General features: G+C 47.6%; 3 protein-coding genes across 4 annotated transcripts; 2 read left to right on the top strand and 1 right to left on the bottom strand.

Moving 5' to 3' along the window:
• The first annotated feature begins 38394 nt into the window (after positions 1-38394).
• LOC133352776 (golgin subfamily A member 6-like protein 22) lies at positions 38395-78564 on the top strand. Its single transcript, XM_061568653.1, has 10 exons — positions 38395-38440; positions 39114-39208; positions 40392-40739; positions 41301-41453; positions 53485-53519; positions 54491-54576; positions 55250-55344; positions 56527-56874; positions 57343-57495; positions 78553-78564. The coding sequence occupies exons 1-10, from the start codon at positions 38395-38397 to the stop codon at positions 78562-78564; spliced, it is 1371 nt and encodes a 456-aa protein (XP_061424637.1).
• A 2650-nt stretch (positions 78565-81214) lies between these two features.
• LOC133352942 (nuclear ubiquitous casein and cyclin-dependent kinase substrate 1-like) lies at positions 81215-98981 on the top strand. Of its 2 annotated transcripts, none has more exons than XM_061568952.1 (6): positions 81215-81385; positions 89193-89239; positions 89791-89965; positions 94203-94351; positions 95417-95719; positions 96883-98981. In XM_061568952.1, the coding sequence occupies exons 1-6, from the start codon at positions 81369-81371 to the stop codon at positions 96948-96950; spliced, it is 759 nt and encodes a 252-aa protein (XP_061424936.1). In that variant the 5' UTR covers positions 81215-81368; the 3' UTR covers positions 96951-98981. The 2 variants fall into 2 exon arrangements, with proteins under 2 accessions (XP_061424936.1, XP_061424945.1); XM_061568961.1 differs by having other exon boundaries at positions 81216-81385; positions 89839-89965.
• A 9970-nt stretch (positions 98982-108951) lies between these two features.
• LOC133352773 (tumor protein p73-like) lies at positions 108952-125187 on the bottom strand. The gene is made up of 9 exons (XM_061568639.1): positions 125165-125187; positions 123933-123989; positions 123392-123666; positions 115879-115970; positions 115321-115433; positions 112809-112927; positions 112212-112344; positions 111512-111605; positions 108952-109365 (listed from the first exon to the last, which is right to left on the bottom strand). Exons 1-9 carry the CDS (start codon positions 125185-125187, stop codon positions 108952-108954), a joined length of 1320 nt encoding a protein of 439 aa, XP_061424623.1.
• Positions 125188-128941: the final 3754 nt, after the last annotated feature.

The following is a 128941-nucleotide window of genomic DNA, read 5'->3' as shown; positions in this document are numbered from 1 at the left end:
AAAAATGTAAGCTCCTAATTGTTTGTATGGAAACCAAATAATATTAATTAATAACTAGCACTGCAATTGGGATCAACGACACACTCCAGTTTCGATTTCCTTCACTCTACACAATCACAGTTCTCATCACCACCATCATCACCACCATCCATCATCACCACATCACCATCACCACAATCATCATCATCAACCCTCCCCCATTGCTATTAACGTTAAGAATGGGCACTGTCAACACACGAGTGTACAACACAGGTTCGTCACAGGTCCGTAGTGAGATTTGTTGCGGATCTCGTGGCAAAGGTTATAGTTACGACGCGAAGATGATGCCTGCGATGTTTGTGACGGTCTGGTTGATGTTAGAGATGTGAGCTTGATGGTCCGAGTGATGAGGAGGCGAGCTCAAATGATGTCAGATTACGTCACATGATGCGTGAGTGGGTGTCAGGGTGATGGTTTCGTCACGTGCATAAATTGTAATGATTGCCACCGTGAGTGAGATATGTGAATTTTATTGATGTTAGAAGGCGTTCGATTAATAATTTGGTGAAGTTATGGAGACGACTTAGTGATGTTAAGATGTCAATGACCAACCTGTCAACACCTATCAGTGCCTACCTTATTACAGATCAATCCATTACCTTATTGGTCACCCCGTGCCATTATAAATCTCAACGTTCACCCTACAAAGTCCCATCACAAGGGAGAAACACAAAGACAAAAATGCCTATATTGAAACATATGTATGCCGTATGGACCTAATAACTCCATTTCCCTGTACATAAACATGGGTGAAACGTATGAGTTGACAGGTATGCAGCATACAGTATAACACACATTGGTGGTGTTCATTCAGACGCTGCCTTTCCGACAGACCTGTTCTTCACCTGAGGACGGCTGCTTGCGTTGTGGCCGAAACGTCGTGAGAATTGTATTTTATTATGTTTTATTTTTATTACTTTATGATTTCCCTTCTACGTGACTTTACCGAAAGAACCAAGAAGAGGTATGCAGCAGTGATGCAGTGGCAATGTTAGGGTGATTGTCCGGTGATGTTTAAGCCATATAGCGATGTCAGTTGATGTTGAGGTGATGTCAGAGCAATTTAATGCGTTTTATTGTGATGTCAGGTTGATCGTATGGTGTTTAAAGGTACGGTAAACGAGGGGCGATTTCTTGTACATATAGAGTCTTGTGTTTTGGTGAAGCTTCGATGACATTCTGAGGATGTTCAGGTTTTGTCCATCGTGATGGGGTGGAGGGGTTAGCACGCTCCACCGGTCAAACTTGGTCAAATAACCCCCACGACCAACGGCTTTGGGAGGCCTTCATCCAGCAGTGATTGAACAATGCACCACAACACAGTGTAACATACATTGTATTTGTATTATGATGATGTCGAAATCAGAGACAGGAGCTACATGGAAGGGCTTTATCCGCCGATATATTGAGCATGGCTGATTTTAATAAACTACGTTACGTTACTAAATCATATAACGTAGTTGTAATGTAGTGTCGTTGATGTATGATGATGCCGACTCTAAGAGTGATGTCCTGTATGGATGATGTTATTTTTCGATTTAAAGCTTTTGTGACTGCAGGGATTCATCTTTTTGGTTCTTTTCGGTAAAGTCACGTAGAAGGGAAATAATAAATAATACGAATAAAACATAATAAAATCATTCTCACGACGTTTCGGCCACAACGCAAGCAGCCGTCCTCAGGTGAAGAACAGGTCTGTCAGAAAGACAGCGTCTGAATGAACACCACCAGGCTTGGCAGCGTATATTTAAGCTGGGTTGGAGGGGGAAGACCGCCTTGACAAAATAATTTGCATATAATTTGCATATCAAGAGGAATTCACCTGATGACGGCTGCTTGCGTTGTGGCCGAAACGTCGTGAGAATTATTTAATGTTTTATTTTTATTATTTTATTATTTCCCTTCTACGTGACTTTACCGAAAGAACCAAGAAGATGATATTATTGTTGATGCTGACGTGAAGTCTTCGGTCACATGGAGCTGGCATTATCATTTAATCATTAACTACCCCAGTTCTCATACCTGTCAATCCCTTATCTGTTCCTACCCTCATGACAGACCAATTCAGACGTTATTGGTCACCCCGTGGCTCTTATAAATCTCATTGTTCATCCTACACCAAGTCCCATCACAAGGTAGAAACACAAACAAATACACATGCTTTTTGTTGCCGTATGGACCTGAAAACTCAATTTCCCTGTACAAAAAGACTGGGTAAACCGTATGGGTTGACAGTTATGAGTTAGTTCGTAATACAGTACAAGTGTTTTTGGGTTAGCTCGCATAAATATCGTTAAACCCGTCACCACCCGCCTGATGAAGCTGGTTGTAATAACCGACGAAACGTCGTACTCAGATTGTAAATGTTGTGGCTTGGCTCTCCAACACACAACCCGCGTTGCTGTACTAGTGACGAATTGGCCACGTTCTGTTTACGTAAATTGGCCGTGTCGGGTGGTGGCGGGTTTAACGACACATTTATAATATTTACGCGATCTAACCCCCCCTAAACACCCTGTATTATGTACCTACGTGACAACCTACTTTGTGTCATCAAACCGACGTGTTTATTCACAGCGTGCATTTTCGACCACTGAAAATCCGGCGTGTTCAACCAGCTATAATGAAACATTTTTTCGATTTAGAGCTTTCGTGACTGCAGGGATTCATCTTCTTGGTTCTTTCGGTAAAGTCACGTAGAAGGGAAGTAATAAAATAATACAAATAAAACATAATAAAATTTTAATTCAAAGCTTTCGTGACTGCAGGGATTCATCTTCTTGGTTCTTTCGGTAAAGTCACGTAGAAGGGAAATAATAAAATAATAAAAATATTATGCTTTATTTTTATTATTTTATTATGTTTTATTTTTATTATTGTATTACTTCCCTTCTACGTGACTTTACCGAAGGAACCAAGAATACAGCTATGATGAGTTCATTGAATTGGGGAGGGCAGGGAGCGGTGGCGCAGCGGTTAGCAACACCGCGCTCCTCGCCACGAGGAGTGGAGCAGCAGTTCGATGCCGGACCCAGTCCTGGGACCTTCCACTACATCGACTCGGCCTTAAATAAGTACGGTACAGTACACCGTGGGCTGGGGATACAAAGGCTGGCACGGCTGTGGTGCCAGCCACACCACCCACCCTCCCACGGCACCGCAAATGACCAGCAAGGTGAAGTATGGTCAAAACAGCCTCGATACGGCTTGGGGAAGGCCTTCATACAGCAGTGGAGTGACTACAATTGGCTGTTGGGCGATAATTAAACCGGTTTTTATAGCCTCTAAAGCACAAGATGCGGTTGTTCAACCAATACGTTTATCTCGACAATCACCACCAGCCTTGATCGATCCACTGCTGGATGAAGGCCACCCCTCACCTGACTCAAAAACCGCCTCACACCGCTCACAATGCAAAAACAATCGTCAACAACTAAAAACAACGTAGTCAGTTGCGCGTGTCCACAGACAACGTCGGCAGCACTTGAGCTGCACGCTCATCTCCTCAGACAAAATTAACGCGCGGTTGACGACGACGACAACGACGACGATGATGACGATGACAGAATAATAAAAACGTAGATGCCTTGTTACCTGACGCGATCGAGCGATTAGTAAGTGGGGAGGTTTAGACGCAGTCGACCCTCTCGGGAGCCTGAGGTAAACACACAGGATGAGGGAGACACACACACACAACACACACACAGACGGAGACGCACTTGTGCTAAGCACGCGACGCCCTCGGGGCAGATTTTAAACGGTGAGCGCAACGGGCAAGCGTTGCGCGTTCGCTCTGAGGGCGTTTGGCGAACGTGGAGGTCTTGCGCGAGACGTTGACCACGTGCTGTTGTGGGGCGTGGCGTAGGGGGCAGTAAAAGAGTTCGGTAGTGTCGCTTCTCGCTTTGATCGTTGAGCCACCCGCCGCTCTGGCATTGACGTTGATGCTCAATGCATCGAATTATTCATACTGGTTGGTAGGAACCTCCTGGTTACACCAGCCCACAGGGGATTATTGTGTCCGTCCGTCCGTCGTGCAGGGAGGGGCTGGGTGGGGAGGGGCTGGGTGAGGAGGGGAGGGTGGGGAGGGACTGGGTAGGGAGGGTGGGGAGGGGCTGGGTGGGTACGGTGGGGCTGGGTGGGGGTGGGAGGGGTGGGGCTGGGTGGGGAGGGGAGGGTGGGACTGGGTGGGTACGGTGGGGCTGGGTGGTGGGTGGGAGGGGTGGGGCTGGATGGGGTGGGGAGGGTGGGGCTGGGTGAGGGGTGGGAGGGGTGGGGCTGGGTGGGGAGGGGCTGGTTACCCGGTGGTCCCCTTATAAAACGCAACGTTTAACCTACTCACGCCGGCTTGTGCCCGCCCTCACAAACGGGCATATTTGCGGAATACACCACGCCGCCGTTAACCCTGGCCATTGACCGAGCAACCCAACGTTCCTACCAGCTCCCTCCGCAGGAATGTGTTTTAGTAAAAAAAAAACGCGTTGGGTCTATAATATTGAGGTTTAAAGGTGGGGGGGGGGATATAAGAGGCGACGTTTCGGGCAACAGCCCTTCTTCAGAGCACATGCATACCTGTCAACCCCCTATCAGTGCCCTATCTTGTGACAGACCCTATTGGTCACCCCGTGCCCCTTACAAATGTCAACGTTCATCCGAGAAAGTCCCATCACAAGGGAGAAACACAAACAAATAGACAGAAACATTTTGCCCGTATTGAAACGGCTTTACGCTGTATGAACTTGAAACTCAATTTCCCCGTACATGAATACGGGTAAACCGTATGGGTTTACACTTTACAGGTATGTAAATAGATTGGTCAGGAGGTGATAAGAGCTGGAGACTTGCACTTTTTTCCACCATGAGACCTGATGCGATTTAAATAAAAAAATTCTGATAAACGGGGTTGTTTTTTTATAGTTATTTATTCGTAGCAGACAAAACCTTTAACAATCAGAAAGCATTCCTGTTAAATTCATTGATTTATATTGAAAGTTATCAAAATGTTGTTGGCACATTGCATTATGGGTAGCACTGTTATGAGATCAATGGACAACATTATTTGCATAATTCACTTTGTGATGTATCTATGAGTAAGGCTGTCATTTAATAAGAACATAATTATCGACATCATTGTGGAGAATATAAAAGGTAGGTGTCTGTCCACATCACTCATTTGCCCAACAGCCTTCTGGGAGTGCATATGCCTCGTTGGTGAGATGTTAACTACCTCCCCTGGTATACAGGAGGTCGTGGGTTCGATCCCAATTCTGACACCTGTATATTTGGAGTTTGCATGTTCTCCCCGTGGTCACGTGGATTTTTCTGCGGGGTCGCCCCGGTTTTTTCCCTCAACATTTAGAATCAACGTGCATTTAAAGTATTTGGCTGCTATAAATGTCCACGTGATAAGCCACTTTTGTTGAGCTGTCATTTGTGGCCAAGTCGTTTTTGAAAAAAGCTGAATAGTCTTGCCTTGTAAATTAAACATAGTGTAGACTTAAAGCTTTCGTGACTGCAGGAATTCATACTATTTGGTTCTTTCGGTAAAGACCCAAAGAGTATGAAACATAGTGTAGTTTATGGAATGCAATGCATCAATTCATAACAATTATTACGTGCCATATATGCACGACACGCGTGCAATTATTGGACAACACGTGTAAATATCCATAATAAAGGGTTTTGGGTTAGATCGCGTGGGTATGTGTCATAACGTGGGGCCCCACGTCCACCCCACCGCCCTCGCTAGGCAGGTGGGACGCGACGTCTGCCTGTTCAGCTCCCGCCGTCCCCCACCGACCAAGTGATGGGGCCCCCCGCGTTAGCGCCCTCTCTGCGGGACATACTCGTGCTGCTGGCACGGAGTTAGACCAACACACCCGTGCGCATCGCAGCTATCGCTAACACAGGGGGGCACGGACGCGCTCGCACCTGCTCCTGCGAGCGATTACCTCTCGACGCGCGCGCACGTCGCGGCCCCACGTGAACTCTGGCCGCGCGTTCCCCCACGCGGTCGCTCCACACAGGAATCACAAACACCACACCGATGCTTTGTGCTAACTTTTATTCTCGGCGCAAACCCCGCACTACCCGGGGGGGGAATATTTCGCGAGAAGAGCCTAGCCTACTGCTGCCTAAGTCCCTAGCTACTCAAACGTCCTACTGCGTACCTCGGAGCTGTACTCACGGCGTCGCACGGACGATGTGAGAGTCGGAAAGAAGAGGACGAAAAACTTTGCCTATCGCTGCCTCTTGGCGGCACTCGCTGGCGGCAGGGAGGAGGGGAGTCTTGGCGACCAAGATGTTCCACAAGAGTCTCCTTTGAATGGCCTCAGGCTCCCCTTTTTATTCCCCCAACTTCAAAAGCCCGGGGTCGCGTTGTACCGCATGGCCAATGCGGTTGGCCGGGTAAACCTTCTTGCGCCCATTCACTATCAAGCCAACTCAGGGGCAACGCAGTGTAACCTGTCCTGCGATGGTCGGCCAACCCCTGGCACCAGGAAACCGTGGGACTTTCCTCATAGGGACCCTTCGGATTAAAACCCGTTGTGCCAAGCAGGACACTCTGTGTGTGCGCTGCGTGTGTGGGGTCAAGGGGGGGGGGGGGGTCACGGCACTTGTAGAATGGCTTCGAGGCCATGGCACCACAATAACCCTCCACCACCCGGCACAGCCAGTAAGGTTTGTCACGTAAACAACAACACGCCAATTAGTTACTACTCCAGCCCACTAGTGTATTTGAGAGTAAATCCAAAACATTTACAATTTAAATGCGACTTTTTTGCTGGTAATTACATCCAGCATCGTCGGGCAATTTGCCAGAATGGTGACGCAATCCACCTGCTTCCGGTCTTAAATAGAGCAGTAGGACGACGTCATCACTGACCCCATCAGGTGCACAGATCAGAGGCGGAGGAGGGGGTTATTGTAATTATGTAATAGATTAGTAATCAGTTAATTAGCATGCGTTTCCTCTATAAGGAATGCAGTTGTAAGATGTATTACTTAATAAATACGCTTCCAGGCCGCACTAAGCCTGTAATTGTCAGAGCAGTTAAAATTATTTGTATGTAATTAAACAAATACAGCCCTACATCGGTAGGACATCTTTATTCAAAATAAATTCAGAGCATCTTGTGAATGTGATTGAAGATATTAAACGTAACTCTAATGACATTCTAGTGAGCGTTGATGTAATGTCTCCATTTACTGAGATTCCGGTTAACGAGTCAATTAAATTACTCGATAGTAAATAAGACAGGTTTACCAAAAGATATTCCAAAACGAGCTGACTATTGTCTAAATAACACGTATTTATTATGGAGAGGTGATTTCCTTAAACAAAAGGAAGGAGCTATTGCGAATCTGTACATGGAAAACTTTGAAGCAAGAGCTTCAAGTACAATAAAACCATATTTTTGGTTTAGATATGTGGATGACACTTTGGTTGTCTGGCCACATTGTAAAGATACACTTAATGAATTTCTAAATCATCTCAATTCGCAAAACCTTGCCATCCAGTTCACCATGGAAGTGGAGGTGAATAACACACTCCCATTCCTGGATTTTTTGCTCGGACGTGGCCTAAACGGTAAAATCACACAGCGTTTACCGAAAGGAAATGCACACTGATGCCTATTTGAATGCAGATTCGCATCATCACCCCGCTCATAAATCCTCTCTCATCAATACGCTCATACATCGGGCTAAAGCAGTGTCAGATGGTGAAAGTCTGAGGAGAGAGATTAAACATGTTAAACGAGCGCTATGATTACATGACTACAATAATGCTCAAATTAACAGAGCATTGAATGTTAAACCAAGGTTGACCAGCGATACGCTGACAGCGATGAGATAAAAACATTTTAAATACCATATATTGCGGGAGAAACTAACAAATTAGCTAGAGTTTTGAAAAAACAAAAAATCAGAGTAATATTTGGCACGGTACACAAAATTAAAAACCTAGTATCTTGTACTAAAAATGAATTGCCTAAGTTATCAACAGAAGGTGTGTATCGTATTTATTGCTTATGTAGCAGATGCTATATTGGTAACATTAGCGTAATACTCAAAGAACACCACAAAAAAATCAAATTCTCTCAAACACAACTGTCGGAAGTTGCAGAATATGATTGCCAACAAGGATACTCAATTGGTTTTGATAACGTTGAAGTAATTTGAGAATCCATTTAAATTGAGAGAACTACATAATTTTAACCACTCAGACAACTACAAGCTTAGTGCGGCCTGGAAGTGTAATATTAAGTAATACATCTTACAACTGCATTCCTTATAGAGGAAACAGATGTTAATTAACGAAAAACGAATCTATTACATAATTACAATACCCCCCTCCTCTGCCTCTGATCTCTGCACCTGATGGGTTCAGTGATCACGTCATCTTTCTCTATTTAATACCGGAAGCAGGTGGATTGCTTCACGATTCTGGCAAATCGCCCGATGATGCTGGATGTAATTACCAGCAAAACGTCGAACTATTAAAATTGTAAATGTTGTGGATTTACTCTCCAACACACCGGTGGGCTGAAGTAGTAACTCATTCGCGCGTTGTTTACGTGACAAACCTTACTGACTGTATTAGGTGGTGGAGGGTTACGACAATATTTTTTTTCATGCGATCTAACCCAAAAACCTTTATTATGAAGAATATTTGTCGCGAAAGCCTACGTGTTAAACTGTCTCCTACATATGTTTGATCACAGGATCATGAGAGATGGTGGAGGATTGGGCAGATGGTTTGTACTGTATGTAGTGGTCTTCTTTGGGTCTTTCGGTAAAGTCACGTAGATAGGTTCAAAAAATTTAATGAACAAAACACGACATTTCAATCACAAAACAAGCGACCGTCATAAGGTGGAAAGAAGGGGGGGGGGGGGGGGAGCCACTGAAGGCAAGATATTTTAAAGGTTTAAAATGGGCGTAGCACAAGCATCCCCTGGTATCAGAACGAAGTGGGCGGGGCACAAGTACACTGGGGCCATCATACGCGGAGAGAATGGCGGAGATGGTAACATTGTGTTACAAAAAATGTATTTGTTCCTGAATAGTAAGTGTTATTTCCTAATTGCTTATGCCTCAAACGTACAGAAAATGGCCATTATTCCCCACAAACTTTGCTTTTGTGAAGAGGACACTGATATTTTGAAATGTACTTATTTTTGGGAGACTTCAGAATGGTGGCATTCCTGATGGGTCTCCAAGGCGATTTTACCAAGTAATCAAGAGAAGGGTAGACGCATAAGCCGTGGAGAAATAACAACTTGTGGTATGCACAATGCAGGAGCAACACGACAGGAACTGGAATTGCTTGTCCCATCTTTAGAAATATAAAACTAACAACGGAAACATCACAACCAGTTATGACTTAAACTGGTTGATGACGTCCTTCCAATCATTGCTGAGTTTGTAGCCATCCTCTCGGTTGAAATTGTGTCTGTATATATGGATGGCTTCATGAATGAATCTTTGTTGATAGCCAGTGGGCTTGCAAAGTACCTTAGTCTTGGAGAAATATTTTTCGTGTGAGCCCACCGCATTACAACAATGATCAGCCATGGCTGAAGTGTTGGTCCTCCCGTGTTTCAAATCTGCCTTATGCTCACGAATACGGTCCGAGACATGTCGCTTAGTTTCCCCAATGTAACTACGGCCGCAGACACAGCTTAGTTTGTAGACGCCGGGGTATTGCATGTCAGGGATCTTATCCTTCCCAGATGGGATCAGATCACGAATTTTATGCACTGTGTTAAATCGAACCTGGATCTTGTGTTTGCTCATGATTTTGGAAATATTTTTGGTGACCCCTGCTATGTATGGCAAGGTGATGGTTTTGATTCGGTCCTCAGATGGCTCCTTCCTAACGGTTGGGGTGATAAGGCCATAAAGAAGGCTGTCTCTGGTGTAAGCCAATCAGTTTAAAAAACAATGCAAGTACATTATCAGAGCATGTTTCTTTGCATGTTTTGCCACAAGTAGGTGTGGTTAATGCAGATTTGATGCCTTGAAAAGGGTATCTATCTCGTGTTTGAACACTTGTTTGATTGCCAGAAATGGTAAACCCTGCTCTTATTTTTCAACGTAACGTCCCACCATAAATAATCCCGTGGTGCACCCTGCCGGTTCGTATAGAACGTACTCTAACAATCGCAAACGATGAACCCGTTTGTTTCTATATTCTTGGTTATTTCAGTAAATCTTCTTCTTGGTTCTTTCGGTAAAGTCACGTAGAAGGGAAGTAATACAATAATAAAAATAAAACATAATAAAATAATTCTCACGACGTTTCGGCCACAACAAAAATTATTTCAGTAAAGTCACGTTGATAGAAAATAAAATAAAAGTTAAGCAAACATTTGTTTACAATTAAAATAAAAGCAAAAAAGCACGACGTTTCGATCACATTTTTTATTTTATTTTTTATTTTAATTTATTTTTTATCGTAATTTTATTTTCATTTTATATCTACGTGACTTTACCGAAAAAACCAAGAATATGAATTCCTGCAGTCACGAAAGTTTTAAACCTGTTTGTTTTTCATTCAAGATTTTAACCGAGTTGAGCCTGGCGGTCATGTCGGGAGGACATCGCTCCTCGTTGAAGCAGCTGCGTCTGAACGGCAGCGTTTTAATCTCCCGGGTCCGTTTAATTGTTACAATTTTATCACCGAAGGGCGCAGTTATTGTTGAAGTCATATTGTAGATATTTAGTTAATTGGGGAGTATTTATGTATGTGTGTGTGGGGGAGGTAATATTTTAAGTTGACACGTGTACATAATTAACATCCAGTTGAGCATGTGTGGTTAAATATTGCACAACGCGGCGGCCTCAAGGAGCGACATCTCCAGCACGGTGCAACGTGGTCACGTCAGCCTGCTGACATCATCTGGGCTAACTCCGTTCATTAATTGCCTGCTCACTTAAACGGCAATTTTTTTAAATCCTTTATATTAAGTTCACTTGCTTGCACGCTTACGACCGTGCAAATCTTGCGGTCGTTTTTAACCCACTTCCCGTGATCCAATCGAGCTGACATTTTCCACACAGGCTCGTTGTGCGTGACAATTAATGTTCGTGAACATTTTTTTCCGAAATTTTACACTTTTTAGGACAAAAATATTATATTTAATTACCAATTGCTTAATGGTGCAATGCAATCATCTGACCCATAGGTGGCAGCCATCTCAAGCCAGAGGACGAGAGGACTCTAGCCGCCACGCATATAAAGGATTTATAGTGAAGAACTTTGTTTTTACGGTTTAATTTTTTTTATCATTTAACCGGAGCGATGATTCAAATACGCGCGCACGTGTGTGCTCGCCGCGACCCTCGCCAGTGACACAGCGGATTTTGAGAAAGGAATGAAGAAATTTGTGTTCGATGGAGCTTCAGCTCCGGGCAAAACACGGCCACGCAGTGAGATTAATGTCTCTTTCGACGTTACGCCGACACAGACACGCACACGAGCAATTAGAACACGCGCGTGTTGTGGCGCTCTCGAGAACGCGCAGGGCAACGGAGGCCGTATTCGCAATGACTTCATGAGCAACGGGTTGTTTTTTTTGTTATCCCAAACGAGAGACATTGTACACGTTGCTCTGCCACTCGAGGGCTGTGATAAAAATGTTTGGGGGCATTGTTTTTTTGGGGTAAAAAAAAGAAATGACAATCGTGAAAAACAACAACAGCAACGATAATTGTTTTTTTTACCATTTTTTCTGGCAACAAAACTGACACTTTTTTTACAAGGAGTCATGTTTGCATAGACCACATGGTGTTGGACCAGACGCCTTTTGGCGTCATCTGGTCCAACACCATGTGAGACTAGGCTCTAAGGAACGCTGTCTCGGGTGTGGACCAATCAACTTCAAGGACAGTGCATACATTATCAGAGTTATGTTTTTTGTTTGCATTATGACTGCAGGTATTGTGGTCTATGCAAACATGACTCCTTGTAAAAAAAGGTGTCAGTTTTGTTGCCAGATTAAAGGGTAAAAAAACAATTATCATACTTTTTTACTGGCAAATGAGGTTACAATGGTGTAAACAACAGCAACAACAATATGTACGTGTGAACAAATGAACGATAATGTTTTTTTTTTTCACACAGAGCCGTTCAACTAAAATATCCCGAAGCGCTGTACGTGTGCATGTCTCGATGCACCGTTTCGAAACAGAATGTGTATTGACACTGGATGAATCCGATGAGCCACACAGCTCCTTTTCGCAAATTAAAATACGCAGACAATGTATCCGTCTCTCTGCACGTCAAACAACAGATGTGTGTCCTACGCGAACCCACCAGCCGCGCGCACGGTCTTCTGGGTGTGAAACATTTCAGCAGCGATCGATTTCAAGACAGGCGAAACACTCTGGACCAGTTTCGACGCACGGCGTCTCATCGGCAGAGTTGAGGCTCACTTGAGTGGATGCTGGTGAACTGTCGATCTGGCCGTGGTTCGACGAAACAAGATCAGGGCAAGCAATATATTGATGCAAAAAAAAATGTAAAATGTTTAGTGTATATGCTAATCAATCCAATGCTGGATGGGTGTCTCCCGCGTCCCGTGGCTTTTGGTAATTAGATGACTGCCATCTGCTCTACGATGTCTCCCACATACACTCCTCTCCCTACCCCCAACTTGGCAATTCAACGAATTATCCCAAAATTCAGGCTCACCATATGAACGATCAACAACGTTCTTCTTAAATTGTGGTGAATCTTAAGCTGCCTCTCGTGGCTGCAAAGGGTCACACTTAACCAATTGCCTGCAACGTCTACGATTTTTTTTCTGAAATGTCAATTCTCGCACACGCAATTCAAGACGCGCATCGTGAACGTAATCGTCTCTTTCAACCGACCACATCTCGAGTATGAAGCCGGAAATTACGGGTCTGATTGTCAAACCACTACAAAACAGTGTGTGTAGTAATGCCTCATTATGCCCGCGTATGTTTCAAGCATCTGCGTCGTTCGATATGCCTCCCCAATGCATATTCTTAGGTTTTTTCGGTAAAGTCACGTAGGTAAAACATTAAAATTAATAAAAGTAAAATAAAATAAAAATAAAAATCACGACGTTTCGGAGGCAACACAAGCTTCCGTCTTCAGATGGAACCGTCACAGCCACGACAGCTGAAGACGGAAGCTTGTGTTGCCTCCGAAACGTCGTGATTTTTATTTTTATTTTATTTTACTTTTATTAATTTTAATGTTTTACCTACGTGACTTTACCGAAAAAACCTAAAAATATGAATCCTTGCAGTCACGAAAGCTTCAAATCTAGAATTAACTCCCCAATGCATTTGTTATTGTTGTCGTACCACTTTTCGTTCGACATTATGTCCGACGTTTCGCTCCACGTGCTCTGAGCTTCTTCACGAATTCAGCTCCTGTAGAAGCTCCCAGCACATGGTGGGAGGGGTGGGGGGTGAAACATCGGTGCATCACGAGAAACATTCCGAAAGCACATTGGAGAGAACCACACTATTCCATCGCATTGGGGGTAATGAGGGTCACATGGCTCCACAACAAACGCAAGCTTTGCGAATTCCACGTCTTTTTTTGTGTGTGTTCACTGGGTCTGTAACTTCTTGGAGATGGCTATCCAGCACGATATATTTATTATTCTATTAAGCTTCGGGGGAATATTGAGTAACACCAGAAAACACAATCGCAAGTGAATGAGAGAGAGGGGGATAAAGAGAGAGACAGAAAGAGCCCACGGACCAACCTTGGCAGTGGTGTTGACTTGCAAAGCCTTGGAAAGTCTTGGGAAGCAATAAACAGAGCTGCACGAGGGAGGGCCATCCATCATACCCCAGCCGCCGCCAAAGTAACTCCGAAGATCCGAGGCTGGCCAAAGATTATTTTGATTTCCCCAACGCCGGGATCCGCAGGTGCGATGAGCCGACACACACGCGAACCGTGGTGCACCCATTTGTAACTGTATGTGGTGGGATTTAATTGAAATCATAGAGGAATCCAATGAGCTATCAACGTCCTTTTTTCATAGATGTACGGCGCGGGGGGGTTGGTCAGAACGTTACAAAAACAAACAATACAAAAACACGATAGGAGTGCTTATATGCGTGTTGAACTTCTTTCGTGCTAATCGGAGGTGCCTGGGGGAAGGATAACAAACGAAACAGATTTCGATTTAAAGCTTTCGTGACTGCAGGGATTCATCTTCTTGGTTCTTTCGGTAAAGTCACGTAGAAGGGAAATAATAAAATAATAAAAATAAAACATAATAAAATAATTCTCACGACAACGCAAGCAGCCGTCATCAGGTGGAGAACAGGTCTGTCGAGAAGACAGAGTCTGAATCTTTCAGACTCTGTGGCCGAAACATCGTGAGAATTATTTTATTATGTTTTATTTTTATTATTTTATTATTTCCATTCTACGTGACTTTACAGAAAGAACCAAGAAGATAAACTAAACACACACACAAAAATGAGCAGTTCTATAAAGTAAAACAGTTTTCAATCCAGATTTAGTTACTTGACCCCCATTTCGTCAACCGCCACGTCGGATGATCAACTCAAATGGTGGTGAATGTTCCACCACGGGCAGTATCACAAGCACGTTCAAGTCAAGTCGATGTTTTTTTTTATTAGTATTTGCTTACACACGTCTTGCTTGCCTTCCATGGCGCACTATCTGCCACTCAAAGCGCAGCGACCGAACGTTGCGTTGGGAATTCGGAGCGGGGTTTTTCGCGTGTCTGTGTGTGTATTTGAATAAAATCAGCCCGCGTTGCGCCGCGGAAAACGCCGATTGGCTGCACGTACGTTGAACTTCTTTCGCGCCGTACAAAGCCGACCATGCTCATCGGAGGTGCGGGCGGGGGGGGGATCGGTACAGCAAGGGAGAGGCGCCAAATGTTAACGCAGATTCTTTCGGGAACTTGACATTTTGAGTGACGCCAAAAATATACACCGTGCTCGACTGAGATCGCACACAGCGACCTCGAGCCCCTGCTGAGAGATCCCCGCAGGCTACGTCTGTCACACACACAGTGGCTTCCTGACGGGCCCCGTGCGGTATGTGAACGTGACATGAACAAACCCATCGAGAGCATTGGTTCTTTATCTCAAGGTCCTCGTGGTCTTTAGTGCGGCCCCTGGACGTGCGGACCCACCGCCACCAACCCACGATACACAAAGAGTGAAAACACACCCCATCATTTATTCTAGATTTGAAGCTTTCGTGACTGCAAGGATTCATATTCTTAGGTTTTTTTCGGTAAAGTCACGTAGGTAAAAAAAAAAATAAACGTCGTGATTTTTATTTTTTTATTTTTTATTTTTTATTAATTTTAATGTTTTACCTACGTGACTTTACCGAAAAAACCTAAGAATATACACCCCATCATCATCGTGCTGCTGTCAAACCCACACTGGGTTCTGCCAAGGGCCATTTGGATATTTATATAACATCATTTGCGGGCCATACAACATTTTCAACTTAAAAATTAGCCCGTTATATTTGGGCAAACATTTAATTAACTCACCCCTAATGCGATGGCTGGAACTGCTTCTCTTTGGTGAGGCGTGGTGATGTTAGCCGGCTATTGATGATGTCGCTACTCGCAACTGCTTTTCCAGACTTGCTCCTAGATTGATTGAATTTCGAGTCCCGCCTGCGGTCGCCTTGGCAGGGCCAAACCTAAATGATTTCGCGAGGCCTTATACGGCCCGCGGGCCGGACGTTCCCCACCCCTGTAGCATAGAGCGTGGATCCGAGGCCCCCTGAGGTTCTTGGGGGCCTTGGCGGTCTTATGCCGAGCGCCGCAGCTGGTTAAAATGCAACACTGCCCAGTACTGCGATACAATCGTATTGGTAACTTGGTAGTTACAGCCATCGCTGTACCGTGTTACAACCAGATGTGTGCCCGATATCTCACAAGTTGCGTTCACTTTAACCCAGATTTCCCTTTACACTTTTGTATAAATCAGGGATTTATTCTAGCCGGAGCTGTCCAGGGGCTAAGCTCCAGAAAATATATATTGGTTGAACACGTAGGCTTTCGCGACCAATATCATCCATAATACAGTTTTTTGGGTTAGATCGTGTAAATATGTGTCGTTAAAACCCGCTACCACCCGACACAGCCAACTAGTAAGGGTTGTCACGTGTACAGAACATGAGATTTCGTCAAAGGAACAGCACACCGGTTGTGTGTTGGAGAGCCAAGCTACAACATTTACAATCTGAGTACGACGTTTCGCCAGTAATTACAACTAGCTTCATTAGGCGACAGCCAGATTTGTGGAGAAGTCCACCTGTTTCGTTTTTTATATAGAGGCGTAGATGTGTGACCAAAGTGGGGGGGGGGGGGGGATTACTGAGTCAACGTACATGATGTATGTGCATTATGTGGGCCCTTTTGTCTTGTCCTTCCTGTCCATTGTGTTTATTAAAATAGCTGTACAAACGGTAATCCCTATTGAAGTATGCTGACCTTCAAGGGCATGCATTAAAATAATGTATTATTTGATGATTCGCTTCCACGCAGCACTAAGGCGGTAACTATCCGAACGGTTAAATTATTTTTTTATTATTTTCAATTTTGATAGATACTCTAATTAGTCTTGACCAGTAGTAGCTAGTTTTGCACAGAACTTCAACATTATCAAAATCAAGTCAGTGTGTTTGTTGGCACGCGTGTTCTGCTACTGATGATATTTGTATTTGGGATAATTTAATTGTTCTCTGATGTTCTTTTAGTCTTGTGCTGATCATTCGTCCTGTTTGCCCAACATCACATTTTCCACGCGTGCAGTTAATCCTTTATACACCTGTTGATAGCTTCGGTAATACATCGTTTGTACCAGATATTAATTTCTGTATTTTATGTACCGTGCCAAATATAACTCGGATGTTTTGTTTTTCCAAACGTCTGGCTAGTTTAACAGTTACTCCCGCAATGTACGGTATTTTGATCGTTTAGTTACTTGGGCAGGTTCAATGCTCGTGTTATTTGATTTGGTTTTGGAATTCAATGCCCTATTGATTTGTGCATCATTGTAGCCGTTCATTTGCAGCGCTTCTTTAACATGTTGAATTTCACTTCTCCGACTGTCACCATCTGACACTTTCTTAGCTCGATGAATGAGCGTCTTGTCAAGAGCAGACTTCTGTGTGGGGTGATGGTGTGACTCTGCATTCAGTTAGGCGTCAGTGTGTGTTTTCTTTCGGTAAACGTTGTGTGTTATTTTACCATTTCTACCCTGTCCGAGCAGAATATCCAGAACTGGTAGAGTTCTGTCAGCTTCCACGTCCATGGTGAACTGGATGGATGGGTTATGCGAGTTGAGATGATTTAGAAATGCGTTCAGTGTATCTTTGTCCGTGTGGCGAGACCACCAATGTGTCATCCACATATTTAAACCAAGCAGATGGTTTTAGTGTGCTTGAAGCTATTGCTTTTGTTTCAAAATCTTCCATGTACAAATTCACAATCACAGGAGACAAAGGAGAGCCCATTACTGCTCCTTTCTTTTGTTTATAGAAGTCACCTTGCCACAAGAAGTAGGTGTTCTTTAGACAGTGTTCAGCTAGTCTTGGGATATCTTTGGATAAAGCTTTGTTCGTTACCAGAGTGTCGAGTAATTGAATTGACTCGTTGACCGGAACCCTCGTGAACAGAGAGGTCACATCAAAACTTACAAGAATATCATTAGGGTTTAAGCTTAATATCTTTACTTATATTTACGAGATGTTCAGAGTTTTTGATAAACGACGAGGTCCTACCGATGTAGGGCTGTATTTGTTTCATTACGTATTGTGCTAATTTGTACGTGGCAGAGCCTATTGTACCAACTATGGGTCTTTATGGGACATCAGGTTTGTGAATGTTTGGTAGCCCATAAAGTTTTGGTGGTTTTGATGCCCTTGGTTTGATCAGGCATTGCTCTTCCTTGGGAATTGATGACTTGGCAATGATCGCCGTTGTTTTATCAGCAGAAAGAATTTGGATATCTTTATTTGCTTTCAATTCTCTTAAGGCTTTTACTTCACTGAAGTTAATATTTGTTCTCACTATGAGACCTCCTTTACCAGTGGCAAAATGTAGTAATAGGTTTTAACCCTTTCAACTGGTACAAAAACTGACACCTTTATACAAGGCATCATGTTTGCAATAACCACAACACAAGCAGTCAAAATGCAAACAAAAAAGAAACAACTCTGATGATGATAATGATATGCACTGTCCTTGAAGTTGATTGGTCCACACCCGAGACTATTAATATTTGTTCTTGGCACTTTGCTGTTTTCAATAATTTTGGCACGAGATTACTCCTTCAATGGAGGAAGAGCAAAACGACACGAGCTCTCTGCTGAAGCCCTTCATCAAGTAAATCTTTGATTTAATTATCATACTCCTCACGGGGCATCACAACAGTCGATCGGCGCTTAGCAGCAGCAAGAATTTGGATATCTTTATTTGCTCTAAATGATCTTCAATGAGGTTAAAGTGACGCTGTTAACCAGGCCGCCCTTGCAAAAGAGGTAATTATGTCATTTCAGGTCCTGGTCAAATGCAAGACACCCACGGGCTGATGCCCTGCCTTTACTCAGTCACGTTTAAAAACAACTGGAAGTCACTCAGTGAAGCGTCTGCTGCTGCTGCTGCTGGTAAAACGATTTAAGCGAATTGGGTTTTATCATGTAATTATTCGAGCTCTTGTGGAGGTTGTTGTTACGCTTGTTTTTTTACCCAGGAAATCTTCACTCAGTCTCGAGACTCTTATTCACCAGGCTCTCGCAGTAGGGGAAGGGGGGGGGATGGGGGCGATGTTGCTACGTGTAATCCCAATTGGGTCATTTGCCGGTATGTTTTCCGTGGTATTGTGATGTTTGGCCAATAGCGATTACAATGGATGTGGTTTTGTTTGTACGTCCTTTGATGAGCCATGGGAGAAAAGCGAAGAACTCAGAGAAAACCTCATGCAGAGCACAGTGGGGAGAGAACGCACAGACTCCACGCAGCAAGGCGAGCCCGAATCGAAAATCAAACCCTGTCCTACTTGCCGTGCTGCACAGGTTTTGCCACCGCGCTGCGCACCCGGTCTTCCATTTAATATGCGGCACGAAGAGCCACCGATTCCCCCCCCCCCCGCCAAAAAAAAAAGATTACACACATCAGTCCTGGGCCCCCGATTGAAACTATATCCAGCGATAGTCATGGGTCGTATGTGTGTTGTTTGTATGTTGACCTTTTTTCGCAACCGTACGTGGCCAACCGAGCTAATCGGAGTTGCGCGGGGAGAAGGACAGCACTGAACACAAAAAGCAGTTCTAAAGAAATGGGTGTGTCAATCCAGATGATGATCATGTATCGGAGGCGGCAGAACGCAGCAGTCAGTGGCTCTGGATGAAGAGGAAAGACCCCAGCTGGGCCCCAAAGTGAGAGGGCCGGGAGGTATGCAGTCAACAATGCTTGACTCAGGGAGGAGGACGCCCCTGCCATGCATAGTCCCATGCGATGTTGTCTATCAATAACAAGGCAACTCCTATGACTAATTGGGAATGGGACACAAGCGTAGGATTGATCACCCTGTAGCTGGCCGCCTTTGGGGAGGGTGTATAGTATGAAAGGCCGAAACACCCTAGGAACCAAAGGTTCACTACTGACGATGCGCTCCCCATATTTCACCAGGCTCACTGTTCATGAACTCTTGGAAGTGCTTGCACAAAGGATAGTAACATCTCATCCTGTGTTCTTTGGAATCACAGCTTCCAGTGGCTTCCCAATGTCGGAATGGAAGAACGTTCCAGACGGCCGCGGAAGGCGCGTCTGAAAGCGCTTGCTCGACGTGGCGATCGCTCCTTCGTTCGATGGTCCAGCGGTGGTTTGGAGAGGTGACAGCACACGGGGCTCCCCGGTGCGACTTTCGTGCCAAACGATCTTTGATCATCGGCGGGGGGGAAAGAGATCCTTGGGTCCCAAAGAAAACAACACCGCCACGTGCTCCCTGCGCAGTTCAGAGGGTGGGCAGACAACGCTCGTGCCAGAGGCTCGGTTCGTGTTATTGTTATGGCTTGTTTTTAATGTATAAGTGCGGTATTAATGTCCATCCACGGGGGGTGGGGGTGGGTTTCCACTGGGGTATGCCCAGGCAGGTAGGGTGATCTTTGGATTGTGTTTCGGGGGGGGAGGGGGGAAGGCGCTATTCAAACATCATACGGGATACGTTCTAACTCGCTGACCCGCCCAAAGAGATCATCCGCGGAAAACTAAAGGGCTCCATTGCTCGTGGTGTAAGCAAATATGAGATGGACTTGACTTGAACGCGCTTGCGATTGTGCCCGTGGTACGCCGGTGGACCACAACGGACTTCCAGCAGAGAGGTCACCGGTGTTGTTTGATCTCCCGGCATGGCAGCTGAAGCAATGGCGGGCAAGTTACCAAATCTCGATTGAAAACACATTTCTCTACAGCTGCTTTTTTGCGTTTTAGTTTGTTTATCCTTCGCCCCGGAACCTCCGATTGTCACGGTTGGCTGCGTGCGAAAGAAGTTCAACATACATGCGTGCACTCGTGTCGTGGTTTAGTACTGGTGGTTGTTGTTCTTGTAACATTCTGACTCGTCCCGACTGTACATCTATGCAAAAGAGCTTCATAGCTCATCGGATTCCTCCTGCGGTCTGCATAATAAAGATTCTGAGTCTGAGTCTGCTGCTAAAGCGGCCTCAAAGTTGGATGAGCGCTCCGGGCTTGTGTTCACCCAGCAGTGGGTTCATTCAAAGTGAGTCGATGTGGCTGGGTTAAAGTGCGTGTGTTAAAAAAAATAAGACGTCCGTCTGGTCCACCATGGAAGAGTAGGCCAAACACCCTCTAGGGCGGTGGGCTCCGCAACCGCTCGTCAAGCGTCAACAAATGTTCCGTGCACAAAAACAAATCTGACGATTTGTAAGGTTAAAAAAAAATATGTCCGTGTTATTTTTATGGAGCATTTCCCACGGGGCATTGTGTGTGTGTACGTAGCGCCCGCCGGGCAGCGATTGGGAAGCACTGCTCTGCAGGGGCAGTCTCGAGCGCCGCCGAGGGGAGGTCCTTCTGCCGGCAGTGGCATGAGCAGGCGAGTTGCAGGGCTTTGCTGGAAATGGTTACAGAGGAATGGTCCAATTGGCACGAAGTGCGATGGGAATGTTGGTTGTTTTCAATCTCTCAATGTCTCTTCGCAAGGCACAATTCCAGCTCAGAGTTGGCACGAGTAAGTGTCAGAAGAAGTTGCGTTCAGTGTGTGTGTGTACGTGCGTCTCGAGGTGCTCGCTAACAGCACTTGCCCCTACAGTCTGTTAAGGCTATACGGGTGATCTTTGTCTATGTCTCTTGTGTGTGCGGGAGGAGCGGTGGTGTAGCAGTTAGCGCGACCCGAGTTCGATTCCCGCCCATGACCGACACCAGTGACGATTATCTGAACCGGTCCTGGGCCTCCCCTAGGTTGACTTAGCCCAAAAACGAGCAGCTGATGCGGTGTGCAAACATCGCAACTGGGGTGGTGCTGGCCACCCACCCTCTCGCGTGCCGTGCCGGCCTTCATAGGTGCTCAGTAACAGCACTTGCCCCTACAATCTATTAAGGCTATACGGGGGCTCTTTGTCTTTGGGCGTCTTCTCCTGGAACCATTTTTCTCCCCGCGACTTTGCAGCCAGCTAATGAAACGCGGTTGAATTAATCGGCCTTGGACTTTTTTGGTTAAATATTTTAATTCGCCAGATGTATTTCTCTTCACCACATTAACCTCCCTCCCCCCCCCCCCCCCCCCCCCCAAAAAAAGTAAAATTTTCAAAGTAAACACTGCGCAAAGGAACAGAAATAGCGAGTCGGTGTTTGTATAAGAGAACATGATAATATTTTCACGCTTAGTCCGCGAAGCCCTCTCTTTAAAAGCCTCGAGTGTTTTTTGGCGATTTAAAAAACGCGAGAGTTTTGTTTTTAATTTTGAGACGTATTCCTCCGGTCCCAAAGCCGTTCGACTCAGTGGAAACCTTTGCACGGGATTTATTAGAACGACGTTGAACGTTGCAAATTTTTCGACGTGCGTCTGAATCTTGTGAACGTAAAATAAATAAACAACCGGTACGCCAAAAGTAACCCGAGGCCTCTTTTCAAAGGTAATGGGGGAGTGTCGCGCCAACGCTTACGTCAAATCTACAAAGCGGGCAGTCGTGAAATAAGAACGGTAACTCATTCCCTTCCGCGCGTTCAAGTTGACGTACGTTGTGTCCGAACCGTTCGTCGCAGCGGGTAGCAACGCACTGGTTGAAAACTTTCTTATTTTTTATTTTCACTATTTTTTTGCTGGAAATGTATTGCAACGTGATTTTATTTTGCCTACAATTTCACTTGTATTGATCATGCCTGTAAAGCACTGTGTATTGCATTTTTTTGCACGAATGGTTGCTATAGAAATAAAGTTTGATCGATTATTTCGGTTACACAGTGACCTTGTGAAACTCCCTGCGTTATCCACCTCTCTCATCCACCTCTTAGTTCCCATCGTCTTCATTTCAAGCTCCTTCCTTCAACAAGTGCGCAAAGAATTCACGGAGATGTGTCTGCCTGAAATCACACTCGGAGAGAGAGGACAGACAAGAGGAGCACGTGGGTTAGAGGGCTTGTGGCTGATTTTTTTTTTGTGCAACATTCCTCCGGCTATGCTTGATCAACCAAATCAATCGGGAATATTTCGCCCGCGTGGCAACGTGATTTGCCTACACGATCCCACCCAGCGGTCGGCAACCAAAATAACAGGAGGAGTAATTTTTCTTTCGCGAATTCGGTGGAAAAAAAACCCTCAATATTTCCAGAGCCGCGATGCACGCGAATACGAGACGGTGGTGGTCGTGAATAATGATCGATACTCTTAGTTCTTTCGGTAAAGTCACGTAGGTAAAAAATGAAATTAATAAAAATAAAACAATACAAATCACGACGTTTCGGAGGCAACACAAGTCTCCGCCAGATTTGCTGCATCAAGTGGTGCAGCAAATCTGGCTGTGACGGTCCCACCTGATGACGGAGACTTGTGTTGCCTCCGAAACGTCGTGATTTGTATTGTTTTATTTTTATTAATTTCATTTTTTACCTACGTGACTTTACCGAAAGAACTAAGAGTACGAATCCTTGCAGTCACGAAAGCTTCTAGAAATAATGATCGAGTCACGAAGCAGTTATTAAAGTGCCACCTCATGCAGATCCGGAGACCGCAGGTTGGCAACCCCCGCTCGATCTTCAAAACAAACGAATTATAATGAATACGCGGCGGGTTAATGACATCGAATGTGCAATGTTTTCGATGTCTCACGTGACACGCACGATTGTTCTTGTTGTTCAGCTTGCGCTGATTTCTCTTTGCTCGGTTGCCGTTTCATGCGGTCGTGAGATCGGGAAGGAACGCGGCGCTGGGAACGCGCGACGTAGATAACGCGGTTTGCTTGAGCGGTCGACGACGAACTTCTTTTCTTGAGCTGCGCCGCTGAGCGGAGCATCGGCGGCGGAAAGACCCTCGGTCATTTGTCTCGCCACCCAGGGCCGGATCGAGGCGTGGGGGCTTTAGGGGCTGCCACCCAGTGACCTCCGCCAGCTGGATGGGGCTTCCAGAGATTGAAGCGAAAAGTTATTTCGTTTCGTGAATGCTGAATTTCAATTTGTTGCTAGCCTTGTAACAAAAATACATTTTATTTTTCCTTTAACTTTTTTTCCTTTTGAAAATATTACTGGAGGGGGGGGGGGGGCTCACAGTACCTGTCGCCCAGGTGCCTACAACATCTTAATGCCGCCCTGCTGCTACCTCACCGCGGGCGTCTGCGTAGCAGCAGAAGCAGCAGCAGAAGCAGCAGCAGAAGCAGCGGCAGAAGCAGCGGCAGGAGCAGCGGCAGCAGCAGCAGAAGCAGCAGCAGCAGAAGCAGCAGCAGAAGCAGCAGCAGAAGCAGCAGCAGCAGCAGAAGCAGCAGCAGAAGCAGCAGCAGCAGCAGAAGCAGCAGCAGAAGCAGCAGCAGAAGCAGCAGCAGGAGCAGCGGCAGCAGCAGCATCGTATCTTGCCCACATCTTTGCCGCAACGTTATTATTTACGGGAGGCGTGGGGTAATCGTTTTTCGCTTGACGCGGCACCTTTTAAGGAAGACGCCAACTCCCGCGTTCAACGAGGGGTCATCGCTTAGCGCGACGCAGGCATCGCCCGTCGCGCGAACTCACTCAGCGCGCCAGCGATGTGGCCACATTCGCCCAGTGGACGCGTTCCCCGTCTGCCCTATGATGAGACACATCACCATACCTGTCAACACCGGCTCATCAGTGCCCTGCTTTATTACAGACCAATTCAGACCTTACTGGTCACCCCGTGCAGTGTATAGTAGTGTATAGTAGTGTAGTATGTAGTGTAGTGTATAGTGGAGTGTATAATCATACCTGTCAACCCCTTATCATTGCCCTGCCTTATTACAGACCAATTCAGACCTTACTGGTCACCCCGTGCAGTGTATAGTAGTGTAGTGTGTAGTGTAGTGTATAGTGTAGTGTATAGTAGTGTAGTGTATAGTGGAGTGTATAATCATACTTGTCAACCCCTTATCATTGCCCTGCCTTATTACAGACCAATGCAGACATTATTGGCCACCCTATGCCCCTTAAAAATCTCAGAGTTCATCCTACAAATGCCCATCACAAGGGAGAAACACAAACAAATATGCCACAACATTTTAGTTTGACTCAATATCCCTGTACAATGATACGGGGTAAACCGTGTGGGTTGACAAGTATGTCACTACATATGCATCACGGTGCCACACGATCACGTCGCTTGCGTCGAAATCTCATCAAGCAAAAGAGCGTAACAAGAGCGAGGCGCTGGGCATCACGTGCAGATGATGCGTGAAACAGCCTGGAGTCTGCCGACCAGACACTCGCCAGAAAACTCAAAGCAATCAATCACTACCCGTGCCAGACACCGTTCAAAACCAGGCACTCAGCACCCACCCTACACGCTCACCGCCCACACCAGATGCTCACCACGCACACCAGACACTCACCACGCACACCAGATGCTCACCACGCACACCAGACACTCACCACGCACACCAGACACTCTTCTACCCACTGCAGACACCATTCAACCCAGGCACTCAGAACTCACACCAGACACTCATTGATCAATTCAAACAATTCACCACTCACACCAGACACTCCCACTCACAACACGCACTCATTGTTCATTCCAAAAATTCACCACACACACCAAACACTCCCCACGCACACCAGACACTCACCACGCACACCAGACACTCGCCACGCACACCAGACACTCTTCTACCCACTGCAGACACCATTCATCCCAGGCACTCAGAACTCACACCAGATACTCATTGATAAAAAAAAAATTTCACCACTCACACCAGACACTCCCACTCACAACACGCGCTCATTGTTCATTCCAAAAATTCACAACTCACACCAAACACTCACCACTCACACCAGAAACTCACCACGCACACCAGACACTCACCACGCACACCAGATGCTCACCACGCACACCAGACACTCACCACGCACACCAGACACTCTTCTACCCACTGCAGACACCATTCATCCCAGGCACTCAGAACTCACACCAGACACTCATTGATCAATACCAAAAATTCACCACTCACACCATACACCCCCACTCACAACACGCACTCATTGTTCATTCAAAAAATTCACCACTCACACCAAACACTCACCACGCACACCAAACACTGACCACCCACACCAGACATCATTCACAGCAGAATTTTCACCACTCGCCAGACACTCACCACTCACACCAGAAACTCACCACTCACACCAGACACTCACCACTCACACCGGACACCATTCACAGGAAACACTCTCCCGGCGCAGAAGCTTCGGGTTGCTGTACGAATTCGTTCCAAGGTCGCACTGATTCCACACAAAGTGCTCGCCACAAATGAACCACCTGGCTGATGTCCTCAAGGAGCATCAACCATCATCACATGAACTCCGGTCGTCATCCTCGCAGCAGCCGATTCTGGATACCCATCGGACAAAGACGGTCGCCGCATCGCAAGCGCTTTCAGATGCGCTTCTCCGGCCGTCTGGAACGCTCTTCCTTCTGATCTGTGCGCTTTTAAATCTACATTGAAAACTCACTTCTTGATAATCTGCTTTTTGTGTTAAGTCTGTTGTCCTACCCCCACGCCTCCGATTGGCACGGTTGACTACGTACGGTGCAAACGAAGCTCAACGTACGTACAACGTTACAGGTTTCACTATGGGAACCTCATTTGCCAGTAAAAATATGATAATGGTTTTTTTTACCCTTCTATCTGGCAACAAAACTGTACACCTTTTTACAAGGAGTCATGTTTGCATAGACCGCAATACCTGCAGTCATAATACTAACAAAAGACATAACTCTGATAATGTGCACTGTCCTTGAAGTTGATTGGTCAACACCCGAGACAGCTTTCCTTAGAGCCTAGTCTCACATGGGTTGGACCAGATGACGCCAAAAGGTGCAGGTTTCTTAAATCCCCGCGGTCTTCCCCAATCCGTCCACCCGGCAGCCGTGAAGTGTGACCGTGGTAACACCGCGGTGTAAGTCGATCGGCCGCAGTGCACGTGTGGTGGGGTTAAAGTGTGGGTAACCTCCACTTCTACCACGTCTTCTTGCAAGGCGTCGGAGTGACCCAGCATGGAATGGCGTGCTTGGTCACTCGACGCGCATCTTTCAGAGTGGTTGTTGGGGTTTTATTTTCCCCTTTCCAGAGTTTCATTCCCGTTCGTGGAGGATCCCCATCCGACCGGCGGCGGCGCAAGGAAAGGCACTTGCAGGGCTGCGCCTTCACCTCCGCCACTCCACTCCCCCATCCCCTCCACCCCCATCCCCTCCACCCCCATCCCCTCCACCTCCATTTCCTCACCCCCCCAATCCCCTCCACCCACCATTCCCGCTGTCGTAGGAAGTGCTGTGGGGGGGGGAGGGCGAATTCCGAATGGCCTCTCCCCTCATGGCGTCTGTGACCACCACAGCGGCCAAATGGGGGCTCTGGACGGGTGCGAGGGGCTGGTAACCCATCCACCTTCAATAAATGACCACAAAACCACGTAAAATATATATAATTAATAAGCTTGTGCCGGAGGCCCTGGGGGGACAGGCGTCTGTGACGTCTCCTGGCCAAACCCCATTTGGCGGAGCCAGGAGATTGAAGCTTTACCCTCGGGGCTTCTCCAGATTCAACAAAAAGCCACTACGTGATGGCCACGTGAAATGTTCGAACGCTCACTGCGGAGGAGAGGCTGCCACTCCTCTGTCGGGAGCTGGACCGGTACCGCCTGGATTTCTGTAGCATTCAGGAGATCCGGTGGACCGGCTTTGGCTCCTTTGTCTTTGTGTGTGTCTGTGTGTGTCTGTGTGTGTGTATGTGTGCGTGTGTGTGTGTGTCTGTGTGTGCGGGGAGCGGGGGAACGCGCTGCGCAGCAAAAAACACCCTGCGACCCGAATTCGATTCCCGCTCACAGCCAACAACAGCGATGTGTAAAACATCGCCTCTGCGGAGACAAAGGCGGCCTTAATTGGTGCTCCCTAACAGCACTTGGCCCAACACTATGTTAAGGCTATAGGGGTATCTTTGTGTTTGTGTGCGTGTGAGAGCGCTTATTAAGGTTGCCACTCGCCACTGCCATGACTCGAATGGGAGGGCCACATCTTGTTTTACACCCTCGAGAAACCATGTTTTAATCGCAACTCAGTCTAACTTACGCGAGTCTATAATACCATGGGTCTCTATATAAGGTCATGGGCCATTACTCGAGGCTATGAATCTCTAAATCTATGATGGCCTATCGGTGTCTGTGTAACGCTATGAGCCTCCGTGTGAGTCTTTTGATCTCAAAGTCAATGTTCGTCTATGGGCCCCTGTGGGTGCCTCGTAAAGTCTATGGGTCTCCAAGTCTTGTGTATCTATGGGTCGCTATGTAGGCCAATGACCAGGGTAAGACCATCAATCCATTGCAGTTGAGAGCCCAGTTTAATCACGCTTGACTGAAACCTTTAGTCGAACCCAGGCTTTCAGCTGTGTCGGTTCAGCGTCTCTGACCTCTGAAAAGAAAGCTTTGTTGTGCACATTTAATTTCTGATTAATGTTACTTGGTTATGAGATTTTAAAAAGAAAAATTAACTCACACACTGTTGGCAAAGATGCTCTCAAAAATTATTGAAACCTTACGGGCCAATTTGAAACATATCCCACAACCGCAAAGCCAGGTTTGCTTCTCTTTGTAATCTTCGTCGGGGAAATTCTACAGTAAAAAACAAACTAAACAATATTTTTTATTTCACCAGGTAAGACCCACTGAGCTATGCAGCTCTTTTTCAGAAGCGACCTGGCCACAAATGATAGCTCAACGAAGTGGTTTGTCATCACGTGGACATTGACAGCAGCCAAATCATCGATGCGCACGATTTTAAGGAGGGTACGTTGTACATTGTACCCGGCGAACTGTAAAAAAAAAAAACACACTCGTCAACAACACTGCAGCCTTCAAAGACAAACATATATAATAGACGACGTTTAGGGCAATGACCCATTTTCATGACACGAGAGTGTGTTTATACATTCAGAGCGTTGTTGTTGGTTACACACATCCTGTTTAGTTCACGGGTAACTGTGCCAATGTATCACGTTCTATTAAAATAAATCAATGTTCATATTATATATTTGTTATTCCAAGTACATGTTTCTCCGTTTATTCCACTGCGCTCTTCATCCAAGTTTTACGCCGGCCTGGCCACCATCTGCACTTTGTCATGAAACACCAAAAGAAATGTAATCGTATTCGAAGATGCGGAGTAGCGCATCCCGCACGCACGCTCCCCCCCTCCTCCCCCCACCCCGTGCGTCCGAGAATGGGCCGAGAAAGTAGATATCACAGAACTGAAATAATAATATGGTTTTTCCCCTTTTTTTTGGGCAACAAAACTGAAACCTTTTTACGAGGAATTATGTGTGCATTAATCACAATACTTGTGGTCAAAATGCAAACAAAAAACACACTCTGATAACTTATGCATTGTCCTTGAAACTGATTGGTCCACACCAGAGACGGCTTTCTTTTGAGCCTCGTCTCAATTGGTGCTAGACCAGAGGACGCCAAAAGGCGAACAGCTCAAAGACAATGCCACTATCAGAAAAAAGGGGAAAATCCCAATTATTATATTTTGGTACTGCCAAAGGAGGTCTAATGATGTACATCACAGAACTGCTTCTGAGTTCACTTCGAGTGACCTCGTATTCCCATCAGGGGAGCTGCACTCTCACGTGGCATTTATTTGTGAATGGGCCGCGGAAGCGGATATCACTGAACTACTACTAACGGCTTCTAAAGATCCTCCGTGCAGAAATGAGCATTGGATGACTATACTGTGCTGAAGAGTCCTAATCAGGATTAAATCCAATCCACTGCCCGTCAGCCGATCACATTTGCTCAGAAGGTAAGTTGGCGGCGACCGAAGACAAGAGGTCTGTGAAGCGTAGTACTCTTATGGCGAACATACCGATAGTATTAACCAGGGCGGCCGCCGGGCGATGAACCACAAGCCTCTAACAGCGAGCAGCGAATGCGCTACCTCTGCTATATTCTTTGGTTCTTTCGATAAAGTCACGTAGGTATAAACCTCTGCTATGTTTTTTTTGTATTCATCACGATTTGTATTCCAGCTGAGATTTCATGGAGGCCCCATCGGGAACGTGAGCCACAGTTCAGCTGCACCTCCTCGATGGTGACACCATCGTTTGATCAGAAAGGGCATCTATACCGGAGGTATCTGACGAGCCTTGAAAGCTCTTGTTATTCACAGATGTCCAGTAAGGGACACGGGGGTCAGAACGTTACAATGACGATCAATGCAATAAACACACCATAGGAGTTCAACGTATAGGACAGGTAAAACGGATTCGGATGAAACCCGTATTAAAACCAAGCATTAGCCAACAACGATTTCAACGTGCTTAGAATATAGGTATCCATCTTAAGACGTTGTACGAAGCAGCAAAGTTCGTATCATTATTATATCATTACAAAAAAGCTGAAATAAGAGTAAGCATAATGTGGTGCATCTTCTTGGTTCTTTCGGTAAAAGTCAAGGGAAATAATAAAGTAATAAAAATAAAACCTATTATTTTATTATTTCCCTTCTACGTGACTTTACCGAAAGAACCAAGAAGATGAATCCCTGCAGCCACGAAAGCTTTAAATCGAAACATAATGTGGTTCTGCAATGTTAAAAGTTACATAAGAGGTAATGGCGCAGCCCTGCAATTGCTTGCTCAGGCCACTGCTGGCAGAAGGAGCCACTCCTCGATTGTGCATTTGGCCCGTGCTCCCTCCAAGCTTGCCAAACGTCCTCGGGGTCATCATGGCTTGGCTTCGCGAACGAAGATCTAGGAAGGACATCCACGTCTTCTGCAGGCACGCTGGTGGCTGAAGAGGCCTATGCGGGACAAGCAGGTCCTGCCACAACAGCTGCAAGTATAGGTCTCATCTGGGATGGGTGCTGAGGGATCATGGTTCTTCCTCCTTCTCCTTTTGTCCTCCATACGGGCCCTGCGGGTATCTTCGAAGAAGGAGGTGGCCGGGTGGACTGTGTGCCGCCAGGAGTTGCGATCAGCTGCTTGTGTTGCCCACTGAAGGTGATCGATGCAGCAAGCAGTGAGGGACTTCTTCAGGGAGTCTTTGTATCGCTTTCGTGGTGCCCCTATGTCGCGATGGCCAGAGGACAGTTCCCCATACAGCACAATCTTAGGCAAGCGGTGGTTCTCCATCCTGGCGATGTGCCCTGCCCAACGAAGCTGTGTCTTGAGGACCATGGCCTCGATGCTGATGACCTTCGCTGACTTGAGGACTTCAGTGTTGGCGACGAAGTCACTCCAGTGAATATTGAAGATTGTGCGGAGGCAGCGCTGATGGAAACGCTCGAGGAGACTCAGGTGACGACGGTACGTGACCCAGGACTCAGCGCCATACAGGAGAGTGGTCAGCACAACAGCTTTGTAGACGTTGACCTTTGTGGCTCTTTTAAGGTTTCTGTTGTTCCAGACACGTTTGTATAGTCTGCCAAATGCACTGTTTGCCTTGGCCAGCCTGTTGTCGACTTCGTTGTCGATCTTGGCGTCAGACGAGATGACGCACCCCAAGTAGCTGAACTGGTGGACAGCTTTCCGTTCTGTTTGTTCAATGAAGATGCTTGGTGGATGGTGCTCCTCATGGGGTGCGGACTGATGAAGAACTTCAGTCTTCCTCAGGCTGACTTCAAGGCCGAAGATCTGAGTTGTTTTCGCGAAACAGGACGTAATTCGCTGCATAGCTGCCTCTGTATGAGCAAGGAGGGCGGCATCGTCAGCAAAAAGCAGCTCCCTGATCAGTTGCTCCATGGTCTTTGTGTGGGCCTGCAAACGCCTCAGGTTGAACACGCTCCCGTCGAGACGAAAACGGATGTATACGCCATCAGCGTCGTCGAGGTCCTCTGTGACCTGCTGGAGCATCATGCTGAACAAAATGGTGAACAGCGTGGGAGCAAGAACACAGCCCTGTTTCACGCCGTTTGCAATAGGGAAGGGCTGCGAGAGATTGTTGCTATTTCTGACTTGTCCAAGCTGATCTTCATGAAGCTGGATGATCATGGTGAGGAACTTCGGTGGGCAGCCTAGCTTGTCCAGGATTTTCCAAAGTCCCTGCCTGCTCACGGTGTCAAACGCTTTTGTCAGGTCCACAAAGGTGACGTACAGTGCTTTGTTTTGCTCCCGGCACTTTTCCTGAATCTGCCTCAGGACAAACACCATGTCTGTGGTTCCCCGGTTGGCTCTAAAGCCACACTGGGTCTCTGGGAGGTGATCTTCAGCTATTGCGGGTACCAGTCTATTCAGCAGTACTCTTGCAGTGGTAGTGCAGTGGTAGTGTAGTGGTAGTGCAGTGGTAGTGCAGTGGTAGTGCAGTGGTAGTGCAGTGGTAGTGTAGTGGTTAGCACGCAGCTCAATTCTCGCTCACGTTAAATTCTTGCTCAACATCAGCGACGATTACCTGATCCGGTCCTGGGCCTCAAGGAGGCTGCCTCTGACACCTCCCTATGGTGGAAAGGAGCCAGGAGGCGCCGTCTCGCTTCCTCTCCCATGACGACGACGGTGTCAGGCCGGCGGTGGCCCACGACGCTCGGTGTCGAGCTTCACCTTGAAGTCGGCTTTCTAGGGAATGTGGCCCAACAGTGGGTGGCAGACAATGCCACGTAAGGCTACAAGTGCCTTCAGGGTGTGCGAGTGTTAGGGAACGCGTAGGCTCAGGTGTGAATGTCGGGATGAAAGGGTCATCCTGTGGTGTATCGCCTGCGCATTGGATGGTCCCAGAGATATGCTGGGTGGGTGATCTAAAATATTCAAAACAAATCAACCCCTCTTGAAATGCCTTAAGTTTTGGATGATCAAAATTATAATAGTGGCGGCGATAAAGTGAGCCTGGACAAGTAGGCACGAACCAAAAGCGGCGCATTTATATCCCCGCTCTAACCCCACGGTCCTCCCGAGCTGCTACTTACAGCTGGAAGCTTTCAGGAATTCAACAGTTAAAAAATCAATACGTAAACGTCGAATAATCATACTCTGTATATATATGAATCCATTGAGAGGGCAGATCCAGCAGTGGATAGTGTGATTCTAATACGACCACAATGTGGTACTAGTGATTATAATGCAATTTAAATCCCGCAGCTCGCAGATCTGGTTCCATTATAGATACATAAAAAATGTATGCATTCGAGCCCAGTGTGATTCAAATACAGGATATTATGAAAGGCATATGACTAATCAGCCTTGCCTGCATTTCTACACTCATGTTCACCTTCAGTGCAGGCAGGAACAACCACCACTCCACGCCTGGGGCATACAGCTTCCCACAGCTCACCGTCACGGTTCCATGCCCCTCCATTATTTTGTTCAGAAGAGCCACTCTCCCTGTTGTTTGGCATTCCCCTGCCACGAGTAAAGTTCTGTAAAAACAACCCCCTACCGCATCGGCGGACGGTAAAGCTGTGGTAACTGTGAGCAATGTTCCAGAGGGAATGCTCATAGCGATCACAGCGGCCCTCGAGGTCTCTGGACTGTTGCGAGGGGCTGGTTACCCCTCCACATTCAATGCACTTACCGTGAAAACACGTGGAAAATGTGTCAACACATTCGTACACACAGCACTGTAATACACAAAGGTCTAAATACACACGAGACTTTCTGCTATAGACTGAAATGCGATCATGGCTGCGTTACAATATAATAAACAACGCTTACAAACGATACCATCCAGATGGGTATCCACGGCAATTGTAACAATTTTAATTGATCGAATATAACAATTCACCTTCGTTGTCTAGACACACCCTGATCAACAAAGGTCCTTAAACATATTCATAAAACCACATCAACACGATATGAAACATGCACCTCTTCGTATAAGTATATCTCGATCAACAATATATTATACTGTATTTCACAGGTAAGGCCGATAACTTGATCACAGTTTACAGGCCATTGGAAATGTGCAAAATCCTACTTCGGCTTAAGCACAATGGCCACATGAGATTAGGTTTGTTAGATATGAGGAGCGTTACATGCGAGAATAACTGAATGCAAGGAAGTTTATGAAGAAAATGTAAATGATTCTAGAGAGATTTCATAAATGGGAAGAATAATCTCAAACAGTGTGCCGTAGCAAATGCAAACAAATGGAATTAAATAAACTAAACTAATGTCTTCACTACACTCATTAAACATGGGGCCACTATTTAAAATATTATTAATAATTCCAAGCTTTTGGGGTGGAAACAGAAGGAATTAGAATTGAATGCGTTTTTTTTTCAAAAGTATAACGTAATTCAGGGCATCGTGTGTGTATGTACAAAGCGGTGTGAATGCACATTTGTGTATGTATCTACACCACTGCGCATGCCCACTCGTGTGTGGGTGTGTGTACATGGGAGTGTATACTCGTGTATTGTTATAATTTTGTGTCGTACAAAGAATTGAGGGCAACGTGGTAATGAATGCGGCACCACAACAGGGAACTACAGGGATGCGACTCCCCGCTCGTGGTGCTAAATGAATGAAAACAGCGCCACTGAGCAGACAGAGCCCCGCCCCTACAGCTCGTGAGTGTGACGTAGTGAGTGTGACCAGCGGACTGCCACGATGCTGCCAGGTAAGGGTAAACTTGTGTGATGGAGATGCTTCACCTGAAACTCGCCTCCACACGTGTTCGCTATGAACATTGTAGCAATAAGGGACGATCAGTCATCTTTAACATATCAGGTCTTTATTGTTCTGCAAGTATATTAACGTTAAAACTCGTAGAAACACATGCACACTCGTGTGTGAATGTCTCCTCGTCCGTGTTTTTTTAAAGGAAGGATATGGTTGCAATAACGTATGATCAGTCATCTTTAAAAACAAAGCAGATCTTTATTAATCTGCAAGCATTTTAAAGTTAAAACTCGCACCTATCCATCACCACCACCCATCAAATTAACACAGCTATAAATATAGATATGTAAATTGACACAAACATAACAGACACACAAATAAACAATCTCTTTCACGACTTAATAATAACATAGTCCATATTGTCCGTGCCAGGCTAGGTGCACACAGACAAATCCATTGCACAATAATTTACATGTAACTCAAATTCACACTTAGTACTACCACCTCACTCACTTAAACATAACTACATAGATTAAGAAAACCATTAATTTAATAGTAAATAAACCAACAAGATGGTGTTTATACGCTTGCAATTTAATGAATGGAATACAAGTTCATAATTCAAATTATACAAACATAAAAAATAATGAATATGAAGCCTGAGGCCGAGGTGTATGGCAGGCCTAACGGCCAGGCCTCCCTTCTGTCCTCGTCGCAGGAATGGCGACATCAAAGAGCACAAAGCAAGGGTGCAAATGTTGAATTTCTGTAGAGTAATTTAGACTGATTAGAGACTACAAACACTACGTACACGATGTAAACACAGCTACACAACGCACACACACTCGCCACACTTTCTCGACAAAACACGAACTGCACACTCTCACTCTGCCACACACTCTGCCACACTCTCTCTTTCTCACTAACTCAATGTCTATCACTAACTCACTGTCTCTCACTAAGTCACTGTCTCTCACTAAGTCACTGTCGCTCACTAACTCACTGTCTCTCACTAACTCTCACTAACTCACTGTCTCTCACTAACTCACTGTCTCTCACTAAGTCACTGTCGCTCACTAACTCACTGTCTCTCACTCACTCACTGTCTCTCACTAACTCACTGTCTCTCACTAACTCACTGTCTCTCACTAACTCACTGTCTCATTCTATCACACTCACTGACTCACTCTGCCACACTCACTCAAGCTCTAACGCACTCAATCTCACACACACTTATTCACTCACACCCACTCAATCAATCTCTCACCAACTCACTCAATCTCTCACCCACTCACCCACTCGCTAATCTCTCACCCACTCACCCACTCACTCACCCACTCACCCACTCACCCACCCATTCACTCACCCACTCACCCACCCACTCACTCACCCACTCACCCACTCACTCAATCTCTCACCCACTCACCCACCCACTCACTCACTCTCTCACCTAATCACTCACTCAATCTCTCACCCACACACTCAATCTCTCACCCACCCACTCACCCATTCACTCACCCACTCACCCATTCACTCACCCACTCACTCACCCACTCACCCATTCACTCACCCACTCACCCATTCACTCACCCACCCACTCACCCATTCACTCACCCACTCACCCATTCACTCACCCACTCACTCACCCACTCACCCATTCACTCACCCATTCACTCACCCACTCACTCACCCACTCACCCATTCACTCACCCACTCACCCATTCACTCACCCACCCACTCACTCAATCTCTCACCCACTCACCCATTCACTCACCCACTCACCCACCCACCCACTCACTCACCCACTCACTCACTCACCCACTCACCCACCCACTCACCCATTCACTCAATCTCTCACCCACCCACGCACCCACTCACTCAATCTCTCACCCACTCACCTAATCTCTCACCCACTCACCTAATCTCTCACCCACTCACCCATTCACTCACTCACCCACCCTCTCACCCACTCACTCAATCTCTCACCCACTCACCCATTCACTCACCCTCGCTGTGTAGACCACGGAGTCTGAAGTCGAACCCAAGCCCTGCTGTTTCCGGTCCCACGCACAACCAGCACTGCACCACGTGATGCGCCAGCCGGGATCGTGGGGGGCGGAGCCTCGCCCTAGTGACGTCACCTCTGTTACGTCACAGCCACGCCTCCACCCACAGTCGAGAGGAATGCACACGAGGGAGCAGCAGAAGAAGCCTTTTGAGAGCGAATCCTCAACGAGGTGAGCGACCCTGTTGATTTTACATTTCGACCACAAACTAAAGCTTCATTACTTTTATATGTTCATATTCAATTTTCAGCAATCAAATTAGAAAAAAACGCCACTTTTTTCAAATTTTCTTGCTGTGGATTTCACACCTGATGACGATTGCTTGTGTTGCAGTCGAAACGTCGTGATAATTTTATTGTTTTATATTTTTATTATTTTATTGTTTCCCTTCTATGTGACTTCACTGAAAGAACCAAGAATATGAATCCCTGCAGTCACGAAAGCTTTAATTAAAAATTCTAATTAGAACTGTTAGATAGGATACTTGGCATTCTCTGAAATGTTGCTGTTACTGTCGTTGTTTAGACCCCAAGCGAGTCAGCATTTAAAACAAGCTTAACTAATCCGTTTAAATCTCATAGAATATTAATAACATGTATACAATTATTGTGTTCTGATTGCTGGTACAATTGTGCCCTACATTACATGTATTGAATGTTATTCAACATATGAGGAGGAGTCTGCCTTTAAGTTCAGACCCTAGCCACTGCCATAGTTGCCTCCAATCTGTGATGTCACAGCCACATGGGTGGTACCTCTGACATCAAGTGACCTACGACGTCATGCTCGTATTATAACAAATAATTAAAGTATGGTCATATGACCCTAATGACCCACAAGGCATATGGGTCCTCTATCAAGCAGTCGATTAATACAAATGGGCTGTACATGAACATGCATGTCGGGATTAGAGGTGAAATATCATTGTTAAGTCTGGTGATTATGTTTAATGGAATAGGCAGTTGGAATAAACATGTTCGTGTGGGTGGATGAGTGAGTGATCGGGCGCACACATGAGTGGGAAAACAAGCGAGTGAGTGGGCTTTTAAAGCAACAGTCACGATAGTCTTCTTGATTCTATCGGTAAAGTCACGTAGAAAGAAAATAATAAAATGATAAAAATAAAACATAATAAAATACAATGCTCACGACGTTTCGGCCACAACGCAAGCAGCCGTCCTCAGGTGAAGAATAGGGCTGTCGAAAAGACAGCGTCTGAATGAACACCACCAAGCTTGGCAGCGTATATTTAAGCTGGGTTAGAGTGGGAAGGGCGCCTTGACAAAGGTATTTGCATATCAACAGATGAATTTAGCATATTTATGGAAAATGTATATATGGGATTGGTCACTACTTGTGAAATGCGTAAGAGGTGGGGGGGGGGGGTCTCAAAGTCATATTATGCCATTGCATTATGTAGGATTAGCAGCAACAACAAAAGTCACGATAGTGTTTTAGTTTTGAAGCTTTCGTGACTGCAAGGATTCATACTCTTAGGTTTTTTTTCGGTAAAGTCACGTAGGGAAAAAAAATTAGCTTTTACAATATTTATAATAATATGAATAAAAAAGAATAACTCACGACGTTTCGGAGGCAACACAAGCTTCCTTCATCAGGTGTAAAAAGGCACAGCAAAATAACTGTAGAATAACTGTAACATAACTGTAGTTATTTTGCCTTTTTACACCTAACTACAGTTATTTTGCTGTGCCTTTTTACACCTGATGAAGGAAGCTTGTGTTGCCTCCGAAACGTCGTGATATATTATTTTATTTCTATTATTATTTATATTTTTATCATTAATTATTTTTATTATTTATCTATTTTTACCTACGTGACTTTACCGAAAAAAACCTAAGAGTATAGTCACGATAGTGATTGGATTGATACAATGAGTGGTCAAATATGTATTAATTAGGAGGATGAGTGATTCAAAAGTTTGCTAAATCTGAGCGTTGTTCCAACCTCCCCAGGCCATCCAACTTCAAACAAAATCTACTCGTTCCCAACAACATGGACAGACAAATCACGTGGGCTGAGATCTTGGATGAATATGAGGGTAAGTCCCAGATACCTGCATCACATGGATTATATGCGGAGGAGGAGACTCCTTGATAAATTACTTTTCGTAGACATGGCTTGGTGGTAATGGGAAGACGTAATGATCGAGTGTGGCAAAGAGGATGGGTTTATATTTGAGTTGTTGCCATCTTTGTTCAAACTGGGGTCTCAAGCTTATGCAATTTACGATCTCTCCGCCCCCGCCCCCTCTGTATATTTAAGGCCTCGTCACAGAGACGACCTCTCTCTTTCTGCCAATACGTGTTCTCTCTCTGCGTGTCTTTGTGATGTCTGTCTGCTTGTGTGTCTGTCTATAGTTTTCTGGTTAGATTTTGGTTGCTATTTATTTTATACCTGATGATGATTGCTTGTGTTGCAATCGAAACGTCGTAGTATGCTATTATTTAATTTATTATTTTATCTTTATACGTGACTTAACCTAAAGAACCAAAGAATAATTCCTCCAGTCACGAAAGCTCCAAAATTGAGATTGCCGACAAAAACATGACTTGTAAAGTTTTACTGCCATGTGATGACTATTTTTCAATAGCAGGTCCTGTTGTGTGGTAAGCGGTAATTACTGGGATCTCAAAATTAGTTTTGTGAGACTCCATGTCCTTCGTTCTCTAATTAATAACTCGTACTTTGAATGCATTTTCTGTTCTTCATAGCCCGAGAGTCGGCGTGCCAGTCGACCACGTGGGGGGACGTTATGGATAAGGTGGACCCTTTCCCAGGCCAAAGTTACAAGAATCGCTCCCCAAAGGTGTGTATGGGTTCTAGATTTGAAGCTTTCGTGACTGCAAGGATTCATACTCTTAGTTATTTCGGTAAAGTCACGTAGGTATAAAATGAAATAAAAATTAATAAAAATAAAATAATAAAAATCACGACGTTTCGGAGGCAACACAAGTCTCCGTCCCAGGTGGGACCGTCACAGCTGAATTTGCTGTATCAAGTGAGGCAGGGATTCCAAGATGCAAGTTCTTAAATACAAGTTAAGGAGGGAGGAGGGGGGAGGAGCTTATCAGAATGTGGTAGCCAATGAATGGAACGTACTGGGAGGGGGGGCGGGGCTAAAAGAGAGCACGATGTGTATGGGGTCTGTGGGGTTAAAACACACGACATTCTCTCGACAACGAGCACACCATGTCACCTCACCAGCACACCAAAATATCACGACACCAACTCTCCCCATCACCTTCTCATCACACTACACGACCACCAATTCAATACACCATATTAGAGCCTCATCATGCCTCTATACCATCACAATACACCATCTCTCTAGAACATTCCACTTCTTCTCCTCTCCATATCGCAACACCATGTCCCGACACCATCACCGCATCTCTTCACCGTCCCGCTCATGCAGGCACTTGAAGTGGCCATTTATTACCAATGAAGACAGAATGATATCAGGCAGTCACATGAATTATGTCTGTGATTTGATTGGAAGTTACCATTCCAGTTCCAAACTATGGGCGCTGCAGTGAAGTTTGTCCAGAGTTTGGGCTTCCAGATATTTATAATGGGACATTCTGTGAAAACTATTGCCAGTGATGATTATTGCCAACAATTGCTATGAAACCGCCACAATCGAGCAAAGTCTTGAGTGCATGCATGGGGTTTATGGGGATATATGAGGATGTGACATGTATTTTCATTCTATAGGAGTTGGGATATTTAGGGGTTAGTACTACACGTACAATGTGATACAAGTATTGATGGATAAGGCATTGTGTTAACAGCAGGTGATAGTGTATATTCAAGTGTGTACTAAGCAAGTTTGAATAACTGAATGTGGATGGCTGCATCTGTACATACATGTGTGAGTATGTTTTTTTGTTTGGGTTTATGTGCACGTCCACGTTTGCGTGCCTGTGGGTATGAATGTTTTCTTGCATGTGCATGTCTGAATGTTCTTTTGCTTATCTTTGCTTGATCAGAGGATAATTGGGGAGTTGAAGGACGTCAGCGGGATGAAGCATCTCCAGGAAAAGAACCTTAGCAAAGAAAGATGCACCATGGAAGAGGAGCGCCTCTTTGAGGTGCAGCGCATTGCCAGGGCGAAGTGCCGCACAGATGAGAAGTACTTCCGAGACTATCTCCTCAAGAAGCGCCTCATTCAAGTGAAGTACTTCATTGATGAGAAGCATCATCTCGAGATGATGTGTCCTGAGGAGAAGAATCTGGAGGAGGAGGAGAAGTGTCTCGCCAACGTGAAACGCGTCGAGGAGGAGAAGCGCCTTGAGCAGGAGCAGCGCCTTGCCAGCATTGCAACCATCACCACCACCGCTACCGCCGGCAACTCCACCCCCACCCCTGCCACCACCACCGCCACCACCACCACTGCCACCACTGCCACCGCCACCACCACCGCCACCACCACCCCCACTGCCACTGATGCTGTTGCCGCCACTGCCACAAAACCCGCCGCCACCACCACCGCCACCACCGCCACGACCGCCGTCACCACCGCCACCACAGCCACCACCGCCAACGCCACAACTGCCGCCACCGCATCCACCGCCACCACTGCCACTGACGCTGTTGCCGCCACTGCCACAAAACCCTCCGCCACCACTGCCACCTCCACCACTGCCATCACCACCACCGCCGCCACCACCACCACCGCAGTAACCACCACCGCCGACACCACCGCCGCCACCACCACCGCCACCACCGCCGCCACCGACACCGCCGCCGCCACCACTACCACCGCCGCCACCACCACCACCGCTGCCACCACCACCGCCGCCACCGACACCGCCGCCGCCACCACTACCACCGCCGCCACCACCACCACCGCTGCAACCACCACCGCCACCGCATCCACCTCTGACACTCCTGTACAGGGCCCGATTGCTCCAAGCTTTGGAGAAGAGGGCTTCCAAGCAGAGAAGATGGATAAGAAGACAGAGGTGGAACAGGAAGAGGAGAAGGTGGAGGAAGAGGTTGAGGAGGAACAGGAGGAGGGAATGGAGAAGACAGAGAATGGAGAGAAGATGGTGGTGGAGGATGAAGAAGAGGAGATGGAGGACGAGACAAAGCAGGAGGTGGAGGAGGTGCAGGTGGTGGAGGTGGTGATGCAGGGAAAGAAGAGGAAGCGAGGGGGCCTTGCTCGCGTGGCGAGAGCGATCACCTCCCTCCTCCGCCGCGTGCTGCTTTGTGGTGGCATGTCCACCCAGAGCCACTCCTGTAAAGAATAAGGTTCAATACCATTGTTGTTGCTGGCACTTTAAACTTTGTGAAATAAACCCATGATGACACAACATAACGTTGAATTGCTTGCAAGTGTAATAAAGGACTCGTTCACTGGGTCTGTCTCCGTTGTCCTTTATTTGGGTTCTTTACACTTGTCCCACACGGCCCTCGCTCAGAGCCTCCCCGCTTAGCAGCTCGACAGCTGCCTTCGCTCACGTAGCCTTTCGCGCTCCTGCAGCTCCGCTGTGCAGTCCTCCGGCTGCTCTCACTGCAGCTCCACCGCTGCTCCCTGTTCCCCCGTGCTCGTCACCGCTGGCCGACGGTGCCGAGTCTTACTGTGTGTGGCGATCTCGCCACTCTCCAACCTCCGCACTGTGTGGCCTCACTCTGTCTCTATTCCCAACACTCTCCCGTTTCTTCCGGTATCTCTCCCTTAAGACCTCATCCCTCTCTCTCACGTGACCTAACTCCTCCCCCCGTGACGTCATATCCGCGAGGCCGTTTATGCCCGCATTACACAAGTATACTACTGTTTGTATGTACATGGATCTGTACTTTTGTGTATGTCCACTCGTGTGTGGGTGTGTGTACATGGGAGTGTATATGTGTACTCGTGTATGATTATGCATTGGAACAAACAAATTGTTTTTATATTGTGTCGTACAAATAATTTAGGGGAAACGTGGTAGGAATGCGCCACCTCAACAGGGAACTACAGGGATGAGACTCCCCGCTCGTGGTGCTAAATGAATGAAAACAGCGCCACTGAGCAGACAGAGCCCCGCCCCTACAGCTCGTGAGTGTAACGTAGTGAGTGTGACCAGCGAACTGCCACGATGCTGCCAGGTAAGGGTAAACTTGTGTGATGGAGATGCTTCACCTGAAACTCGCCTCCACACGTGTTCGCTATGAACATTGTAACAATAAGGGACGATCAGTCATCTTTAACATAGCAGGTCTTTATTGTTCTGCAAGTATATTAACGTTAAAACTCGTAGAAACACATGCACACTCGTGTGTGAATGTACAACGCTGTATATACAGTCGTGTTTGGATGCACACTCGGGTGTGTATGTCTACTCGTCCGTGTTTTTTTTAAAGGAAAACTATGGTAGCAATAACGTACGATTAGTCATTTTTAAAAACAAATCAGGTCTTTATTAATCTGCAAGAAAACTCACGTTAATACTCGTATCGAAATCTTTATTAATACGCAGGCTCAAACAGGAAAGGAACTAGGCAAATTATTTCCCAATAGGAATTTAACAGTTAAAATATATTCTTGAAATCAAACACGTAAACGTCGATTTCCCCTTTGACGTCCTTTTCGACTGAAGCCATTCGTCCAAAGTATAAAATTGTTGTCATTCTGAAATAAGTGAACACTTCTGGAACTTTAAAGGAAGACATTCATCTGAACACATTATAGAGTATTCACAACATCACTCTAGCTTGAAGTCCTAGAAATCACCGAAAAATATATATAAGCGACACGAATATGACTCTCCAGCCACTCCACTATATCAAGCCATCTATCAGGATGCAACTGCATGGGGTCGAAAGAGGAATTTCGTTGAGGACTCATGACAACATTTTTACTCTTTGTTTGATGATGCCTGTGAAGTGTTGCTGACCGTGAAAATGCTTCCAACACATAGAGCAATCAAACGGTTTTGTTAAAAGAATTACACCAGTTTGTAGTGCTGGAAATCACTGATATAATCAATTGCACCTAATAAATTGATCTAACAGAGACACAAACGTGCACATTCCAGGACTTTACCAGAAGTACTCAATACTTTGATTATCCAGCCACTCCAGCAGCCATTTCTCATTATCAACCTGCATGGGGTCGAAATAGGAATTGTCGTCAGGGCTCAGTACATCCACTACATCCACGCATCTCTCAGGATCCACCTGCATAGGTTAGAAAGATGCATTTTTTAGGACTCATTGCAGCACTCTGTATTTCTCCTTTTGATTTCACTTTCATTGCGGATCTTCTCATGCTTGTTTCGGGGTGATGACCGTGTCCTCTCCAACGGAGAACAATTGAATGGCTTCTCGCCCGTGTGTGTTTTCTGGTGACGATGAAGATTTGATTTCCGTGAAAATGGCTTCCTACACAGAGAGCAATTGAACGCCTTCTCGCCCGTGTGTGTTTTTTGGTGATTGCGAAGAGTTCATGAATCTGCAAATGACTTCCCACACACAGAGCAATTGAATGGCTTCTCACCTGAGTGTGTTTTCTGGTGATTGCGAAGAGTTGCTGAATCTGCAAACGCCTTCCCACACACGGAGCAATTGAAAGGCTGCTCACCCGTGTGTGCGTGGCGCTGCGGAGAGTTGTTCTGCTCCATGTGACTGATTCTTCAGAGCAGAGTAACAGTCGCGGGTGTTGTTGATTATTAAAGGCAAACTCTAAGCTGTGTGGATGTCTGGCTCAAATCGCCAATATGCAAATTCTTACCAACGTCTAACTGAGACACAGTAACGTCTCGTAAGTGTTGATGCACGGCGTATCGATGACCCTGGAACCCGTCTGAAGAGATCACGAATTCTCCCGAAGCGAAGTCGCCAACCAGTCGCCAAGCAATCGTGCTCACCAGGCTGGGTCTCGTGGAAGAAGGTTTATCTGCAGAGCGAGGAGTCGAGCGTCTATCCTCAGCAAAATCCCTCTCGAAATAACCTTGAGGTCTGATTTTAAGCCCCTTATAACTTCGCTCTCGCATTCAAATCCTTTATTCTCAACTTGGCCTATCATGGACTTTGCATTCAATTGTTATTTTTTACATTAACAATCTGCATATCTAGCAACATAATACATATCACTGCATAATTGTACACCTCCGTTTGAATAAGGATGTGCATCTCCATGCATAATTCCGTGCTTCGTGTTAATTTTCTAATATTCACCCCCCAATGTCCTCTAAACTGCTGCAAGTTTAGAGGATGATAAAGTGACATACAGTCTGAAGTATCAAAATTGGTGATCTCGAGCTTGATTTGGAATAAGATGTGCAACTTTATACTGTACTGACTTTGTTTTATAAATATATTTAAGGACAATCGTGTTGAGCGGGGTGCTTCTAGAAAACGAGTGTTTTATATTATAATTCCTGCCGTGAACTTTGAATGATCATCTGAATGGTTTAGCTTGTAAGCATGGTTTATTATAGTGCCCATATTAAAGGTTTTTTGGGTTAGATCGCTTAAATATATAAATGTGTCGTTAAAACCCGACACCACCCGACACAGCCAACTACTACGGATTGTCACGTAAACAGAACATGCAGATTTGTCACTAGTACAGCACACTGGTGTGTTGGAGAGCCAAGCCACAACATTTACAATCTGAGCACGACGTTTCGTCTGTAATTAAAACTAGCCTCATCAGTCGACAGCCAGATTTGGGAAGTCTCACTGTTTCGTTCCTTATATAGAAGCATAGATGTGTTGACCACGCAGCTGCGCTCTTGCACAATGTGGGGGATGGGGGGGATTACTGAGGGAATGTACATTACGCGTGTGCATTATGCGAGCCCTTTGAACTTGTCCTTCCTGTCTATTCTGTTTATTAAAATAATTTGCTAATATTTAACCTGTGAAAATAATCACAAAACGTTGTTATCCTGTTACACTGCTGTGTGTATGAACATGCTCAGTGTAGTGGTAGTGTAGTGGTAGTGTAGTGGTAGTGTAGTGGTAGTGTAGTGGTATAGTAGTGGTAGTTTAGTGTTAGTGTAATGGTAGTGTAGTGGTAGTGTAGTGTAGTGGTATAGTAGTGGTAGTGCAGTAGTAGTGTAGTGGTAGTGTAGTGGTAGTGTAGTGGTAGTGCAGTGGTAGTGCAGTGGTAGTGTAGTGGTAGTGCAGTGGTAATGCAGTGGTAGTGCAGTGGTAGTGCAATGGTAGTGTAGTGGTTAGCACGCAGCTCAATTCTCGCTCACGTTAAATTCTTGCTCAACATCAGCGACGATTACCTGATCCGGTCCTGGGCCTCAAGGAGGCTGCCTCTGACACCTCCCTATGGTGGAAAGGAGCCAGGAGGCGCCGTCTCGCTTCCTCTCCCCTGACGACGACGGTGTCAGGCCGGCGGTGGCCCACGACGCTCGGTGTCGAGCTTCACCTTGAAGTCGGCTTTCTAGGGAATGTGGCCCAACAGTGGGTGGCAGACAATGCCACGTAAGGCTACAAGTGCCTTCAGGGTGTGCGAGTGTTAGGGAACGCGTAGGCTCAGGTGTGAATGTCGGGATGAAAGGGTCATCCTGTGGTGTATCGCCTGCGCATTGGATGGTCCCAGAGATATGCTGGGTGGGTGATCTAAAATATTCAAAACAAACCAACCCCTCTTGAAATGCCTTAAGTTTTGGCTGATCAAAATTATAATAGTGGCGGCGATAAAGTGAGCCTGGACAAGTAGGCACGAACCAAAAGCGCCGCATTTATATCCCCGCTCTAACCCCACGGTCCTCCCGAGCTGCTACTTACAGCTGGAAGCTTTCAGGAATTCAACAGTTAAAAAATCAATACGTAAACGTCGAATAATCATACTCTGTATATATATGAATCCATTGAGAGGGCAGATCCAGCAGTGGATAGTGTGATTCTAATACGACCACAATGTGATACTAGTGATTATAATGCAATTTAAATCCCGCAGCTCGCAGATCTGGTTCCATTATAGATACATAAAAAATGTATGCATTCGAGCCCAGTGTGATTCAAATACAGGATATTATGAAAGGCATATGACTAATCAGCCTTGCCTGCATTTCTACACTCATGTTCACCTTCAGTGCAGGCAGGAACAACCACCACTCCACGCCTGGGGCATACAGCTTCCCACAGCTCACCGTCACGGTTCCATGCCCCTCCATTATTTTGTTCAGAAGAAGAGCCACTCTCCCTGTTGTTTGGCATTCCCCTGCCACGAGTAAAGTTCTGTAAAAACAACCCCCTACCTCATCGGCGGTGCCGGACGGAAACGCTGTGGTGCATTCACCATGAAAACACGTGCAAAATATATGCACGCATACATACACACAGCACTGTTAATGCACAGCAGTGTTAATACACAAGATACTTTATGCTATAGACTGAAATTTAATAATGGGTGCGTTACAATATAATAAACAACGCGTACAAACTATACCATCTAGATGGGTAAAAAACAGCAATGATAACACGTTTTAACTGATCTACTATAACCAATAACCTTCGTTGTCCAGACACAACTTCATCAACAAGAGTCCTCAAAAATATCCATTAAACAAAGTCACCCCGCTATGAAGCATGCACCTCTTAGTATAAGTATATCTCCATCAACATTGCGGCATATTATACTTATTTTCACAGATAAAGCCGATAAATTGATCACAGTTTACAGGCCATTGTAAATGTGCAAACTAACAACATGCACATAATTATTCAAAGAGATGCCCATCCCTATTCAAACGGAAGCGAACGATGATTCAGCATATTCCTACTTCGGCTTAAGCACAATGGCCACATGAGCTTAGGTATGTTGCTAGATATGAGGAGCTTCAGTACCGTGAATAGCAATTGAATGCAAATAAGTTCATGAACAAAATTATTCAAGCGAGATTTCATAAATGAGAAGAATAATCCGTATTAGTGTGCCGTAGCAATGGCAAGCAAATGGAAGTATGAACGTGAAAAAGACTTCATGCAAATAAACTAAACCTATGACTTCAATACACTCATTAAATATGAGGCCAATATTCCTAATTTTATTAATAATTCCAAGCGTTTGGAGTGGAAACAGAGAAGGAATTAGAATCGCACGCTTTTCTGTCATTAGCAATAACGTGCTTCAGTGATGTGGGGCATCGTCGTCAGCTTAACCTGTGAAAATAATCACAAAACCCCACTTACCAAGTAAACTACTGTTTGTACGTACATGGATCTGTACATCTGTGTATGTCCACTCGTGAGTTTATTTACACTCGTTGATGTGGATATGTACATGCGTGAATGTGTGTGTATAGGTATGTACAATAATTTGTGCGCACATTTGTTCGTGTAGTAGAACGCAATCCCTTTGTACGTACACTGCTGTATATGCACACTGATGTGTGTATGCGCACTTGTACGCATGTGCACCCGTGTGTATGTATGAAGCAGTGTGTATGCACATTCTACAACGCTGTGTATGTTCACTCGTGTGTGGGTCTGTGTACATGGGAGTGTATTTGTGTACTCGTATGTGATTATGCATTGGAACAAACAAATTGTTTTTATATTGTGTCGTACAAATAATTTAGGGGAAACGTGGTAGGAATGCGCCACCTCAACAGGGAACTACAGGGATGAGACTCCCCGCTCGTGGTGCTAAATGAATGAAAACAGCGCCACTGAGCAGACAGAGCCCCGCCCCTACAGCTCGTGAGTGTGACGTAGTGAGTGTGACCAGCGAACTGCCACGATGCTGCCAGGTAAGGGTAAACTTGTGTGATGGAGATGCTTCACCTGAAACTCGCCTCCACACGTGTTCGCTATGAACATTGTAACAATAAGGGACGATCAGTCATCTTTAACATAGCAGGTCTTTATTGTTCTGCAAGTATATTAACGTTAAAACTCGTAGAAACACATGCACACTCGTGTGTGAATGTACAACGCTGTATATACAGTCGTGTTTGGATGCACACTCGTGTGTGTATGTCTACTCGTCCGTGTTTTTTTTTAAAGGAAAGCTATGGTAGCAATAACGTACGATTAGTCATTTTTAAAAACAAATCAGGTCTTCATTGATCTGCAACAATATTAACGTTAAAACTCGCGTAAAAATCTTTATTAATTCGTTTTTCAAACAGTTAAGGAACTCGGAAAATTATTTCACTTTCAGAGGCCTCGTGGGCCGCTGTGGTGGCTACGAGACTTCCCTCCAGGACATTGCTCACATCCACCGCAGCGTTACCGTCCATCACCGCCGATGAGGTAGCGGATTCTTTTCACGGAACTTTACTCGTGGATGGGGAATGCCAAACAACAGGGGGCTCTTTTTCTGAGAAAAAAAAAACGAATCAAGGGGGCGTGGGAGCGTGGCGTAAGGTGTGGAAAGCGCTAAGCCCCAGGCTACCGTGGGCACACCTCCCAATCAACGGGAGGCGAGGAGTGGTGGTTGCTCATGCATCCACCGAAGATGCATATAAGTCGAGTTAGATTCCTTCTCTGACCTCCTACATTATAATCCCACTATACTCGGATGTATGCATATGTATATATATATATATTTGCGGACCTAGGGACGGATATGCGTACTGGGGGTGCGGGATTAGAATTGCACTATAATTATTAGGATCGCATTGTGGCCGCATTGTAATTTGCTGAATGTGCAATCTCAATGGATTGGAATAGCTATTTACAGTATTTATTAACAATTAACCGCACAATCCTAATCAAAACTTGTTGAGCATATTTATTTTATATTTATTGTGCCATTCAAATCCCGCAGCCCGCAGTTCGCATATAGATACATACACAATGCATTAATTCGAGCACAGTGTGATTCTATTACGGGATATTATGAAAGGCATATGACTAATCGGTCTTGCCTGCATCCCTGCAATGATGTTCACCTTCGGGGTAGGCATGAGCAACCACCACTCCTCGCCTGGGGCATACAGCTTCCCACAGCTCACCGCCACAGTCCCATGCCCCTTCGTTATTTTGTTCAGAAGAGCCACTCTCCCTGTTGTTTGGCATTCCCCTGCCACGAGTAAAGTTCTGTAAAAACAACCCCCTACCTCATCGGCGGACGGTAAAGCTGTGGTAACTGTGAGCAATGTTCCAGAGGGAATGCTCATAGCGATCACAGCGGCCCTCGAGGTCTCCGGACTGTTGCGAGGGGCTGGTTACCCCTCCACATTCAATGCACTTACCGTGAAAACACGTGGAAAATGTGTCAACACATTCGTACACACAGCACTGTAATACACAAAGGTCTAAATACACACGATACTTTCTGCTATAGACTGAAATGCGATCATGGCTGCGTTACAATATAATAAACAACGCTTACAAACGATACCATCCAGATGGGTATCCACGGCAATTGTAACAATTTTAATTGATCGAATATAACAATTCACCTTCGTTGTCTAGACACACCCTGATCAACAAAGGTCCTTAAACATATTCATAAAACCACATCAACACGATATGAAACATGCACCTCTTCGTATAAGTATATCTCGATCAACAATATATTATACTGTATTTCACAGGTAAGGCCGATAACTTGATCACAGTTTACAGGCCATTGGAAATGTGCAAAATCCTACTTCGGCTTAAGCACAATGGCCACATGAGATTAGGTTTGTTAGATATGAGGAGCGTTACATGCGAGAATAACTGAATGCAAGGAAGTTCATGAAGAAAATGTAAATGATTCTAGAGAGATTTCATAAATGGGAAGAATAATCTCAAACAGTGTGCCGTAGCAAATGCAAACAAATGGAATTAAATAAACTAAACTAATGTCTTCACTACACTCATTAAACATGGGGCCACTATTTAAAATATTATTAATAATTCCAAGCTTTTGGGGTGGAAACAGAAGGAATTAGAATTGAATGCGTTTTTTTTCAAAAGTATAACGTAATTCAGGGCATCGTGTGTGTATGTACAAAGCGGTGTGAATGCACATTTGTGTATGTATCTACACTACTGCGCATGCCCACTCGTGTGTGGGTGTGTACATGGGAGTGTATACTCGTGTATTGTTATAATTTTGTGTCGTACAAAGAATTGAGGGCAACGTGGTAATGAATGCGGCACCACAACAGGGAACTACAGGGATGCGACTCCCCGCTCGTGGTGCTAAATTAATGAAAACAGCGCCACTGAGCAGACAGAGTCCCGCCCCTACAGCTCGTGAATGTGACGTAGTGAGTGTGACCAGCGGACTGCCACGATGCTGCCAGGTAAGGGTAAACTTGTGTGATGGAGATGCTTCACCTGAAACTCGCCTCCACACGTGTTCGCTATGAACATTGTAGCAATAAGGGACGATCAGTCATCTTTAACATATCAGGTCTTTATTGTTCTGCAAGTATATTAACGTTAAAACTCGTAGAAACACATGCACACTCGTGTGTGAATGTCTCCTCGTCCGTGTTTTTTAAAGGAAGGATATGGTTGCAATAACGTATGATCAGTCATCTTTAAAAACAAAGCAGATCTTTATTAATCTGCAAGCATTTTAAAGTTAAAACTCGCACCTATCCATCACCACCACCCATCAAATTAACACAGCTATAAATATAGATATGTAAATTGACACAAACATAACAGACACACAAATAAACAATCTCTTTCACGACTTAATAATAACATAGTCCATATTGTCCGTGCCAGGCTAGGTGCACACAGACAAATCCATTGCACAATAATTTACATGTAACTCAAATTCACACTTAGTACTACCACCTCACTCACTTAAACATAACTACATAGATTAAGAAAACCATTAATTTAATAGTAAATAAACCAACAAGATGGTGTTTATACGCTTGCAATTTAATGAATGGAATACAAGTTCATAATTCAAATTATACAAACATAAAAAATAATGAATATGAAGCCTGAGGCCGAGGTGTATGGCAGGCCTAACGGCCAGGCCTCCCTTCTGTCCTCGTCGCAGGAATGGCGACATCAAAGAGCACAAAGCAAGGGTGCAAATGTTGAATTTCTGTAGCGTAATTTAGACTGATTAGAGACTACAAACACTACGTACACGATGTAAACACAGCTACACAACGCACACACACTCGCCACACTTTCTCGACAAAACACGAACTGCACACTCTCACTCTGCCACACACTCTGCCACACTCTCTCTTTCTCACTAACTCAATGTCTATCACTAACTCACTGTCTCTCACTAAGTCACTGTCTCTCACTAACTCACTGTCTCTCACTAACTCACTGTCTCTCACTAACTCACTGTCTCATTCTATCACACTCACTGACTCACTCTGCCACACTCACTCAAGCTCTAACGCACTCAATCTCACACACACTTATTCACTCACACCCACTCAATCAATCTCTCACCCACTCACTCAATCTCTCACCCACTCACCCACTCGCTAATCTCTCACCCACTCACCCACTCACTCACCCACTCACCCACTCACCCACCCATTCACTCACCCACTCACCCACCCACTCACTCACCCACTCACCCACTCACTCAATCTCTCACCCACTCACCCACCCACTCACTCACTCTCTCACCTAATCACTCACTCAATCTCTCACCCACACACTCAATCTCTCACCCACCCACTCAACCATTCACTCACCCACTCACCCATTCACTCACCCACTCACTCACCACTCACCCATTCACTCACCCACTCACCCATTCACTCACCCACCCACTCACCCATTCACTCACCCACACCCATTCACTCACCCACTCACTCACCCACTCACCCATTCACTCACCCATTCACTCACCCACTCACTCACCCACTCACCCATTCACTCACCCACTCACCCATTCACTCACCCACCCACTCACTCAATCTCTCACCCACTCACCCATTCACTCACCCACTCACCCACCCACCCACTCACTCACCCACTCACTCACTCACCCACTCACCCACCCACTCACCCATTCACTCAATCTCTCACCCACCCACGCACCCACTCACTCAATCTCTCACCCACTCACCTAATCTCTCACCCACTCACCTAATCTCTCACCCACTCACCCATTCACTCACTCACCCACCCTCTCACCCACTCACTCAATCTCTCACCCACTCACCCATTCACTCACCCTCGCTGTGTAGACCACGGAGTCTGAAGTCGAACCCAAGCCCTGCAGTTTCCGGTCCCACGCACAACCAGCACTGCACCACGTGATGCGCCAGCCGGGATCGTGGGGGGCGGAGCCTCGCCCTAGTGACGTCACCTCTGTTACGTCACAGCCACGCCTCCACCCACAGTCGAGAGGAATGCACACGAGGGAGCAGCAGAAGAAGCCTTTTGAGAGCGAATCCTCAACGAGGTGAGCGACCCTGTTGATTTTACATTTCGACCACAAACTAAAGCTTCATTACTTTTATATGTTCATAATTCAATTTTCAGCAATCAAATTAGAAAAAAACGCCACTTTTTTCAAATTTTCTTGCTGTGGATTTCACACCTGATGACGATTGCTTGTGTTGCAGTCGAAACGTCGTGATAATTTTATTGTTTTATATTTTTATTATTTTATTGTTTCCCTTCTATGTGACTTCACTGAAAGAACCAAGAATATGAATCCCTGCAGTCACGAAAGCTTTAATTAAAAATTCTAATTAGAACTGTTAGATAGGATACTTGGCATTCTCTGAAATGTTGCTGTTACTGTCGTTGTTTAGACCCCAAGCGAGTCAGCATTTAAAACAAGCTTAACTAATCCGTTTAAATCTCATAGAATATTATTAACATGTATACAATTATTGTGTTCTGATTGCTGGTACAATTGTGCCCTACATTACATGTATTGAATGTTATTTAACATATGAGGAGGAGTCTGCCTTTAAGTTCAGACCCTAGCCACTGCCATAGTTGCCTCCAATCTGTGATGTCACAGCCACATGGGTGGTACCTCTGACATCAAGTGACCTACGACGTCATGCTCGTATTATAACAAATAATTAAAGTATGGTCATATGACCCTAATGACCCACAAGGCATATGGGTCCTCTATCAAGCAGTCGATTAATACAAATGGGCTGTACATGAACATGCATGTCGGGATTAGAGGTGAAATATCATTGTTAAGTCTGGTGATTATGTTTAATGGAATAGGCAGTTGGAATAAACATGTTCGTGTGGGTGGATGAGTGAGTGATCGGGCGCACACATGAGTGGGAAAACAAGCGAGTGAGTGGGCTTTTAAAGCAACAGTCACGATAGTCTTCTTGATTCTATCGGTAAAGTCACGTAGAAAGAAAATAATAAAATGATAAAAATAAAACATAATAAAATACAATGCTCACGACGTTTCGGCCACAACGCAAGCAGCCGTCCTCAGGTGAAGAATAGGGCTGTCGAAAAGACAGCGTCTGAATGAACACCACCAAGCTTGGCAGCGTATATTTAAGCTGGGTTAGAGTGGGAAGGGCGCCTTGACAAAGGTATTTGCATATCAACAGATGAATTTAGCATATTTATGGAAAATGTAATTAGTCACTACTTGTGAAATGCGTAGGAGGTGGGGGGGGGGGTCTCAAAGTCATATTATGCCATTGCATTATGTAGGATTAGCAGCAACAACAAAAGTCACGATAGTGTTTTAGTTTTGAAGCTTTCGTGACTGCAAGGATTCATACTCTTAGGTTTTTTTTCGGTAAAGTCACGTAGGGAAAAAAAATTAGCTTTCACAATATTTATAATAATATGAATAAAAAAGAATAACTCACGACGTTTCGGAGGCAACACAAGCTTCCTTCATCAGGTGTAAAAAGGCACAGCAAAATAACTGTAGAATAACTGTAACATAACTGTAGTTATTTTGCCTTTTTACACCTAACTACAGTTATTTTGCTGTGCCTTTTTACACCTGATGAAGGAAGCTTGTGTTGCCTCCGAAACGTCGTGATATATTATTTTATTTCTATTATTATTTATATTTTTAACATTAATTATTTTTATTATTTATCTATTTTTACCTACGTGACTTTACCGAAAAAAACCTAAGAGTATAGTCACGATAGTGATTGGATTGATACAATGAGTGGTCAAATATGTATTAATTAGGAGGATGAGTGATTCAAAAGTTTGCTAAATCTGAGCGTTGTTCCAACCTCCCCAGGCCATCCAACTTCAAACAAAATCTACTCGTTCCCAACAACATGGACAGACAAATCACGTGGGCTGAGATCTTGGATGAATATGAGGGTAAGTCCCAGATACCGGCATCACATGGATTATATGCGGAGGAGGAGACTCCTTGATGAATTACTTTTCGTAGACATGGCTTGGTGGTAATGGGAAGACGTAATGATCGAGTGTGGCAAAGAGGATGGGTTTATATTTGAGTTGTTGCCATCTTTGTTCAAACTGGGGTCTCAAGCTTATGTAATTTACGATCTCTCCGCCCCCGCCCCCTCTGTATATTTAAGGCCTCGTCACAGAGACGACCTCTCTCTTTCTGCCAATACGTGTTCTCTCTCTGCGTGTCTTTGTGATGTCTGTCTGCTTGTGTGTCTGTCTATTGTTTTCTGGTTAGATTTGTGTTGCTATTTATTTTATACCTGATGATGATTGCTTGTGTTGCAATCGAAACGTCGTAGTATGCTATTATTTAATTTATTATTTTATCTTTATACGTGACTTAACCTCAAGAACCAAAGAATAATTCCTCCAGTCACGAAAGCTCCAAAATTGAGATTGCCGACAAAAACATGACTTGTAAAGTTTTACTGCCATGTGATGACTATTTTTCAATAGCAGGTCCTGTTGTGTGGTAAGCGGTAATTACTGGGATCTCAAAATTAGTTCTGTGAGACTCCATGTCCTTCGTTCTCTAATTAATAACTCGTACTTTGAATGCATTTTCTGTTCTTCATAGCCCGGGAGTCGGCGTGCCAGTCGACCACGTGGGGGGACGTTATGGATAAGGTGGACCCTTTCCCAGGCCAAAGTTACAAGAATCGCTCCCCAAAGGTGTGTATGGGTTCTAGATTTGAAGCTTTCGTGACTGCAAGGATTCATACTCTTAGTTATTTCGGTAAAGTCACGTAGGTATAAAATGAAATAAAAATTAATAAAAATAAAATAATAAAAATCACGACGTTTCGGAGGCAACACAAGTCTCCGTCCCAGGTGGGACCGTCACAGCTGAATTTGCTGTATCAAGTGAGGCAGGGATTCCAAGATGCAAGTTCTTAAATACAAGTTAAGGAGGGAGGAGGGGGGAGGAGCTTATCAGAATGTGGTAGCCAATGAATGGAGCGTATTGGGAGGGGGGCGGGGCTAAAAGAGAGCACGATGTGTATGGGGTCTGTGGGGTTAAAACACACGACATTCTCTCGACAACGAGCACACCATGTCACCTCACCAGCACACCAAAATATCACGACACCAACTCTCCCCATCACCTTCTCATCACACTACACGACCACCAATTCAATACACCATATTAGAGCCTCATCATGCCTCTATACCATCACAATACACCATCTCTCTAGAACATTCCACTACTTCTCCTCTCCATATCGCAACACCATGTCCCGACACCATCACCGCATCTCTTCACCGTCCCGCTCATGCAGGCACTTGAAGTGGCCATTTATTACCAATGAAGACAGAATGATATCAGGCAGTCACATTAATTATGTCTGTGATTTGATTGGAAGTTACCATTCCAGTTCCAAACTATGGGCGCTGCAGTGAAGTTTGTCCAGAGTTTGGGCTTCCAGATATTTATAATGGGACATTCTGTGAAAACTATTGCCAGTGATGATTATTGCCAACAATTGCTATGAAACCGCCACAATCGAGCAAAGTCTTGAGTGCATGCATGGGGTTTATGGGGATATATGAGGATGTGACATGTATTTTCATTCTATAGGAGTTGGGATATTTAGGGGTTAGTACTACACGTACAATGTGATACAAGTATTGATGGATAAGGCATTGTGTTAACAGCAGGTGATAGTGTATATTCAAGTGTGTACTAAGCAAGTTTGAATGACTGAATGTGGATGGCTGCATCTGTACATACATGTGTGAGTATGTTTTTTTGTTTGGGTTTATGTGCACGTCCACGTTTGCGTGCCTGTGGGTATGAATGTTTTCTTGCATGTGCATGTCTGAATGTTCTTTTGCTTATCTTTGCTTGATCAGAGGATAATTGGGGAGTTGAAGGACGTCAGCGGGATGAAGCATCTCCAGGAAAAGAACCTTAGCAAAGAAAGATGCACCATGGAAGAGGAGCGCCTCTTTGAGGTGCAGCGCATTGCCAGGGCGAAGTGCCGCACAGATGAGAAGTACTTCCGAGACTATCTCCTCAAGAAGCGCCTCATTCAAGTGAAGTACTTCATTGATGAGAAGCATCATCTCGAGATGATGTGTCCTGAGGAGAAGAATCTGGAGGAGGAGGAGAAGTGTCTCGCCAACGTGAAACGCGTCGAGGAGGAGAAGCGCCTTGAGCAGGAGCAGCGCCTTGCCAGCATTGCAACCATCACCACCACCGCTACCGCCGGCAACTCCACCCCCACCCCTGCCACCACCACCGCCACCACCACCACTGCCACCACTGCCACCGCCACCACCACCGCCACCACCACCCCCACTGCCACTGATGCTGTTGCCGCCACTGCCACAAAACCCGCCGCCACCACCACCGCCACCACCGCCACGACCGCCGTCACCACCGCCACCACAGCCACCACCGCCAACGCCACAACTGCCGCCACCGCATCCACCGCCACCACTGCCACTGACGCTGTTGCCGCCACTGCCACAAAACCATCCGCCACCACTGCCACCTCCACCACTGCCATCACCACCACCGCCGCCACCACCACCACCGCAGTAACCACCGCCGCCACCACCACCGCCGCCACCGACACCGCCGCCGCCACCACTACCACCGCCGCCACCACCACCACCGCTGCAACCACCACCGCCACCGCATCCACCTCTGACACTCCTGTACAGGGCCCGATTGCTCCAAGCTTTGGAGAAGAGGGCTTCCAAGCAGAGAAGATGGATAAGAAGACAGAGGTGGAACAGGAAGAGGAGAAGGTGGAGGAAGAGGTTGAGGAGGAACAGGAGGAGGGAATGGAGAAGACAGAGAATGGAGAGAAGATGGTGGTGGAGGATGAAGAGGAGGAGATGGAGGACGAGACAAAGCAGGAGGTGGAGGAGGTGCAGGTGGTGGAGGTGGTGATGCAGGGAAAGAAGAGGAAGCGAGGGGGCCTTGCTCGCGTGGCGAGAGCGATCACCTCCCTCCTCCGCCGCGTGCTGCTTTGTGGTGGCATGTCCACCCAGAGCCACTCCTGTAAAGAATAAGGTTCAATACCATTGTTGTTGCTGGCACTTTAAACTTTGTGAAATAAACCCATGATGACACAACATAACGTTGAATTGCTTGCAAGTGTAATAAAGGACTCGTTCACTGGGTCTGTCTCCGTTGTCCTTTATTTGGGTTCTTTACACTTGTCCCACACGGCCCTCGCTCAGAGCCTCCCCGCTTAGCAGCTCGACAGCTGCCTTCGCTCACGTAGCCTTTCGCGCTCCTGCAGCTCCGCTGTGCAGTCCTCCGGCTGCTCTCACTGCAGCTCCACCGCTGCTCCCTGTTCCCCCGTGCTCGTCACCGCTGGCCGACGGTGCCGAGTCTTACTGTGTGTGGCGATCTCGCCACTCTCCAACCTCCGCACTGTGTGGCCTCACTCTGTCTCTATTCCCAACACTCTCCCGTTTCTTCCGGTATCTCTCCCTTAAGACCTCATCCCTCTCTCTCACGTGACCTAACTCCTCCCCCCGTGACGTCATATCCGCGAGGCCGTTTATGCCCGCATTACACAAGTATACTACTGTTTGTATGTACATGGATCTGTACTTTTGTGTATGTCCACTCGTGTGTGGGTGTGTGTACATGGGAGTGTATATGTGTACTCGTGTATGATTATGTATTGGAACAAACAAATTGTTTTTATATTGTGTCGTACAAATAATTTAGGGGAAACGTGGTAGGAATGCGGCACCACAACAGGGAACTACAGGGATGAGACTCCCCGCTCGTGGTGCTAAATGAATGAAAACAGCGCCACTGAGCAGACAGAGCCCCGCCCCTACAGCTCGTGAGTGTAACGTAGTGAGTGTGACCAGCGAACTGCCACGATGCTGCCAGGTAAGGGTAAACTTGTGTGATGGAGATGCTTCACCTGAAACTCGCCTCCACACGTGTTCGCTATGAACATTGTAACAATAAGGGACGATCAGTCATCTTTAACATAGCAGGTCTTTATTGTTCTGCAAGTATATTAACGTTAAAACTCGTAGAAACACATGCACACTCGTGTGTGAATGTACAACGCTGTATATACAGTCGTGTTTGGATGCACACTCGTGTGTGTATGTCTACTCGTCCGTGTTTTTTTTAAAGGAAAACTATGGTAGCAACAACGTACGATTAGTCATCTTTAAAAACAAATCAGGTCTTTATTAATCTGCAAGAAAACTCACGCTAATACTCGTATCGAAATCTTTATTAATACGCAGGCTCAAACAGGAAAGGAACTAGGCAAATTATTTCCCAATAGGAATTCAACAGTTAAAACAGATTCTTAATATTAAACATGTAAACGTCGATTTCCCCCTTGAAGTCCTAGAAATCACCGAAAAAAATATTTAAGAGACACGAATATGACTCTTCAGCCAATCCACTACATGAAGCCATCTCTCAGGATGCAACTGCATGGGGTCGAAAGAGGAATTTCGTTTAGGACTCATGACAACATTTTAACTCTTTGTTTGATAGTGCCTGTGAAGTGTTGCTGACTGAAAATGCTTCCAACACACAGAGCAATCAAACGGTTGTGTTAAAATAATTACACTAGCTTGGAGTAGTGCTGGAAATCACTGATATAATCAATTGCACCTAATACATTGATCTAACAGAGACACAAACGTGCACATTCCAGGACTTTAACAGAAGTACTCAATACTTTGATTATCCAGCCACTCCAGCAGCCATTTCTCATTATGAACCTGCATGGGGTCTAAAAAAGAATTGGCGTCAGGGCTCAGTACATCCAGCCATCTCGCAGGATCCAACTGCATGGGGTCGAAAGAGGAATTGTCGTCAGGACTCATTACATCCACTACATCCACGCATCTCTCAGGTTCCACCTGCATAGGTTCGAAAGATAGATTTTTTTCAGGACTCATTGAAGCATTTTGTTTTTCACCTTTAGATTTCACTTCCCTATCATTGCGGATCTTCTCATGTTTGTTTCGGGGTGATGACCGTGTCCTCTCCAACAGAGAACAATTGAATGGATTATCGCCCTTGTGTGTTTTCTGGTGCCTGTGAAGATCTGATTTCCGTGCAAATGCCTTCCAGCACACAGCGCAATTGAACGGCGTCTCACCCGAGTGTGTTTTCTGGTGACTATAAAGATTTGATTTACGTGAAAATGACTTCTCACACACAGAGCAAATGAACGGCTTCTCGCCCGTGTGTGTTTTTTGGTGACGGTGAAGATTTGATGAATCTGCAAATGCCTTCCCACACACAGAGCAATTGAACGGCTTCTCACCTGTGTGTGTTTTCTGGTGAGTGTGAAGAGTTGGTTTCAGTGCAAATACCTTCCCGCACACAGAGCAATTGAACGGCTTCTCGCCCGTGTGTGTTTTCTGGTGATTGCGAAGAGTTGATGAATCTGCAAATGCCTTCCCACAAAGAGAGCACTTGAATGGCTTCTCGCCCGTGTGTGTTTTCTGGTGATTGCGAAGAGTTGATTTCCGCGTAAACACCTTCCCACACACAAAGCAATTGAATGGCTTCTTACCCGTGTGCGCGTGCCGCTGTGGATAGTTTTTCTGCTCCATGTGACTGATTCTTTAGAGCAGAGAAACTGTCGCGGATGTTGTTGAGAGCAAAAGGCGCCCTCTAAGCTGCGTGGATGTCTGGCTCAAATCGCGAAGAAGCAAACTCTTACCAAGGTCTAACTGATACACAGTAACGTCTCGTAAGTTGGACTACACACGCGATTACCAGTTTATCCACTAACAAAGACACTTACTTGTGGATGCACGGCGTATCGATGTCCCTGTAACTCCATCTGAAGAGATCGCCACGAACTCTCCCGACGCGAAGTCGCCAACCAGTCGCCAAGCAATCGTGCTCGCCAGGCTGGGTCTCGTGGAAGAAGGGTTATCTGCAGAGCGAGGAGTCGAGCGTCTATCCTCAGCAAAATCCCTCTCGAAATGACCTTGAGGTCTGATTTTAAGCCCCTTATATCTTCGCTCTAGCATCCAAATATTTTGTTCTCTACTTGGTCTATCATGGACTTTGCATTCAATTGTAATTTTTTTGCATTAACAATCCGCATATCTAGCAACATAATACGTATGTACATCTCACTGCATAATTGTACACTTCCGTTTGAATAAGGATGTGCATCTCCATGCATAATTCCGTGATTCGTGTTAATTTGCTAATATTCACCCCCCAATGTCTTCTAAACTGCTGCAAGTTTAGAGGATTATAAAGCGACATACAGTCTGAAATATCAAAAATTGGTGATCTCGAGATTGATTTAGAATAAGATGTGCAAGTTTATACTGTGCTGACTTTGTTTGATAAATATATTTAAGAACAATCGTGTTGAGCGGGGTGCTTCTAGAAACGAGTGCTTCATATTATAATTTCCGCCATCAACTTTGAATGATCATCTGAATGGTTTAGCTTGTAAGCGTGGTTTATTATTATGTCCATATTAAAGGTTTTTTGGGTTAGATCGCTTAAATATATAAATGTGTCGTTGACACCCGCCACCACCACCTCACAAGCACTGCACATCACACCACATCAACAAGTAATCCGATAGGACTACAAAGCACCACCTTAACGTGACGAAGTCTAGAATAAACCTCAACACTCAAGACACGGAAATCACAAAACACCACGACAAAATTAATAACAGTATTTTCTGGTGACTGAAGATTTTATTTCCGTGAAAATGCCTTCCCACACACAGAACAATTTAATGGTTTTTCGCCCGTGTGTGTGTTATGGTGAGTGTGAAGATTTTGTTTAATTGAGAATGCCTTCCCACAAAGAGAGCACTTGAATGACTTCTCACCTGTGTGTTTTCTGGTGAGTGTGAAGAGTTGATTTCTGTGCAAATACCTTCCCGCACACAGAGCAATTGAACGGCTTCACGCCCGTGTGTGTTTTCTGGTGATTGCGAAGAGTTGATGAATCTGCAAATGCCTTCCCACACACAGAGCAATTGAACGGCTTCACGCCCGTGTGTGTTTTCTGGTGATTGCGAAGAGTTGATGAATCTGCAAATGCCTTCCCACACACAGAGCAATTGAACGGCTTCTCGCCCGTGAGTGTTTTCTGGTGATTGCGAAGAGTTGATGAATCTGCAAATGCCTTCCCACACACAGAGCAATTGAACGGCTTCTCGCCCGTGTGTGTGTTCTGGTGAGTGTGAAGATTTTGTTTAAGTGAAAATGCCTTCCCACAAAGAGAGCAATTGAACCGCTTCTTGCCAGTGTTTGTGTGGCGCTGTGGAGAGTTTTTCTGCTCCATGTGACTGATTCTTCAGAGCAGAGCAAATTTCGCGGATCTTGTTCAGAGTTAAAGGCACCCTCTCAGGTGCGTGGATGTGTGGCTTAAATCGCCAAGAAGCAAACTCTTACCAATGTTTAACCGATACACAGTAAGTCGGACTACACACGCGATTACCAGTTTATCCACTAACAAAGACACTTACTTGTTGATGCACGGCGTATCGATGTCCCTGGAACCCGTCTGAAGAGATCGCCACGAACTCTCCCGAAGCAAAGTCGCCAACCAGTCGCAAAGCAATCGTGCTCGCCAGGCTGGGTCTCGTGGAAGAAGGGTTATCTGCAGAGCGGGGAGTCGAGCGTATATCCTCAGCAAAATCAGTCTCGAAATGACCCTGAGGTCTGATTTTAAGCCCCTTATAACTTCGCTCTAGCATCCAAATCCTTTGTTCTCGACTTGGCCTATCACGGACTTTGCATTCAATTGTAATTTTTTGCATTAACAATCCGCATATCTAGCAACATAATACGTATGTACATCTCACTGCATAATTGTACACTTCCGTTTGAATAAGGATGTGCATCTCCATGCATAATTCCGTGCTTCGTGTGAATTTGCTAATATTCACCCCCAATGTCCTCGAAACTGCTGCAAGTTTAGAGGATTATAAAGCGACATACAGTCTGAAATATCAAAAATTGGTGATCTCGAGCTTGATTTAGAATAAGATGTGCAAGTTTATACTGTACTGACTTTGTTTTATAAATATATTTAAGGACAATCGTGTTGAGCGGGGTGATTCTAGAAAATGAGTGTTTTATATTGTAATTTCTGCTATGAATTTAGAATAATGATCTTAATGGTTTAGCTTGTAAGTGGTTTATTATGATGTTCATATTAAAGGTTTTTTTTGGCTTAGATCGCTTAAATATATAAATGTGTCGTTGAAACCCGCCACCACCCGACAAAGCCAACTAGTAAGGGTTGTCACGTAAACAGAACATGCAAATGTTTCACTAGTACAGCACACCGGTGTGTTGGAGAGCCAAGCCACAACATTTACAATCTGCGTACGACGTTTCGCCTGTAATTAAAACTAGCTTCATTAGTCGACAGTCAGATTTGGGAAGTCTCACTATTTCGTTTCTGATATAGAAGCATTGATATGTTGACCACGCAGCTGCGCACTTGAACAATGTTGGGGGGTGGGTAGCGTGGGATTACTGAGGCAATGTACATTAAGCGTGTGGATTATGCGAGCCCTTTGAACGTGTCCTTCCTGTCTATTGTGTTTATTAAAATAGCCCTACCAACGGTAATCTCTACTCAAGTACACTTTCCTTTGTCGGCATGCATTTATTTAATGTTTTATTTTGAAGACGCATTTATATACTTCCGCGATCTAACCTAACAACTGTTGTATGTGTCGGGTTATGAAATTTTGATGAAAATAATAAAAATTAATAATTTTCCGAAAAATGCGCAAATCGCATTAATTATGATAGTGTGTGTATTAATATGCATAAATTATGATAATGCGTGTGATTATATGCATAAATTATGATAATCGTAGTAATTTATGCGGAGGCTTGCGATTATGTTAATGTGTGCAGTTATGATAATTTGCTTAGTTTCGTTTATCCAGAGTTATCAATCAGGATAACACGATTATCATAGATTCATTTACCGATTATCCTAGTGTGTGTTATAATATTTTAGGTCTCCATTTTCATATCTCATCACAGGATACAGTTGTCAAGAATAAGACAGTTTTGCATGGACTTGGAAGGAACACTCGATATGCTTCTGTGATAACAATTTTATTCTAACAAGCACGTGACATTCTATCATGCAGGTCAAACATGCGTCAATAATTCATGGGCAAGATTATGCAATTAACTAATATGAACGACAAAAACTTATGCAGTTGCGAAATTATGCAATTATGCAATATGAATAACGAAAACTCTTATGCATTTATGTAACTCGACGGCAGCAACTGCTTTGCACGATCAGTTGATATTGAACGCACCACCTCGAAATGGCAACCCTTTTTGAAACGAAAAGACAGTTTTTCTTTTAAAGTCTTATTCGTGTGCGTGCTGTGTGTGCGTTGTCCCCTCGTAATATTAATTGTGTCGTTAGCTTGTGTGGTGTGGGAGGATACGAACAGCTCCTGCTGCTCCCTCGCTCGGCGTGTCGCTCGGCTTTTGCTCTCTCTCTCTCTCTCCACTGCTGGATTGAGCGGCGTTGGCACGATGTTCCTTGAAGAAACTTGCTTGCTTGGCGCTTGATGGTTCCGGGGGCTTGGTGCTGCTCGTGCGCTCTCTCTTTCTACTGCTAGATGACGAGTTGGCACGATGCTGTCCTTGAAGATGCTCGGTCGCTCGTGTCGCTCGGTGTCGCTCGGTGGCGCAAGGTGTCGCTCGTTGTCGCTCGATGGCGCGCGGTGGCGCACAGTGGCGCACGGCGGCGCACGGTGGCGCAAGGTGGCGCACGGTGGCGCAAGGTTGTTGCTCGTTGGCGCTCGTTCAGCGATCTCCGCCTTTCCTGCGGGTTGTTCGCTGGTCGTCACTCTGACGAGGAGCGATGCTTCGTTCGTGGCAGGGTGGACGTTGGCGTCTTTGTTGGCTTCACTCGCAACTCGGCGACTCAGGGTAGCGATTCTTCTCAGGTGGTGCAGACCTCGGCTTGCCCTGGAGATCTCTGGTGGGCCTTAGCCCGGAGACGAGATGGGCTCAGAGCCCTGGCGACGAGGAGGCCCTCGTGGCCCGGATGATCTCTCTCTTGTATGGATTTTCCTTCGGTTTATATCGGAAACTTCCACTCGGCTTCCCGAGTTGTTCAAAGGCTGTGTCATAAAACCCTCCTGTGGGCTGAACCATCTGCGTCCGTGTGTGTGTCCGTCCGTGTGTTTCGCGTGCGTGTTTGTCCGTGTGTTTATTAGCTTTGAAGACACAGATGTGCGTCGTTCTGGAAGAAAGGGGTGGGGGTGGGGGCCTCGTGACGGCGCCGCCGAAGTTATCCATTAGCCAGACCGATGATTCGCGTCGAGTTATAAAAAAAAACATTCGAATCCATGTTTTGTTACTGAATAATATTTGTCGCGAAAACCCACGCGTTAAGCGAGCTTAATTATTCCCTCCCTTGCTCTGGGATCACATCCTTTGTCTCACACAGCTTAAGTTGGTTTGGTTTGGAAGTTGAAATGCGACTTATTTGCTGCTTGGTTATGCCGAAACCGTGTTCACGATGTTTCATCGTGACCCGATCTCTCATGGAAATGTCATTTCCTGGCTTGGTGCCTGTGTGTGGAGATCCTCTCGGAAAGACAAAGGCGGCCGTGTTGCTCGCTTCCCATGGGTGTTGTGTTTGGTTAATTTTGAGAGCCTTCTCCGCCCTTGATTCCTCTTCTACTTTAATTCCGTACTTATTATTTGACTTCTTGTGATTATTTAATCTGATATCCCGGCTTATCTTTGTTCAGAATATAATTATCTCTTACTCCATGGTGCCTGGTTCTGTGGTTTTTTTTAACAAAACGATGTCCTGCTGACCCCCCCCCCCCCCGCCTGCAATTCCCCCCCTCCCTTGTTCCTCTTGTGTGAATTTAGGGGAGTTTTTATTACCTTATTGCCCCCCCTTTCATGTCCTCTTTCCTTTGAAATGAGGTGTGCGCGCATCTGTGGTAGTGTGGGGGCCTCTGTGGAAGTGTGGGGGCGTGTTCGTTCCCACGTGGCCGCGTCTATTAAAAAAACGATATTATCTATGTTGGCAGAATAATTCTTAAAAAAAAAATAATATTGAAAAAAATAAATAAAAAGGGGGTACATACACAACAGTCCGCCCGTTTGAAAATTATCAGGGGTCGATTTGGCCACTGGCGAATTTTCAAACAAAGTAATGCCCCCTTTTTATGTCATGCATCCCATCAGTCGCCCTTACTCTCGGCGGTTATTTCTTACGACGCGCGTGCACGTATTACAATCTTAACCTGGTTACATCTGAAATAAGCAAAGAAAATAACAACACGTTAACATTGATATTGCGTTACATCGGTTCTCGTACATCATAACTCTGACGAACATTCATTTTTGTTTTGGTTAAATCCTGGGAAACGCTAGGTAGCGGTTTCGAACGCATTTATGCGTTACCTTCCTCATGTTGCCTGGTTTACCACTTATCACTTTGATAATTTGATCACGGTTTTCGGGTTCGTTTTTGTAGTTTCCTCTCTCACTCTCTCGCGTCGTGGGAGTGTGTGGTGAAAAATTGTGCTGCACGTAACCAGAATTCGCGCACACGACCCACTTTGACACTTGGTTCGAGGCATTCGCTCTCTCTGCGATTACATGCACATTTGCCGAGTCAGTGTGTCGATTTAATTCTGTCCCTCGTAATGTTGCCCTCTTTGTTTTTACGAGTGTGTTGGATTTCAACACCATTCCCGATATGTCATGGACATTCGTCTCCATTTTAGCACTCCGATCCACATAATTTTTGGTTTCCCTTGGATATTTTCCATTCAAAGGCTCACGCCTGCGCTCCTCAGGGCGTGTCTCTGTGTTCTCTCTTTGTCTCTGCTGTCTGCTATCCACCGTCCGATCACACTTCAATTCAGCCCTGTCACTTGCAGCCTGCTCAGGGTTTAACACCTCGGCGGGTGGGGCGCGTGTTGGCCGCTCGCTCGCACTCACTGTGGATGGTTCATCACGTATTTGGACCGCATTCTGTGTTATTCCTCTATTCCCTCTTGGTATAGCCGGTGGAGGAATTGGTCGGAATTGGATCGATTGTGTTTGACCTCCCATCCTGCGATTCTCCTGAATGTTCGCATCCATACCTCCGCGGTCTGTGTAACACCTTCCCGCTAGGTGGTTATCTTCCCATCTCTGTGCGTAATTTGAACCTCGCGTGTGTCGTGGGGTGGGGTGTTGATATGGTTCTGCTCTGAACCTCTCCCTCCTGCGATTCTCGTACATTTTTGGCCAAGTATTTCTCCCATTTGGGTGCCAAATTTTTCCTGGATTGTTACCTCGCCATCTTTGTGGGTAATTTTGATCTTGTGTGTGTCGTGGCATGGGGTGTTGGTATGGTTCTATTCTGAACCTCCCCCTCCTGCGATTCTCCTGAATGTTCGGCTTTGTGCCGCTCTCATTCTCGTGCCAACCTCTCTCTGGGTTATTTTGCCATGGGTGCGTGCGTTTCTGCTCTGTCCTGCATTGTGGGACTGCTCGGTGATTTTTATTCCTCTCTGAGAGGCTGGGTTCCTCATCCCTCTCCCTGTGTTCTGGATCCGAATTATGATTCTTAGCTCTGTATAACCATGCCATGTACGCCTTGCTCTCTATGCGGCGTAAGGATGCGGTTTCTGGATTCAAAACCATCCTCACCCTTTCTGTAATCTCTGGGCTCAAGGATTCAAAAAACATAATCTTGAACATTTTATCCCCTTCGTGGTATTGATTCACATCGCCTGCGTAATACGCTCTTTTAAATTGGACGAGGTAGTCACGTGGATCTTGGTCCATGCCCTGGGTCATCGATTTTACAGCATAAAACCCCTCAGTGAGTGTCGAATATTCTCCAAACTTCCGAATCACTGCCAGGCTCAATTGTTTAAAATCATTTCTAACCTTGTGTGGTAGTGACTTTACCCATGGAATAGATTCTTTATGTAAGGTCCGTTTCAACAAACTCGCTTTTTCATCCCGTCTCCTCAGCCCTCTAATCATTGCCTCCTCTTCTACGGTTGCGATATGTGTGTGGATATCCATAGTCTTATTGTGGGGGTCAAAATCGGGAATTCTGACTAGAGCCTTGTCCATCAATTTAAGGGTTTTACTGGTGAATAGGTATTCCGAAAGTTGATCGCCGACAGCGTCATCATCAAACAAGTTATCATCAGGCAATCTGTCACTTTGGTCTGTGCTGTGTCGGGCGTGTTGCCATTTCCCTTCAGTTTTTGCCTCTGCCCTTAGTGGAGCATGTCCTGTCGACTTTACTTTAACATTTTTCCTCCCTCTCTCGAATTGTGAGGGTTTCCCTTTGTCAAGGATTTTTTGTTCGATATCCATAATTTTTGTGCGATCAATCTCTGGACTCTGTCCACGTACCCAAGAGTGTGATTTACTGTTACTTCCATATTTATTCTGCGGATCAACGTCTGTGAGTTTCGCTGGTGTCGCGAGTACTGATTTCTCTCCCGTTTCCTTTCCAAATCTTTCCTCATTCCACAATCCCTGTCTGTATGCCTGTGTGAAAAGGAATGAGTCCTGTCCTGCCTTTCCTGCAGTTTTTACATCGTGTTCGCCTTCGTTACATTTTATCCAGTCAATTAGTTTCCCCCGAGGTGTGTTCGTGTTATCGATACAGCTCCCTTCCCATATGTCTCTCTGACTGTACTGCTTTGTAACAGATTGGTCGGTACGTTTAAATACGAGCTCCCCGTATCCCGTAACCCATTCAAAAATGATTCTTAATCCTAGCATCTTAGGTATGGCGGAAGTTACTTTGACATTTCGTTTCAGAGTGCATATAAAACAATTATCTCACAGAGTGTAGTCAATTTGACTCGAGCTATCTGTTATTTTCCGATTCAGAGTGCGTACCTCTAACACCATTTATCAGAGGATGCAATTGGTTTGATACGATATTATCTTAATTCCACTGTCTCTGTTTTAACCTGCTATTCTGGGTTTTAACCTTAGAGGGCGTTTTTTAGTTTTCCGCCCGTTCACAATTACCATGCAATGTTCGATCCCGATTTTCTGGTTAACACGAAGTGATTCATTCCATCATCCATGCAAAACACTGTCTGCGAGAGATCCCGGACGACGCCACCCATTATGTTGTATGTGTTGGTATTATGAAATTTTGATGAAAATAATAAAAATTAATAATTTTCCGAAAAATGCGCAATTCGCATTAATTATGATAGTGTGTGTAGTAATACGCATAAATTATGATAATCACGGAGATAATCGTAGTAATTTATGCTGAGGCTTGCGATTATGTTAATGTGTGCAGTTATGATAATTTGCTTAGTTTCGTTTATCCAGGGTTATCAATCAGGATAACACGATTATCATAGATTCATTTACCGATTATCCTAGTGTGTGTTATAATATTTTAGGTCTCCATTTTCATATCTCATCACAGGATACAGTTGTCAAGAATAAGACAGTTTTGCATGGACTTGGAAGGAACACTCGATATGCTTCTGGATTACAATTTTATTCTAACAAGCACGTGACATTCTATCATGCAGGTCAAACATGCGTCAATAATTCATGGGCAAGATTATGCAATTAACTAATATGAACGACAAAACTTATGCAGTTGTGAAATTATGCAATTATGCAATATGAATAACGAAAACTCTTATGCATTTATGTAACTCGACGGCAGCAACTGCTTTGCACGATCAGTTGATATTGAACGCACCACCTCGAAATGGCAACCCTTTTTGAAACGAAAAGACAGTTTTTCTTTTAAAGTCTTATTCGTGTGCGTGCTGTGTGTGCGTTGTCCCCTCGTAATATTAATTGTGTCGTTAGCTTGTGTGGTGTGGGAGGATACGAACAGCTCCCGCTGCTCCCTCGTTCGGCGTGTCGCTCGGCTTTTGCTCTCTCTCTCTCTCTCTACTGCTGGATTGAGCGGCGTTGGCACGATGTTCCTTGAAGAAACTTGCTTGCTTGGCGCTTGATGGTTCCGGGGGCTTGGTGCTGCTCGTGCGCTCTCTCTTTCTACTGCTAGATGACGAGTTGGCACGATGCTGTCCTTGAAGATGCTCGGTCGCTCGTGTCGCTCGGTGTCGCTCGGTGGCGCAAGGTGTCGCTCGTTGTCGCTCGATGGCGCGCGGTGGCGCAAAGTGGTGCACGGTGGCGCACGGTGGCGCAAGGTGGCGCACGGTGGCGCAAGGTTGTTGCTCGTTGGCGCTCGTTCAGCGATCTCCGCCTTTCCTGCGGGTTGTTCGCTGGTCGTCACTCTGACGAGGAGCGATGCTTCGTTCGTGGCAGGGTGGACGTTGGCGTCTTTGTTGGCTTCACTCGCAACTCGGCGACTCAGGGTAGCGATTCTTCTCAGGTGGTGCAGACCTCGGCTTGCCCTGGAGATCTCTGGTGGGCCTTAGCCCGGAGACGAGATGGCTCAGAGCCCTGGCGATCGTGAAGATCTGTGGTGGAGCCGAAGATGGGCTCGTAGCCCGGATGATATGTGATGGGGGCCAGAGCCCCTGACGAACTCTGTGATGGGGGCCAGAGCCCCTGACGAACTGTGATGGAGGCCAGAGCCCCTGTCGATCTGAGTTGTATGGATTTTCCTTCGGTTTATATCGGAAAATTCCACTCGGGTTCCCGAGTTGTTCAAAAGCTGTGTCATAAAACCTTCCTGTGGGGGTGGACCATCTGCGTCCGTGTGTGTGTCCGTCCGTGTGTTTCGCGTGCGTGTTTGTTCGTGTGTTTATTAGCTTTGAAGACACAGCTGTGTGTGTCGTTCTGGAAGAAAGGGGGTGGGGGCCTCGTGTCGGCTGCTTCAGAAGTTATCCATTAGCCAGACCGATGATTCGCGTTGAGTTAAAAAAAAAACATTCGAATCCATGTTTTGTTACTGAATAATATTTGTCGCGAAAACCTACGCGTTAAGCGAGCTTAACTATTCACTCCCTTGCTCTGGGATCACATCCTTTGTCTCACACAGCTTAAGTTGGTTTGGTTTGGAAGTTGAAATGCGACTTATTGCTGCTTGGTTATGCCGAAACCGTGTTCACGATGTTTCATCGTGACCCGATCTCCCATGGAAATGTCATTTCCTGGCTTGTGCAATTTTTGCTGTCCGTGTTGTGGGAAGACAAAGGCGGTTGTTTCCACGGTGGGAGCACCCGGCGTATGCTTATTTATTCGAAGGCGTGTGTTAATTTCCTTTGAGCCCTTGCCCCAACTTTTATGGGTGTCATTTCCTGGCTTGGTGCCTGTGTGTCGTGATCCTCTCGGAAAGACAAAGGCGGCCGTGTTGCTCGCTTCCCATGGGTGTTGTGTTTGGTTAATTTTGAGAGCCTTCTCCGCCCTTGATTTCTCTTCTACTTTAATTCCGTACTTATTATTTGACTTCTTGTGATTATTTGATCTGATATCCCGCTAGGAATTTTGTTTTGGAGCGAAATCGATGCCATAATTATTCTTTGATGCTTCGGCCCGGCCGTGTAGATATTCTTTAAAGGTAAATATTGTCAGTATTTATTAACAATGATGGGTCGCGATTCTGGTTCAGATTGTCGTCTGGTTTTCAATTGGAGTGAGGATGGATACTGTTTGCTTAATCTTTATGGTTAAGTTGGTAACTTGTGTATTTAACATGGTTCAAATACCCATCTGTGCTTTTTGTCGTCGATGCTGTTTCTTTGTTAAGAATATAATTATCTCTTCCTCCGTGTCTCCTGGTTCTGCAACCCCCCGCCTGCAATCCCCCCCCCCTCCCTTGTTCCTCTTGTGTGAATTTAGGGGAGTTTTTTTTTATTACCTTATTGCCCCCCCCTTTCATGTCCTCTCTCCTTTGAAATGAGGTATGCGCGCATCTGTGGAAGTGTGGGGGCCTCTGTGGAAGTGTGGGGGCGTGTTCGTTCCCACGTGGCCGCGTCTATTAAAAAAAACGATATTATCTATGTTGGCAGAATAATTCTTAAAAAAAAAATAATATAAAAAAAAATAAAAAGGGGGTACATACACAACACATCTCTAACGTCTTAACAGGGGCTTCAAAACAGCAACATCGAGGACGACGAGAGGTCAAGCTGGTTCACCAATGTGAACGCTGGCGCGTTACATTTAAAAATTGATTAAAAAAATATTCCTCGTGGAGGATGCGGGAATCGATCCGGCGACCTAAACATCAAAGAGATCAGTGCATCTGTTAGCGTGCTCACGCTACCAGGTACACTAAACTCTTATTGGCATCGAGAGGGCTCAAGTGTAGTTACTAGCGTGCCAGTTGTGTGTGTTAGTGAGCTCTGTGTTGTCAGTAAGACATTTCACACCGTCTATCCTTGTACTGGACGTGCATTTGAGATGCGTTCACTTCTCTTTTCTCGAGCGCGCTACCATCTGAGCCAATAATAAAATTAAAACATAATAAAATAATTATTATATTATACATAATAAAATAATTATTATACATAATAAAATAATCATTATACATAATAAAATAATTATTTTATTATAAAATAATTATTTTATTATACATAATAAAATAATTATTTTATTATGTTTTATTTTTATTATTTCCATTCTACGTGACTTTACCGAAAGAACCAAGAAGATGACACACACAGCTTGCACGATACCAACGACACTGGGACCCTCACGATGCTACGGAGAGATCAGCGCACCTGGTGGCGTGAGCACGCCACTAAGTACACTGACCTCTGTTTATGTTGCTGGATCGACGCCAGCATCCTCCACGAGGAATATTTTTTAAAAAATCAAATTATAAATGTAACGTCTGGCGTTATTGTTGGTGACATGTTCACATTGGTGAACCAGCTTGACCTCTTGTCGCCCTCAATTTTGCTGTTTTAAAGCCCCTTTAAGACGTTAGAGATGTGACGAGAAATAAAAAATACTTATAAAAAATATACATATCGAGCCCGGCAGGAATCGAACCTACAACCTTCTACTCTGCAGGCAGCCGCGCTACCCATTGCACCACAGACACCACGTGACTCTCTCAAAATATAATAAAATGACTATTTCATTTTACATAATCAAATAATTATTTTAATATGTTTTATAATTAAAAGAAAATAATTATTTAATTATACGTAAAAAATATTTATTTATTATGTTTTATCATAAAAATAAAATATAATAAAAGAAATAAATTTTTGGTCATGCGAAAATACCTATTTTTTTTAACAAAATAAAACATTGAATATTTATTTTATTATACATAATAATAAAATAAATATTTTATTATACATTAAAGCAAAAACCCCCGAGAGTGACGTCATGTCACCTGCTGCCGCGTGACGTCACAAGCTGCAGCTTCGCGCGTGCAGTGAAATCCGAGGTGAGAAATTCACATCGCGGTTGTTGTTGTGGTTGTTGTTGTGGTTGTTGTTGTTGTTTACCAAGCTAGAGCCTCGCTCTCTCTCTCGTAGGGATGTCACTAGAGCAGCAGCAGCAGCTTGTGAATCGATGTCCAAGTTGGAACTTTACAACGCGGGGCCTAGACACGCGGGGCCTTGCCTCCTGCCCTCGCCTGGTCGCGTTTGCTTTAATTCCCTCCCTTAAGTTTAATTTGTCTTCACGCGGCTCGCTACTTTGTCACTTTGGTTTATTGTAGATATTAACGCAGTTTTTTTTTTCGTTTTTTTCCAGCCCAAGCCCGCCTGAGCTGCTGTACCGCTCTTGTTTACAGAAGCTACCTGCCCACAACAACACAAGGTGGGTGGGTGGGGTTTTGTCAACGCGTGTCTCGGTGTTTTGACTTAAAACTTTCGTAACTGCAGCAATTCATATTCTTGGTTCTTTCGGTAAAGTAACGTAGATAGAAAATTTAGTAAAAATAACAGATAATAAAATGAATAAAAGTAAACAAAATTGTAAATAAATCAAAAAACCACACGACGTTTCGATCGCAACACAAGTGGCCTTTATTTGATGTTATTATCTGTTGTTATTGTCTATCTACGTGACTTTACCGAAAGAACCAAGAATACGTGTGGAAATGTGTATCGGTCAAAGACGCTGCACGCGTGCTGATGTTGACTCTAAATGTGGAGGGGAAACCCGGGAGATTCGGAGGAAAATCCACGCGACCACGGAGAGAGAGACACGCAAACTCCAAATATACAGCAGCAGCAGGCGTCAGGGTCGGGATCGAACCCACGACTTCCTGTATACCAGGCGAGGTAGTCAACATCTCAACACGGAGAGAGAGAGAGACACGCAAACTCCAAATATACAGCAGCAGGCGTCAGGGTCGGGATAGAACCCACGACTTCCTGTATACCAGGCGAGGTAGTTAACATCTCAACACGGAGAGAGAGAGAGACACGCAAACTCCAAATATACAGCAGCAGGCGTCAGGGTCGGGATCGAACGCACGACTTCCTGTATACCAGGCGAGGTAGTTAACATCTCACCACGGAGAGAGAGAGAGAGACACGCAAACTCCAAATATACAGCAGCAGTCGTCAGGGTCGGGATCGAACCCACGACTTCCTGTATACCAGGTGAGGTAGTTAACATCTCACCACGGAGAGAGAGACACGCAAACTCCAAATATACAGCAGCAGCAGGCGTCAGGGTCGGGATCGAACCCACGACTTCCTGTATACCAGGCGAGGTAGTTAACATCTCACCACGGAGAGAGAGATAGAGAGAGACACGCAAACTCCAAATATACAGCAGCAGGCGTCAGGGTCGGGATCGAACCCACGACTTCCTGTATACCAGGTGAGGTAGTTAACATCTCACCACGGAGAGAGAGAGACAGGCAAACCCCAAATATACAGCAGCAGGCGTCAGGGTCGGGATCGAACCCACGACTTCCTGTAAACCAGGTGAGGTAGTTAACATCTTACCACGGAGAGTGAGACACGCAAACTCCAAATATACAGCAGCAGGCGTCAGGGTCGGGATCGAACCCACGACTTCCTGTATACCAGGTGAGGTAGTTAACGTCTCACCACGGAGATACGAGGGCTTCCAGGCATATTTATGACCATTTGCCCTCTCATTGTGTGCAATAACAGCCCGTGTGATGAATTTGGGAAACTTTTTCACATCATGAATATATGAATAAGTATAGACGTGTAAGTCACGTGTGACTTTGTTTTTGCATTCATCTGTGCCTCGATACTGTCGTGTAGGTGGTGTGCATATTATTTTTTTCTGTCTACAGCTTACGTTTGGGTCTGATGGAGCAAAGGCAGTCAGCACAGCTCGGTACGGCAAGGCAACAATGCGACCAGTGTGGATACAGCACGGAGCGGACTGGAAATTTGACACAGCACCAGAGAACACACACAGGAGAGAAACCTTTCAAGTGCACTGTGTGCGGGAAGGCGTTTTCTCTTTTACATCATCTCGTAATACACCAGAGAACACACACGGGAGAGAAACCCTTCAAGTGCAGTGTGTGTGGGAAGGCATTTGCACAGTCACCAAATCTTCAAGCACACCAGAGAACACACACAGGAGAGAAACCCTTACAGTGCACTGTGTGTGACGAGGCATTTGCACAGTCATCAGATCTTATAAAACACCAGAGAACACACACAGGAAAGAAACCCTTCAAGTGCAGTGTGTGTGGGAAGGCATTTGCATGGCCATCTGCTCTTCAGATCCACCAGAGAACACACACAGGAGAGAAACCCTTTAAGTGCTCTGTGTGTGGGAAGGCATTTCCACAGTCATCAGATCTTAAAAAACACAAGAGAACACACACAGGAGAGAAACCCTTCAAGTGCAATGTGTGTGGGGAGGGATTTTCTCAGTCATATAATCTTAAAAGACACCAGAGAACACACACAGGAGAGAAACCCTTCAAGTGCAGTGTGTGTGGGAAGGCATTTTCACAGTCATCTCTTATAAAACACCAGAGAACACACACAGGAGAGAAACCCTTCAAGTGCAGTGTGTGTGGGAAGGCATTTGCACGTTCATCAGATCTTAAAAAACACCAGAGAACACACACGGGAGATAAACTCTTCAAGTGCAGTGTGTGTGGAAAGGCATTTGCACAGTCATCAGATCTTAAAAGACACCAGAGAACACACACAGGAGAGAAACTCTTCAAGTGCATTCTGTGCGGGAAGGCGTTTTCAGATTCTTCCAATCTTCAAGTACACCAGAGAACTCACACAGGAGAGAAATCCTTCAAGTGCACTCCGTGCGGGAAGGCATTTGCACAGTCAGCACATCTTCAAAGACACCAGAGAACACACAAGCATCAGAAGATCCACAAGGAGCGGAGTCTGAAATCAGCTTGTGAAAGTCAAAGTGTTGCAATGAGCCCATCCCTTGTGAAACAAGAACCGGAAGAAAATCCCAGCTTGGACACTTTTAAAGGTATCAAGGTGAAATATGAAGAGGTGAAGTTGGAATGTGAAGAAGTGATGGTGAAGAGTGAAGATGAAGATTAAATTCCAAAATGGGACCTTCACATGGATGGAGGCAACGTGAAGCAGGAGGAGAATTCTGACTGTGAGGCAGAGCGAAGCAACTCCCAGCAGTTTGTGGAAGTGGAGGTGTGGGTGGACTTCCTCCGAGACAACACGAAGTCAAATGGAGACCCGGTAGATGTTTAAGCCAGAGACAATGTCGCTCCAATAGATGCACCTTTGTCACAGGCCTTTAATGACAAGAATGTGAAGTTGAACACTCAGTTCCTAGGTTCAACCTGCAGAGTAAGAGCGGCCAGTCTTTGTGGACCTGTGTGTTGGGTAGATCTCTAACCAGGAGCGAGAGCCAATAAGCTCCCAAGCATTCACGATGTTCTCATAATAATTGATTTTACATGGTGCTGACTTAATCCGCTCAGCAACTCGGAGTTTTGTATCGTACCTCGTCTCAAACACTCGAAACATCCCCAAGTGGCAGCTGCCCCTGTGTGGCACAAGATGGTGGCCCTGCACCGGCCTGCGTGTGGACAAGAGCCTGTCAGTGGGGAGCGATGATTGATGTGTCATCTCAGCTGTGTCGTTTGTAGGTAATGTTTAGAATTTGCTACATTTTGACCCAGACGCCAGCATGCAAAGGCCTACTCGTTTTGAATTGCATAATTGTGTGTTTCACATCCACTGTTCAGTAGAGGGTGCATTCTTTAAATAGCTCCTTGTTAATAAGATGTTATCTAAACTAAATTGTTCAATTTTGGAAGAACGTAATCAACCAGGTAGGGTGTTGACTGTTGTGTTGGCCGACTCTGTGTTGTGTTGCATTATATTTCTAAGTTCACTATGTTTTCTCATTCACTTGTTGCACCTGATGATGGTTGCTTGTATTCCAATCGAAACGTCGTATTCTGTTATTTAATTTATTTCTCCGTGACTTTACCGATGCAGTAAGTTTCACTGCAGTTATTCAATTTTGTCAATATGCCTGTCAGTAGTTTAGAATGAATACTTGTCTGATTGTGCGCGTACATTGAACATTTTGTCTGAGGGTCAAACATCGAATAAGTGATGTTGGGGCAAAGTGTGTTTGTGTTTGTAAGTAGCCTGTAGAGATTACTCAGGTGAGACCCGTTATTCTTGTGATACAGGTCCAAGGGTACTTTTGTGTTTCAAGGAAGTATCTGCCTCTGGAGTAGGGAGCATGCAATAGGGAGCACGCTCGGATCATCCGTCAGTTACAAGGCGTACCGCTTAAACGCTACACGTAGAGGAGATACATTCTCTACAACACGAATTATAATTTTGTATTACGTGTTGACAGAGACTTTGTCAAACTAGGACGATAAATGCTCCTTGTTGATTCACGTCTGGAGGTTCATAACCGTGGGTTGAAGCAAGCCCGGCTGCTGTTGAGACGCTGTCCACCAATAAGGGTCCATAGGTGGCTTGCACTGAATCAATGATGCACTCCCAGAAGGCCGTGATGGTTATAGTTTAAAACATTCCTTTCGTGGAGAGATCGATAAATGAAATATGTAAAGTCTGAATTATTTCATAGCAAGGAGGTAATTTTAAGAGCACATTTAAAATACATTTTTTTTACAATTTTGTGTTCAGTTACAAGGCAGAGCACATCGAGTAGATACATTCTACCCAACGCTAATTAGGATTTTGTATGACGTCTTATGTTGGTGAACTAGGACAAGAAATGTTCCTTGCTGATGAACGTCTGGATGTTGACAACCGTGGGTAGAAGCGAGCCCTGACTGCTGTTGAGACATCGTGCACAAGAACCGGTCCACAGCTGCCTCGCACTGAGTCACTGCTGCACTGGTCATGGACTCGCACAAGGCCGTGGGATTTATATTTTGTGTAAAACGTTCCTTTGTTTCGTGGAGAGACCGATTAAATGAAAGACGTCTCGTCTGCTGATCTTGTTCATATCTGTGTACATCGATGTCCCACATTGCTTACCACATTTAAATGTTAATTTTGGAGCTTTCGTGACTGCAGGAATTATTCTTTGGTTCTTTCGGTTAAGTCACGTCTAAAGATAAAATAATAAATTAAATAGCATATTACGACGTTTCGATTGCAACACAAGCAATCGTCATCAGGCATAAAAGAAATAGCAACAAAAATCTAACTAGAAAACTATAGACAGACACACAAGCAGACAGACATCACAAGGACACAGAGAGAGAGAGAACACATCGGCACAAAGAGAGAGGTCGTTTCTGTGACGGGGCCTTAAATAGAGAGATCTGTCTGCTTATATGTCTGTCTATAGTTTTCTGGTTAGATTTTTGTTGATATTTCTTTTATTCCTGATGATGATTGTTTGTGTTGCAATCGAAACGTCGTATGCATTTTTTAATTTATTATTTTATCTTTATACGTGACTTTACCGAAAGAACCAAAGAATAATTCCTGCAGTCACGAAAGCTCCAAATGAAGATATTCGCTGGAGGATGTTTGCGATGCCCTTTCGTTCCACCAGGCGGCGCTGTGAGCCACGATGTTTAAAATCTCCGAAATCTGGATCGACTCGCCTCCGCCATATGAACGTGGACTTTCCACCACTCAATCAGAACTTGATGATGAGCACCCAATTACAGATGCCCAATCGACTGTGTCAAAGTCATTTCCCACCACATCTCCCCCCCCCCATCTCTCTCCTCCACACTCTCCCTGTCTCTCTCCCCGTTCTCCCTCCCTCACCGCGCTCACAGCCCCCCACGTGCGCTGACTCCCTCCCCGCAGCGCCCACGTGGATGTTGCACTGACACGGCGCGCTCAGGGCGGTGCTCCTCACTCGCGTGCAGAGTGCACCACGGGGTGACCAGCCCCTCCCCACCCAGCCCCTCCTCACCCAGCCCCTCCCCACCCAGCCCCTCCCCACCCAGCCCCTCCTCACCCTCCCCACCCAGCTCCTCTTCACCCTCCCCACCCAGCCCCTCCCCACCCAGCCCCTCCTCACCCTCCCCACCCAGCCCCTCCCCACCCAGCCCCTCACCCTCCCCACCCAGCTCCTCCTCACCCTCCCCACCCAGCCCCTCCCCACCCAGCCCCTCCTCACCCAGCCCCTCCCCACCCAGCCCCTCCCCACCCAGCCCCTCCTCACCCTCCCCACCCAGCTCCTCTTCACCCTCCCCACCCAGCCCCTCCCCACCCAGCCCCTCCTCACCCTCCCCACCCAGCCCCTCCCCACCCAGCCCCTCACCCTCCCCACCCAGCTCCTCCTCACCCTCCCCACCCAGCCCCTCCCCACCCAGCACCTCCTCACCCTCCCCACCCAGCTCCTTTCTACCCAGCCCCACCCTCCCCACTCCCCATCCTCCCCACCCAGCTCCACCCTCCCCACCCTCCCCACCCCTCCCACTCCCCACCCAGCCTCACCCTCCCCACCCAGCCCCTCCTCACCCAGCCCCACCCTCCCCACCCAGCCCCACCCTCCCCACCCAGCTCCTCCCTACCCAGCCCCACCTTCCCCACCCAGCCCCTCCCCACCCAGCCCCACCCAGCCCCACCCTCCCCACCCTCCCCACCCAGCCCCTCCCCACCCAGCCCCACCCAGCCCCTCCCCACCCAGCCCCACCCACCCAGCCCCACCCAGCCCCTCCTCACCCTCCCCACCCAGCCCCACCCTCCCCCCCACCCTCCCCACCCAGCCCCACCCTCCCCCCCACCCTCCCCACCCAGCCCCACCCTCCCCACCCAGCCCCACCCAGCCCCACCTTCCCCACCCAGCTCCACCCTCCCCCCCCACCCTCCCCACCCAGCCCCACCCTCCCCCCCCACCCTCCCCACCCAGCCCACCCTCCCCCTCCACCCTCCCCACCCAGCCCCACCCTCCCCCCCCACCCAGCCCCACCCTCCCCACCCAGCCCCTCCCCACCCAGCCCCACCCTCCCCACCCAGCCCCACCCAGCCCCACCTTCCCCACCCAGCCCCACCTTCCCCACCCAGCCCCACCCTCCCCACCCAGCCCCACCCTCCCCACCCAGCCCCACCCAGCCCCACCTTCCCCACCCAGCCCCACCCTCCCCACCCAGCCCCACCCTCCCCACCCAGCCCCACCCAGCCCCACCTTCCCCACCCAGCCCCACCCTCCTCACCCTCCCCACCCAGCCCCTCTCCACCCAGCCCCACGCCTCCCATTTTTTTATGCACGACGGACGGACGGACACAACAATCCCCTGTGGGCTGGTGTAACCAGGAGGTTCCCAGCGGTGTAAAGTGAGTCCAGCTCAGGCACCGAGAGCAGTGCGGCTGATGGAGGTGGTCACTGCAGCGGCAGTGGGAGATGTCCCCCCAGACGCGCGCTTTGTGTGTGTCGGTGTCGCCACGCGCTGTCACCTGTGGCTCTCTACTGAGTTCATGGGCTCTTGTGAACACTGACACATATGATTCTGCCTTTGTGAGTTATGAACCGAGTTTCACTGCAAGGCAACGTTCAATTAATAGAATGGTAAATGCAAAGTCGTATTTAATTTTGACTTAAACTTTCGTGACTGCAGGAATTCAAATTTTTGGTTCTTTTTGTAAAGTCACGAATATATAAAGTAAAAAAATTTAAAAGTATCATTAATTAAAAAATAATAAAAGCAAAACACCCAATTTATTATTTAGACTTCAAACTTATTATTTTTAATTACAATGTTATTTTATTATTTTTATCATTTATTTTACATCTCCGTGACTTTACCTGTAAGAACCAAGAATATTAAAGTTTAAAGTCAAAATTCACCCTCCACTCACCCACCCAATCACGAAAGCCGGGGGGGGGGGGGTGACACCACGTGACCCACAACCCCCCGTGGAAAAGACGCTGCCAACCGATCATTCGCCTACCGCATTCGTTAACACATTCACCCATCATCTCTGCCTTGACGCAATCCACAACATTTATATCTTAAAACACCCCTCCCTCCCTTCCTCTAATAAATAAATTATGTAATTGTACACATTTTAAACGAGATTAAACCCATACTTACAATATTGTATACGTAAGTTTTTATTATTGCATCGTGACGAAACTGGCTGCGAGGAATCAGCGGCTTTGTCCCCCTCGTGCGCTTTGCAAATCTGGCTTCGCGCCAAACTCGCTAATTCGCGTTAATCGACAAAAGTTTAACTTGATACAACTTCACAGTTATACAAAGTTAGCGTTCACTTCCCTCACGTTTGAGGGAAATCCCTCATCGTTGTTGTTATCGACGTCATCGCGGCTCTTATCCGCGTGTTTTTTTTTAGTTTTATTGCTCGTTGGTGGCTTGTGGTTGTTGTATTGGGGGGTGTGAGACTTCAATTGACATGCCGAGGTTACTCAGGTGCGTGAGTGGCTCTGTGGCTGTTTCATACAGAGAGGGAGTTTGTTGTTGGGGGGGGGGCAGATCGCGTCAATGTGTAAATGTTGTGTCGCTAAACTCGCCACCACCCGACACGGCAACTGGTGAGGGGGTGGTCACGTGAACAGAACGTGGCCAATTCGTCACTAGTACAGCACGAGTGTGTGTAGTGTATAGTGTAGTGTATAGTAGTGTAGTGTATAGTAGTGTAGTGTATAGTGTAGTGTATAGTAGTGTAGTGTATAGTAGTGTAGTGTATAGTAGTGTAGTGTACTAGTACAGCACGAGTGTGTGTAGTGTAGTAGTATTATAGTGTATAGTGTAGTAGTATAGTGTATAGTAGTGTATTATAGTGTAGTAGTGTAGTGTATAGTGCAGTGTACAGTAGTGTAGTGTATAGTAGTGTACTAGTACAGCACGAGTGTGTGTAGTAGTGTAGTGTTTAGTAGTATAGTGTAGTAGTGTAGTGCATAGTGTATAGTAGTGTGTATAGTGTATAGCATAGTGTATAGTGTAGTAGTATAGTGTACAGTAGTGTATAGTAGTGTAATGCGGGCGTAAACGGCCCTCCGGAGGTGACGTCAGGAGGGGAGGAGTTAGGTCACGTGGGGGGGTGAGGGGTTAGGCTACAGAAGGAGGGGAACCGGAAGAGGACGGGGAGTGACGGGGAACCAGGAACAGAGAGAGGCCACGAAGGGCGAAGCGGAGGGTGGCGAGATCGCCACGAACACGGGGGAGCGAGGATCGGCACCGTTGGCCAGCGGTGACCGACCCGAAGCAGCGAGGAGGCTGCAGTCAGCAGCGGGGCTGCATACAGAGTCAGCAGCGGGTCTGCATACGGTAGCAGCCAGAGGGTCTGCACATAGGGGTAGCAGCGGGAGTCTGCATAGAGGTAGCAGCGAGTCTGCAGGGAGGAGGTTACAGTAGATGAAGCAGAGAGTCAGAGGGAAGAAGGAGCTATAATAGCAGTGAATAGCCGGGGGCTACAAATACAGAGTTATAACAGAGTGCCGTGTGGGTGAGGACGAGAACCCAATAAAAGACACGAAGACAGAAGGAAGTGTCCGAGTCCTTTTATTACACTGGAGTCAGAAGTGAAACGGCATGGCGAAACAACTGAGGAAAAAGAATATTCCATCCCCGGCGTCGGCTTCATCTTCGGACGACGACGATCTTCCTCCTGAGGTCGGCTTCACTTCGGCGGAGGGAGAGATCCGTGAGGGCCCGGGCGTCGAGGAGGTGGCCCCTTCGTCCGACCCATCTGCGTTGAAGGACGAAGATTTAAGATGGATCCGGATGGCGGAGCAACTGGCAACCCTAAAAACCGTCATCACAGAGTTGTGTGACCTTGTCACGCCAAGGGCGGCGTTGGAAGGTGATGGTGGTGATCGGCAGGAGCCCGGGTCGTCTTCGATGGCGCCGCCATCGGCCACGCGGCGTGGAGACGCCATCTTGGGCGTGGCGCACCACGGAAGGCGGGAAGCCGCCATTTTGGGGCCGCCGCGAGGATCGTCCGCCATTTTGGCGACACAGCGTTGCGACGCCTTGCTGAACTTACCGCCGGAAGAGTCAGCGACGGACGGAAGCAAGCCAAGGAGTCGCAGTCGTCACCTTACAACCGTCAAAGAGTTCTCCATCGGGGGCGATTGGAGTGCGTTCGCCTGCAGATTTTTGGCGGCGGTACGTACGGCAAGGTGGACGGACGCTGAGGCACTGGAGGTGCTCCCGACTCTTCTTGATGATGAGTCCGTTCGTTTTTTTCGCTCTATAAAAGCTGCGAAGAAGAAAACTCTGCGAGGGGTGTTCGAGGAAATGGCGGACGCGTACGAGCCACCGGATGACGCCCATCGCCGATTCGTGCAGCGGCAACGCGCACCTGAGGAGTCACCTGTAGCGTACAGGGGCGCCGTGTTGGAACTCGCTATGGCCGCTTACCCGGAGACGGAGCCTGACCTGCTGGAACCACTCATCTTGGGGAAGATGTTGGAGTTGTCCCGAGATCTCGGCATTCCCATGCAGGCGTGCGGTCACGAAAAACTCACGTCCCGGACCGCGGCCAAGTGTTTGGACGCCCAGTTCAATCTCCGCCGCTGGAAACAAGTGACGGCGTGGACGGGCGGTCTTGTCGTCGATGGGGGGGCCGTAGGGTGGGACCCTACGAAGGCCGTGTACGTGCCGGATGCGACCGGGCCAAAGGAGTTGTCGGCCGCCTCCACTCCGTGGCCGGCTCGAAGCGGGCCAGGGCCGCGGGCTCCGCCGCCGGCGCGGCCGCGTCGGGACGGGGTGCCCGCTGCGCGCCGGCCCGACGTCGACTGCTTCCGCTGCGGCCGTCGGGGCCACTATGCCAGGGACTGCTGGGCCCGGGTTCCGGGGCCGCCCCAGCAGGAGGCCTCGACAGCGGACGCCCCAAAGAAAGACCCTCCGGCACAGGCAAGTCGGTGCGCACCAGACACCCGGCAAGGCCTGACACCTCACTCATCGCCGTTGTTATGCGACGCGGATGTTGTAAAATACGGGAGGCCAGTAGCTGAGCCTTGTCGCTCGATAACGCAGTGGCGTAAGCTGGCTCGGCGGGTTGTCGCGGCCGCTACCGGTTCGTCCACTGTACCTGGGTCCATCCAAGGGGTGGACGTACGTATTTTGGTGGATTCCGGTGCGTCCGCGACCATTATTTCGGATGTGATATTCCATCTTTTGAACATCCCACCGGGGGCCGTGAGGCCGGCTTACGCTTCCTGCATCGCTGCGAACGGGGTAGTATGGGCATCGTGGGACAGGTGGACGCTAACATTTCTATCGGGGGTGTCTCGGCCTCGGGCGTTGTGTTGATTTCGAGGTCCCTGGCGGTTCCTTGCCTGTTGGGTACGGATTTTTTGGCTAAGATGCCCATTCTAATTAGAATCAATGAAAATTGCATAGAACTACCGGGGGGCCGGAAATTGGAATTTTTACAGTCCGCCTGGGGGCGACCGGCTCCTGTCGCCCAGGTGCAGGCGCTATCGGAAGTTTCGGTTGATATTCCACCTGGCTCTCAGATGCTCATTCCCTTACGATACCGGAAGCCGGTTCCGGGTCGGCAGGGTGCTTTTGGGATTTTGCTGTCGCCGTCCGCCGCGGTTACGGGCGGCTTAGCGCTGGTAGGGGCGCAAACTATTGTCCGTCCAGATCAGCGCCCGTTTTTGCAGGTGTTAAATGCGAGTGCTGAAAGCGTGTGTGTGCCAGCTGGTACCGTTGTGGCACATGCCACTACGGCGTTTACGGCCCAGAGTGACCTGCCGGACGGGGGGCTTGTGGGTGGTGTTTCACACGATGGAGGGGTTGATGATCGTTGGATCGCCGAATTATGTGGGGAAAATTCGGCCCTTTCCACCGAGCAGCGTTGTGCGATTCATAAATTATTATCGAGCTATTCCGATGTGTTTAGCTCGGACGATTTGGACTTGGGACGCACCTCGCTTCTCTCTCATCATATCGACACGGGGGACGCTGCCCCTATCCGGTTGAACTCGCGTCGGATGAGTCCGGCTGAGCGTGAGCATGTTCGAGGGGCAGTGGAAGACATGTTGAAAGCGGATATTATATCTCCGTCTAATAGCCCATGGGGCGCGCCTGTTGTGTTGGTTAAAAAGAAGGATGGTAAATTGCGATTTTGTGTGGATTTTCGGAAGCTGAATAAAGTGTCGGTGGCAGATGCGTATCCCCTGCCGCGTATGGACGATTCTCTCGACGCCTTGTCAGGGGCTAAGTTTTTTTCAACGCTAGATCTCTCTTCGGGCTTCTGGCAGCTCCCCCTTGACGAGCCCTCGCGAGAAAAGACAGCTTTCCGTACGCCGCAGGGGTTATTCCAATTTAACTGTCTTCCGATGGGGTTGAATGCTGCCCCTGCCACTTTTCAGAGGTTGATGGAGTTGGTGTTGACGGGGTTGCAGTGGGAGACATGTCTCATTTATTTAGATGATATTATAGTCTTCAGCCGCACATTTGATGAGCATTTACTGCGGTTGGAGGCTGTATTCGCCAGAATGCGTTCTGCTAAATTGAAATTCAAGCCTAAGAAATGTCATTTACTGCAACGCTCCGTTCGATACTTGGGACATATTGTTAGTGCGGACGGGGTGGCCACGGATCCAGAGAAAACTGCTTGTGTCCGGGATTGGGCAACCCCGGCCACGGTGGGTGATGTGCGTCGGTTTTTGGGGTTCGCCTCATATTATCGGAGGTTTGTTCCGAATTTCGCTACTATTGCCAGGCCTTTGCATCTCCTTACTGGGAAGGGGCATAAATTTGTGTGGGGACCGCCGGAGGAGGCGGCGTTTCGGAGCCTGCGCGATTTACTGGCTACTGCGCCGACGTTGGATTATCCGGATTTTGAACATCCCTTCATTCTGGATACTGATGCGAGTGACACTGGTATTGGGGCGGTGTTGTCCCAGTCAAAAGGTGGTGTTGAGCGTGTGGTGGCGTATGGGAGTCGGGTTTTATCTCCCGCGGAAACCCGTTACTGCGTCACTCGCAGGGAACTTTTGGCTATTGTGTTTTTTCTCCGACAATTTCGACCGTATCTGTACGGTCGGTCGTTTATTGTCCGCACGGACCATGCGGCCTTGCAGTATGCTCTTAAGATGGACCAGCCATCCGGACAATTGGCGAGATGGCTGGACACGTTGCAAGAATTCTCCTTCCAAATTCACCATCGGAAGGGTGTGCGTCACGCTAACGCGGACGCACTGTCCAGGTTGCCGCAACGATCCCCTTGTGCGTGTGCGTCGGGGACGCATAGGTGTGGACCGACTCAGCCCCCCCCTCAGCCTGTCGCGCTGGCAGTGGATGTTCCCGAAACTCCGCTTACACCGGGACCGGTTGATGGGGGACCGGCTGACGGGGTTTTGCGTCTTCCAAGGTCTGTGTGGATTCGGGAGCAAATGTTGGACGAATCTTTGGTGTCGTTGCGAAAACGAACGGAGAAGGCGGGTAAGGAAGTCGGTGCGGGTGGTATTTCGGAAACTGCTCTCCGAGATGGGTTACTGATGTGGAGGGAAGGGATACAGGAACACTGGCGTCTCGTTGTGCCTGCGTCATTGCGGTATGAGTTGATTAGATCTTTGCACTGTGACACACTTTTACACCTGGGGGTGCAGAAAACCCTATTGACGCTGCAACGAGACTATTATTGGCACGGCATGACGACGGATGTCGTCGGTCACGTTCGCGCGTGTCCCGATTGCGCCCGCCGTAAACCACCTAAACATCCATATGTTCCGCCGATACAATCGATTAAAGTATCTCGGGTTAATGAGCTGGTGGCGTTAGATATTTTGGGACCCTTTCCGCCATCCGCTAAGGGAAATAAGTATTTACTGGTGGGGGTTGAGTACCTCTCTCGCTGGCCGATGGCCTGGCCTTTGCCTGACCAGTCAGCAGCGTCTATCACTGACGCCTTTCTATTTGGGTATGTAATGGACAAAGGGGCGCCGGAGAGGCTCCTTACGGATCAAGGACGTAACTTTTCGTCCAAATTGTTGGGGGAGGTGTGTGCGGCTCTTGGAACTAAAAAGATACGGACGTCCCCCTACCACCCGCAAACGGATGGTATGGTGGAACGGTTGAATCGGACTCTGTCCGCCATGCTGTGCCATACAGTCGGGGAAAATCAATCTGATTGGGATTTGCATATCCCTGGGGTGCTTTCGGCGTATCGCATGACGCCGCACGCGGCTACTGGATACTCGCCGTTCTTCCTTATGTACGGCCGTGAGAATGTGCCGCCGATTAATGAACAGTTGGGAACCGGCGCGAGGGGGCCTGTTAAGCCTCTTCCTGAGTATATTAAGGACAACGTTCGGCGTGTCGCTGAGGCGAGGGAAAGTGCCCGCATGGCTACTGCCAAGGCTCAGGCCAGGAATGAGCGGTCTGCCCGACGATCAAAGGGGGAGTGCCCCTGGAAAAAGGGGGACCTGGCCTGGCTTCATTGCCCACAGGTGCGGCCAGGTACCTCTCCTAAATTACATAGACCTTGGCAGGGTCCGGTCCGCCTCATTGAGGTTCCCAACCCACAGTCGGTGCGTGTTCAGGTTGGTTCACGGCGCTGGTTCGTGCATACATCCCGGTTGAAGCCATACATTGCCCCGCGGCCGGATGCGTCATCTCCCGAAGTTGCCTTGCCGGGGTCTGTTGCTGCCGACTCGCCCTTGCCTGTGTCTGCTGACCTTGCGAGAGCGCCTGTCGTACCCTTCACAGACAAGCCGGCCGTGACAGCGCAGGGGGGAGGACGTTCCGCTCGTGGGACGTCGACTGGAGCCGCAGAACCCACGGGACCTGCAGCTCTTCCTATCCCTCCGCGGACGCGAGTACGGGATGTCTCTGGACGCGAGCGGGACAGTGGCGGGCCTCCAATGGCGACGGAAGAACTTGCGCCCGTCGCCCCTAAAACCCTTCCACGTTCCCGCTCGGCGGGTGGTCTGCCGACCGTCCGGGACGGCCCGGCTGCCCGTACTCGCTCGAAATCCCTCACGTTTCGTTAGATTGTGTTGTGTTGTGTTCTGGTTATATTGTTGTTGCATGCTTCGTGTCTTTTTACGTGTTGGCCCTTTACACCCGCATTTCTTGTCAGGTTGCAATTCAGCCGAGGTCGGCTGGATTTTCTTTATGGGGGAGGGTGATGTAATGCGGGCGTAAACGGCCCTCCGGAGGTGACGTCAGGAGGGGAGGAGTTAGGTCACGTGGGGGGGTGAGGGGTTAGGCTACAGAAGGAGGGGAACCGGAAGAGGACGGGGAGTGACGGGGAACCAGGAACAGAGAGAGGCCACGAAGGGCGAAGCGGAGGGTGGCGAGATCGCCACGAACACGGGGGAGCGAGGATCGGCACCGTTGGCCAGCGGTGACCGACCCGAAGCAGCGAGGAGGCTGCAGTCAGCAGCGGGGCTGCATACAGAGTCAGCAGCGGGTCTGCATACGGTAGCAGCCAGAGGGTCTGCACATAGGGGTAGCAGCGGGAGTCTGCATAGAGGTAGCAGCGAGTCTGCAGGGAGGAGGTTACAGTAGATGAAGCAGAGAGTCAGAGGGAAGAAGGAGCTATAATAGCAGTGAATAGCCGGGGGCTACAAATACAGAGTTATAACAGAGTGCCGTGTGGGTGAGGACGAGAACCCAATAAAAGACACGAAGACAGAAGGAAGTGTCCGAGTCCTTTTATTACAGTAGTATAGTGTATTGTAGTGTATAGTAGTGTACTGTATAGTTGTGTAGTGTATAGTGTAGTGTGTAGTGTATAGCAGTGTAGTGTATAGTAGTGTAGTGTATATAGTAGTGTATAGTGTAGTGTATAGTGTAGTGTATAGTAGTGTAGTGTATAGTAGTGTAGTGTATATAGTAGTGTATAGTGTAGTGTATAGTAGTGTAGTGTATAGTAGTGTAGTATATAGTAGTGTAGTGTCTAGTAATATAGTGTAGTGTATAGTAGTGTAGTATACAGTGTAGTGTACAGTGTAGTGTATAGTGTAATTGATGACATTGGTACATCGGATCAGTTGGGACAGTGTTGGCCGGCTACGTGTTATGTTCATCGATTACAACGAGTTTCAATGCAGCCTCAATGTCATTGATTGACAACCGCCTTTGCAGATCGATAGGCACTGCCATGGCACCTGCTTTGCATTGTGTCATTGTAATTCAGTGGCACTGGTGTTTTGGCAGTACAGCAAGTGGGCCCGTGAATCCATGTACGTAATGTGATTTATTCCTGAATTGATCTTTCATTGTTTTTCTTTTATCCAAATGATTGGTGTTGCAGAATCAAGAAATTTGATTATACTCAGCCTGAGGACTTTGAAGACGACGGTGAGTAGAATGTGAGGTATCTATACATATGATGGTTATGGGCAGACGACGTGGTGGACAGTAGTGATGGTTATGATTGTAATTATGGTCGTTGACTCGTTGGCTTATTTAAATGATTAGAAGTCATATTTCATTACCAAAGTTAAATCGCATTAGATGCATCCGCAAGGGAGCTGCCGTGGCTAGCGCGGTGGGCTTGCAATCCAGAAGCCGCTGGTTCAATTCCATATCCCGACGTGGCAAGTTTCTTAAATCCCCTCCCCACCTCTCTTCCACCCAGCGGTGTCGATGAGTTCACGCACTTGGTCGTGCGTGGTCGAGGAGGCGCTTTGCCACCTCTACCAATGTGTCTGCGCAGCGTGGGAGAGTAGGCAATTTCCTCTTTTCAGCTCCCTCTTGTGGAGGCCCTCTGCACCGGTAGTAAAATCTCACCGTAAACTATTGCCAATTCCCGACTTTCATAACCGCCATTTGATTCCGAAAATGGTTATCGGTTTAACCAACCCAGCGATGTACGCGCGTCAATGTGTGTGCGTGTTGCATCGCCACAGACGGCGACTTCTCATCGGCCTCTCTTCCGCCAAGCAAAATGTCTCAAGCGGTGACCAATTCTGACGATGAAAATGGCGACAAGGCAAAGCCTGCAAAGAAGGCCTTGAGCGGAACCAAGAAGTCCCGTCAAGTCACGGCCTTGAACACAGCAGCAGGAACAGCAAGAGACGGAAGGTAATACTATACACTACACTGTACACTACTATACACTACACTAATATACACTACACTATACACTACTCTACTATACACTACACTACTATACACTACACTATACACTACACTGTACACTACTAGACACTACACTACTATACACTACACTATACACTACACTACTATACACTACACTATACGCTACACTATACACTACACTACTATACACTACACTATACACTACTAGACACTACACTATACACTACTCTACACTATACTACACACTACACTATACTACACACTACTCTACACTATACAATACACTGTACACTACTATACACTACACTATACACTACTCTACACTATACACTACTATACACTACACTGAATAATACTCTACACGACACTATACTACTATGCACCACTACTGTACACTACACACTACTCTACATTATACTATAACCTACTCTACACTACACACTACTGTACACTACACTATTATACACTACACTACTGTACACTACACTATACTGCTGTACACTACACTACTGTACACTACACTATACTGCTATACACTACACACTACTACATTACTATTATTGTGCCGTTACATCATGACAAGATGTAAATGCGTGTCCCTTAGAGACGCTCACCAGATGGAGTGCATCACCTCGTCATTGTTTTACAAGTCAGCGTTGTTTGTATTGTTTCTGTTGCATCTCATGGATTCGCAGTTGCTTCCGACAGCCACTGCAATGGTAACGAAAGAACAGATTCTTGAGCCGAATTGCAATCCAAATCATGGCAATTCATGAAACCATCAGGAGGGAAATTCCTTCCATGCCTAGTTTGGATTCACTCCTTCCAGCTGCTCCATCATGTTATGTAGCAACCTCTTATTTATAACATTACTAGCGGTAAGTACCCGGCGTTGCCCGGGCGTAAAAGGCAGACACACATGTAGACTTACACACAGACATCGACCTACACACATAGAAACACATCGACTTAGATGCACACACACATATGGTTAAGTGCAGGATGTATCGTTAGCAGGCCAGCCTAAATGTTTGTAACCAGCGAAGATGTTCCATTAGGGGGGTGCATGTTTTGCAAGCGTAGAGAAGGGAGGGAATTACCGTGGCTGAGAAGACCTGGTGCTTCATGCGGAGCGAGAGACCAGGTAGCTTCCACACAGCGTAACGCAGCCGATGAAAAGATAATGGCGCCCGACTAATTTGGAGTGAGACCTCTGCTGTCAAACTGGAGCCGGTCATGAGCACACTGGCCAGGTATGGGAATCTCTCCAACTCTCCACAACTGCCGCATCACCAATTGTAAGTTGTGGGGCTTGATTGTTCGATGGTATAAAATACCCAGGCAAATGGTTAGTTTTGGTGGGGCTGATGGTGAGGCCCCACCTCTTCGTGACAAGCTCCAGGTTCAGCAGCAGTGAGCAGCAATCACCAGAGCATCGGCATACATAACATGGTTGAGCAATAGGGAGGCATCCCTTGACCGCACCCGGGCGTCGATCAGCCTCTTATTGTATCTGTACCATATGGTAATTCCACCGGTATAGGTCACTGAAGGCTTCACGAACTACGTGGTCAAAAGATATGTAAAATAATGTGGGAGCCAGAGGACATCCCTGTCACACCCCAAGGTGTAGAGGGAATGGCTCTGACTGACGGCCACGTAGTTTGACGTGGGGCCGCTCACCATCATGAAGGTCCTAAGGATCGTGAGCAAAGGGTGAGGGACTCCGAAAGCACGAAGAACAACCCAGAGGCCAGGCCTACTGATGGTATCATAGGCCTTGAGCAGGTCAATAAAGCACATACATTCACTCGCACGCACACATGGACCTACAGACACGCAAAGAAATGGACTTACACTTACTCACAAGGAGCAACGCACACAAAGCGACTAACACACACGCACATGGGCTGAGACGCACACATATATCGACTCACACAAACACATCGACTTACACACACATATATGGACTCACACACACTTGACATACACACGTGGAGTTACACAGACATATCGACGTACACACATACAGGGACTCACACACACACATACACACCGACTCACACACAGACATACGTGGACTGACACACACACATTGACGTAAACACACATTTAAAGTTCAAGTTCATTTATTAGGTATAGCCCTGTGAGCCACACACACACATATGGACTAAGACACACACACATGGACTGACGCACACATACATATGGACTCACACACGCATAGACATCCACTTTAGATACACCCACATGGAGTTACACACACATATATGGACGTACACACATACAGCGACTCAGACACACACACATGGAATCACACACAGACATACGTGCACTAACACACACATTGACATAAACAAAGATCCCCCGTATAGCCTTAACAGACTGTAGGGGCAAGTGCTGTTAGCGAGCACCTATGAAGGCCGGAACGGTACATGAGGGGGTAGGTGGCCAGCACCACGCCCGACCGCCTTTGTCTCCCCAGTGGCGATGTTTACACACCGCACCAGGTACTCATTTAAGGCTGAGTCGACCTAGGGGAGGCCCAGGACCGGTTCAGATAATCGTCACTGGTGTTAGCCGTGAGCGGGAATCGAACCCGGGTCGCCAGGTTCATAGCGCAGCGCGCTAACCGCTACACTACCGCTCCCCACACACATGTACTTACACACACATGTACTTACACACACATGTACTTACACACACATGTACTTACACACACATGTACTTACACACATACATAGACTGACACACACATGGATTAACACACACATGTCGACTCACACACGCGCACTGACTTACACACACACATCGAGTGAGACACACACACATGTATGGACTTACACACACATGTGGACTTACACACACACACATATGGACTAACACACACATACACATCGACTGACACACATAGACACACGAATACACATACACACTCAGATGGAGCCATGCACACACATCGACTAACACACACACACATGGACTAACACACACACACATGGACTAACACACACACAGCTACTGATACGCACACAAATGGACTTACACGCACACTTGGACTGACACACACACACAAACACTTTGACGTACACACACACATCGGGCGTTGTCCGTTCGAAAAAGACAGACATGGAGTTAAAGACACGCATGGCTCTACACGCACAAACATATGGACTCAAAGACACACACGTGGACTCATACACACACATCGATGGGCACAACAATCCCCGATGATGGCACAGCTATCAGTATCGCAGTACTACGTATGAGTAAATAGCGTGACGTGAGCGATGGAAACAATAGAGATGCATTTAAGAAATAAGCAGAGATAAGTGTAAATGAAAGATAAACAATGAACCAGAGTTGGTATGTGCACACAAAGATATATATATAGTAATATCTGGCAACGTATTTGTTTCATAATATTAAGCAATGAAGCATATTTTTTATCAGCACACAAACATTATTATTGTAATGTTTGTAAACTAATGTGTTTAACAATAGTAAACAATGGACTTGAGTTGTTAGCGTAAGAAGCAAGGAACTCTGTACTTAGCATAGGCGTGTTGAGGCCTTGTGCCATGCTTAGCCCCCGTCCTGGCCTACATTGGCGAGGCGGCGGAGTTGGCACGTTGCCAGGCTAGGGGCTGGGCCGCTACCCCCCCCCCCCCCCAGCATCCCCCGCCCGTGCAAGAATAATGGTATGTAAGCAGTAAAATATTATTATCTACGGAGTCTGTAGTATAAAGTGGACGCATCGTGTTGGGGGGGGGGCGAAGAGGACATGACACTGTGAAGAAATGTCCGCAGAGTTACGTATGTACGTCTTGCCTGCTGTAAAACGCGTAAAAGGATATGAGCTCGTGCGAACGCGCATCACTTGGCAGTGTCTACCCCCCCCCCCCACGCAATTGGCGTCAGTTGGTACGGTCGATGTCGAGCAATAAGTAAGTCATTAATAATAGAAACCGCACAAATGTGTTAATTAAACAACTTTAAACTTTACGGATGGGGAAACGGAATAGCCTATTCCCACCGCGGGGCTTAGGGCGTGCCGCCTGCCAATTTTATTTCTACGTGAAGCCCACCGTCCGAGAGCCAAATCCCCCGCAAGCGCGCGGAGACTCTTAGATATAAGAAGAAAAGAAGATTGCACTGCCCACACCAACCTCTGTGCATTGTCGTCGTTTGCAATCGCACTTTGCGCCACTCTGCGCAGACCGTCCCTGGACGACGAGCGTCTCTTTGAGAGGGAGCTCAAGGAGGTCCTTGCCCTCGCTGGTGATCAGACGGAAGTGGCGGCGTCTTCGCGGGAGAGTTCACAGGAAGCCGTGGGCAGTGCCACCGTCAACACGGACGACCCACCCGGTATGAGACTCTACAGATTTGTGGCTTTCTGTATGTTTGCACGCGTGTGGACATGTATGGTGCTCACTGCCAACACCAGTAACGATTATATGAACCAGTCCTGGGCCTCTCCGAGGTCGACTCAGCCTCAAATGAGTACCTGGTGCAATTCCAGGCGTGGTGCTGGCCATCCACCCCCATGTATGCCGTGCCGACCTTCATACGTGCTCGCTCACGGCAGCTGCCACAACAGCCTCTGAATGGCTGCACGGGGAATCTATGTGTTTGTACGGTGGCTAGGAGATGTTTCACTTCCTCGTCTGGTGTACAGAAGGTCGTGCGTTCGATCCCGACCCTGACGCCTGCTGCTGTATATTTGGAGTTTGCGTCTCTCTCTCATCATCATCACGGTGGCGAGGAGATGTTTAACTTCCTCGTCTGGTGTACAGGAGGTCGTGCGTTCGATCCCGACCCTGACGCCTGCTGCTGTATATTTGGAGTTTGCGTGTCTCTCCCCGTGGTCACGTGGATTTTTCTCCGGGTCCTCCAGTTTTCCCTCCACATTTAGAATATTTCGCCGCGATACATCTCCACGTGATAATTGGCCACTTTCTTGAGCTACCATTTGTGATAGCCAAGTCGCTTCTGAAGAAGAGACGTATGGCTCAGTGGGCCTTACCTGATGACACAAAGTTGTTTAGTTTTGCATGGCAGTGCCAGGCCACTGAGGATGCTGATGTGTTGCCCTCTGTTCAAACCACATAAGTCTGCATCTTCTGCACCAAAGTCTCCTGCTGGCTTTTTCCTAAATCGTATCGTATTCTTTATTGATTTTTCAAAGTCGAGATAAAATCTTGATTTGAAGCTTCAGTTGACTCTGTAGCACTATTACTACGACTGTATTGTTCCCAAAAAAAAATTTTCAATAGTAATATTTGGCAAACATTCAATATGTGCCATGACCACATTGGAATACTTGCTTTTATTTGGTAAAGTAATTCTGACCGATCAGAAATATGAAACAACAGTGTCCACAATGCAGCGACGACGACGGCGGGTAATCACATGTTGTCTAAAACACGACAGACAACGAGACGGGCGAGTCCTCGGAGTCCGCTGGGAAGTCCGACAGCGATGACAGCGACCACAAGAAACCCTCCTGGAAGTTTAAGGTGCCCAGGGTCACCGCCGCCGCCGACAGGAGAGGGAGCAAAGCCGCCGTGGCCAGGGGCAGCAGAACAACAGGCGCGGCGCGTGGAGCCGGGGCAGATGTCGGGCCAGATCCTGCCCCTCGGCAATCAGCGAAGCGCCTCCCCCCGCCCGCGTTCAACGAAGCCGGCGTCGCGGATCGTGCCACCGCATCGCCTCTACCCAAGTGGGTTCCTCCAGGTAAGGACAAAGCATCGAAACCACGGCCGGCACAAGCGCACGTGTTTCTAACTCGCACGCCTTTCACGTTTTCCCACGATGAAACCATCCATGGATGTGCCTCACCTCCACTGGGTCTGTCTAGGAAGCTAAGCAGGGATTTGAGCCTGCTAAGTACAATCTTAATTTGGAGCTTTCGTGACTGCAGGAATGACTCTTTGGTTCTTTCGGTAAAGTCACGTATAAAGAGAAAGTAATAAATTAAATACTAGCATACGACGTTTCGATTGCAACACAAGCAATCATCATCAGGAATAAATGAAATAGAAACACAAATCTAGTATACTTAGAAATGGAATGTAATACAACAGAGAGTCGGATAACATAACAGTCTACACCCTACCTGGTTGATTATGTTCTTCCTGAGAATACTACATTTGAGAGAGAGAGATAAAAACACAGAACCAGAAACATATAGACAGACATATAAGCAGACAGATATCACAGAGATACATAGAGAGAGGGAACAAACATAGGCACACAGAGAAAGCAACGTCTCTGTATCGAGGCCTTGATGAGTGATGACCACCGTAGCTCTCCGGGTGATGTAGGTGTGAGAGCGCGAGATGGTCTGCACCTGGCAGTGCCGAGTGTTGCTACCTCGCCGTGAGCGACACTCACGGCGGAGTGGGAACACGTCCACTTGCGGGGTCGACGGAGCGAGGATATCCGAGTGTGTGTGCTAGATTCATTGTTGTGCGAGCGTGAGGGATGGCGGCAGCTTCGGAGAGGCCTTCATCTCGCAGTGGATAGAGCATGTCTGAGTGTGTGTATGCGGAATGCTAATGGAGCAGACAAAACTCTTCAAAGGAAGCAGAAAAAACTAAAAAAGTTTCAAAAAGAGAATGTTTTTTTCATCGAATTGTGACTCCAAATGACGACGTTCTTCTACTTACTTTGGAGGAGTCAATGGTCACGTGGCAACTAAGTGTGTGTAATCCTCAGAGTAACTTTACAATAATGATGAAAAATCCCACGATGGTTTGCAGTCCTTTGTTTATCCACCTATGAACGAAGGCCCCTCCATGTCACCAGAAATAATGACGACTTAGAAAATCGTTGAGAATGTGAGTTAACGTGTGTTACTGTCGTAGCCTAACCCCCCCCCCCTTTAACCACATCAGGTCCGGCCTTGCATCTTGGCCTCTCGAAACGAGCCAAGCTGACGCCTCTCCACCCTGACTCAACATGAAATCACCACGGATCACCACAGATCACCACGGACCACCACAGCCCGCCACAGATCACCACAGATCACCATGGACCACCACAGCCCGCCACAGCCACCAGCCACTGACTCTTTCAACATGCCATGACATGTCCCAGTCAGCCACTAAGCCATTCCACTTGCCACGGTCTGCGAGTGATACATTCCAAACTCTGAGCACTACCACGGTTTGCCACTGAACCATGGCCTTGTCTGGGACAAGCACTTACCCATTCAACCGCCAAGGGCTACTACCACTGACAGCCCAAGTGCAACTCAACTTGCCATTACTCAACGTATACAAGACCCGCCATGCCTCAATAGGTGCGGTCTGCTGTAAGCCGACCTGACTTGCCACCGTAGAGATTGCCGCAGCCCGCTGTGAGGTGACTGCTCGCTGCCTGCAGCCACGGCCTAAAGCATGGCTGCTAGACTGACTTGAACCACCGCCGAAGACAACCTCAGCTGCCGTGGCTGAAATCTGAGGCACAGTTTAACAGTGAAAGCCCTTTATTCCAATTCAATAGCACGTTTTTTGTTAGCACATGGATGAAAATCATCTGAATAACTTAGTTTTAATGCTTTTCGTTAGAGTCTGTAGAGCAGTTTCGTTCTGCATTTAGTTTATTGTTATATAGCACGAGTGTTTGGTGTAAACTTTAACGCAAGACTGGTTATAATTCTGTATGACTTCACGAGATATTGGCCGGACTAGAAATGTTTTCATCCTGGCCTCACTGCACAACTCTCAACCCATTGTCCTGAAATTTAAAGACGTGGCCCAAAATTCAAACGGCTGTTATCTTTCGATTAAAAGCTTTCGTGACTGCAGGGATTCATCTTCTTGGTTCTTTCGGTAAAGTCACGTAGAATGGAAATAATAAAATAATAAAAATTAAACAATACAATTCTCACGACGTTTTGGCCACAACGCAAGCAGAAGAACAGGTGAAGAACAGGTCTGTCGGAAAGACAGACGCTGTCTTTCCGACAGACCTGTTCTTCTGCTTGCGTTGTGGCCGAAACGTCGTGAGAATTGTATTTTATTATGTTTTATTTTTATTATTTTATGATTTCCCTTCTACGTGACTTTACCGAAAGAACCAAGAAGCTATTAACTTGCGGCTACACACCGATATTGTGTTCCCAGGACGCGCAGCCCAAGTTTGCGTCTGCGAGAGAAGAGCTACAGATTCTCCTCGCATTATACGGCTTCCTGTTTGTGCGATTTTGCGCTGTTTATGGGGCAAGCCGGTTCATACCCAAAATTCGCGAGATGCGGTTTCACTTAAGTCACGTGCGGCTACGCGCTCGGATGTAGGACAAGATTGTGTGTGTGTACTGTCCACGCTACTCGGCAGGCAGCTGTATCCTTGTGCGGTGTCGCTTTGTGTGCCCTTTTTGAAACGCATCTTCTACTAGCGCAGACAGCGAGGGAAACCTGTACATTGCACTTGTTAATTTTGACTTGCATCTAGAAGGGTTTAGGGGGGTCTGGATGCAATGTGACTTCGTGCTCCTTTACCAAAAGACATTCCAAACTCTTGCCCTCAGAAATACAATCCAGGTTTTAATGCACACACACACACAAGTAAGATGAGTGCAGTCACAGGTAACGGCAGTGTTTGTTTTAAAGCTTTCGTGACTGCAAGGATTCATATTTTTGGTTCTTTCGGGTAAAGTCACGTAGAAGGGAAATAATAAAGTAATAAAAATATAAACCAATTAAATTCTCACGACCTTTCGACTGCAACACAAGCAATCATCGTCAGGTGTGAAAACCACAGCAAGTAAATTTTAAAAAAATTGTATAATTTTATTTCGATTTAAAGCTTTCGTGACTGCAGGGATTCATCTTCTTGGTTCTTTCGGTAAAGTCACGTAGAAGGAAAATAATAAAATAATAAAAATAAAACAAAATTATTCTCACGACGTTTCGGCCACAACGCAAGCAGCCATCTTCAGGTGGAGAATTATTTTATGTTTTATTTGTATTATTTTCTTTCTACGTGACTTTACCGAAAGAACCAAGAAAATGAATCCCTGCAGTCACGAAAGCTTTAAATCGAAATTTGTCATTGTTGTTTTTTGGAGTGGAATCCATGGAGCTGCACAAGTCTACGTCATCACCTTCGGCATCGTCTGCATCGTTGTTGGCCAGGCAGCCTGTTGCTGTCCTGACCCTGGCATCGTTGCCTGTGACGGCGACAATAAAACAGAGTGCCTCCTCAATACGACTCGTGTCTCTCTAAAGTTTCGTGTCTCTCTAAACTAATTCAGCATCAAAGGGAGGGGATAGGGGTAGCATTAATAGTATGTAGCTGCTGATGCTGAATTAGTACTATTCACATACCTGCATTTCCCATATCCTCTATGCTTAATACAATGAACAAAGTAATATATAGTATCGTAATTGTATAGTAAATAAATAGCAGTGTGATACACATTAGGGTGGGTAGAATAATACATAGTGTTATATTAAAATGTATAAGGTATAGGGTGGTTTATAGCAATACAGTATGTAATTTAATGTTGGGTTTGTCTATGGCAGTATATAGTACGGTGTAGACTCGTGTGATGTAAGAGAATAAAGTTTAGATGGTAGCATATTATATAATTTTTACGACGTAGAATTGTAATGTATAACTTACAGTTAGTAACTCAGCTTATTGTAGAGTATAGTAAGTATACTGATGATGCTATGTAGTTTATACTTTAGTTGTTTACGTGGTGGTTTTAGTTACTGCAGCTACATACTATTAACACTCATTCCCTTGATTAATGCTACCCCTACCCCCTTCCTTTGATGATGAATTAGCACTATTCACATTCCTGCATTTCCCATATCCTCTCCCTTTGATGCTGCTAATCCTGCATAATGCACGGGCATATGTAGCACTAATCACATTCCTGCATTTTCCATAAATATGCTAAATTCATCTTGATATGCAAATTCCTTTGTCAAGACGCCCAGCTTATATACATGCTCCAAGCTCGTGTGCTGTTTCATTCAGACTCTGTCGCCTCGACAGACCTGGTCTTCACCTGAGGACGGCTGCTTGCGTTGTGGCCGAAACGTCGTGAGAATTATTTTATTATGTTTTATTTTTATTATTTTATTATTTCCCTTCTACGTGACTTTACCGAAAGAACCAAGAAGAAGAAGATACGTGGGATCGATTCCCGCATTCTCCAAGCGCAATATTTTTTTTAAATCAAATTTTAAATGTTAATTCCCAGCGTTAGTGTCTGTGACATCTTCACATTGGTGAACCAGCTTGGAAGTACACTGACCTCTTGTCGCTCTCGATGTTGCTGTTTTGAAGCTCCTGTTAAGACGTTAGAGATGTGACGAGAAATAAAAAAATATAAAAAAATATTATCGAGCTTGGCAGGAGTGGAACAGTCAGCCGTGTGCCCCGTGACGTCACAGACCCCACCACGTGACTCGCACGCCCCCCAGGGGACCTGAAACGTCGGCTGAGCCGCAGTGTTGAGTCTACGGCGCAGCGCGCAGTCTTATCAGTTCTACGGAATCCGAGTCGCACTCGCGTCACGTGGTCGCCTATCCGCACTACGCATTATAAACGCGCCCTGCCAATCTCACGAGATCGCAGCTGCCTGCAGCCTCCTGCCCGAGGTGTCGGCACGCGACGTCGGACCTCCTCCTCCTCCTGCTGCTGCTGCTGCACTCCACACGAGGACATTGTTGAGTGTGTGAGCTCACAACGACGGAGAACATCACTCAAGACCCCCTCCCAAGACGTCGACGCAGCGTTGCGCCGGTGAGCCCTGCGGTAAGGCCTAGTTCCGGGAGTGACACCGGTCTCGGCTAGATTGCTCAACCGGCCGAGGTCGCACCTTGGCCGGCTGGGGCTGGGCTGCTACCCCCCCCCCCCCCCCCCCGTGACTGCGAGAGTGAGACTTTAGACAAAGGTGCCCCGTGTAGCCTCTAGCAGGATGTAGGGGCAAGTGCTGTTAGTAGCACCTATACACAGACAAAGGTGCCCCGTGTAGCCTCTAGCAGGCTGTAGGGGCAAGTGCTGTTAGTAGCACCTATACACAGACAAAGGTCCCCCGTGTAGCCTCTAGCAGGCTGTAGGGGCAAGTGCTGTTAGTAGCACCTATACACAGACAAAGGTCCCCCGTGTAGCCTCTAGCAGGCTGTAGGGGCAAGTACTGTTAGTAGCACCTATACACAGACAAAGGTCCCCCGTGTAGCCTCTAGCAGGCTGTAGGGGCAAGTGCTGTTAGTAGCACCTATACACAGACAAAGCTGCCCCGTGTAGCCTCTAGCAGGATGTAGGGGCAAGTGCTGTTAGTAGCACCTATACACAGACAAAGGTGCCCCGTGTAGCCTCTAGCAGGATGTAGGGGCAAGTGCTGTTAGTAGCACCTATACACAGACAAAGGTGCCCCGTGTAGCCTCTAGCAGGATGTAGGGGCAAGTGCTGTTAGTAGCACCTATACACAGACAAAGGTGCCCGTGTAGCCTCTAGCAGGATGTAGGGGCAAGTGCTGTTAGTAGCACCTATACACAGACAAAGGTGCCCGTGTAGCCTCTAGCAGGATGTAGGGGCAAGTGCTGTTAGTAGCACCTATACACAGACAAAGGTGCCCGTGTAGCCTCTAGCAGGATGTAGGGGCAAGTGCAGTTAGTAGCACCTATACACAGACAAAGGTGCCCGTGTAGCCTCTAGCAGGATGTAGGGGCAAGTGCTGTTAGTAGCACCTATACACAGACAAAGGTCCTCTGTGTAGCCTCTAGCAGGCTGTAGGGGCAAGTGCAGTTAGCACCTTTACACAGACAAAGGTCCACCGTGTAGCCTCTAGCAGGCTGTAGAGGCAAGTGCTGTTAGTAGCACCTATACACAAAGATCCCCCGTGTAGCCTCTAGCAGGATGTAGGGGCAAGTGCTGTTAGTACCTTTACACAGACAAAGGTCCCCCGTGTAGCCTCTAGCAGGCTGTAGAGGCAAGTGCTGTTAGTAGCACCTATATACAAAGGTCCCCCATGTAGGTGATGGTAGTGATGGTGGTGATGGTGATGATGGTGATGGTGTTGATGGTGGTGATGGTGTTGATGGTGGTGATGGTGGTGATGATGGTTGTGATGGTGGTGATGGTGGTGATGATGGTGATGGTGGTGATGGTGTTGATGGTTTTGATGGTGATGGTGGTGATGATGGTGATGGTGGTGATGATGGTGATGGTGTTGATGGTGTTGATGGTTTTAATGGTACAGGGAGCTGTGCTCGCTGCATCACCACCCTCACTCAGCACGACGCTGCGGAAGGCCAAGCTGCGAGCGGACAACAACAACAGCAGCAACAACAGCGACAACAACAGCAACAACAACAGCAACAACAACAGCAACAACAACAACAGCGACAACAACAGCAACAACAACAGCAACAACAACAGCAACAACAGCAACAACAACAGCGACAACAACAACAGCGACAACAACAACAGCGACAGCAACAACAACAGCAACAACAACAACAGTGACAAGAATCCGCGGCGAGCTGCCATGCGCAAAGCGGGTTGCGGCGATGGCGGCGTCAGGAGGGCGGACGAACGGAGGAACAGCGACCAGCTCGCACTCCTTGCGGGCGTGGGGGGCCCCTCGAGACCGTCCGAGGGAGCCCCCCCACAGAGAGGCGGAGGACGCGGCGGGGAAGGCCCCGGAGTTTGGGGGGGCGGGGCAGCAACAGCAGCGGCGGCGTTGAGAGGGGGGGCGGAGGGCGCGAGAGGGAGAGCCGTGGACGCGGGAGCGGGAGAGCGAGCGCGGTGGGCGAGGGAGGAGGTCAGAGGCCAGATGCAGGCGCAGAGGGAGAACGCCCGAAACCTGCACGCGGAGAGACTGCGCGCACACGGCTCGAGACACGAGGGTCGGGAGAGAATGGGGGGAGCGCAGGGGGAGGTTCGGGGGGGCGCGGGGAGGGGGGCGGAGATGGGAGGGGGGGCGAGGGAGGGTTCGGCGTGGTGGACCCAGACCAGGGAGATGCTGCGACGGGTCACGAGGGGCGTGGTGGGCGACGGGGGACGCGGCGGCGGAGATCGCAGGAGAGCGGGGACAGCCAACGCGCCGCTTCTCCCGCCGCCCTCACCGGGCGCGGGGCGGAGAGGGGCGGCTCAACCCCCCGGGGGCCCGCACTCAAAATGAATCTCGTTTGGCGGCTCCCTGCTAAGCGGGGTTGGCGGCCGTGACAGCCGGAAGTTCCCCGTTCCCACGGCGGGTTCCCGGACTGCTCGTTGATTATAAGACTGGTCAAAACGCTTGTTCTTCTGACCAGAGGTATTGCAACGGGGTTAATGTAATTTTGGGGTGCTGCTGATTCCAAATCCGGCATCAGTTTTTGTCTATCACGTCAGGTTTTTGAGATATCGAATATTGCATTTTGAGTAAAAACTGCGGAAGAAAAATATTAAATGAATGTGGATATCTACATAAAATGATGTTAAAAACGCACTATCCTAAAAATACAGCACCGTGTTTTAACACTAAAGCAGTCACTGACTCGCAACGACTTGCAATCATAAGTGACAGAGTTAATTTCGGGTAAAATCAATGAAAATGGGGTATGCCGATAGCATCAAAATGAGATGTCTAAAACAGCTGCAAAACTCCAGGCCAGAATTTCTTTTTTTGTGTTGACCAGTGTCATCAATGCGTTATCCGCCCGAGTGTTGCCCTATCGCCAATGTGTACATCTATATTTTTGTTGACCAGTGTTATAGGTTGTTTATTGTTTATTGCTGTCGGTGATTTTCGTGTTCACGTTTAAGAGATTAAACGTCCCTTCAATAGCAAGACAGTGACACGGGGTGTCTCCTACGCGTGTGTGCGTTGTGTTTATTAAACGCAATAGACAGGAACACATTACATCAAGCTACATTTCGATTTAAAGCTTTCGTGACTGCAGGGATTCATATTCTTGGTTCTTTCGGTAAACTCACGGAGAAGGGAAACAATTATTTTATTCCATGGGAACCTCATTTGCCAGTAAAAATATGATAATTGGTTTTTTACCCTTCGATCTGACAACAAAACTGACACCTTTTTACGAGGAGTCATGTTTGCATAGACCGCAATACCTGCAGTCGTAGTACAAACAAAAAACACAACTCTGATAACGTATGCACTGTCCTTGAAGTTGATTGGTCCACACCCGAGACAGCTTTCCTTAGAGCCTAGTCTCACATGGTCCTTGAAGTTGATTGGTCCACACCCGAGACAGCTTTCCTTAGAGCCGAGTCTCACATGGTCCTTGAAGTGGATTGGTCCACACCAGAGACAGCTTTCCTAAGAGCCTGGTCTCACATGGTCCTTGAAGTTGATTGGTCCACACCCGAGACAGCTTTCCTTAGAGCCTAGTCTCACATGGTCCTTGAAGTTGATTGGTCCACACCCGAGACAGCTTTCCTTAGAGCCTAGTCTCACATGGTCCTTGAAGTTGATTGGTCCACACCCGAGACAGCTTTCCTTAGAGCCTAGTCTCACATGGTCCTTGAAGTTGATTGGTCCACACCCGAGACAGCTTTCCTTAGAGCCTAGTCTCACATGGTATTGAAGTTGATTGGTCCACACCCGAGACAGCTTTCCTTAGAGCCTAGTCTCACATGGTCCTTGAAGTTGATTGGTCCACACCCGAGATAGCTTTCCTTAGAGCCTAGTCTCACATGGTCATTGAAGTTGATTGGTCCACACCCGAGACAGCTTTCCTTAGAGCCTAGTCTCACATGGTCCTTGAAGTTGATTGGTCCACACCCGAGACAGCTTTCCTTAGAGCCTAGTCTCACATGGTCCTTGAAGTTGATTGGTCCACACCCGAGACAGCTTTCCTTAGAGCCTAGTCTCACATGGTCCTTGAGGATGATTAGTCCACACCCGAGACAGCTTTCCTTAGAGCCTAGTCTCACATGGTCCTTGAAGTTGATTGGTCCACACCCGAGACAGCTTTCCTTAGAGCCTAGTCTCACATGGTCCTTGAAGTTGATTGGTCCACACCCGAGACAGCTTTCCTTAGAGCCTAGTCTCACATGGTCCTTGAAGTTGATTGGTCCACACCCGAGACAGCTTTCCTTAGAGCCTAGTCTCACATGGTCCTTGAAGTTGATTGGTCCACACCCGAGACAGCTTTCCTTAGAGCCTAGTCTCACGTGGGTTGGACCAGATGACGCCAAAAGGCGCAATACGACGCCGATCGTGGAGGAGGGGGCAGTGTCTCTGGGGACGCAGGCAACGAGGGCGCGCGCCAAAGACACAAAGACAAAGATCACCCGTGTAGCCTGCACAGGCTGTTGGGGCAAGTGCTGTTAGCGAGCACCTATAAGGCCGGAACGGTGGACGAGGGGGTGGGAGGCCAGCACCACGCCCGGCCGCCTTTATCTCCCCAGTGGCGATGTTTACACACCGCACCAGGTACTCATTTGAGGCTGAGTCGACCCGGGGGAGGCGCAGTGCCGGTTCAGATAATCGTCGCTGGTGTTGGCCGTGAGCGGGAATATAACTCGGGGATCCGGGTTCGTAGTGCAGCGCGCTAACCGCTGCACCACCACTCCTCGCCACACTGACACACACACTGACACAGCCTGACACACTGACACTTTTTAGTACAAAAATATATTTAATTACCAATTGTTTAATGGTGCAATGCAATCATCTGACCCATAGGTGGCAGCCATCTCAAGCCAGAGGACGAGAGGACTTTAGCCGCCACGCATATAAAGGATTTATAGTGAACAACTTTGTTTTTACGGGTTATACTTGTTTTTTAGTTGAAGCGTACATTACAGGAGGCGGCTATTTTATCTCGCTGCGTGTCTCGCTCCGTCGTTATTGCCGATATCAACCGTGTGGCCGGCACGGACGAGGAACGCGCGCAGTGCGATCCGCGTTGCGCGAGAGATGCCGACGAGAATTGGCAGCAGACAGAACTCCGATTTGCCACGGCGTCGTCCGGGTTTTATTTATTCGTTGCTCCTTCGTTCGTTCATCATCAAAATCACACTTTTGTGCGTGTAGAACGGGCGCCGCTTGAACCGAGAAGGGGCATTCAAGGGCACGTGGGAGTTGGCGTCTCTGTCACGTGGTACGCGTCACACGGTGTCTGCAACGTGACGAGTTTCTTCCGCTGCTGGAACTTCCCTTGGCTCGCCCGTCCAAGCTTCAATCTGACGTCGGGACGTTTCCAACAACAACAACAACACAAACACTCGGCGAGTCGGCGAGGGAGACGATGAAGGCGAGTTTACAAAGCGCCGCTCGCGCTCATCCATCAGTCACCTGTGTGAGTGTTAGGTGTGTGTGAGTGTTAGGTGTGTGTGAGTGTTAGGTGTGTGTAGGAGTCTGTGTGTGAGTGAGTGTTAGGTGTGTGTGTGAGTGTTAGGTGTGTGTGAGTGTTAGGTGTGTGAGTGTTAGGTGTATGTAGGAGTCTGTGTGTGTGTGTGCGAGTGTTAGGTGTGTGTGAGTGTTAGGTGTGTGAGTGTTAGGTGTGTGTAGGAGTCTGTGTGTGTGTGTAGGAGACTGTGTGTGTGAGTGTTAGGTGTGTGTGAGTGTTAGGTGTGTGTGAGTGTTAGGTGTGTGCGAGTGTTAGGTGTGTGTGTGTGTTAGGTGTGTGTGAGTGTTAGGTGTGTGTGAGTGTTAGGTGTGTGTAGGAGTCTGTGTGCGAGTGTTAGGTGTGTGTAGGAGTCTGTGTGTGAGTGTTAGGTGTGTAGGTGTGTGAGTGTGAGTGTTAGGTGCTTTGTTGTTTGCGATCCAGAACAGAACATCCCGGTTGACACACCTGGAGGCATCATTACCACGCGGCGATTCGCTCAGCTACCCCGACGAAAATATCTGCGCTCAATCCACCCCAGCGTCAAAGTGATACTCGCCTGTGCTCCGTCAATATCAACCCGTGTACGAAGGCAAATAAAATGTTTCTATCGCGCCACATTGGATTAAAAACACCGTCAGAAAAGATCGTGTTAACGGTTCAAAGAGAGTTGTTTTTATTGTCAAAACTTGTTTAAACAAATCAACACTGTGGCTATTCCAGGGAATTGCGCATTCGAATTGAACGTTCCCATGCGCTGTATGCACCTGGTACCAGTTTACATGAAAGGCAGCGATTGCTACAAAATATAAAGCACATTGCAAAACGTACAGGTGGTTTTGGGCTCCTTATGCAAACTCAAACATTGGATATATTTTTTCCGAGTGGTTTATCCAGAAAAACAATTCCTCAAATTGTACTTTAAAGGTTTTTGGCTTTTAATCAAAGCTCAATAATATCAACAGCCCTTTTTCAATCCACTCCCAAGATGAAGGCAGTGAGTGACCAGACGGGTACTTCACCAGTGGTCAGCGCCCAAACATACAGCAGTTCGGATGTCACCCTCAAACTCGGGTTTCTGAATCCACAGCACAATCACGTTCCTTCACAGTGGCCAGCTAGGAACTTGGTTGGGCAGAAAGCTCGCGGTCACGTGACGCACTTCAACCAATCCGCGAGCGTGCTACACGGTGGGAGGGGCTATGCACGACAGACAAATAATCCCTGGTGGGCAGTGGGGAACTGTTGTTCCTACCTGTAACAAAAAATTAACCCGTAAAAACAAAGTTTTTCACTATAAATCCTTTATATGCGTGGCGGCTAGAGTCCTCTCGTCCTCTGGCTTGAGATGGCTGCCACCTATGGGTCAGATGATTGCCTGCCACCATTAAGCATTTGGTAATTAAATATTTATAAAAAAAATTCCCTAAAAAGTGTAAAATTTTGGAAAAAAATTTTCACGAACATTAATTGTCTCGCACAACGAGTCTGTGTGCAAAATGTCAGCTCGATTGGATCACGGGAAGTGGGTTAAAAAACGACCAAAACATTTGCACGGTCCTAAGCAAGCAAGTGAACTTAATATAAAGGATTTAAAAAAACCCACTGCATATATACGCTTAAGACAGTTCCATGAACATGAAGTGTAGACAGGTGTTGTTCTCTCTACATCTGCTACCAGCAGCAAAGTCTATAAAACTTTGCAGAATGGAACATGTCACAAATCAACTTTATTTAGGCATTTTTGGGGTTTTTATCAAGTAGGTTATAGCAGACAGACCCCATACAACAATCTCCTGGAGTATGAGAACATCTGATTTTGCAAAAACCTTCCCACTTCGTGTTCATCCTTCCCAAAGATGCAAATTTGAAACGATCTTTCAACAGTCGAGCAAATGCAACACAACAAAAAAGCACATGGCTCTGAACATGGCTATCTCCTCTGCATGGAAACAAAACGTGTTGTATATTTCAACTCCAGATGACTTAAACGGCACGTTTTATCTTTATATGTGACTTTACCGAAAAAACCAAAGAATAATTCCTGCAGTCACGAAAGCTCCAAAATTAAGTAGGAACAAAACTGACAAGTCATTCACTTCTTTCTTGGAAGAGACAAGTTCCTGCCTTGGGTAGTAAAGCCAAGATGCTGCTTTATATTTTATTGACTGCATTCTGTAAAAAAAAAAACTATGCAAGCAAGCTCAAAGGAATTTCGATTTAAAGCTTTCGTGACTGCAGGGATTCATCTTCTTGGTTCTTTCGGTAAAGTCACGTAGAATGGAAATAAAATAATAATAAATAAAAACAGACTCTGTCTTCTCGACAGACCTGTTCTTCACCTGAGGACGGCTGCTTGCGTTCTGGCCGAAACGTCGTTCTTTCGGTAAAGTCACGTAGAAGGGAAATAATAAAATAATACAAATAAAACATAAAATAATTCTCACGACGTTTCGGCCACAACGCAAGCAGCCGTCCTCAGGTGGAGAACAGGTCTGTCGACCGTGACTTTACTGAAAGAACCAAGAAGATGAATCCCTGCAGTCACGAAAGCTTTCAATCGAAAGACACCAGCTTATTTACCCCAAGGGCTTTTCATACAAAGTGTATCCCACGGCCCACACAACCTCCCACCATCATCCATCTATCACCCCCCTCCTCTCCTCACTCCAGCCCCTCTTCTTCGATGTCAGAGCATGAAGACAATTTTGGCATCTTGCTCCTGGGCACCTCCAGGCTGCTACTGCCTCCCCAGCTGCCAGCACAAGGAAAGTCAACGGCTTGGCGAGCGTGCGCTCGCAAATTGTATTTGGCAATGCTGCTTTTGCGATACCGATTGCCGACAGAGGACAGATGACTGCCAGAGGGCCGCAGCGCTGGGAACACTTTGGCACGGATGCCGTCCTTGGTGTCGATGCCGTCATCGTCGTCGTCCTCGGAGCTGAGGTGGACTGTCTCTTCACTGGACGAGCGCTGCAGTGTCGTCTCGCTGGAGATCGTGGTGGACACGCCATGCTCTTCGATTCCACTCAATAGCAGTCGCTTTTTGGCTTCTGGGACTCCCAGTTCATCCAAGTCCTAAAATCCAGCGAAACACAGAAAATATGCACACACACACACACACACCAAATTTTGTTCAGCGATACAACATTGATAATTGTTTTTTTACCCTTCTATCTGGCAACAAAACTGACACCTTTTTACAAGGAGTCATGTTTGTATAGACCGCAATACCTTGCAGTCATAATGCAAACAAAAAACATAACTCTGATAATGTATGCACTGTCCTTGAAGTTGATTGGTCCACACCCGAGACAAGTATTGCGGTCTATACAAACATGACTCCTTGTAAAAAGGTGTCAGTTTTGTTGCCAGATAGAAGGGTAAAAAAACAATTATGATATTTTTACTGGCAAATGAGGTTCCCATAGTGTACGATACAACATTCTTCAAATTTCTGACGACGTGTATTCCTCAGAGTAATGTACAAAATCAGTCGGTAGTACTGGTAGGAACCACCTGGTTCCACCAGCCCACAGGGGATTATTGTGTCTGTCCGTCGTGCATCCAAAAATGGGAGGGGTGGGGCTGGGTGGGGAGGGGAGGGTGGGGAGGGGCTGGGTGGGGAGGGGAGGGTGGGGAGGGGAGGGGCTGGGTGGGGAGGGTGGAGAGGGGCTGGGTGGGGAGGGGTGGGGCTGGGTGGGGAGGGGCTGGTCACCCCGTGGTGCCCTTATAAAACTCAACGTTTAACCTACTCACGACGGCTTGTGCCCGGCCCTCACAGTTGGCCATTGACCGAGCAACCCAACGTTCCTACCCGCTCCCTCCGCAGGAGGAATGTGTTTTATTTGTACCCACTACTGGATCAGGACTCCTCAGCCTCCTCACTCGAGCTATGTGACGATCCATCTATCAACTACACACGAACTAATCTCACAACTCGAATCTCTGTGGTGGTCATCCTCTTGGTGATGTGTGCTCTACTTTGGATGCCACTCCAACACCGGTCTTGTTTCCCAGCCACAATGCTGTCCAGTGATGTTCCCTTGCCGAAGCCCATCTACTTTTTTGCAGTTGTCAATGTTTCTTATTTGCATGTTTCGGTATCCACGTGTAATGGGTTCCGGAGACACTTGTAGAGGTAACTTCTTTATTACAATACAACACTCCAACAGTCCTGATACTCTGTTACAGCCTAGGTACACAGCCTAGATACACAGCCTAGGTACACAGCCTAGGTACACAGCCTAGGTACACAGCCTAGGTACACAGCCTAGGTACACAGCCTAGCGACACAGCCTAGGTACACAGCCTAGATACACAGCCTAGGTACACAGCCTAGCGACACAGCCTAGGTACACAGCCTAAATACACAGCCTAGCGACACAGCCTAGGTACACAGCCTAGGTACACAGCCTAGGTACACAGCCTAGGTACACTGCTCTGGCTACGCTCTGGGGTCCTCCGGCTACAACTACCCTAGGGGAGGCTACCTGACCCGACCCAGCCAAGGTGCGGGTCTGGACTCTGGCTTCCTCGGAACTCGCCCTCACAAGGACGTAGAGCCGGGAGTCCCAGAGTCCCACCACTGGCCCTCACAGCGCCCCGGCCCTTACAAGGACAAGCGGGACGAGGGGGTACAGGGTCCTAAGCTGGCTGGCTGGCGGGTCTTGACCTGCGACTGGCCCCAATCGGCCAGGGAGCTGCCCTTTTATGCCTCGTGCCCAACGAGGGGTGGGGTTGTGTGTGCCTCCAGATATCCCACAGAGCGCACACAGCCCCCCCCCCCCCGTTGGTGGCGCCAAGGGGTTTAACTGTCTGGGGTGCCTGGGATCCTAGCGCCTGGCGCCAAGAGGCTTAAGTGTCTGGGGTGCCTGGGATCCTAGCGCCTGCCGCCAAGGGCTTCTCTGCCTAGGGTCCCAGAGCCCCCTCTTGTGGCACGACAATCCTCACTACTCACCACTCACCCTCACCACTCACCCTCACCACTCACACTCACCTCTCTCCCTCACCACTCACGCTCACCACTCACCCTCACCACTCACCACTCACCCACACACGTATTAACTCTTTACAAGTTTAATTCCAACCTTCCATCTTCTCCAAGCTTCTTTGTGCATTTTTTTATGTTGCAGAAAAACTTGCACAACTTAAAAATAAATCCCAATCCTGTAAACGTTAAAAAACACGCGTAGTTTGCATGGAAGCGTCCGTAGGAACTTGCCTGTAGAGTAACGTCCATCAGCTGTTGGACACTCGACAATCCACGTGAAGTGAAATTCTCCAAAAACTCCAAGCAGTCGATTTGTTTCAGGAAGCTTGAGACACGAAAAAACAACAACACACAAGGCTCCAAAATGTTAATACCAAATACAAGAAGCACGAACAAGTACTTTGTACGGCTGTATTACATTAACTTGCACATTTTTACTCCGTCAACATTGCGATTAGAAATAACATGTGAAGCAACACTTACATTGCTTGTACTGTATATCCCTATGGAAAATAATGACATTTTTTATTGGAAATCCAAGTGCAAAAATCAGCCCAAACTGCATTACGAACTTTGCGTTTCGATTTAAAGCTTTCGTGACTGCAGGGATTCATCTTCTTGGTTCTTTCGGTAAAGTCACGTAGAAGGGAAGTAATAAAATAATAAAAATAAAACATAATAAAATAATTCTCACGACGTTACGGCTGCTTGCGTTGTGGCTGAAACGTCGTGAGAATTATTTTATCATGTATATTATATTATTATATTATTTTATTATGTTTTATATTTATTATTCTATTACTTCTCTTCTACGTGGTGACTTTACCGAAAGAACCAAGAAGATGAATCCCTGCAGTCACGAAAGCTTTAAATCGAAAAATGACGACGATGTTTAAAGGTGGCGACGATGATGCACCTAACGGGCACTTACTTGTAAAGAGCGTTGCCAGGCTTGCCGCTGTCCGGCAGGGTTCCAAGCCGGGCCCGTGGGTTGTCTCCGTCCGGTGGCCGTGGGGGACCATTGGATCCATTTGCTTCACCCGTCACAACATTCTGTGCAACGCCTGCAACCAGTGGATGAGCATTCGCAATAAAAACATTTACACCTCAACACATATACGAGTAATATTGAATTCATCCTCTTGGTTCTTTCGGTAAAGTCGTCACGTAGAAGGGAAGTAATAAAATAATAAAACATCATAAAATAATTCTCACGACGTTTCGGCCACAACGCAAGCAGCCGTCTTCAGGTGGAGAACAGGTCTGTCGGAAAGACAGCGTCTGACAGACCTGTTCTTCACCTGAGGACGGCTGCTTGCGTTGTGGCCGAAACGTCGTGAGAATTGTATTTTATCGCGTTTTATTTTTATTATTTTATTACTTCCCTTCTACGTGACGACTTTACCGAAAGAACCAAGAAGACTGCGTATCACTGTGGCAAATTGTGTCGCGTCTTTCAATTCTAGCGCATGCCGCCACGTTCCGTGCAGAGAAATGTGCTGCGCCGAGCAGGGAAAGCTTGTGTCACCTGATGAGGAACCTTCGCCGGCACTGGAGGATCCCTGGCTGCCGGCCAAGACTTCCTGTGAACACTCGCTGCCGTGTCGGCTGAGGTTGGACGGCCTGCCACGCAATTCCGTCACGTGTCTGGGAGGGAGAAAAAACCCAAAAAAATAACCCGTAAAAACAAAGTTTTTCACTATAAATACTTTATATGCGTGGCATCGGTTTAATTTTATTTTTTCATTCTAGATTTGAAGCTTTCGTGACTGCAAGGATTCATATTCTTAGGTTTTTTTCGGTAAAGTCACGTAGGTAAAAAATTAAAATTAATAAAAGTCAAATAAAATAAAAACAAAGTTTTTCACTATAAATCCTTTATATGCGTGGCATCGGTTTTATTTTATTATTCATTTCTGTTTTTCTTGAGTAAGAGTTTCATTTTAATCACATTGGTATTTTAAATTAAATATAAGGAAAGTCGTATATAAGGATTATAAGGTTTTCAGTTTTTGTATGATTGTTTATATTGTACATTTTTGTTGTTTTCTTGAATAATTTTCTGTGTTTAGGAAAAATATATGATTGTGTTAGTGAAACGTTTTTTTTTCCTAAAAAGTGGAAAATTTAGGAACATTTTTTCCACGAAAATTAATTGTCACGCACAACGAGTCTGTGTGTCAGCTCGATTGGATCACGGGAAGTGGGTTAAAAAACGACCGAAAGATTTGCACGGTCGTAAGCGCGCAAGCAAGCAAGAAAGTGAACTTAATATAAAGGATTTAAAAAACTCAAAAAAATAGTGGTTGATGCACATGACAACTGCATCTTTTCTCATTGCACAACCTGATGTCAATGAACGACTGCACAGTATTCATAACCAACATGGGAGTTATTTACATTACATAGACAATATTGATATATTGCATAATTTTTGAATATGGAAATCTTTTTTTAGATATTTTCCATTTGGATCATAAGATGGACATGTGCTTAAAGTTAAAATATGAAGATATAATCCACATTCCAATGAGTTAAACTCTGATAATGCCCCACATGCTTATCACAACATCAACTGCAATGCATCTGATCTCATAAGCTAAGTTGGGTTCAGCGTGGGTGACCATCCTATATACATTGCCCACAGCGAGCCATGCACAAATCTCCACCTATGTTGATGCTTCACACCTTTACCAACTCACACATACCAGTCAGGAATTATACAGAAAGTTCAGTGTCCATGCATCTGTCATGCTCAGCATCTCCCATATAGTATGTCAGAGGAAAATATTAATAAAATACAAAAATGTGATCTTGCAAACAAGGATTGCTTTTCCAACATTTCGAATCCAAAATAAAAAAATTAACCCGTAAAAACAAAGTTTTTCACTATAAATCCTTTATATGCGTGGCATCGGTTTTATTTTATTATTAATTTCTGTATTTCTTGAGTAAGAGTTTCATTTTTATCACATTGGTATTTTAAATTAAATATGAAATTTTTTTTTCCTAAAAAGTGGAAAATTTTGGAAACAAATTTTCACGAAAATAAATTGTCACGCACAACGAGTCTGTGTGCAAAATGTCAGCTCGATTGGATCACGGGAAGTGGGTTAAAAAACGACCGAAAGATTTGCACGGTCGTAAGCGCGCAAGCAAGCGAACTTAATATAAAGGATTTAAAAAGCAACACTTTGGTGCATCCAACAGGAAGCCGTTTGTCAATCACGTCAATTGGAACAAACTTCGCAACTGCATTGCTCTAACCGGATGGCAATGACTGCTTGAAAGTAGGTGAGCAAGTGTCACTGTGAAACCAATAGTACCTTCAAATTCAGATTTGTATGTAACATGTCAGATTCCATTATGTAGTTGTGCAGTGTATAATGGAGTAGCAGCTGGAAAATCAAGACAGATTTGCATCACCATGAACATGAATTGAATAATGGCTGTTTGACAGTCGAACAGTCAACAGGCTAGCAAATAGCAGCTTCAAATTAAAATGTCGGTGCAGGATGTCAAATTTTATAAAGCGTTGTCATATGTATTTCGTTGAAATAATACAAAACATTCTCTGTGAATGATTTAAAATGATTTAAAATTAAAACATTATTCGCTAATAATTTGCATATCAAGAGGAATTTAGCATATTTATGGGAAATGCAGGTATGTGATTAGTACTACTCATGCCCATGCATTATGCAGGATTAGCAGCATCAAAGGGAGGGGATATGGAAATATGCTAAATTCCTCTTGATATGCAAATTATTTTGTCAAGGCGCCCTTTCCCCCCCTTCCAACCCAGCTTATATACATGCTCCAAGCGCATGTGCTGTTTCATTCAGACGCTGTCGCCTCGACAGACCTGGTTTTCACCTGAGGACGGCTGCTTGCGTTGTGGCCGAAACGTCCTGAGAATTATTTTATTATTTTTCTTTTTATCATTTTACTACTTCCCTTCTGTTGCTACCATTTAATTACAGCAGCAATCGGGAACTTGTCTCGCACGAGCAGCGATTGTCTATTTCGTGTTCACGTACCGTTGTTGCTGCAGGTTGCGCAACACATTGGCAACATCCTTGGGCAGCATTCGGACCAGCTCCAGGCTTTCCTTGATTTTCTTTAATATTTCAAAATGTTCTCTCCCGTGCACCTACACACATACAGACCGCAGAGCAAATTCTTTAAAACATCAAATGCTTATTGTGAATTCTAGATTTGAAGCTTTCGTGACTGCAAGGATTCATATTCTTAGGTTTTTTCGGTAAAGTCACGTAGGTAAAAAATAAAAATTAATAAAAGTAAAATAAAATAAAAATCACGACGTTTCTATTGCAACACAAGCAATCATCATCAGGTATAAATGAAATAGCAACAAAACATTCTAACCAGAACAACTATAGACAGACATATGAGCAGACAGATATCACCAAGATACATAGAGAGAGAGTAACACAGGTACAGAGAGGGAGATCGTCTCTGTGGAGTGGCCTTAAATAGGCAGAGGGGGCAGTGGCAGAGAGAGGGAGGGTTAGAGACAAAATTAACATGTCAATGAGTGCGGAAAACGAGGAATTTAAACGAAAGCAGGTAACTACCAGGAGGTGAAATATGTCTTCTTGGTCGGATGGCCAATTGCTGCCACAGTTGCTTGAAGTCATCAGCATGTCGTGCACCACTTTCACGCAGCCTGAGGATTTGGTTAAGTGGCAAAAAGCGGACAGGTAAGGCGAGTACACGCAGGGACAATTTCTTTCAGAATAATACATTGAAATTATGTCATCATGGGACCTCCTTTGCCAGTAGCAAAATATACTAATAGGGGTTTTCACCTTTTTTCTGGCAACAAAACTGATACCTTTTGCAAGGAATCATACTTATGTAATGCGGTTGTAAACGGCCCTTCTGAGGCGCCGTCAGGGGGGGAGGAGTTAGGTCACGTGGGGGGCAGAGGGGTTGAGTATAGAAGGAGGGGAACCGGAAGAGCAAGGGGAGTGACGGGGAACCAGGAACAGAGGAAGGCCACGAAGGGCGAAGCGGGGTGTGGCGAGATCGCCACGAACACGGGGGGAGCGAGGATCGGCACCGTTGGCCAGCGGTGACCGACCCGAAGCAGCGAGGAGGCTGCAGTCAGCAGCGGGGCTGCACAGAGAGGGTGGGCAGCGGGTCTGCATACAGTGACAGCCAGAGGGTCTGCACATAGGGGTAGCAGCGGGAGTCTGCATAGGGGTAGCAGCGAGTCTGCAGGGAGGAGGTTACAGTAGATGAAGCAGAGAGTCAGAGGGGAGAGGAAGCTATAATAGCAGTGAATAGCCGGGGGCTACAAATACAGGAGTTATAACAGAGTGCCGTGTGGGTAAAGACGTGAACCTGAATAAAGACACGAAGACAGAGAGAAGTGTTCGAGTCCTTTTATTACACTGGAGTCAGAAGTGAAACGGCATGGCGAAACAACTGAGGAAGAAGAATATCCCATCTCCGGCGTCGGCTTCATCATCGGACGACGACGATCTTCCTCCTGAGGTCGGCTTCACTTCGGCGGAGGGAGAGATCCGTGAGGGCCCGGGTGTGGAGGAGGTTGCCGCTGCGTCCGACCCATCTGCGTTGAAGGACGAAGATTTAAGATGGACCCGGATGGCGGAGCAACTGGCGACCCTAAAAACCGTCATCACGGAGTTGTGTGACCTTGTCACGCCAAGGGCGGCGTTGGAAGGTGATGGTGGTGATCGGCAGGAGCCCGGGTCGTCTTCGATGGCGCCGCCATCGGCCACGCGGCGTGAAGACGCCATCTTGGGCGTGGCGCACCACGGAAGGCGGGAAGCCGCCATTTTGGGGCCGCCACGAGGATCGTCCGCCATCTTGGCGACACCGCGTTGCGACGCCTTGCTGAACTTGCCGCCGGAAGAGTCGGTGACGGACGGAAGCAGGCCAAGGAGCCGCAGTCGTCACCTTACAACTGTTAAGGAGTTCTCCATCGGGGGCGATTGGAGTGCGTTCGCTTGTCGATTTTTGGCGGCGGTACGAACGGCAAGGTGGACGGACGCCGAGGCGCTGGAGGTGCTTCCGACTCTCCTTGACGATGAGTCTGTTCGTTTTTTTCGCTCTATAAAAGCTGCGAAGAAGAAAACATTGCGTGGAGTGTTCGACGAAATGGCGGACGCGTACGAGCCACCGGATGACGCCCATCGCCGCTTCGTGCAGCGGCAACGCGCACCGGAGGAGTCGCCTGTAGCGTACAGGGGCGCCGTGCTGGAACTCGCGATGGCCGCTTACCCGGAGACGGAGCCTGACCTGCTGGAACCTCTCATCTTGGGGAAGATGTTGGAGTTATCCCGGGATCTGGGCATTCCTATGCCGGCGTGCGGTCACGAGAAACTCACGTCCCGGACCGCGGCCAAGTGTTTGGACGCCCAGTTCAATCTCCGCCGCTGGAAACAAGTCACGGCGTGGACGGGCGGTCCTGTCGTCGATGGGGGGGCCGTAGGGTGGGACCCTACAAAGGCCGTGTACGTGCCGGATGCGACCGGCCCAAAGGAGCTGTCGGCCGCCTCCACTCCGTGGCCGGCTCGAAGCGGGCCGGGGCTGCGGGCTCCGCCGCCGGCGCGGCCACGTCGGGACGGGGTGCCTGCTGCGCGCCGACCCGACGTCGACTGTTTCCGCTGCGGCCGTCGGGGCCACTATGCCAGGGACTGCTGGGCCCGGGTTCCGGGGCCGCCCCAGCAGGAGGCCTCGATCGCGGACGTCCCAAAGAAAGACCCTCCGGCACAGGCAAGTCGGTGCGCACCAGACACCCGGCAAGGCCTGACACCTCACTCATCGCCGTTGTTGTGCGACGCGGATGTTCTAAAATATGGGAGGCCAGTATCTGCGCCTTGTCGCTCGATAACGCAGTGGCGTAAGTTGGCTCGGCGGGTTGTCGCGGCCGCTACAGGTTCGTCCACTGTACCGGGGTCGATCCAAGGGGTGGACGTGCGTATTTTGGTGGATTCCGGGGCGTCCGCGACCATTATTTCGGATGTCATATTCCATCTTTTGAACATCCCACCGGGGGCCGTGAGGCCGGCTTACGCTTCCTGCATCGCTGCGAACGGGGGTAGTATGGGCATCGTGGGACAGGTGGACGCTAATATTTCTATCGGGGGGGTCTCGGCCTCGGGCGTTGTGTTAATTTCGAGGTCCCTGGCGGTCCCTTGCTTGTTGGGCACGGATTTTTTGGCTAAGATGCCCATTCTAATTAGAATCAATGAAAATTGCATTGAACTACCAGGGGGCCGCAAATTGGCGTTTTTACAGTCCACCTGGGGGCGACCGGCTCCGGTTGCCCAGGTGCAGGCGTTATCGGAAGTTTCAGTTGATATTCCACCTGGCTCGCAGATGCTCATTCCCCTACGATACCGGAAGCCGGTTCCGGGTCGGCAGGGTGCTTGTGGAATTTTGCTGTCGCCGTCCGCCGCTGTTACGGGCGGATTGGCACTGGTGGGGGCGCAAACCATTGTCCGTCCGGATCAACGCCCGTTTTTGCAGGTGTTAAATGCGAGTTCTGAAAGCGTGTGTGTGCCGGCTGGTACCGTTGTGGCACACGCCACTACGGCGTTTACGGCTCAGAGTGACATTCCGGACGGGGGGCTGGTGGGTGGTGTTTCACACGACGGAGGGGTGGACGATCGTTGGATCGCCGAACTATGTGCGGAAAATTCGGCCCTTTCCGCTGAGCAGCGTTGTGCGATTCATAAATTATTAGCGAGCTATTCCGATGTGTTTAGCTCGGACGATTTGGACTTGGGACGCACCTCGCTGCTCTCTCATCACATCGAAACGGGGGACGCGGCCCCTATCCGCTTGAACTCGCGTCGGATGAGTCCGGCTGAGCGTGAGCACGTGCGAGGGGCAGTGGAAGACATGTTGAAAGCGGATATTATATCTCCGTCTAATAGCCCGTGGGGCGCGCCTGTCGTGTTGGTTAAAAAGAAAGATGGTAAATTACGATTTTGTGTGGATTTTCGGAAGTTGAATAAAGTGTCGGTGGCAGATGCGTATCCCCTGCCGCGTATGGACGATTCTCTCGACGCCTTGTCAGGGGCTAAGTTTTTTTCAACGCTAGATCTCTCTTCGGGCTTCTGGCAGCTTCCCCTTGACGAGCCCTCGCGGGAAAAGACAGCGTTCCGTACGCCGCAGGGGTTGTTCCAATTTAACTGTCTGCCGATGGGGTTGAATGCAGCCCCTGCCACCTTTCAGAGATTGATGGAGTTGGTATTGACGGGGTTGCAGTGGGAGACATGTCTCATTTATTTAGATGATATTATTGTCTTCAGCCGCACATTTGATGAGCATTTATTGCGGTTGGAGGCCGTTTTTGCCAGAATGCGTTCTGCTAATTTGAAATTCAAGCCTAAGAAATGTCATCTACTGCAACGTTCCGTTCGATACTTGGGACATATTGTTAGTGCGGACGGGGTGGCCACGGATCCAGAGAAAACTGCGTGTGTCCGGGATTGGGCAACCCCCGCCACGGTGGGTGATGTGCGTCGGTTTTTGGGGTTCGCCTCATATTACCGGAGGTTTGTTCCGAATTTCGCTACTATCGCCAGGCCTTTGCATCTCCTTACTGGGAAGGGGCACAAATTTGTGTGGGGACCGCCGGAGGAGGCGGCGTTTCGGAGCCTGCGCGATCTACTGGCTACTGCGCCGACGTTGGATTATCCGGACTTTGAACATCCCTTCATTCTGGATACTGATGCGAGTGACACCGGGATTGGGGCGGTGTTGTCCCAGTCAAAAGGTGGTGTTGAGCGTGTGGTGGCGTACGGGAGTCGGGTTTTGTCTCCCGCGGAAACTCGTTACTGCGTCACTCGCAGGGAACTTTTGGCTATTGTGTATTTTCTCCGCCAATTTCGACCGTATCTGTACGGTCGGTCGTTTATTGTCCGAACGGACCATGCGGCCTTGCAGTACGCTCTTAAGATGGACCAGCCATCCGGACAATTGGCGAGATGGCTGGACACGTTGCAAGAATTCTCCTTCCAAATTCACCATCGGAAGGGTGTGCGTCACGCTAACGCGGACGCACTGTCCAGGTTGCCGCAACAATCCCCTTGTGCGTGTGCGTCGGGGACGCATAGGTGTGGACCGGCTCAGCCCCCCCCTCAGCCTGTCGCGCGGGCAGTGGATGTTCTCGAACCTCCGCTTACACCGGGACCGGTTGAAGGGGGACCGGCTGACGGGATTTTGCGTCTTCCAAGGTCTGTGTGGATTCGGGAGCAAATGTTGGACGATTCTTTGGTGTCGTTACGGAAACGAACGGAGAGGGCGGGTAAGGAAGTCGGTGCGGGTGGTAATTCGGAAACTGCTCTCCGAGATGGGTTACTGATGTGGAGGGAAGGGATACAGGAACACTGGCGTCTCGTTGTGCCCGCGTCATTGCGCTATGAGCTGATTAGATCTTTGCACTGTGACACACTTTTACACCTGGGGGTGCAGAAAACCCTATTGACGCTGCAACGAGACTATTATTGGCACGGCATGACGACGGATGTCGTCGGTCACGTTCGCGCGTGTCCCGATTGTGCCCGCCGTAAGCCGCCTAAACATCCATATGTTCCGCCGATACAATCGATTAAAGTATCTCGGGTTAATGAGCTGGTGGCGTTAGATATTTTGGGACCCTTTCCGCCATCAGCTAAAGGGAATAAGTATTTACTGGTGGGGGTGGAGTACCTCTCTCGCTGGCCGATGGCCTGGCCCTTGCCTGACCAGTCAGCGGCGTCTATCACTGACGCCTTTCTATTTGGGTATGTAATGGACAAAGGGGCTCCGGAGAGGCTCCTTACGGATCAGGGACGTAACTTTTCGTCTAAATTGTTGGGGGAGGTGTGTGCGGCTCTTGGAACTAAAAAGATACGGACGTCCCCCTACCACCCGCAAACGGATGGTATGGTGGAACGGTTGAATCGGACTCTGTCCGCCATGCTGTGCCATACAGTCGGGGAAAACCAATCTGATTGGGATTTGCATATCCCTGGGGTGCTTTCGGCGTATCGCATGACGCCGCACGCGGCTACTGGATACTCGCCGTTTTTCCTTATGTACGGCCGTGAGAACGTGCCGCCGATTCATGACCAGTTGGGAACCGGTGCGAGGGGGCCTGTTAAGCCTCTTCCTGAGTATATTAAGGACAACGTTCGGCGTGTCGCTGAGGCGAGGGAAAATGCCCGCATGGCTACTGCCAAGGCTCAGGCCAGGAATGAGCGGTGTGCCCGACGTTCAAAGGGGGAGTGTCCCTGGAAAAAGGGGGACCTGGCCTGGCTTCATTGCCCACAGGTGCGGCCAGGTACATCTCCTAAATTACATCGACCTTGGCAGGGTCCGGTCCGCCTCATTGAGGTTCCCAACCCACAGTCGGCGCGTGTTCAGGTTGGTGCACGGCGTTGGTTCGTGCACACGTCCCGGTTGAAGCCATACATTGCCCCACGGCCGGATGCGTCATCTCCCGAAGTTGCCTTGCCGGGGTCTGTTGCTGCCGACTCGCCCTTGCCTGTGTCTGCTGACCTTGCGAGAGCGCCTGTCGTACCCTTCACAGACAATCCGGCCGTGACAGCGCAGGGAGGAGGACCTTCCGCTTGTGGGACGCCGACCGGAGCCGCAGAACCCACGGGACCTGCAGCTCTTCCTATCCCTCCGCGGACGCGAGTACGGGATGTTTCTGGACGCGAGCGGGACAGTGGCGGGCCTCCAATGGCGACGGAAGAACTTGCGCCCGTCGCCCCTAAAACCCTTCCACGTTCCCGCTCGGCGGGTGGGCCGCCGACCGTCCGGGACGGCCCGGCTACCCGTACTCGCTCGAAATCCCTCACGTTTCGTTAGATTGTGTTGTGTTGTGTTATTGTTATAATGTTCTTCAATGCTTCGTGTCTTTTTGCGTGTTGGCCCTTTACACCCGCATTGCTTTTCAGGTTGCAATTCAGCCGAGGTCGGCTGGATTTTCTTTAGGGGGGAGGGTGATGTAATGCGGTTGTAAACGGCCCTTCTGAGGCGCCGTCAGGGGGGGAGGAGTTAGGTCACGTGGGGGGCAGAGGGGTTGAGTATAGAAGGAGGGGAACCGGAAGAGCAAGGGGAGTGACGGGGAACCAGGAACAGAGGAAGGCCACGAAGGGCGAAGCGGGGTGTGGCGAGATCGCCACGAACACGGGGGGAGCGAGGATCGGCACCGTTGGCCAGCGGTGACCGACCCGAAGCAGCGAGGAGGCTGCAGTCAGCAGCGGGGCTGCACAGAGAGGGTGGGCAGCGGGTCTGCATACAGTGACAGCCAGAGGGTCTGCACATAGGGGTAGCAGCGGGAGTCTGCATAGGGGTAGCAGCGAGTCTGCAGGGAGGAGGTTACAGTAGATGAAGCAGAGAGTCAGAGGGGAGAGGAAGCTATAATAGCAGTGAATAGCCGGGGGCTACAAATACAGGAGTTATAACAGAGTGCCGTGTGGGTAAAGACGTGAACCTGAATAAAGACACGAAGACAGAGAGAAGTGTTCGAGTCCTTTTATTACACTTACATTAACCACAATACTTGCAGTCAAATGCAAACAAAAAACAATACTCTGATAATTTATGCATTGTCTTTGAAACTGATTGGTCCACACCAGAGACAGCTTTCTTTAGAGCCTAGTCTCATATGGTGTTCGACCAGATGACGCCAAAAGGCGTCATCATGGGACCTCCTTTGCCAGTACCAAAATATACTAAAATATAGGGGTTTTCACCTTTTTTCTGGCAACAAAACTGACACCTTTTGCAAGGAATCATACTTACATTAACCACAATACTTGGCGTCATCTGGTCGAAAACCATATGAGACGAGGCTCTAAAGAAAGCTGTCTCTGGTGTGGACCAATCAGTTTCAAAAACAATGCATAAATTATCAGAGTATTGTTTTTTGTTTGCATTTGACTGCAAGTATTGTGGTTAATGTAAGCATTATTCCTTGCAAAAGGTGTCAGTTTTGTTGCCAGAAAAAAGGGGAAAACCCCTATTAGTGAAATTATATAATTTACAAAAACCTCAAATGTGTCTTAATAGCTAGACAGCACGTGTGTGTGAACAAGGGGCAGTCAAAGTGATCACCTTGGGAGTTCGTATCAGAAGCCGCCTTTCCACTCGGTCGCTGACTGCTGCCAGAAGACACCTTAGGCACTTGTGGGGTGTGCTCAACTGGCTGAGCCTGTGGAGACTGACAAGTCTGGGTTACTGCCTCTGCCAAGGCAGGAGGATACTGCTGCACAGACTGAGCTGCATTCTGCATGGTGAGTGAAGGAGCCTTCCAATTGTTTGGAGACTGCTGCTGCTGCTGCAGCTCCTCATCGTCATGATGCATGCACCGCTCGTCCATTTTGATATCTTCGAGATTTGAAGCTTTCACGACTGCAAGGAATCATACTCTTAGTTTTTTTCGGTAAAGTCACGTAGGTAAAAAATGAAATTAAAATAAATAAAAATCACGACGTTTCGGAAGCAACACAAGCTTCCGTCTTCAAGTGATACAGATATTTGGCTGTGACAGTTTCACCTGAAGACGGAAGCTTGTGTTGCTTCCGAAACGTCGTGATTTTTATTATTTTATTTTTATTAATTTTTTATTTCATTCTTCACCTACATTTTTACATCTCTCCCCGGCGAAACACACACTCGGGTCTCGCAGCAGAATCGGCCCAGTACCTGGCCACTAAAACAAATAGGCAGAAAACAAATGCATTAAAACAATTTTTTATGGGCAGCCATTGTAAGGCATGTTTTTACTTAACCCGCCAAAACAGAATTTCAAGAAATTACAGGAAAAGATAAATAGTTTAAAAACATTACAATGTCTCTTCAACCACGACTATAGAGACATGGTAATCGCAATAATTGTACACTTAGACATTTTCAATGTTCAGCCCTATAAAACTGGCAGCAGACATTGTATGTAGCTAGGGTTCCCAAGTTTCGTACATAACAGGATAAACTCCACACCCTCAAAATGGGGGGTTCCCCAAGGCTCTGTACTAGGTTCCCTGCTCTTCACAGCCTACACTTCCCCGATCGGCCGGCTCATTGCAAGCTTCGGTGTTAAGCATCACTCATACGCGGATGACACGATTATATTCACCGCCATCGATTCTAGCAATGCATCTGGATTCGAGAGGCTCTCGGAATGTACCACCGCCATGCAACAATGGTTCACTGCACACAACCTAGCCCTTAATCCGAAAAAGTCAGTGGCCATCATGTTAGGTACCAAGTGTAACGGGTTCCGGAGACACTTGTAGAGGTAACTTCTTTATTACAATACAACACTCCAACAGTCCAACTCTCCAACAGTCCTGATACTCTGTTACAGCCTAGGTACACAGCCTAGCTACACAGCCTAGATACTCTACTCTGGCTACGCTCTGCAACTCGCCCTCACAAGGTCGTAGAGTCGGGAGTTCCAGAGTCCCACCACTGGCTCTCACAGCATCCCAGGGTCTTCAGATGGCTGGTCGTGGGTCTTGGGTCTTGAGTTACAACTGGGCCCCGATCGTCCAGGGAGCTCTCCTTTTATGCCTGGTCTAACGAGGGGTGGGGCCGTGTGCGCCACCAGACATCCCACAGAGCACACACAGCCCCCCCCCCCCCGTTGGCGGCGCCAAAAAGGCTTAAGCGCCTGGAACCCAACGCCTGGTGCCCAGAGGCTTAATAGTCTGGACCCTCTGGGAACCCAGTGCCTGGCACCCAGAGGCTTAAGCGTCTGGACTTGCCTGGGATCCCAGAGCCCCCAGCAGCCCCTCCCTTCTTATGTCACTACACAAGCAACGTCTCAATTCAGCAGCACTCCCCACACACATACACATCTTCGGTCACATCAACAAGTTCACCGACCACTTCAGGTACCTCGGTATCATCCTCGATTCAACTTTATCCTTCGACCGTCAAACCAACCATATCATCAGCTCATGTAACTTTCACCTGAAGGCTCTTAGACACATACGTCCTCTCATCTCTACTGAAATTGCCAACACTTTGGCATGTTGCATAGTTGGGTCTCGCCTTGACTATTGTAACTCCGTCCTTGTCCGGACCTCCGCTGGCAACCTAAGGAAGCTTCAAAGACTACAAAATACCTAGCACGCGTCGTCATTGCCCACACTCATCCCCGCCTCGACTCACTAGCTCGTCTCCGCGCTCTCAACTGGCTCCCCATTGCCAGTAGGGTCACATACAAGACCGCCTGCCTCTGCCACAATGCCTTCATATCCGCCTGCCCGCCATATCTTTCTTCATTACTGACAACTTGCAGCTCAGCACACGGCAGATGCCTGCGCAGCGCGACTCACGACCTCCTCTCGATACCAAGATCCAGGATGGTCATCGTGTCTACGCGCCGCTTCTCGGTGGCAGCCCCAACAGTCTGGAACGATATCCCTCTGCACATTCGCAGCATCACCTCATCGCCTCCTTCAAGAGACACTTAAAAACTCACCTCTTCAACCACGTGCTTTGAGTGACTCTGAGCTTGGCTCCGCGCCTCTGAGTTGCGGCCACTACGTCTGCAAATTTGCGCGCGTTACAAATTGTACTATTATTATTATATTATTACCCACCCACTCACCCACTCACTCACTCACACACCCACTCACTCACCCAGTCGCTCACCCACCCACTCACACACCCACGCACACACCCACTCAATCACCCACCAACTCACACACCCACTCACTCACTCATCACAGTCGCTCGCTCACTCACACACACACTCACCACCCACTCACACACTCACCCACACACTCATCTACCCACTCACCCCACCCACCTACACACTCACACACTCACTCACCCACCCACTCACACACCCACTCACTCACACACCCACCTACACACTCACACACTCACTGACCCAATCGCTCACTCACTCACTCGCCCAGTCGCTCACACACTAACCCACACACTCAACACCCACTCACACACTCACCCACCCACTCACTCACCCAGTCGCTCACACACTCACCCACACACTCATCCACCCACTCATCCACTCACACACCCACTCACTCACCCAGTCGCTCACCCACCCACTCACCCAACCACTCACACACTCACTCACCCACTCACCCACTCACTCACCCCCTCACCCACTCATCCACTCACCCACTCACCCACACACTCACCCACACACTCGCCCACCCACCCACCCACTCACCCACCCACTCACTCACTCACCCAGTCGCTCACACACTAACCCACCCAGTCGCTCACACACTCACCCACACACTCACCTACCCACTCACACACCCATTCATCCACCCACCCACCCCCTCACCCACTCACTCACCCAGTCGCTCACTCACTCACCCAGTCGCTCACACACTCACCACACACTCATCCACCCACTCACTCACCCACCCACCCACCCACTCATCCACTCACCTACTCACCCACCCACACACTCATCCACCCACTCACCCACACAGGAGCAGGTGATGATGAGAGGCTTGGATGATAGAGGTACCAGCAACAGCACCACAGCAGCAGCAGCAGCAATGGTGCAGCAGTAGCAGCAGCAGCAGCCCTGCAAGATGCGAGTCAGCACGCGACTTGACCGAGAGTGGAGGTCTCTGCTCTCAACCCACCCACCCGCCCGCGTCTGTGTTGAGGACTCAGTGTCCTTAGTGTTGACTCAGTGGGCTGTTGACTCGACACGTCACTTATTAGCAAGGGGTGGTGGCTTAGGCTCTGGCCAAGAATCGATTGTGGCCTCTAAGTTGTTTATTTAAGCACATTCCTTGGATGTCTTTCTCAATACTCACGTCTAGAGTCAATATCGCGTAGGGTAGACTCTATCCACTGCTGGATGAGGGGTGCAGGAGGGGTAGGGGGGTACAGGGGTGGTGGGAGGTGTACACATATTAATGTTTAACCTATCTAGGTGACTCTTAGCGAAAGACCAAATAAAATGTAACGTACCTCGTGTGGCTAATTCAGTGACGTGATTCCTTGCGAAAGGTTTCTGTTTTGTGTTTTAACATCTCAACACAACTCCTGTTTCATGTGCAGACACACACAATGGACTTACACACAAACATTGACCCACACGCACAAAGACATCGACTTTAGACACACATACATGGAGTTACACACACATATGGACTCACACACACACACATAGACTCACACACACACACATAGACTCACACACATGGGTGTGTGTGTACACACAGGTGAGAGGGGGAGGGAGGGGAGGTGGGAGGGGGAGGGAGGTGGGAGGTGGTGAGGGGGAGGTGGGAGGGGGAGGGAGGAGGTGGTGGGTGGGGGAGGTGGGAGAGGAGGGAGAGAGAGGAGGGGGAGGTGGGAGGGGGAGGTGGGAGGGAGGGGGAGGTGGGAGGGGGAGGTGGGAGGGAGGGGGAGGTGGGAGGGGGAGGGAGGTGGGAGGGGGAGGGGGAGGGGGAGGGCTGGGGAGGGGGAGGGAGGGGAGGGGAGGAGGGGGAGGTGGGAGGGGGAGGGAGGTGGAGGGGGAGGGAGGTGGGAGAGGGGGGAGGGCGAGGCATGGAGGGGGGGAGGCGTCTGCCAATGGGAGGAGACGGAGGGGGCAGCTGCTGCCCAATGAGCGATGTTCACCAGGAGGGGGGGGGGGTGACGCCGGTGACCGGCTGTCTGACCCCCACCCACCAGCCCTCAGCACCTCCCAACAAACCCCCTGAGCCTGACCCACTCACCCCACCACGACACCGCGTCACGTACACTACTACTACTACAGCTACAACTACTACAACTACTACAGCTACTACTACAGCTACTACAACTACTACAGCTACTACTACAACTACTACTACAGCTACAACTACTACAGCTACAGCAGCAGCAGTGGCTCTGTCGGGAGTCGGTGGCTCTTCCCTCCCCTCTCCTGCTGCTCCTCCAGTGCGCGTGTGTACACGGACATTCATCGATATTAGCAGCATCACCATCACCACCAGCACCATCACCATCACCACCATCACCTCCACCAGCACCATCATCACCACCATTACCACCATCACCACCATTACCACCACCACCACCACAACCACCACCTCCACCACTACCACCATTACCATCACCACCACCTCCACCACCACCACCACCATCACCACCACCACCACCATCACACCACACCATCACACCATCACCACACCACCACCACCCCACCACCTCTACCACCACCATCACCACCACCTCCACCACCACCACCACCACCTCCACCACCACCTCCACCACCACCATCACCACCACCACCATCACCACCACCATCACCACCACCACCATGTCCAAGGCACTCTGCGTGTCCGCTCCGCCGGAGAGAATTCGCGAGCGGCTGGAGTTGAGCGTCGCGGCTCTGCGGGAACTGCGGCTCCTGCGGGAGCAGCACGAGGCGACGGTGCGACAGGCGCTCGCCCTGACACCACCGCCCCCGCAGCAGCAGCAACAGCGGCTGCAGCAACAGCGGCAGCAGCAACAGCACAGCAACAACAGCGGCAGCAACAGCAGCACAGCAGCAGCAGCGCAACAACAGCGGCAGCAACAGCACAACAGCAGCAGCAACAGCAGCAGCAGCAACAGCAACAGCAGCTGCTGCAGCAACATCGGCAGCAACAGCAGCAGCAGCAACAGCAGCAACAGCAGCAG

This window comes from Lethenteron reissneri, chromosome 5 (assembly GCF_015708825.2).
Source record: "Lethenteron reissneri isolate LAM-NWPU_2019-01 chromosome 5, ASM1570882v1, whole genome shotgun sequence".
NCBI classification, from domain to species: domain Eukaryota; kingdom Metazoa; phylum Chordata; class Hyperoartia; order Petromyzontiformes; family Petromyzontidae; genus Lethenteron; species Lethenteron reissneri.
Note: the sequence above shows the minus strand (reverse complement) of the source record. Positions and strands in the feature narration are given on the sequence as shown.

Excerpts from the sequence above, each read along its gene's own strand:
- LOC133352942 (XM_061568952.1), top strand. Across the intron at positions 89,966-94,202 it reads GGAACAGCAAGAGACGGAAG|ACCGTCCCTGGACGACGAGC; the intron begins GTAATACTATAC and ends CACTCTGCGCAG. Across the intron at positions 95,720-96,882 it reads ACCCAAGTGGGTTCCTCCAG|GTCCGGCCTTGCATCTTGGC; the intron begins GTAAGGACAAAG and ends TAACCACATCAG.
- LOC133352776 (XM_061568653.1), top strand. The coding sequence starts at position 38,395 with ATGGACAGACAAATCACGTGGGCTGAGATCTTGGATGAATATGAGG. Across the intron at positions 54,577-55,249 it reads GATCTTGGATGAATATGAGG|CCCGGGAGTCGGCGTGCCAG; the intron begins GTAAGTCCCAGA and ends TGTTCTTCATAG. Across the intron at positions 55,345-56,526 it reads ACAAGAATCGCTCCCCAAAG|AGGATAATTGGGGAGTTGAA; the intron begins GTGTGTATGGGT and ends TTGCTTGATCAG.
- LOC133352773 (XM_061568639.1), bottom strand. The coding sequence starts at position 125,187 with ATGATACCGAGGTACCTGAAGTG. Across the intron at positions 112,928-115,320 it reads CGCAACCTGCAGCAACAACG|ACACGTGACGGAATTGCGTG; the intron begins GTACGTGAACAC and ends TCTCCCTCCCAG. Across the intron at positions 109,366-111,511 it reads TGATGGACGTTACTCTACAG|GACTTGGATGAACTGGGAGT; the intron begins GCAAGTTCCTAC and ends GCTGGATTTTAG.